Below are 107294 nucleotides of genomic sequence, written 5' to 3'. Positions count from 1 at the left end.
CTTCTGCTTAATTGCTGCTTGCTTTCACTTGACATTTCTTTGATACATAAAACGCATAATTATATGGTTGGAAAATAGATTTATCGCTCAGTGTCTCCTGCTTTGTCTGAGCACCAATGTTTTGCCCCAATCAATTTAGCAAGCATTAATATTGAAATTAAGACATGCCTTGGAATGTTAACTAACAGCCTTCAGCGTTTTCTCCAGTGAGTAGTACACTCTTAGACAAAAGGGTTTCAAAAGGGTTCTTTGGCTGTCCCCATAAGAGAACCCTTTTTCGTTCCAGGTACACTATAACAAATGTTGGGTTAAAAACAAGCAACCAACTCGTTATCAAACTTTGATTATTTGAATCAGCTGTGTAGTGCTAGGGCAAAAACCTAAATGTGAAACCAGGTGGGGCCCAAGAACCGAGTTTGGGATACCCTGATTTACTGTAGCTATGATGCACCGGGTCAGATCAGAAGACAGGAGGTGTCGCTTTGTAGGGGCTTGGCTTTCAGCCAGTTATTTTTGCTCACTCGGGAGAATAAATAGAATTCCAATGAATCTGTTCTGTTGTAAAGTCAACATGTTACGTTTAAGCACTGACACTTTTGGGGTTTTAATGAGGTTTATACAAGAGCATGAGTTCTTCAAGTCCCTCTGCATATCTGAATGTTGGGTTAGTTACTGCTTAGTTATGGTATCTAATAATAATGCAGTTTAATTTTATATTACAATGTGTAAGGTTCAAAGTAATTGGAATGTGCAGTGTACAAATTAAACATGATGAACAGGAATGCTATTTACTCTCACAGGGGGCCAAAATAATGATATGGAAAGCCATGCCCCTAAAAGGCCATGCATTATTAATTTATCCATCAGTTGTTGTTTTTTTTTCACTTTCATGCTGGGTTGACCCAACAGATGTGTATTTATATATTTTTTTATATTGCAGTCCATAGGTTATTCATTCAGGCAACAGCGTTCAATTGGTTTCATCAGACCAGAGAATCTTGTTGCTCATGGTCAGAGTCCTTTTGGTGCCTTTTGGCAAACTCCAACTGAGCTGTCATGTGCCTTTCATTGAGAAGTGGCTTCCATCTGGCCACTCTACCATAAAGGCCTGATTGGTTTCCGAATGCACTGTGTCTGTAGCGCTGAGAATTACTGCTCCTTGTTGAAGTTGCACAATTCTCTGATTGTTAAGGAGTTGGATACTCTGTGTCTTTACTAGGAAGTGGCTTTTGGTTACTATGATGAAGTAGAGTGCTAACACATTTTCTAAAACAACAATTGTTAAGAATCAGTTGGCCAGAATAAGGACATATTGTGGTTGACCCAAACTGATCTCCTGTCCCACCATGTCCAAAGCATCTGTATCCCCATTGTGCTAAAGTACACTATGTCAACCCAAGAATAGATCATCTAAATAGGAGAATCAAAAAATGACCTCTCTCGTAGAGGATACCAATATTTAAAATGTTTTTCAAGGCATTGTTCACACACATACGTTAGATGCAGTGCTGTAAAGTAGTTAAGTAAAAATACTTGAAAGTACTACTTAAGTCGTTTTTTGGGGTATCTGAACTTTACTTTGCTATTTATATTTTTGGCAACTTTTACTTTTACTTCACTACATTCCTAAAGAAAATATTGTACGTTTTACTCCACACATTTTCCCTGACAACCCAAAGTACTCGTTACATTTTGAATGCTTAGCAGGACAGGAAAATGGTCCAAATCACATACTTATCAAGAGAACATCCCTGGTCATCCATACTGCCTCTAATCTGGCGGACTCACTAAACACATGCATCTTTTGTAAAAAATGTAATAATGTCTGAGTGTTGGAGTGTGCCCCTGGCTATCCGTACATTTTTTCAACAAGAAAATGGTGCTGTCTGCTTTGCTTAATATAAGGAATTTGAAATAATTTATTATTTTACATCTACTTTTGATACTGAAGTATATCTTATCAATTACAGTTACTTTTGATACTTAAGTATATTTAAAACCAAATACTTTTAGACTTTTACTCAAGTTCTATTTTACTGTGTGACTTTCACTTTTACTTGAGTAACTTTCTATTAAGGTATCTATACTTTTACTCAAGTATGACAATCGGTACTTTTTCCACCACAAAAGTATGTGGACATCACTTTATATGAGTGGATTCGGCTATTTCAGCCACACCCTTTGCTGACAGGTTTATACAATCGAGCACACAGCCATGCAATCTCCATTGAGAAACATTGGCAATAGAATGGCCTGTAATTAAGAGCTCAGTGACATTCAACGTTTCACAGTCATAGGATGCCACCTTTCCAACAAGTCAGTTTGTACATTTTCTACCCTGCTAGAGCTGCCCCGGTCAACTATAAGTGCTGTTATTGTGAAGTGGAAACGTTTAGGAGCAACAACGGCTCACACAAGCTCACAGAATGGGAGTGCTGAAACGTGTAACGTGTAAAAATCGTCTGTCCTCGGTTGCAACACTCACTACCGAGTTCCAAACTGCCTCTGGAAGCAACATCAGCACAGTTTGTTAGGAGCTTCATGAAATGGATTTACAAGCAGCCGCACACAAGCCTAAGATCACCATGCGCAATGCCAAGCATCGGCTGGAGAGGTGGGAGCCTCACCACCATTGGACTATGGAGCAGTGGAAGCTGGCAGTCCGATGGACAAATCTTGTTTTGGCGGATGGCATGAGAATGCTACCTGCCCCATTGCCTTGTGCCAATTGTAAAGTTTGGTGGAGGAGGAAAAATGGTCTGGGGCTGTTTTTCATGGTTCGGGCTAGGCCCCTTAGTTCCAGTGAAGGGAAGTCTTAATGCTACAGCATACAATTACATTCTAGATGATTCTGTGCTTACAACTTTGGCAATAGTTTGGGGAAGGCCCTTTCCTGTTTCAGCATGACAATGCCCCCTTGCACAAAGCAAGGTCCTTAATTAAAGAAATGGTTTGTCAAGATCCGTGTGGAAGAACTTGACTGGCCTGCACAGAGCCCTGAGCTCAACCCCACCAAACACCTTTGGGATGAATTGGAACACCGACTGCGAGCCAGGCATAATCGCCCAACATCATTGCCCGACCTCAGTAATGGTCTTGTGGCTGAATGGAAGCAAGTCATCTTGGTAAGCAACTCCAGTGTAGATTTGGCCTTGTGTTTTAGGGTATTGTCTTGCTGAAAGGTGAATTTGTCTCCCAGTGTCTGTTGGAAAACAGACTGAACCAGGTTACCCTCTAGGATTTTGTCTGTGCTTTTGGCTTTATTGTGATCATTTTTTCCTTAAAATCTCCCTAGTCCTTGCCGATGACAAGCATACCCATAACATAAATACACGTAGCGTGGTACTCAGTGATGTGCTGTGTTGGACTTGCCCCAAATATAACGCTCTGTATTCAGAACATTAATTTCTTTGCCACATTTTTGGCAGTATTACTTAAGTGCCTTGTTACAAACAGGATGCATGTTTTGGAATATTTTAATTCTGTACAGACTTCTTTCTTGACACTGTCGTTTAGGTTAGTATTGTGGAGTAACTACAATGTTGTTGATCCATCCTCAGATTTCTCATATCACAACCTTTAAACTCTAACTGTTTTAAAATCACCATTGGTCTCATGGTAAAATCCCTAAACAGTTTCCTTCCTCTTTGGCAACTGCGTTAAGACACCTGTATCTTTGTAGTGACTGGGTGTATTGATACACCATCCAAAGTGCAATTAATAACTTCACCATGCTCAAAGGGATATTCAGCATCTGATTATTTGTTTAATTTTAATTCTTCATATCTACCAATCGGTGCCCTTCTTTGCAAGACATTGACAAACCTCCCTGGTCTTTGAATCTGTGCTCACTACTCGATTGAGGGACGTTACAATTATCTGTATGTGTGGGCTACAGAGATTGGGTAGTCCAATTAAATCAAATCACATTTTATTGGTCACATACACATGGTTAGCAGATGTTATTGCGAGTGTAGCGAAATCATGTTAACCACTGTTGAACATGGAATGAGTCCACGCAAATTATTATATGACTTGTTCCGCACATTTTTACTTCTGAACTTATTTAGGCTTGCCATAACAGAGGGGTTTAATACTTATTGATTGAAGATATTTCAGCATAGGATTTTTTATTAATTTCTCAAATGTTCTACAAACAAAATTCCACTTTGACATTATGAGGCATTGGGTGTAAATCACTGACACAAAATCTCAATTTAATTAATTTAAAATTCAGGCGATAACACAACAAAATATTGAAACGGTAAAGGTATGTGAATACTTTCTTAATTAAGGCACTGTCTTTTCATTTCTTACAACACTGAAATAATATAGTGGGAATGAAATAAGGTGTGTTAGCTCAAATACAAAAATACACTCAATATACTTCCTAATGGATCATCTCCTCACAGGTGTGATTACTACCTCTGAGGGTTTAGAGCTTGAGGTAGTCACCTCATTCAAGTACTTGGGAGTATGGCTAGACGGTACACTGTCCTTCTCTCAGCACATGTCAAAGCTGCAGGCTAAAGTTAAATCTAGACTGAGTTTCCTCTATCGTAATCGCTCCTCTTTCACCCCAGGTGCCAAACTAACCCTGATTCAGATGACCATCCTACCCTGCTAGATTACGGAGGCATAATTTATAGATCGTCAGGTAAGGGTGCTTTCAAGCGGCTGGATATTCTTTACCATTCGGCCATCAGATTTGCCACCAATGCTCCTTACAGGACACATCACTGCACTTTATACTCCTCTGTAAACTGGTCATCTCTGTATACCCGTCGCAAGACCCACTGGTTGATGCTTATTTATAAAACCCTCCTAGGCCTCTCTCCCCCCATCTGAGATATCTACTGCAGTCCTCATCCTCCACATACAACACCCGTTCTGCCAGTCACATTCTGTTAAATGTCCCCAAAGCACACGCATCCCTGGGTCGCTCATCTTTTCTTGTAAATAAGAATATGTTCTTAAATGATTTGCCTAGTTAAATAAAGGTTAAATAAAATTACAAATTAACATGTTCTTTTGAATAACAGACATTCCTTCTGTTTTACATGAAGAGGTAGCTGAACAGAGGTCTAGAAGACTGAATATGAGGTTAAAACAAGCACCTCAAATGAAATGAAATACATTTTTATTTGTCACATGTGCCGAATACAACAGGTGTAGACCTTACCATGAAATGCTTACTTACAAGCCCATAACCAAGAAATAGAGTTAAATGAACTAAAGTAAAAAATAAAATAAAAAAATAACACAATAAAATAACAATAATGAGGCTATATACAGGGGTTGCCGGTAACGAGTCAATGTGCGGGGGTACAGGTTAGTCGAGGTAATTTGTACATGCAGGTAGGGGTAAAGTGACTATGCATAGATAATAAACAGTGAGTAGCAGCAGTGTAAAAACAATGGGGGGGGGCCATTTGATGAATTGTTCAGCAGTCTTATGGCTTGGTGGTAGAAGCTGTTAAGGAGCCTTTTGGACCTAGAGTTGGCGCTCAAGGTACCGCTTGCCGTGACTGGAGCCTTTGACAATTTTTTGGGCCTTCCTCTGACACCACCGAATATATAGGTCCTGGATGGCAGGAAGCTTGGCCCCAGTGATGTACTGGGCCGTATGCACTACCCTCTGTAGCGCCTTACGGTCGGACAGTGCTGCCAATTGAGAATGAAACAAAGCAGATCTGCCCAGTGGTCTGTCAGTCTTAGTGAGAGCAAGAATGTTTCACATTAAATTACTAACAGAAGGAAGGCTGAGAAGGAAGGCTGTAATTATATGTTCTGGCTGAATACAGGATCAAGGAATACTCTGAGCTAAATGTAGTAACGTATAAGTAGAAACATTACTAGACCAATGTTACTGTAGCATTTTGGTTTTATTTGTATGGGGACAAACACCTTGGCCAGGAAGAGCATGAGGAGGAGCAGATGGGTTGGTGCACCCACAGTGCTGGTGTCTCCGTTCTTACCAGGACCCTGGCAAAGACAAGGAGAAAACGTCTGTCAGGTTTGGCCAAGGTACTTTATGCAGATGACTTGATATGTGTCCTACTAATCTCAAGGATGACTTCAAATTAGTAATGTATGTTTTTTTTGGAGGGGGGAGTGCATTTGATTTAGGGAATTGCCTGTATATGCTATTTAAATAAGTTCACTTATCTCAGTGCTCATACCTGAATAAAATATCAAGTAAACCAGTTTCCTAGAATATATGTTTCCTTGCGCCTTTCACATAAAAAGGTCTAGCTCAGAATCAAAAGACTGACAACAAAGTGCACCCAATTACTTTAGCATGTCTTATCTTTAAAAGTCATGGTAATAATCTGAAGTCAAGTGAAAAAATGTGGGTCCTCTAAGAAGATTTTGAATTGGTCTGGGCTAAGAGGCTTAATGCAATCAGTGTTAATCCTTTAATCGGAAAGAACGTTTTCTCTAACATAAAGTGGTGTTCACTTCCTCAAATGGGTGTTTCTTATGACTGTTTAATTGGTAATGTGTGTTTTAGTAGAATACTAGTAGAAATAGCTAGTGATAGGCTCGACGCGTCAGAAGTTCTTCTAGTAGGGATAGCAGCTAATAATAGCAGTACTAAAGTAAAGCAGCATGGGACATTACGTTCGGGGCTGTTCAATGTTTCCATTGATCACATTGTTAACAAAACATGTGACAGATTTACTGAGACTGGGTGTGGAGTGCAGACATATTCTCCTGCTCTTGAATAAGTTCTAATGGATGTTCTGTTGTTCCTGCATGTCCACCCACAGCCTCAGCTGCAACCTTCCTATGTCCTCTCTGCAGCTGCAGCTGCTGCCAGTAAACAGGTAGGATGGACCCCCTGTGAATGACTCAGACTCCTCTTCTCCCAGCCAGCGGATCAGCTTGCATTTGTCAGTACAACCCTGATAAGAGGTGAAATCAAATATTTCAGATTTGTCAATTGGCTCTACAGTACATTGCACCCATCTCCTCAGAGCAATGTTGTTTTCCTATGACACTTTTCTATCCCAGACCTGGTCTGTTTCTTCTTAGAGTGGATGGATTTGCATGTGTGGTGGTGGTATAGGCAGGCCTGTTTCACTCTGTAGTGCAGATGGAAAGTGGAAGTGGAAGTAAACAGCAGTGTGGTTGGTTGGATTGGTTGGATTCCCTATAAAATGCATCCAGACATCCTGCTCTGTCTCTCTGGCCTGGTCAGAGAGTGTGACGAGCTCTTTGGTGGCCAGAGTGGAATAGCAAAGCCTTTACACAGCTGTGGAGGCAGATACGGCCCACGTAGTTTAACCACATTTCTCAGTGCAGAGTAAATCCCCTTGCTTTGCCTAACAAGGAGTAGACTGCTTTATTATGACAACAGGAGCCAGATGTCCTATTTTGGCAATTGTTCCAACGAAGAGCAGGGTGACGACTGGACATTGTATTCAGCAGCACATCTTTAACACACCCACTTGGAGATTTTGTTGAATAATGAACAAAGGCCTAGTGATCTTTTACTTATACCAAGCTTAAAACATGTATTACTCGCAACACTGTCTGCACTGAGAGACTGAGCAGAGACTAGGGTTGCAAAGGTAGGGTATATTACTGGAAACTATCTAAGTTTACCGGTAAACTACCAGAATTTTGTTAGATTACATAAAATCCTTGAAAGTTATTACAAGACATCTAGTGGCTCCTTTGGGTACTTTAGGTTATCACAGTTGTCTGTAATAGTTTCGGGACCTCTGTGACGCCCTATAAGACTTTTTAAAAAGAAAAGAATGACAAAGCTGTAAACTAAATATAAACCATCAACTTAGTGAATACCATTGGTGTTTAAACCACCTAAGGTCGATGTCCGCGCCCCAGTGGGAATCTAATTAGCATAATAAAAAACTCCCCATAAAAATCTGTCAGTTAAAGCTAGAGATATGTTATTTTTTTATATTGGATGCCGCATCCGCCTATGTCGCACTTACGAATCTGCTGTGAAAGGTGACAGAGCTAAAGCGGTGTTTGTCAGACAATGAGACAAACCCTGAAAATTGGACTTCTCACAAAATCGTCTGTAGCGTTCAGAACGGCTTACAGACTATTATGTTCCATGTAGTGAATCTGTTATTCTATGCGTTTGTATGGGCTAATAGCAGTAAGATCACTTTTTTTTACATCAAATCATTTTTTAGGATTTTTTGGGGGATACTTCAATGGGTCTTAAAATTAAAAATCAAATAACTAAATGATCCTTGGTATGACCTTCTTAAAACAATTCCAAATAGCTCAGCAGAACACTCACTTCCCCAGCTTAGACAGGGCTTAGACTGTTCAGTGCCAAAAATAAGTGGATAAATACATGTAAAAGAAAAAATAAAATGTTTCCTAATCTTTCTTATATTGCTCAGATATATGAGAGATACTTCAGAACAAACTTACTTTTGATATTTTTTTGGGGACTATATGTTGTTCCATGTAGGGAATATGGTATTCAATGCATTCGTAAGGGCTAATAGCAGTAAGATCAAAAACATTTTTTTGATCAAATAATTGTTGTATATACAGTACCAGTCAAAAGTTTGGATACACCTACTCATTCCAGGGTTTTTCTTTATTTTTACTATTTTCGACATTGTAGAATAATAGTTAAGACATCAAAACTATGAAATAACACATATGGAATCATGTAGTAACCAGAAAAGTGCTGTAACCAACTGTCTTCAGAAATGGACCAAGGCGCAGCGGGAATGTGGATACTCATAGTTTTTTAATAAACACAAGTAAAGCATCCACAGGGAAAAACAATAAACTCTACTCACGATGACAGGAACAGTTTTGCAGGCACACAACACGCAGTGCAAAAACAACTACCCACAACCCCAAAGAAAAACACACATTCCTATATAGGACTCCCAATCAAAGGCAACTCAACACACCTGCCTTCAATTGGGAGTCCAATCACCAACACAACACTTAACACACAAAACCCCTGCCACATCCTGACCAAAACTAACACGATTACGCCCTCTGCTGGTCAGGACGTGACAAGTGCTAACCAAATCAAAATAGATTTTATTTTGGCAATTCTTCAAAGTAGCCATCCTTTGCCTTGATGACAGCTTTGCACTCTCTTGGCATTCTCTCAACCAGCTTCGTGAGGTAGTCACCTGGAATGCATTTCAATTAACAGGCGTGCCTTGTTCAAAGTTAATATTTGGAATTTATTTTCTTCTTTATGCATTTGTGCCAATCAGTTGTGTTTGGACAAGGTAGGGGTGGTATACAGAAGATATCCATATTTGGTAAAAGACCAAGTCCATATTATGGCAAGAACAGCTCAAATAAGCAAACAAAAAGACAGTCCATTATTACTTTTAAGACTTGAAATTCAGTCAATCCGGAAAATGTCAAGAACTTTTAAAGTTTCTTCAAATGCAGTCGCAGAAACCATCAAGCGCTATGATGAAACTGTCTCTCATGAGGACTGCCACAGGAAAGGAAGACCCAGAGTTACCTCTGCTGCAGAGGATACGTTCATTAGAGCTACCAGCCTCAGAATTTGCAGCACAAATAAATGCTTCACAGAGTTCAAGTAACAGACACTTCTCAACATCAATTGTTCAGAGGAGACTGCATGAATCAAGCCATCATGGTCGAATTGCTGCAAAGAAGCCAATACTAAAGCCAATACTTGTTGTCAATGTTTTGGTGTCAGACTGGTGGCAGTTGTGGAAAAAAAGTCAATAGTTGGAATATTTGCAGCGTTAATTGAAAATAATGTTTAATAATGAAAATAGATGCTTTTTCATTAATTAGGCTATTTTCTCTTGAACCATATGGTTTAACTACTAGAAAGTCAATGACATTATGGACACAGATATAATAAATTAATCCTATATATTAATATAACGTGTACATTTTTACAGTAATTTTACGGTATAAATTACCAAAGTTACAATAGATTGCCATATATTTGCTGTTAATTACCAAAATTACTGGTAGCTTTGGTAAATTATACATACCTTTGCAATCCTACAGTAGCTGAGACACACGCTGTAAATAACCAAAACCTACAAAAATGAAGATACACAACCATTTATGGATATTCAGCAAATAACATAGGTATTGCAACCATGGTGAAGATAGAATAATGTTCTAATTTAGAAAAAGTTGAAATACAGAAAATATTCCTAAATTTCCCTATTGTAATAACGAATTCAAAAGATATGCAATCCAGGAAAACACGATCATCGAGAACAGGACATTTTGTTTGGTCATGGTTCCCTCTTGTGGCTGTTCAATGAAATGATTTGAATCTAGGTCACAATAACATCAACAAACACTGTATTTTAATTTACAACATCTGTGTGCTCAAATATTTAGCATAATCTCACAAAAATCTTACTCCACCCTTAAGCAAACAGAGTTAAGTGGCGAAAGGACCATATAGTGGCGAAAGGACCATATAGGACTGGGCATGATAACTCACCCCACCCATAAAAAGATAAGCCAGTAATCAGGAAGCGAGTTTGCCTGTGTTCCAGTCTGGGGAGAGGAGAGGTGAACTCCCTATGGTTATGTCTGGGACCCTCTGGTCCACTTCCTGGTTGGTGAGAGGGGTCTCTCAGAGACCAGACAGCTCCGGCACTTCATTACAGTGTTGAAATGTGCCAGAAATAAATCTTTATGGAGTCTGCGGAGAAGCTGCAAAAAGAGACACCTTCCGCTCCAGTTCATTAGAATGTGAACCACTCACATTGTTCCTGACTTCCCTTCACACAGAATGGGCACATAAGAAGTAAGAGCGAGAATAAATCATTGTAGTAGTTGTAGTAGTTGGAGCATACTGACAGAACTCTATGAAGTAGAAATTAAAAGGCATTTTAAAGACAGTAAGAGGTTATTGCCACATAACCTTCTGCGTCATTTTTAGTTTCTATGTATAGTTTTACAGAGGATGATGACAAGATGATAAAATTACTAATATCACATCATGGAAGACATAGGAAAATGCACATACAGTAAAACAATCAGGCTGAAGAAGGGTTCGAGTTGACAATAATACAGTTTTAAAGCAGCTTGATTAGATTAAAAACATGTCAATACTGATGTTGCACAAGGTACAAAAGCATGACTATTAGCATTAGCAACGTAATGTTAAGTCAAGGTGAACATGAACAAGTCTTACTAGCATGGCTAGCCATCTCAGAGACAATACTGTAGTTGTTACTAAGGCATAATGTTTGGTCAGGACAAACAAACAATATTTCCCAGAAAATATTCAAACAACAATGAAAAAAACTCAGTGAAAGTCATGACCATATTTATATCTTAGTACCTTAATTTCCCCTCAAAAGCTATAAAACATTTATAGGGGAGAAGAATAAAACAAACTAACCTGGTACATTTCATGACAGTGGCATTCAAGCACAAACTGAGTGATGCTTTTACCTTTTTCTGTACTCCGTATTGTGGAATTACATTCATAATGTTCTATATCTTCCAGTTTCGTTTTTCCTTCAAATAATCTAAACAGGTAGATGACAGTTACTGTTTTATTTGGACGCGTGAACGAATCAATTAATGAATGACTATTACAATCAGTTGCAGAAGGCCACAAACATTAAAATGAGTTATAAAAAGCAAGTGACCAAAACAGTTAAGTTCAAAATCACTATCAAAAAACACAAAAAATAAATTTTCATTTGTTTGGCAATAGCTCCACCAAGATACAAATAACACAAAGACACTTGCAGCATCAAACATAATTTGATGTCATGTTCCATTAAGAAAGTTGTATTTGATTTTGGTTATAACATATCTGCATTATATCTCACAGGGTGATTTCATAATATAAAAATAAACATTACATGTAGGCTATTAGTACCAATACGTTTAGGATACATTCAGATTAATTCTCACACCATTGTTCTGAGTTGAAATAAAAAAAACGTAAAGGAAAGAAAATTAAGTATTTGGTTACTATGGGTAAACAATATTCAGATAGGCACATGTCAGTGATGCTAATTTGTGTCTCTGTTGAGGTACTGTATGTCTTAGCGGCAAAACGTTGGAGTCAGACTTCTGAAATATGAAAACTGTAAGACACACATCAAGAGTGAAATAACAACATTTACTCACAGACAATTGGCACATCTCAGTAAGTTTAACCTACAATTTAGAGAAGGATGAAGTAGTTAGAGCGAGTGCGTATAAACATCACACCAGTGTCTCTGGTAGAGTGTATTGTCTGCTGATAGGAGCTGCCCTATCTGCCACCTCTCCTTCTGCAACTCTGGGCTGCCTGACACCTTCCCTTCCAGAGGACCAGAGGAGGGGGTCGTAGGGGCCACAGTCTGGGACCCAGGGCTGCTGCTGCCCTGGGGGGCAGTTGTAGATTCTGGGTGGGTCACACACCCAGGCTGGTGCGTGGAAAGGCAGAGAGAAGGTGTGGAGAAGTTCCTCTGAGCGGTCCAGAGTAGGAAGGGGGAGGCCTTCCATCCACCCTACCGTCAGGCCTGCCTCTGAGGGAGGGACTGGCAGGCTGTCCCATTCCGCCCCTTAGCGTAACGGCCTCTGGGCTGCAGCCCCCTGGTTGGCCCAGTGGTCAGTGAAGTAATAACATGTTTGTACCCTCCAATCTCTGCCCTCTCTTCGTCAGAGGGCTACTGCTGCAGCAAGTCCCTGGGGAGTGTGGCCTGCACTCAGGCATACCAATTGAGGTGTAAGTTCATCTGACATGCTGTTTGCTGTTGTTACCTTGGTGACTGTCGAGTCCCTCCAATGAGCCACAAGAGCTGCATTCTGAAACGTCGCCATGGGAAACTGGGAGAAACCATGTACACATAATCAAAGTCTTATCTCCACCTAGTGTACATGTAATTTATTCTAGGTTGCAGGGTTTCAAAGAACAAAGAACGAGACATGCTATTCAAAGACAATGAACGTACCAGTGATATGATGATCCATAAACCCTTTCCTTAGAGAGGAATGCCAGGCACCCCAGAAATGTTAATCAGGTGAGTCTAATGGAAAAATCAGAAATATTCTTCATATTAAGCAGCAATATACAATACAGTGTATTAGTGCTATTTTCAGAGATGAAATGGCCAACAACTTGATCATTGGGCAGCTCTGCACCGCTCTGATTCAGAGGGGTTGGGTTAAATGTCGGAAGATACATTTCAGCTGAATGCATTCAGTTGTACAACTGACTAGGTATATCCCCCTTTCCCTTCCCTTTTCCCCTTTGCCTGTGGATGGTGAGTGGTACTGTGGCTGTCGCTGGTACAACCTTTGACGTGGCCCACCAGTGTGTACTGCTCGGGGACCTTGAAGAGCCTGTCAGAGAGGGGGCTGCTGTCCCCCTGGTCCTGGGAGAGCAGGCACTCCGACAGCACTGGAGAGTTGATTTCATAGGGAGACACATCCGCACTGGAGGCCTTGTTGGAGTCACTGGAGCAGCGCCTCTCAGTCAGAGAGAAGGGATCCTCAATCATCAGCATGCCTGGACCACTATTGGGAAGAGGAGAGAGACATTATGAAGAAGAACCTGCGCCCTAGTTACAAAGTATGCCATAATGTACAGATAAGGGGGGGAAATGTGTAGTACCACATAATAAAGGAATTAGAATTGATTAGTAAATAATGTATTCATAATGTATTAATCATTACTCACACATTTGTACATGTCATTAACCTACTTAGTCAGACATTTATAAACAACTTTCAAAGTATGTAATAATGATTTAGACGATCATTCATACGATGTTTAATATAGGCCTTTATAAACCAAATATTTTTGCACAGTCTCATCTAAAGTGTGGGCTATTTATACTTTAAAAATACTTTATAAATGTTTGGAGTGACCAGTGTAATTTCTCACAAAAAGAAGCACATGCCATTGGTAGACATTCCAGCAGTACCTGATGCTCCTTAAGGTCTCTCAAAATGGCACCTAGAACGTGTGTTTATCAATGGTTAAACAATAAGCACACAATACAGAGGATGTTTAAGAACATTTTATTCCAAAACAGTTACACTGTTGTAATAGTTTGATGTATAACTTCAGACACACTCTATGCAGAAAAAAAAACTTTTTTTGTCTGAAATGCTAATATAAGCTTTCTCGGCAGTGGCTTTTCTACCAAAATCAAAGTGTGGATTCCATTCACTCCTTAGAGCAGTGTAATCTCAGTTAACCCAAAACTGAAATCTTAATTTGGCATCATTTGGTCAGCTGCATGATTAGGTTCTGGGTCCATACATGTTAGAAATTGGGAGTTCCAAATTGCAAAGTATCCAGCCTTGCAAATCCCAAAAATAAAAATTAAGAAATTAAGAAATATCAGAACAAGCAATGTCAGAATCTGGAATATAAATATACACTACCGTTCAAAAGTTTGGGGTCACTTAGAAATGTCCTTGTTTTTGAAAGAAAAACAAAAAAAATTGTACTTTAAAATAACATCAAATTGATCAGAAATACAGTGTAGACATTGTTAATGTTGTAAATGACTATTGTAGCTGGAAACGGCAGATTTTTAAAAAGGAATATCTACATAGGCGTACAGAGGCCCATTATCAGCAACCATCACTCATGTGTTCCAATGGCACATTGTGTTAGCTAATCCAAGTTTAGCATTTTGAAAGGCTAAGCACCAGCAAGATTTATATCTACAGTTGAAGTCGGACGTTTACATACACCTTAGCTAAATACATTTAAGCTCAGTTTTTCACAATTCCTGACATTTAATCCTAGTAAAAATTCCCTATCTTAGGTCAGTTAGGATCACCACTTTATTTTCAGAATGTAAAATGTCAGAATAATAGTAGAAAGAATTATTTATTTCAGCTTAAATTTTTTTCATTACATTCCCAGTGGGTCAGAAGTTTACATACACTCAATTAGTATTTGGTAGCATTGCCTTTAAAATTGTTTAACTTGGGTCAAACGTTTTCCCACAATAAGTTGGGTGAATTTTGGCCCATTCCTCCTGACAGAGCTGGTGTAACTGAGTCAGGTTTGTAGGCCTCCTTGTTCGCACACGTTTTTTCAGTTCTGCCCACAAATTTTCTATAGGATTAAGGTCAAGGCTTTGTGATGGCCACTCCAATACCTTGACTTTGTTGTCCTTAAACCATTTTGCCACAACTTTGGAAGTGTGCTTGGGGTCATCAGACCAGAGGACATTTATCCAAAAAGTACGATCTTTGTCACCATGTGCAGTTGCAAACCATAGTCTGGCTTTTTTATGGCGGTTTTGGAGCAGTGGCTTCTTCCTTGCTGAGCGGCCTTTCAGGTTATGTCAATATAGAACTCATTTTACTGTGGATATAGATACTTTTGTACCCGTTTCCTCCAGGATCTTCACAAGGTCCTTTGCTGTTGTTCTGGGATTGATTTGCACTTTTCACACCAAAGTACGTTCATCTCTAGGAGACAGAACGCGTCTCCTTCCTGAGCGGTATGACGGTTGTGTGGTCCCATGGTGTTTATATTTGCGTACTATTGTTTGTACAGATGAACGTGGTACCTTCGGGCATTTGGAAATTGCTCCCAAGGATGAACCAGACTTTTGAAGGTCTACAATTTTTTTCTGAGGTCTTGGCTGATTTCTTTGGATTTTCCCATGATGTCAAACAAAGAGGCACTGAGATTGAAGGTAGGCCTTGAAACACATACACAGACTCAAATGATGTCAATTAGCCTATCAGAAGCTTCTAAAGCCATGACATCATTTTTGTGAATTTTCCAAGCTGTTTAAAGGAACAGTCAACTTAGTGAATGTAAACTTCTGACCCAATGGAATTGTGATACAGTGAATTATAAGTTAAATAATCTGTCTGTAAACAATTGTTGGAAAAATTACTTGTGTCATGCACAAAGTAGATGTCCTAACCGTCTTGCCAAAACTATAGTTTGTTAACAAAAAATTTGTGGAGTGGTGGAGTTTTAATGACTCCAACCTAAGTGTATGTAAACTTCCGACTTAAACTTTATGTCCGCATTCAATCACGACTGAGAAACAATTAATGTTTTTTAGGAACCGTTAATTCTTCTTTCGCGTCCAGGGGATTAGGGCCTGGTCCGGAGTAAGCAGAATGTCCGGAGCTGCCAACTTGTTAAAGTAGACATTTTCATCCAAATCAAGGTTAGTGATCGCAGTTCTGATGTCCTGAAGATGTTTTCGGTCATAGGAAATTATGGCACTACGTACAATCATTAAAAGTTACCAGCTAGACCAAGATGAATACCAGTCATAGATATTAGCTAACTAGCATCATAAGGGTTAGGCTTCAGGCTTAGGTTACATTCATTCTTGCTTACTATTTTTAGGAATCATATCACATATAAACAGACACCTAATGAGATATCTAGCTGTGTAGCCAGTTATCTAGATAGCTAGCTAATAATTATGTGGGTATCATACATTTTACTAGTAAAATAACAATCCTGCAGCAGCCCTCTCTTAGTTGTGGTAGACACAAATTGATTCAGACACTAGCCAGTTCATTTGAGCTCTTAGCTAATACCAATGACAAATGCTCTTTAAGCATTTTATTTTGTACAGTTACTGTATCAAAGAAAATTTTAATCAAAAAGACAAGAGATGAGCTAAATCATGTAGGCTAGCTAGCTAGCTACGTCTTCTCGTTTTGGGCTGACTGACTACTCGGCTTGTATCAGAAGATCATTTCACAGACTAATTTCATCAATCGGAAAACATACTTGAAAATTGACAGATTATAATTACCCACATAAAAACGAATTGAAAACAGTTTACCTTACTATTGTTATCCTGATCTCAATGACAAAGTTGTGAGAAACCTTTTAGGTCCAGTAGAGGCGAAGCGCCTCCCGGTGGCAGCATTCATTCACTTTCAGTCCCGCACTAAAACTCACAATTTGCTTAATCCTGCCAATGACACACTGGCATCAGTCATTAATAGGGGCAATTCAAGAGCTCTACACATACCTCTAATAAACTTTTTATATATATAAATCCCCAAAGTAGAGTTGTTTCTATGTTAAATGCACATGTTTGGTATTAGTGGATGAAATACATTTCTTTGCTTAGCTTTACTTGCTGAAGTGTTTCCATTCCCCTTTAAGGGTTGCCCTTTTGCCCAGGGCAAGTGAACTGAGCAGTCGGCCAAGTTGAGCCTGCTCTAAAGTTGTTCCAAGTGTTTTTTTTTTAACTGAAAACAACAAAGCTGTAAGGAATTCCAATAGGTGTAGCCTAAAACGGATCTTTCTGGTTCATTCCCATTGTTCAAGTGAAATACGGATAATTTATGTCAGTTATGGAGTTGGGCAAGTTGAGCATGCTCTGTGGCTGTCCCATTAGGCAGGGTATTTTTAAACTGAAAACAACCAAACTGAAAATAATTTGAGATGGGGTGTCTCAAAATAAGTTCATATTTTTTACCTGCTACACTGGAAGTGTAACTTTTGGTATGGGCGAGCTGAGCACAGGCCACTTTATCATTTTACTCCGGACTGAGATACTCTATATAGCGGTAACTTGACTGGCCACGCTAGCTTCACCCTCATGTGGGTGCTAACAAGCTAGCAGGCATGCTAGGTAGTGCTATGTATCAACAGCCATTGTAAACCAATCCAGTAGTGGTTGGATGCTACAGTATGTTGAGCTTCGATTGGTTCCTCGCACCACGATATCACAAAAGATTTGCTTAAGTTAAGCTTTGCCCAACTTTAGTGCCACCCTGTTCAGCTCCCTCGCCCATGCTCGCATCGCCCAACGGTCCCACCCACTCTGCTCTCCCCTGCTTTCCTTCCATTGAAAATGAATAGGAAGCCATTATTTCACCACGCACAGCCTTCTCTGGTGTATACGCGTGAGCTGCGTGTCGAAATCTTGAAAATAGAACCAGAGCGTAATTTCACACTCGAGCAGCAGAAGCCCAGGTTTCGTGGAAATGAATAGGAGTGTCTCACGCTTGGCAAAAGTAACGTGTCCGATGTAGCAGACCATTTATTTCTGATAAGAGAAAATGTGAAGGTGAAATTTGGTTTATATTCAAACTCCGGTTGGCTTGGCTACCGAGGCCTTTTTTTAATCCAAAATTATTGACTGGAATTATTCAAATCAGCAAATAGTGATGGCATACTGTAGGCTAGACTGTGTTAATACACCTGTAGCTTTTTAATTACAGATGTATGTGCCTGCACAGGGATGCAACATAAGGTGGGACAATAGCTGTTTACACGCAGAAGGTCGTAAATGGTCGGTCTCTTAATTAAACAACAAAAATCAGTTAGGCTATAAATACATAGTGTTACCACTTTGTTTTCACTGGCCAGATGGGACAGGGCCATAGACATTAAAATAAGTAGATAGTGATAGTGCTGACATCATTCACGTATTCCTATGGAAAACTCCCGATGGCGCATGAAGCTGGAAGAATTTGAAGCTCGCCATATTGCTGAATGGGGCTGAATGGCACCAAGAATCATGGGGAAAGTCGCCGTAGCTAGCAATAGATCATGGTCGATGTAGTCGTTTTTATGCTGCCTGAGAGAGTCAACTGGGAGCGTCCTCGCAGCCTGCTGGCCCGTGATTGGTGTGTGTCAGCACGTGGTCCTGTGTGACGACAACTGTCAGAATGGATCACTATTTCATTAAATATCTCAATTTGTATAGTGAAATTCAAAATAATTCATAGTGGGGATCGAACTTCATCATAATAAACCAATTTTAGAGCCAAAACGGCTGTCGAAATGTTTTTCTGCCGATTGCAATTTACATTGGCTTTCTAGGGCAGACCGGGGCTTTTGGCACCGCTAGGTTATTACACAATAGCTGACCAGCCGAGCTCATGACTTCGCGCGCTGGTTTCTATAGACATGTGCCGTGCCCTACCTGCGATTTCCCTGAATCTGATTGGTCAAGACACACACACACACACACACACACACACACACACACACACACACACACACACACACACACACACACACACACACACACACACACACACACACACACACACACACACACACAGTCCCCCAAAAATATTAAACCAAATCAAAAGTGGTAGGGCACTGCCTCCCCACCCCCCAAAATTGAAATGTGCAGGGGCAAATGCCTGCTCGCCACACGTTTGCCGGTGGCCCTGCAGCAGCAAGTCCATATCTAAGCACACAGAAGGCCACACACTCACGAGTACTGAGAAGCCTTCCTCCGCAGTAGGTAATCCACCACATCAGGATCCGTCTCCAGCAGACTCATTAGAACCTCATTCTGCAGGTCAGGGGGCACCTGGGAGGGCCAGAAATACAACATCTTTAACTGGACGTCTGAAATTAACTGAGTTGGTACATCTATCTCATTCTGTGTTAGCTTAAACTGGATATGTACAGTAACTCCCTCAAGAACTAATCAGCTGCTCAGATGTAGGCCAACTTTTGAGCCAGATATTGACACAATAATGTACAGTGCATTCGAAAAGTACTCAGACCCCTTGACTTTTTCCACAATTGTTACGTTACAGCCTTATTCTAAAATAGATTTTTTTTTAAATAATCCTCATCAGTCTACACACAATATCCTATAATGACAAAGTGAAAACAGGTCTGTAGAAATATTTGCAAATGTATAAAGAATAAAAAAACAGAAATACCTCATTTACATAAGTATTCAGACCCTTTGCTATGAGACTCGAAACTGAGCTCAGATGCATCATGTTTCCATTGATCATCCTTGAGATGTTTCTACAACTTGATTGTAGAAAATTTCAATTGATTGGACATGATTTGGAAAGGCACACACCTGTCTATATAAGGTCCCACAGTTGACAGTGCATGTCAGAGCAAAACCAAGTCATCACTTTGAAGGAATTGTCGATAGAGCTCAGAGACAGGATTGTGTCGAGACACAGATCTAGGGAAAGATACCAAAACATTTCTGCATCATTGAAGGTCCCCAAAAACACAGTGGCCTCCATCATTCTTAAATGGAAGAAGTTTGGAAGCACCAAGACTCTTCCTAGAGCTGGCCACCCGGCCAAACTGAGCAATCGGGGGAGAAATGCCTTGGTCATGGAGGTGACCAAGAACCCAATGGTCACTCTGACAGAGCTCTAGAGTTCCTCTGTGGAGATGGGAGAAACTTCCAGAAGGACAACCATCTCTGCAGCACTCCACCAATTAGGCCGTTATGGTAGAAGCCACTCCTCAGCAAAAGACACATGAAATCCCACTTTGAGTTTGCCAAAAGGCATCTAAAGACTCTCAGACCATGAGAAACAAGATTCTCTGGTCTGATGAAACCAAGATTGAACACTTTGGCCTGAATGCCAAGCGTCACGTCTAGAGGAAACCTGGCACCATCCCTACGGTGAAGCATGGTGGTGGCAGCATCCTTGATGAAAATCTGCTCCAGGGCACTCAGGACCTCAGATTGGGGTGAAGGTGCACCTTCCAACAGGACAACGTCTTTAAGCATACAGGCAAGACAATGCAGGAATGGCTTCGGGACAAGTCTCTGAATGTCTTTGAGTGGCCCAATCAGTGCCCGGACTTGAACCCGATCAAATATATCTGGAGAGACTTGAAAATGGCTACGCAGCGATGCTCCCCATCCAACGTGACAGACCTTGAGAGGATCTGCAGAGATGAATGGGAGAAACTCCCCAAATACAGGTGTGCCAAGCTTGTAGCATCATACCCAAGAAGACTCGAGGCTGTAATCGCTGTTCAAAGGTGCTTCAACAAAGTACTGCTTCAACAAAGTAAAGGGTCTGAATACTTAAGTAAATGTGACATTTCAGTTTTGTATTTCGTATTAATTAGCAAACATTTCTAAAAACCTGTTTTTGCTTTGTCATTATGGGGTATTGTGTGTAGATTGACGAGGGAATTTGTTTTTAAAATCCATTTTAGAATAAGGCTGTAACGTAACAAAATGTGGATAAGTCAAGGGGTCTGAAATCTTTCTGAATGCACTGTAAATATGTACTCTAAAACACTAAATTACAAGAACTGACGCAAGAATGTCTCCTACGGACGATGTGTCAAGAGATTGATAATATCGCTCAAGATTTACAGCGGTTCATGTACAGTTTAAAGCTACTGTACAATATGTTAACGCATGCTCATATTATATTATAGCTTAGATTAAACAATGGCCAAGGGAATGTTGTATAAAGGCTAACATGGTTTTGTGTTGGAAGGTCCTACAGACTAAGGTTAAGAAAAATAGAGCTAGGTTAAACAGGTCAATATAACTTATAAATGCATCACGAGCTAAATTCAACTGTTGCACCCTATCAGAAACTAAAATATAAACATATTTTACTCCAATGTTTTAAAACATTTTAAATGTAAACAAATACTATTTATTGCCTCAAAATATACAACAACTATAATTTCTATATCTTGGATGGTCAATCCTTGCTCTGTTTATGAATTTAAGAGTGTTTACATTTCTCCAGGCCCATCCCTCAGATTTTTGCGGATTGCCTCTTTAAGAAAAATAGAGCTTGGTCCGAAAAGAGACTGTAATAATATTCTTTAAGAGTCTACCTGTGCATCTATCTAAGTAACATAATAAAAAAATCCCCATCAAAATCTGTCAGTTTTAACTAGAGATATCAGTTTTTTGCATGGGCTGCGTCTCAATCCACCACATCCACCTATGTTGGCCTTCTGCATCTGCGGTGGACGCTGGCTGGGCTACAACGGTGTTTGTCAGACCATGAGACATCCCTGAAATTGGTTTTCTCACGAAAATGTCTATAGCGTCCGAACGGTTTGGCCTACAAACTAATATGACCACTCTATGGAATGATGAGACTCTCACGAACATGATGGTGATTGCTCTATGACCCCCACAAGTGTCATGGGACCCGTCTGAAGGTAACCTATACAAATGAATGGATGTATGGAGGTAGTTTTGAGAAACAAATAAAAACATTTCCTGAGCTTTCTTATATCTTCTAGATAGGACAAACACGTCAAAACTTTAAGATTTCTTTTTTGACTGTCTTTTTTTGCCATTTACGTATGTGTTATTCAATGCGTTTCTATGAGTAGGAAAGGCTAAATTCAATATTTGATCAAATAATGTTTTAATTTAAAAAATAATCCATGTTCCAAAAAGTGTTTGGTTATCCTTTTCTTAGACATTGCAAGGACACGTACAGGAGTGAAAAACAATGGCACGAGTTCATTAGCCTCTCTGTACTGGGGCTTGGTTTAACGAGGCTTAAGCCTTCTCGAAAATGTATAAATGTCATGTTTACATTTCATTAGATGGAGCCACTCTATTAAGCTTGAGAATTCCCCTAAACACAATTCTTCCTGGAATGGGGAGCAGTGACTAAGAGAGTTAAATTGTTTGTCAGCTGTGCCAATTTTTTACTCTGTCCTCTATCTACTGTGATAAAAGCTTATATATCCGTCCATTGGTGCCATGTTCTAGTGTTTTCCATAAGTGATAGCTTACCATGAAGAGGGTCTCGTATGTGTTGATCATCCTCTGTACCACGCCTATGATGGCTGTACTCTCCTCGGCACGGGCAAAACTCTGCACAGCAAACTCCTTGTCCAAGCTCTTTTGCTTGTGTAGAAGGTTCGGCCCAAAGACGGTGGCCAGGTTGAGCGATGTCATCTTGTTCCCTGTGATCTAAAGTGGACAATGCTGGATTTGAAACTAAAACACTAAAAAGATGAGCATGGACACGCACGAACGCATGCACACACACACGCACGCACGCACACGCGCACACAAACACGCACGCACACACACACACACACACACACACACACACACACACACACACACACACACACACACACACACACACACACACACACACACACACACACACACACACACACACACACACACACACACACACACACACACACACCTTTCTGGAAAGCTCTCCTAACTGTGCTGGCAAACCTGAGCTCCTTCTGCTCGGCAGGATTAAAGCTGTTATGCATCGTCACGAAATACCCAGTGATAACAGGATGAAGAAGTATGAATTTATTTCATTTTGGCGGTCTGACCAGCAGCCCCTCAGCCTCAAAACTCATAGGCCTTGGTGCGTGATTGCAAGGAATTTTCCTCTGACCTTTTGCGATTACAGGAAACATTTTAGGATTATACTGAAAGTTACATTGATGGACGTAAATTTGAAAGATTATTCAAGGTGACGATGAATAAAAACCTCATGACTTTTAAGTCTTTCTTTAAGTTGAATGAAGAATAACCACAGTCTTATAAGTGATGATGGTAGCAAAGGAACACAATTCATGCACATGGCTGACATGAAGGCTTCTCCTGTCTCACCCAAATGTGTAGACATATTCACAAACCGAGAGGAGTGTGGGAATGAATTTGCACTTAACCTGCCCTGTCAAGATGAATAAGGTCATGTCTGTCAATCAGAATCAGAATGTCAATGGATCCTCAACATGTACTCCACTCTGCTCTAGTTTCGGATGGCAGAAGTACTACTTCTGCATGTTACTTACCATGTATTCCGTGCTGTAATGTAAAATGCCGCCAGTATTTCAAAAGATGACTAGGACCTTGTCATGGATATCAAATACCCAACATTGGATGTACTACTACAACATTCATCCATGAAAGTTGATTCCAGACGAAGGGAGAAAAGGACAGTAAACTTGAGCCATTTTATTAGACTACTGATATCCCATCCAGCGTTCCTGTCCTGTCCTGCCCTGTCTTGCCCTGTTCTGTCCTCCTGTCCTGCCCTGTCTTGCCCTGTCCTGCCCTCCTGTCCTGCCCTGTCTTGCCCTGTTTTGTCCTGTTTTGTCTTGTTTTGTCTGCCCTGTCTTGCCCTGTTTTGTCCCTCCTGTCCTGTCCTGCTCTGTCATATCCTGCTCGTACCTGCCCTTACCTCCAGTCCGTCTCTGTCCTGGCTGTCCTCGGCATGGGCGGCCACCGTGGCCAGGAACTCCAGGAGGCGTTGCAGGGTGTCACTGTTGCAGGGTGGGAGCAGGTACATCAGCAGCTGCATGGTGATCTCCTGGTCTGAATGGTCCAGTACTGCAGAGGAGGACACGATAAACCTCATCACAACTCACTCTCATTCTTACAGCTACAGAACAATTTGAACTCGCTTAACGATGGAGATTGTGTAGGAATTAGCTGTATGAATTATGAGCGAATTGTGAGCTTTCTTATTAACAGACTTAAGTAGTGTAGGAGTTACTCAACATCCTTTACACATGGAGTTGATGAATGCTATGTGAAGTGTTGTGCTGAGAGTGTGGCAAAGCATTTGAGTTATACACTGTAGCGGATGTAGTGTACATGAATGTGGGATATGGGGCCAGCGTGGGCTGTTCAAGTTTTAACCTATTTAATCCCATCAGTCACAATAGTGACCGTAAAAAACGTTTTCAGTTATAAGGCTCTAAAAATGTTACTGAATGATGTATCAATGCATTTCTAGCAAATATTGACATGATAAAGGGTCTCAATGAAATATGTGCAGTGTCACATGTTTAGTGTAAATCGTCACATGACCAGAGCTGTTTACTTCCTGGTTGCACCATGAGAAGAGGATGGCTGCATCAAAGCTCCCAAACAAAAGGTTAGTAAAGTATGTTAACATAAAGATAGGACAAAGATTTTTGGTACACATCATCTTTAAGATGTCTAGTATTGATATATGCATTTACAATTACTCAACTTGGATCAGTGTGGTCATAGAATGAGTAAACATGTTGACAGCAACAATAGTGACCGGCGGGATAACACATCTAGGTATACACATACTGATACACATACATAGTTCTTGTTCTACCTAACTTTCTACTCTGTTCTTTCTTTTAGTTTCACTTTGAGTCAAGTTCTGGATATGTTGGATCTAGGTGACCGCCCAGACAAGGCATGCAACATTGCAGTTATCCCTCAAAATGAGAAAGCTGAGAGATGCTGACCTCAGTGATTGTGATTTGTCAGATATGAGGGGGAGACAGGCCATTTACCAGCCAGGCTGTTGAATGCATATGCTTAACCTATCACAAACATATCATGACAGGAACAACGTTATCAGTGATGATGACCAGTTCATGTGGTTGACAACACAAAGATCACTGACGACACATTTTTTAAGGTTAGGCCCATCTTCTCTGAGCTCAATCAGTCATACAAAGTCATGCCATTTCAGGAATGGCTGTCAGTGGATGAGAGCATGATCCGATACTACGGCTGGCATGGATGTAAGCAATTCATAAGTGGGCTGGGATATATAAGAATGTTGATGACTGCATAGGAGAAATATGTTAATTCAGTATACATCACATTATCTCACCTACTTATATATATATATATATATATATATATATATATATATATATATATATATATATATATATATATATATATGGGTAAGGTGATTAGGCATCAGGATATGATAAACAGAGTAGCAGCAGTGTAAATTATGATTGTATGTGATTGTGTGTGCGTGCGTGTAGAGTCAGTATAAATGTGTGTGCATGTTATGTGTGTGTTAGAGTGTCAGTGTGCTTGACTGTGTAGGTTCCTGTGAGTGTGCATAGAGACAGTGCAAAAATAGAAATAAAATACAAGGTTCACACATGGTGTTGATGAAGGCTATGTGAAGTGTGGCGGTGAGATTGTGTGTTATTGCGGTATGAGGTTTGTAGTGTGGGTTTAGCAACATGTGAGTATGTGATGTGTAGCCAGGCAAGGGTGTGTGTGTGTGTTCCTCACACATGGTGTTGATGAAGGCGGTGTAGAGCTCCCTGGTCAGTAGGGGATCAGACATGTCCCTCAGGAACTCCTTGAGCAGCGCGGCCACCTCATGGACACTGTGCTCCTCATCCAGTTGCATCTCCACACCCTGGTCACATTCCTCTCTCAGCTGAAGACAACAACACGACACAACATCCACCACAGTTTAACACTAGAAACATACTACGAATATCATAGTGTGTTTAATGCGCACTCATCTACTTGTCAATCAGCATTTTCCAGTGAAACCTTACCTGCCGTACCCTCTTCTTTGAGCTCCCTACACGGAAAATGCCAACAGTCTGTAGACCTAAATTAAATGGCGAAATAGAGGACAAATTTGCTGTAACAACAGGGAAAGGCTGTAGATAAATCCAGTCACGATTAAATCCTCTACAAATCATATCGTCTTCAGTGAATGATTTACATGAAAGTCTGAGTTGCCTGACTTATCTCAACTCTGAATTGGGGCACAATATGCGTGAGAACGACTGCAGTATATGTACCATGTTTCTCCAGGTGCAGGCAGCAGCTCTCCACTACCCTGGGCACCTGTCGAAAGATGTGGTTAAGGCTGAGATTCTTGTCCCTCTGCTTCTTCTTGTTGCTGGGTGTCTCGGCTGGCAGGGACAGCTGCAGGGTCTCCAGCAGACGAGACTGGTTGTCATCCAGGTCAGTGATGCAATCCACAGACACTCCTCCCTTGCCAGATACACACAGACAAAGGGTTGAGTCAGGGGTTGGAACCGGTTCAGCGAACAGAGATTTTCGAGATTTTCGAGGAGCAGAACCAGAACAGAGAACGAAAGGGATCTATACTGTTCCGGAACTGAACCATTATTTTGAAAGCATAGGAACCGGTTAATAACGTTCTTTAACGTTCTAGGCATTGTTTTCCAGTCCCACAAAAAACGCTACAAAGTGCCTATGTAAAGCCCTCACTGTCACTCAGAAACTTATTCTAGTGTCTGCCTGCCTGCCAGCTGAAAATCTTTTCCACTTGCCAGCATCTGTCATTTTGTCTTTGATTGACATGTTTCAGCTATATTTCAGGATGACATTTTAAATGCTTCAGCTATATTTCAGGATGACATTTAGAACTTTTAAAATTTCATCCTAAAAATATAACTGAAGCATGTCAATCAAAGACAAAATGACAGATGCTGGGTGTAGGCTACCTGCCCCACCCCTCCCTCTGAAGCATACATAGTCTTCTGAAGTTACATGCCTGATTCAGAAATTAGGGAGAGAGATTTTTATTAGAGAACAATTATGAACTTTTTCAAAGCTAGTTAACTATAGTATCCTTATCACGTTTCACATTGGATTTATTAACTACCAAAAGGTAAGATGTGATTTTATTTTAATTTTGGTGCTGCTCTGCACACACAAGCTTGTTAGTTAGCTAGCTTGTCAGCTAGCTTTGGTCTAGCTCTCGAAAACTCTAGGCGGCATTATTTGTAATGTAATGGAACTGAGAGTCATGATCAAGGACTAGCTCTGGTCCAACGTTAGTTAAGCCATCTCTCTGAAGTTCAACAACATTCAAAGTTCTTTCAGAAAAGCTGCTCCTTTGTAGGTATAATTCTGTGGGCCTAAAAGATTTTAACCGGTTCAGAACTTTATTTTGCTGGTCGGAACAGTGGAATGGAACAAAACATTTTTGGGGGTTCTGTTTAGAACAAAACGATTGGAAAATAATTTTGGTTACAACCCTTGGAGTGAGAACAGTACCAACATATGGAGAGATGATGGATAGCATACTGCGGCAAGCATAGCATCAAGTGCATGACATAGAATGATGGATTATATACAGTGGAAAGCATAGTGAAGTGAAGTGGGAGGATGGCCAATAGTATTTCTACCTTTGCCCCTCAAGTTGTAAGCCTCATAAATTCCAATTAAATTCTTGAATTTGAATTGAAGTAGTAAACTGGATACAGAATTGCTTTTCAAATTGTATTAAAGTAAATAGAATTGAATTCAAATGCCTTTTCTATTCTGTATTAGGTGTATTATATACAAATATACACTCAGTGTACAAAATTTTAGGACTACCTGCTCTGTCCATGACATAGACTAACCAGGTGAATCCAGGTTAAAGCGATGAAACCTTATTGATGTCACCTGTTAAATCCACTTCAGTCTGTGTAGATGAAGGGGAGGAGACAGGATAAAGAAGGATTTTTAAGCCTTGAGACAATTGAGACATGGATTGTGTATGTGTGCCATTCAGAGGGTGAATGCAAGACAAAATATTTATGTTCCTTTGAACGGGGTATGGTAGTAGGTGCCAGGCGCACAGGTTTGAGTGTGCCAAGAACTATAACGCTGCTGGGTTTTTCACTCTCAACAATTTCCCTTGTGTATAAAGAATGGTCCACCACCCAAATACATCCAGCCAACTTGACACAACTGTGGAAAGCATTGGAGTCAACATGGGCCAGCATCCCTGTGGAACGCAATTAATTGAGGTTGTTCTGAGGGCAAAAGGGGGTTCAACTCAATATTAGGAAGGTGTTCCTAATGTTTTGTAAATAAAACATCAAACATTTTGTTAAATACGTGCATATCAAATATTGTTGCATTTTTTTTTTACATGAAATAAAAAGTTATTATTTTATAAGTTGTGGTTATTATATTTCATTAATCACATACATTTTGTTCAATATGGGGAAAACACCACATTTCCCAGAACGTATTAGTTTAAACCTGAAATTGACCGTGAGGCCTTCAAAAAGAAGCCAAACAAATTAAATGGTTGGTGGAAATATAATAGGCTATTCTAAGCACTAAGATTAAAAGAGTATATGAACATTGTTTTCAGAGAAAAGTGATATATTCTTTGGTATCTGGAAGAGTTCAAGGAAACTCCCATGTTCTATGACTGAGTGGAATTTCTTTGAATTGCACTGCATTAAATTGTACTTCCTGTCAATCAAACAAAAATTCTGATTCTACATCGGGTGTGGCCAAATCAATTCGGATTGCCACTCATGGGTTGAATGAGACTGAATTCCAAAATTCTGAATTGAGCCCAACCCTGCTAGCCAGCTATCTTAATTTGTACTAATCCTGGCCGAATTACTAACCAGGGACGCAGGGACCCTGACCTCCAGGGGGCTTACATAAATGTTGTTTGTCACTCTCATAGTATATCTTATTATGGCATAAGTCATGGAAAATGTGTAGAATTTCAGGAAATTGGCTGTAAAACTGCACATTTTATTCTCCGCTCTATGGCAAAATGAGTAGAATTGCAGAAAACGTGCTTTAAAACAGCAACATTGTCTCTATGCCCCATGGCAAAATGTGTAGAATTGCTGAAAATGTACTTTAAAAACATACACATTTTTCTGTCTGCCATCAACAGTGTAGCCTTGTGGTTAGAGCGTTGGACTAGTAACCGAAAGGTTGCAAGATCAAATCCCCGAGCTGACAAGGTAAAAATCTGTTGTTCTGCCCCTGAACAAGGCAGTTAACCCACTGTTCCTAGGCCGTCATTGTAAATAAGGATTTGTTCTTAACTGACTTGCCTAGTTAAATAAAGGTAAAATAAAAACAGTGGGCCACTAAAATGTTTTGCCAGCAAGGTCGGTGGGCCCCTAAACCAAATCTTACTTAGGGCCCCCAAAGGGCTAGGGCAGAACCTGCATATCTGGGTGTGTAACAGAATACATTCAGGCTCCTGATGTGGGTTTGTGAGAACAGCCCACACATGTAAAACCTACCCTCCTGCGTGTGCGTGGTGGGGCCTCGGGCATGTTGGGCAAAGGGGACTCATTGGGAGTTTCGGAGTTGGAGCTCAGGGAGGAGTTGCTGCTGGACAGCTCCTTGTCCTTAGTGCTTCTCCGGGAGGTGAGGTGCAAGAGGGAGGACACCAGGTCACTGGCGTCACGGTGCTCCTCTCGCTGGGTTTGGAGCTCCTGACGCTGCTTCTGGGCACGGTCGTTAGAGATCACCTGCGATAGCGTTATACCAAATGCCTGGGGCATAGACTCTGTGGTGTGGGGGAGGGACAGAAAAAGGAAAGTTAATCTTCATCATTAGCTTCAATTCAATCATAAATCCATACACTTGCTTCAAAGTATTTTATTTTATTTAACCCTTACTTTACCAGGTAAGTTGACTGAGAACACATTGTCATTTACAGCAACGACCTGGGGAATAGTTACAGGGGAGAAGAGGGGGGATGAATGAGCCATTTGGAAGGGGAAAACTAAGCAACATCTACCTTCTGGGGAGTATGAAGTAACATCTACTGTAACTGTACTTGCCAAAAAGCCTGCATGGCTATAAACCATGCCTCCTTTTTTGCGTTCTTTAAATTTCCCATAGGAACTCTAATTGAAAAAAATAACAACACTATAGGTTCTTGGGGAAATGTAGTGTTTAACCTAAACAATATCCCCACTATGTATTCACTATCCTGTCAGGGGACGCACAGTTAGGGATTTTTCTCTTTAAACACAGGGAGAGAAAAGGAAAAGAGAGTGAGAGTGGGATAGGGTTGGCCATGCCCGAGGATAGGCTGTGATGACTGAGCCACCTCTCAAGATTGTTTTTGTTATTTCCTTGACCGCCCAGCCGACAGAGAGAACTCACATTCCTGTGAATGAACATTGTTGCGGGGCAGGGCAGCAGTCGGCAGTGGAATTATTGAAGCGGCCCCTTCTACTGTATATTTTCCCTGAGAGCTCGGCAGGTAGAAACAGCTGAGAATGCCTGCTCCAGTGAACTCCAGTGAAATGGATCAAAGAGTCAGTTTTCCACTGTCAACGGCTGGCCAGGCCAGTGTGTGAGAAAACAGAGCCCAGCTGGACAACAACAACCCACTGGGAACAGAAGTCAGTTGAATGTCTAGTTTTGATTTACATTTGTGAATTCACATAATGTGAACATGACATTTACATAATGTGAAATCAAAAAAAAATGTCACTCTGTCATTGGGTTTAGGTTAAGAGTTGGGTGAAAAAGAGATACAATTCCTTTACGTCGATGACTCCAATCAGTTTTCCATATTGAAATTTACGTGGAAACAACATTGATTGAACCAGTTTTTTTTTCCAGTGGGAAAGGCATACAGGACTCAGTGACTATCCCACAGCCTTGAACTGAAAGGAGCCATGTTAATCTTCACTGGGTTGGAAAGTACCTTTTTCTTTACTCTTCTCTTTGGCCAATGAATCCAACTTCCTCCTGAGCGAATTCTTATGCTTTTGACCATCTAAGAAAAGAAAGAACACAGATGTTACGCAAGACTTCCTAACATTCTACCAGATATTACCATACTTGTAACATGTCACTTCATGACTCAATATTACATTTCCATATACCAATGTTCTCGTCACAATTTGAAAGAGGCTTCAAAATCTCCTTAAACAGACAAGCCAAGCATAAATCATGTCATATTTAAAATGTGGTATGTGAATCCTAATTAATAGTCTTCTTTCAATAGCACTATGGAGGTCATACGTGACTTTCCACACAAAAACATGCCTGTCTTTACTGTCCCGTCTTACCTAACTCAATCCATATGTAGACAGGGTGATTTTAAAGTCTGCTACTTTTCAAATGACATTTAATGTGTTTTTACAACAGTTTATTTTTCTTGCTAGGGTTGCAAAGCTACTGGTCATTTGCCAAAGTTACCAGAATCTTCAGTAATTCTGGTAATTAACAGAAAATCTATCGTAACTTTGGTAATTTATACTTCAATAACTGTAAAAATGTAAAAATATAGTGTTCATTTATTATATCTGTGTTCATATTGTCCATGTGTTTCTAGTAGATAGATCACAGGTTCAAGAGAAAATAGCCAAATGAATGAGAAAAAAAATCTTAGCAACTATGGTATTGTTTTCAATTAACTCTTCCAACTATTGTGTTTTTTCACAACCGCCATCAGTTTGTCACCAAAACATTGACAACAAATACAAATACAGATTTAAGCTTGTAAAAACAAAGAAGGAAAAAAAGTTTATTTCATGCTGAAACTTTTATTAAACACATGGTTTACATTTTTCATTCCATTTTTTTATTTCATAATCATGTGATAAGACCACATGTGATAAGGCCACACAGAGGACTATTACAGACCCCTGGGATCCTCTCAAGTACTCATATGAGCCACTAGATTGTATTGTGATATATTACATACGGTGTTAGGATCTTCATTTGAGCCAGTTTGCTACAGAAGGAAAATAATCCTGCAGCAACACCTCACGGCACAACGCCGCTCCCCCATGTGACCTACTTGTTGTGTGTATGTACTGACATGTATATGTAACTGATAGATGCACACACACACACTACATATTAATATTTAAAAATCTATGTAAATTGTAAGTTATTTTGTCTGTTATGTCTTTTACGTTATGTGTCAGACCCCAGTAAGACTAGCCGTCACCATTGGCGTCAGCTAATTGGGAGCCTAATAAATCAAATCAAATTATAAGTAATGGACATTTTTTGTAGGGTTGATATATTTTTCTTTAGGGCAAATCAAGTCTGGCATTTTATAGTGGAAATGACAAACTTTAGAAGCCTTTTTAACCCTTGGCCTACAATTTCCGTGCCCCCGTGGAAATCTAATTAACATAATACAAAAATCCCCATCAAAATCTGTCTGTTTAAACTAGAGATATCTGGTTCTTTGCATGGGCTGCGTCTCAATCCCCCACATCCGCTGACATCGCCGTGCCGCCTCTGCGGTGAAAGGTGGCAGAGCTAGAGCGGTGTTTGTCAGACCATGAGACATCCTGAAAATCGGTCTTCTCACGAAAACATCTGTAGCGTCCGAACGGTTTGGCCTACACACTAATATGACCCCTCTGTGGAAAGCTGAGACTCTCACGAACACCAGTTTAAATGTTGAATACACTACAGGTTTGCATTTCCTGCTCAGCAACAAAAGAGTGATCAAATTGAGATCATATATCTGTAAAATCCCTGAAAGATATCAAAATTGTGGTAGATTACTGGTAAACTTTGAAAGTTTCCAGTAATCTACCCTCCCTTTGCAACCCTATCTATGAGAGGGCCCGGCTGACAAGAAACAGACCAGAAGTTGAACACAGACAACCTCACACCACGGCAAGACTGTTGAAAAATATATACTTCTAGCTACATACAGTACTTTCAAATTACTTTCTTCTATACAAAAAGTAATTGAATACACAGAATAAATGGGTAAAAAATGGTTTTACAAATTGCTGTCTTATACCAACACTAAACACACAGGATTAACTAGAAATGATACATTACATTCTGTTTTGGTGTTAGTGTCTGTTGAGTAATATTTAGACATGTTGTAACAAGAACTTCTCGCCAAGGGCCTGGGAACAAATAGCTTTGCACACTGTATGGGAGTCTGAAGGGAGGAATCAGGAGATAGTGGCTGACTGTTAGATGGCTTCCAGGCCTGAGTAGTAGACTACCTTTGGGGATGGTGATCTGGCAACCCAGGTCGTAGTCCTGGAGCAGCCTGCTGAAGGCCACTTCCTGCAGGCGGACTCTCTCCAACTCTGAGAGGCTCTGGAGGGGCACTGGCTTCAGGCGCACGCTCAGCCCTGACATGCTGTTCCACGTGAAGTCATCCTGTTGTGAGGAGACAAGACACATGTCAGAGAGGGAAAGAGACACACGCGCACACGCACACCCCAGAGATATCTGTCACACTGGAGGTTATTTTCTGTTCATGCTCTTTGAAAAAAGTAAAGCACTTGTACACCACCAGACACTTCTGCCTCACCTGACAGCTGAATGCCTAAAGCACAACAATCATCTGACACTTCCCATTACTAAAGATGAGATCCTCCAAAGTGTCAACAAGACAGTTGGATTTAGGCTAGTATATGTCAAGTGAATGGAAGGGGGAGGTGGATGGAGGAGTGTCCAGCTCTAGCTCTGTTTCTGTTGTACTACATTCTGTATACGTAACATACAAACTCTTCTTTCATTCTACTCTGCAAGCGTAAGTATAAACCAGAGCTTGTGTTCATATGAATGATCTACTCTCCCGGACAACCGATGGCTCTTCTTTCCCCAAAAGTAGATTTTTTGGAAGAGAATGTAAAAACAGAATCTTGCTAACCACTCTAAAAGCAGAAGGGTTAGATCATGATTTGGTGTTCCTAATCTATCAAAACAGAGTCTTGTCATTTCCACAAACAGAACAAGCCATCACAAGTGAGACACAAGAACAAAAATAGAATTTAAAACATTATCTACAATAGTGTTGTCACGCTACCAGAATTTTGGCTTCGATACCGGTATCAGGTTTAGTAACACGATACTCGATACCATGGCAAAAAATTGCATATTAGCCAAAGTCCCAGAATGGCATTGTACAGCTATTTTATTGTACTGATTAGCAACATTTGCATAGAAGTAGCAATATCTTATTTTAGAAAAGTGTGCTCTGTCTCTTTAAACCCAGTAATGACGGCATTCATGACGAGGCACACGCCCACACCAAAGGCAGTACGAAGAAAGGCAGAAACTGCTTCTCCAATAAAAATTGTGAATCATACTTGCAGGTGATGTCAAGGCAACGTTGGCTAGATAAGCCACTGACCTATAATTAAGCAATAAGGCCCAAGGAGGTGTGGTATATGGCTAATATACTACGGCTAAAGGCTGTTCTTAAGCGCAACGCAGAGTGCCTGGACACAGCCCTTAGCCGTGGGAAAATTGGCCATATATCACAAAACCCTGAGGTGCCTTATTGCTATTATAAACTAGTTACCAACGTAATTAGAGCAGTACAAATAAATGTTTTGTCATACCCATGGTATACAGTCTGATACCATGGCTGTCAGCAAATCAGCATTCAGGGCTCGAACCACCCAGTTCATAATAAAGATAAGCCTCGTGTAGAAACACGTCATCGGGTCTAATGGTTGTCTCGCGCCAACTGCGCATGTGCAGGCTGTCAAATCAAAAGCCCTCCTTTGATATAAAGTTGTTGATGACAAAAATGAAAACGTGTCAGTTTATCACCTTCACGAGGTTGGAGTAATAACATGTTCAACTATACTGAACAAAAATATAATCGCAACATGCAAACTGTTGGTCCCATGTTTCATGTCCCAGAAATGTTCCATATGCACAAAAAGCTTATTTCTCTCTAATGTTACGCACAAATTAGTTTACATCACTGTTAGTGAGCATTTCTCCTTTGCCATGTTAATCCTTCCACATGACAGGTGTGGCATATCAAGAAGCTGATTAAACAGCATGATCATTACACAGGTGCACCTTGTGCTGGGGACAATAAAAGGCCACTTTAAAATGTGCAGTTTTGTCACACAACACAATGCCACAGATGTAAAAGGTTTTGAGGGAGCGTGCAATAGGCATGCTGACTGCAGGAATGTCCACCAGAGCTGTTTCCAGAGATTTTAATGTTAATTTCTCTACCATAAGCCACTTCCAACTTTGTTTTAGAGAATTTGGCAGTACATCCAACTGGCCTCACAACCGCAGACCACGTGTAACCAAGCCAGCCCAGGACCTCCACATCCGACTTCTTCACCTGGTCTGAGACCAGCCACCCGGACAGCTGAAGAAGCTGTGGGTTTGCACAACCAAAGAATTTCTGCACAAACTGTCAGAAACCGTCTCAGGGAAGCTCATCTGCGTGCACATCGTCCTCACCAGGGTCTTGATCTGACTGCAGTTTGGCATCGTAGCCGACTTCAGTGGGCAAATGCTCACCTTCGATGGCCACTGGCAAGCTGGAGAAGTGTTCTCTTCACAGAGTAAACGCAGTTTCAACTCTACCGGGCAGATGGTAGACAGCGTGTATGGCGTTGTGTGGGTGAGCGGTTTGCTGGTGTTAATGTTCTGCTCCACATGGTGGCGGTGAACAAAATTGCATTTTATCGATGGCAATTTGAATGCACAGTGATACTGTAACGACATACTAAGGTCCATTGTCGTGCCATTCATCCACTGCCATCACCTCATGTTACAGCATGATAATGCAAGGCCCCATGTCGCAAGGATCTGTACGCAATTCCTGGAATCTGAAAATGTCCCAGTTCTTCCATGGCCTGCATACTCACCAGACATGTCACCCATTGAGCATGTTTGGGATGCTCTTGGTCCACATGTATGACAGCCTGTTCCAGTTCCCGCCAATATCCAGCAACTTAGCACAGCCATTTAAGAGAAGTGGGACAACATTCCACAGGCCACAATCAACAGCCTGATAAACTCAGTAAAATCGTAGAAATAGTTTCATGTTTCGTTTCTATTTTTGTTCAGTGTACTTAAGACATTGGCTCAAATCTATGTTGTGCTTTCAGATTTCGATGAAATTAACAACTAAGGAAGAATTTGTCACTTATCTCATTGACTTCTCAAACCCCAAACCCTGCCTATGTAACCGATGTGAAATGGCTAGTTAGTTAGCGGTGGTGCGCGCTAATAGCATTTCAATTAGTGACGTCACTCGCTCTGAGACTTGAAGTAGGGTTTCCCCTTGCGTTGCAAGGGCCGCGGCTTTTGTGGCGTGATGGGTAACGATGCTTCGTGGGGTGTCAGTTGTTGATGTGTGCAAGGGTCCCTGGTTCGAGCCCGGGTCGGGGCGAAGAGAGGGACGGAACCTACACTGTTACACCTAGTCCGTTTTGTCTGTTTCGCAAGTGTTCCCGGAAGTCTTGCGATGTTGCTCCTCTGGGTTTAGAAACTCTGTGCCCACACAGTCAGTTGAGTTCGGTGAGGAAGAGATGTGACAGATGAAGGGGGAAAACATCTTTGGATGTGATGTAGAGAGAATTATGTGATGGAGAGAAATGTCTTTACAAAGCTATAAAATCGAAATCAAATCATATTTTATTTGTCACATGCGCCAAATACAACTGGTGTATACTTTACCATGAAATGCTTGCTTAGGAACTCTTCCCAACGATGCAGAGTTTTAAAATAATAATAAAATACAATAGTAACACAAGATAAATTAAATTAAATACACAAGAATGGAGCGACAGTATACTGTATACAAGGAGTACTAGAACCTAACGCTCACATGTGGAATTGCATTTTCAGATGTGAAAAACATTCACATGTGAAAATCAAATTTGCAGTTTTACATATGAAAAACCTTGTTACATGTAGTTTCATGGTATCACAAGTTGGAATTTTGCATCGCCATGTTAAAAAAAAAATGTATGTGCTCAAATGTTTTCATGTGTAGTTTCATGTTCTCACATGTTGCTTTTACATGTTGAAACGTTATCACATTAACTCCACATGTGAAATTCATGTGGTTTATCCATAAGGGCTACCTCAGCGAGCTCATTGCGAAGGTTCCTCCCTTTGTAAGGTGTTGGATCATTGAGTAATTTTCCACAGTCCTAACCTATAACAGTCATACAGGGGACTGATACTGTGTACTTCCTTCCCTCATCAACAAACAAAAGACTGGCTCTGTTGCGACTCTCTCCATGTTCTGTCCACTGGAGCCAAGATCTATTCTGTAGCCAGAGAATGTGTTTAATCTCCCTGCCCTGCATGCCAACCAATAAAGGCCAAACACACACACACACACACACACACACACACACACACACACACACACACACACACACACACACACACACACACACACACACACACACACACACAGCTCATGCCCTCCACAGCTGGGAGGCATTAACACCCAGTAATACATCACAGCACTTTATCACACACTTGCACAATGTGGATTGATCACAGTGTAAATGGGACGGTAAATCTGACCAAACAATCCGCTTAACCAACATTACAGTTTCCTGTGCGGATAGACATGAAAAATACTGTGCAGATTGTCAACAGTTTTGCTGCAACTGGACGAGAGGTAGGAAAAGAAAGGCACATGTTTAACTATTCTATTATTTGTCCAAATCAAAGTCAAAAAATGGGGAATAGGTCAAAGTCTACAAAGCTACCTAATACTGCTTATAAGTTCCTACTAATTGATGTCCCTATTGAATTGATTGTGATAATGGTTGAGGTATGAGCAGGTGTCATTCCAGGGTGGGATACAGTGAGATTCTAAAGTAGAGCAGTCTGTAACCCTTTCCAATATATATTTTTAAATGGCTGGGTGGTAACTTGGCAACCACATTATTTGCTTTCACCCCTGCAGTTTTATGTATCTTTACAGTACTTGTTAAACTCATTCCACTGATGGCCGAGTATATGCAGGTTTTCGTTCCCCCTTGTACTTGGTTGATTAATTAAGATCACTAATTAGGAAGGAACTCCCCTCACCTGTTTGTATTGATCTTCGTTGAAAGGAAAAAACTAAAAACTAAAGACACTCCGCCCTCCGTGGAATGAGTTTGACAGGCAACAGCGTCTGTCCACAAAATAACATTACAGGGTATTTGTTTACAACCGACTCTAATTAAGATGAAAAGGTAAGTGGACTAGGTTTTAATGAGAAGCTATCACCATTACCTGATACTGTACAATATGTTTAAAAAAGTTACATATACTGAGAAACCACACACCAAATTCTCCAGTGTTAAATCAACACTGACAGTTTTAAATTAACTATGAAAGTGTGGACCTGTATAGACACTGGAACAGTGTTAAACTAACACACTGCTTGGTGCAAAGACTTATTTCCCAGAGTGCCTTGCCTTTCGAATGAATTGTAGAGTTAACACCCATGACTGTATTTGTTAGTGACATAGATATGTTTATTTTGATTGATTATTTTCTTATTTTTTCTTATTGAATATTTAAAACATACAATCTACTTGCAGTGAAGCCACTCAACATCTACATCACATTAGTAATCTAACAGACTCCCGTCCAGAACGACCCACAGAAGCAACCAGGGTCAATGCCCTGCTCAAGGGCACGTCGACAGATCTCCCACAAGGTCAAAAACGGGGACCCGAACCGGTGACCCATCAGCCACCAGCCCAAGCTCCCAACCGCCAGGCTACTAGCCCTCTAAGATCCCCCTCCACAGTTCCCCAAGAGCTGCGCCGAGACCCCCCCACACAATCCCCCCCCCCCCCCCCCCCCCCCCCCACACAATTCCATTTCCCAACCCCAAGACCCCTGTCCTCCCCAATGGACCAACAACCATCAAAATGAACAACAATGCAAAAAAGAGAAAGAGAAAAGAACAATGCAAAAAACAAGACATGAAGGACAACAGAAATCATAACAACAAGGCCAACTGAATATGTTTGAGTGCATGTATGGCACTATTTACATGTGTGTATCCGTGTATGTGCACGTGTGTATTTGAATGAGAGTGTGTGTATATGCATGTGTACAAAACCTGCGCGGCATCAGCTTCAGGTAAACAAGAATTAGCTGTAACAACACTGGTGTCATTCAAATGTACTTTTTGTTATGTTTTATTTTGACTTTAGTTTTTATCTTTGACCATCATTCTATCCTCCGCCCAGCAACTCCACTCCCACTTGTCTCCAATTCCACATCCCAACCCTCTGCCCATCCCACCTATCTCTGCTGGCCACCCTCTTCGGGTTTTCTACGCACCATATATCTTTCAACTATGCTGTGATGTTTAACATACAATTTGAATCTATCTAATCAAATAGAATCCACAGATTGCGAGTTGAAGATAAATACTTTTACTAAGAACATTAGTATATTAGTAATTGACTGACCCGGTCTCTCCAGATCTCCCAACAATACTATTTCTAGGGTAAATTTCAGATCAATGTTATGCATTTTTAGCCATTCCTGAACCTGAGAACAGAAACAGGCTACCTGAGGGCAATAGCAAAAAAAAATTGTCTATTGATTCTGTATCCTCACAACAAAATCTGCAGAGCTGCGATGATTGTATGCTCCAAATATTCAACATTTTGTTGGTGGCAAGAATAACTTTAGCTGAAAAGCACGAAGTCTTGAATCTTGCATCATTTTATATATCAACTCATACACCCTGTGCCATGGAATCGGAACATCAAAACTCTCTTCCCAACTATTTTGCAATCTGTATGGCACAGCTGTCAACATCCTGGTCCTCAAATGAAATTGGTATACTTTCCTATTTATGCTATTTTTATTCCTCCGACAGTTTTTATCCTAAATATTGGGCAGACAGACCAGTTTCCTACCTCCTCCTGCTGCCACCTGCCTCCTCCATTTTTGGGGTAATGCTGTAATCAATTGGTTGTAGTCTTGGATTGAGCAGACCTTCCCATACAATTCTGATAACTCCATGAAAGACATACGTCTACCATTTCAATTTACAATATCATTTAAAAACAAAATACCCTTTTAAAACATATTTTTCATAAATACAGGTCTTATCAACCAGCACATTTGAGGTCAGCCATACTATTTGTTGCAATATTTGTTCTATCTTTTCAGGGGATGAAATTGAAATTGTAGCCAGCTCTGCAATGTTTGTTTGAAAAAGAGAGATACTTTGAAAAAAGTTTCATTTTCAATTAATTGAAAATGAGACATGGTAATCTGCACAAAGGCAAAAAGGCAATTTTTAAACAATCGATGAGCTTTTTATAGTAATCTACTTGAGAACCATTTAGGGTTCAAGTAAACCTTTTGGATAAATGAAGCTTTTAGAGAGAGGTTTAGTGCTTTTATATTTAATCATCTCAACCCACCCATTATATAGATAGGCACGCTTTATCTTGTCTGGTTTAGCATCCCAGATAAAGCAAAATAAGTAAGTGTGTAAACTGAGATATGCCTAAGGAGTTAATCAGGGCAATTTGTCCATAAATAGACAGGTATTTACCTCTCCATGGTTGCAGGATCTTGTCTATTTTCTATTGAAATTCATTGTGGAGAGCTCATTGATATCTTTTGTGATATGAATACCAAGTATGTCTACTTTACAGTCAGCCCATTTTATAGGTAAACTGCAGGGTAATGTAAAAGTTTTATTTTTTAAAGATCCAATACGTAATGTTGTACACTTATCATAATTCACTTTTCTGGACTCTGGACTGAAACCTATCTAGATCTTCAGTGAGACATTGCAAGGATCTAGCTTGCGGACTTAATATAAAACTTGAGTCATCGGCATACATGGACACAAAAAAATGCAGAAGGTTGGATATCCCCTCTCTGCTGGATTTCAATAGAAATTACACATCACTTTGCAAACCAGTATATTTTGACAGGTTCAGTGAATAACCCAGCATGTTGGGTTGTTCAGGTTACCCAAGCGTGTGTTAATTTAACCATCAGTTGTGTTTTCATTCACTTTCATGATGGGTTGAGCAAGCAGCTGTAATGTAATCCATAGGTTATTTTCAGGAGGCACGGCTCATTATCATGTTAAGTATGTACACTGCAATATTACATTTTGCTTGAATATTACACACAACATACAAAAATATTAACATTATTATTTACATAATGCATTAAGGGTTACTATCCCACTGGGGATGTCACACTGGGATTTGCATAGGCGTTTGCATAGAACTCACACACTTCTGTAAGCATAATTAAAGCTACAAAAGTGTCATTTGTCAAGCTTAATATGTGACAACAATTCAACAGAACAGTTGAACTGGAATTACATTTACTCTCATGGGTGACCAAAAATGACTTCCTGAAAGCCACGCCCCTACCAAGCCAAGCCTCCAGTCCGATGATCTGACCCGCTGGGTCATATCTCAATGACTGTATTTACACAGGCAGCCAATTCTGATCTTTTTTTCCAGTAACTGGTCTTTTGACCATTCACCTCAGATCTTTCCATCAAATCTTCTTCTTCTTCTTCATGTGGTTTTCCAGCAGACTAGACGCTTTGTTGTGCATTGCTACCTTTCACAGTTTGGAAAGTGCATTGCACATTTGTTCACAAAAAAAAAGGAAATTGCTCCGCCATCTAGCCCTATATCCCCAGCACTCCCCACCACCCTTTCCCACTACTTTGGCCCCAACAGGTTCTACGCCAGGCCGTCGGCCTGGGAGGCTGGAACCCCTTCTCTCAAAACCCCCTGTAGTTTTTCTGCACTAAAATCTCTGATACCCAAAAACATATCTGCTGCTACTACCAATTCAATCTTCTGGGATTTCCTTTCCATCTGTGCGGTACAATGAATGATCATAGTAATAAACGCCAAGAAGCCAACCTTACTAAAGCACAAACCATTTGGGTCACTCTGCACTGGCCTACTACTCACAGGGATCCTCTCAGGCTCCTTCATCCTTTGCCCACCATCCTCTACTTTCTTCACTGCCTCAGCATATGACACTTTCTGCACTTCCCCCACCCTAGACACTTCAATCTGTCTCACTTGGATAGGACATTTCTGATCCCCAGCAACATGGCTACTCCCACAATTGAAACACAACACTTTTCCCCCTCGAAACTACACACCCTTTTGTCCCATGCCCTCTGGCACACCTCATAATCTCCCTCCTACATACTGCTGCAACTTGACCATAAACTTGGCACTTAGTGGGGTTGGAAAACCAACGCTCTCACGGTAGGATTGAGACTGGATGAATGCAACAAGCATGTCTTTGTCACTAACAAATTCAGTCTTTGGTGATAACTCCACAATTCACTTGAAAGGCAAGGCACTCTGGGAAATATGAAAATAAACCTTTACACTAAGCAGTGTTAATTCAACGCTGTTCAGTGTCTATACGGGTCCACACTTTGTGTTCATTTAAAACTGGGGAATTTGCTGTGTATAAAACTGAGGGAACATGCAGACATGTGTACACATTTATCATACACTGTAATTGTGTATAATACAAAGACGTCAGTCTTGTCTTAGGGGAGTAAGCTGGTGGTCTGTTGATATCCCTCTAGTGGTGTGGGGGCTGTGCTTGGCAAAGTGGGTGGGGTTATATCCTGCCTGGTTGGCCCTGTCCGGGGGTATCGTCGGATGGGGCCACAGTGTCCCCTGGCCCACGGTTGTCTCAGCCTCCAGTATCTATGCTGCAATAGTCTATGTGCCGGGGGGCTAGGGTCAGTCTGTTATATCTGGTGTAATTCTCCTGTCTTATCTGGTGTCCTGTGTGAATTTAAGTATGCTCCCTCTAATTGTCTCTCCCCCTCTCTCTCTCTCCCTTCCCGGAGGACCTGAGCCCTAGGATCATGCCTCAGGACTACTTGGTCTGATGACTCCTGGCTATCCCCAGTCCACCTGGTCGTTTCAACTGTTTTGCCTGCGGCTAGGGAATCCTGATGTGTTCACCAGACGTGCTACCTTGTCCAGGACCTGCTGTTTCCGACTCTCTCTACTGCACCTGCTGTCTCAACCAAGCCAACTGACCTGTTACACCCTCTACAACCACTGTGATTATTATTATTATTTGACTCTGCTGGTTATCTATGAACACTTGAACATCTTGGCCATGTACTGTTATCATCTCTACCCGGCACAGCCAGAAGAGGACTGACCACCCCACAGAGTCTGGTTCCTCTCTAGGTTTCTTTCTAGGTTCCTACCTTTCTAGGGAGTTTGTGACATCTGCTGATGTAAAAATGGCTTTATAAATACATTTGATTAAATTAATTGATGCAGAATGATGATCAGTATATATCCTCTCTAGGGCAGGTGGCACCAAATCGTCCCACCTACGTAACAGCCAGTTGAATCCTGTGGCGCGATTTTCAAATACCTTAGAAATGCTATTACTTCAATTTCTCAAACATATGACTATTTTATAGCTATTTAAAGACAAGACACTCGTTAATCTAACCACACTGTCCGATTTCAAAAAGGCTTTACAACGAAAGCAAAACATTAGATTATGTCAGCAGAGTACCCAGCCAGAAATAATCAGACACCCATTTTTCAAGCTAGCATATAATGTCACAAAAACCCAGAAGACAGCTAAATGCAGCACTAACCTTTGATGATCTTCATCAGATGACACACCTAGGACATTATGTTATACAATACATGCATGTTTTGTTTAATCAAGTTCATATTTATATCAAAAACTAGCTTTTTACATTAGCATGTGACGTTCAGAACTAGCATACCCCCCGCAAACTTCCGATTAATTTACTAACAATTTACTAAATTACTCACGATAAACGTTCACAAAAAGCATAACAATTATTTTAAGAATTATAGATACAGAACTCCTCTATGCACTCGATATGTCCGATTTTAAAATAGCTTTTCGGTGAAAGCACATTTTGCAATATTCTAAGTAGATAGCCCGGCATCACAGGGCTAGCTATTTAGACACCCACCAAGTTTAGCCTTCACCAAAGTCAGATTTACTATTAGAAAAGTTTGATTACCTTTCCTGTTCTTCGTCAGAATGCACTCCCAGGACTTCTACTTCAATAACAAATGTAGGTTTGGTCCAAAATAATCCATAGTTATGTTCCATCAGCGGCGTTTTGTTCGTGCGTTCAAGAAACTATCCCAATGGTAAATAACGGTCACGCGCACGGCACATTTCGTGACAAAAGATTTCTAAATATTTCATTACCGTACTTCGAAGCATGTCAACCGCTGTTTAAAATCAATTTTTATGCAATTTTTCTCGTAAAAAAGCGATAATATTCCGACCGGGAATCTGCAATTAGGTAAACAGCCGAAAGAAAATACAGCACGGGGTCGAATCGGGCATGCGCCTAATTCCTTTGTCCTCTTATCCGCCACTTGGCAAACGCCTTAATGTGTTTCAGCCTGGGGCTGCCTCGTCATCGTTCAACTTTTTCCCGGGCTCTGAGAGCCTATGGAAGCCGTAGGAAGTGTCACGTTACAGCTAAGATCCCCACTCTTCAATAAACAGAGACAAGAAGAACGACTCCTTGTCAGACAGGCCACTTCCTGCATGAAACCTTCTCAGGTTTTGGCCTGCCATATGAGTTCTGTTATACTCACAGACACCATTCAAACAGTTTTAGAAACTTTAGGGTGTTTTCTATACAAAGCCAATAATTATATGCATATTCTAGTTACTAGGCAGGAGTAGTAACCAGATTAAATCGGGTACGTTTTTTATCCGGCCGTGTAAATACTGCCCCCTAGCCCTAACAGGATATTCAGTAAACATGTATTATAAAAGTTACATGTCTAATATAATTTCAAGCATTATGATGTTAGGAAAACACACCACAGTGGAAAAAAAGAGCATTCTATGAAATGGATCATCCTGAAAAGTTTGGCTTGAATAATATGAAAATGTCACTCTTAGTGTGCATTCATTCTTGCACACTAAAGGGAGCACCTGGTCTTTGAAAATATTGAATTTGTCATTAAATGTGGATGTTGCTGTCACACTAACCCAAGGTCAAAATCTCATCTTAAACATGGTATGTGAAAATATTAGGCAACTCTCTGTGGTGTTTTAAAAAAAATCAAATTACAGGTGAGAGGTGCTACCCTGCTGCCAAAGCACTTATCAGAGGATGGCAGAACATTACCCAAGGTGACACATAGACATATGAGACACATAGCCATACACCACATGTGGGAGCAGGGAAACTTAGTCTTGTTACTAACCGCTTTGATAGTTAATCATTTCAATTCAATTAGAGGAAATAGTACTTTATTGTAAACTGTAATACTGTAGCCTATATGAAAGAGTTCACACAAGGCGCATGTCTTTCAGTGGTTACCTCCCAATGCAATTAAAAAAATTGTTATAACAAGAGATGCTTACTCTTCTCACTTACAGTTTTGATAGTTAAACTCTAAGTCTAAAAGATCCTAGAAATGTTCCATATGCACAAAAAACGTATTTCTCCCAAATATTGTCCACAATTTTGTTTATACCCCTGTTAGTGAGCATTTCTCTTTTGCCAAGATAATTCATCCACTTGACAGGTGTGGCATATCAAGAAACTGATTAAACATCATGATCATTACACAGGTGCACCTTTTGCTGGGGACAATAAAAGGCCACTCTAAAATGTGCAGATTTGTCACACAACACAATGCCACAGATATCTCAAGTTTTGTCGCAAGTATCTGTACACAATTCCTGGAAGCTGAAAATGTCCCAGTTCTTCCATGGCCTGTATAGTCACCAGATATTTCACCCATTTAGCATGTTTGGGATGCTCTGGATCGACCTGTACGATAGCATGTTTCAGTTCCCGCCAATATCCAGCAACTTCGCACAGCCATTGAAGAGTAGTGGGACAACATTCCACAGGCTACAATCAACAGCCTGATGAACTCTATGCGAAGGAGATGTGTCGCGCTGCATGAGGCAAACGGTGGTCACACCAGATACTGACAGTTTTTTTGATCTAGGCCCCTACTTTTTTTTTAAGGTATCTGTGACCAACAGATGCATATCTGTATTCCCAGTCATGTGAAATCCATAGATTAGGGCCTCATTTATTTATTTAAATTGACTGATTATCTTATATGAACTGTAACTCAGTAAAGTCTTTGAAATTGTTACATGTTGTATTTATATTTTTTTTAGAGTATAGATCGGGGCACATGTGCGTCAATAGACTTTATAACCTAAAATAGTATGAATTTGCATTCAGTTAGATAAAATATAACTTTATTGTATACTGTAATACTGTAGCCTAAATGAAAGCGTTTACACAAGGTGCATGACATTCAGTGGTTCCTTACCAATGTGATGAATTTTTTTTTAAGAGAAAACATAAGATATCATTCAGTGGAATACAATGAGCAAGGTAAACACAAAATAGTGAGATTGAGCACCCAGAATACATCCATCAACCACATTTGAACTAGATCTGATAGGTGATGAATATTCCTCTCTGTTCAGGAAGCCTTCAATGGAACATTTTACGAGTTGTGTTCTCCACAAAAACTTCAAACTGGGACTAGGCTAATTTTAGGAACAAATACCTAAAACAAACGCTGGTGCACATTTTCCAAAACCTCTACAAGCACAGCATTACCAAAAAATGTGGAAGAGAGCCAGTCATCTCTCCGATCTGAACCATTCAGGATTCTGCATGCTGATCAATATTCATGACTGCATGCCGAGGTGAGTTTGGGGTTGTTGATTATTCATTGACTTTCTGATGTCTGGGAAGTTCACAACCTGCACACACAGCAACCATTTATTGTATCTAGAATGAGGGGAAAGGCACCCATAATTGGTTATTCCTAGTTTGGAAATAGATTACAAATGACCAATAGTAATGGCAGTTTCAGTTGCACCTATTGTAACTACATTGACATTTATTTGGGGAAAATTTAAAAACCAATACCTTAGAACGTTCTATAGACATTGTCAACAAAAACAAAATAGCCTTCAATTACTACTATTATTGCACTTCACAACAAATGTTTTTTGAATAATGATGTGAAACACAAGGTGGCGTATATGTCTTGTTTTCAGACGTTGATTGTAGGACATTTTATCATACTTCATACGGTACTTCCTGGTTTTAAGTACAATATCATATATTATATACAGTACATATTACCTCAACTCACCTGTACCCCTGCACATTGACTCAGTACCGGTACCTCCTGTAGCCTCATTATTGTTATTTTATTACTCCTTTTTGTCTGTAATTTATTTTTTTAGTTTATTTAGTAAATTATTTCTCAACTCTTATTTTTCTTAAAACTGCATTGTTGGTCAAGGGCTTGTAAGTAAGCATTTCAAAGTTGTATTTGGCTCATGTGACAAATACAATTTGATTTGATTTAAATTGTACAGTATTATACTGTGTCATACACAGTACTTGCTTTGAAATCGTATTTATATTGCAGTAAGTGTACTGTAATATGAAATACATTTTACTTATCACTGAGCTGCCTGTAAGCTACTGTCAAATTCATACTAACCCCTTCACAGTGTGGCTATTGCCTACCTGTTCAATCCTGAGCAGTAATGGATTTTATGAGACTTCACTTTAAAGCTACACTGTAAACCGGGCATGTAGCCTACCAGGGTGGACCCCCAATAAAACAAACAATGGATCGATGGGATCCCATGCCATTTTATTTGTGATGATTTCAAGGACATAACACTGAACTAATGACATTCCATGAGAGCAACTTTACTTTTTAACATGATTTGCAGGCACCTACCATTGCAGTTAATTATTCCAAAATTCACTTATTCTCAACAACTTATTAAACCACCATTTTCTACACAAAATCAGAAAGTTATCAATGTCTTGGCTGAACATAGCCAACACAAAGTGTGGTGAATTCAACAAATAGGCTACTACAACGCTGATGCTGCTTAGAAGATAAGGACCGCACAATACTCACAAGGTAGGAGATGTGCCTGTCGAACGGTAGGAGGTCCCCCATGATCAGAATACGTAGAGCAGCCCGCAACACAGAGCAAAGTTTGTGGAGTTAAATTTCAGAAGAGTTTGCTTCGTTTTACTTTTAGATAGATTTTTGTTTAACTCTCAATTGCGTGTCTCCTGTGGTGAAGCTGAGGTCCTTGAATAATGAATCATAAGGAAGCCTGATGATGATTATGGGGGCAGCTAGAGGTGCTCTGTCTCTCTCTCTTTATCTCGCTCTCTCTCTCTCGCTCTGAAAGTTGAACAACTCCGCGGTTAATGAGGCAGTAATAAACACTGTCAAAATTCACAGAAGAGAGTCATACATTTATGTTTAAATGCATCTGAAGCATGCCATTCTTCACCATACATATTTTCTAATCAAAATGGATCAACTTGTCCCACTGTGATAAAAAAATATTTACTAGAGACCATACCTCAACATCATTCAATCATTTATTTAAATTCCACTATCAATGTGTTGCCAGTGAAATCTATTCGCGTAAATAATTGTCAATGCAGATATTTGGTAAGAGGAAGTTTTGATGGGAGGAATGCGACTGTCCTGCAATAAAACATGTTGTTGCAGTATGAGCACAACTGTGTCCCAGACCAGATGTGAGACATCAGGACACATGCAGATAAATGTATACACCAGATGTGATGTAGTATCCTACAGTAGCCTAATCAAATGATGTGCTATGCAAAAGAAACCGCTACGACCCTGCTAAACATGTATTACACTTTGCAATATGCTGTAGTTGTATTAACCTGGTTCTCATGCTTGAAAATGTATTCAATCTAAATGAGATCCAGTCAACATCTTACAAAATTGTTCCATTAGCCTATGAGGCATACTCACAAAGGGTAAACGAAGGTCTCTATTGCCTGAGAATGTGGAGTGACTATTCCTTATGGAGAAGATGAATGGACATGATTGTTATTACTTTGACATGCTGACATCTTCAGCAGCTTTTACTAAAGCAAATATGGCTATGGCCAAAATATATCATCACTGTATTTTTCACATTTTTGACGGTATGACGGTATTTGACGGTGTTTATGTTTTTTAATAATAAAGGTTCAAGATTTGCTTTATGAGTAGTGTGTGACCCTTGGGTGGCAACACATACACGCTAAGTGATATCAATGGGTCTCTCTCTATTCTGATTGTTTTATACTGTTCAATTAAACTTCAACCAAAAATAATTTTCGGCATTTTCACTACTTTATGCACTTCCTGCAGTCATTTGAGATCATTTCCACACTGCCACGTAGAGCTGCATGATATGGGCAACAAAATCTAGGCCTTATTTTTAACCAAATATTTGCTTTTGCGATTTGACTTGCGATTTAGATCAAAACACTTGTGTGAACTGTTGGAATCATGGAAAAATAATGATTATTCTAATTCTATAGTTAGAAGATAATAGTGGGCACTTTGAATAAAGTGTTCTTTGACATGACAACAAATGAAAATGCCAGGGAGGAGTTATTGTGACGGGTTGGAAACAAAGTGTTGATCAGTGTTTCCTAGGGGACCCTATAATCTTTGGCTACATTAAATGATCTCTTAGCTACTTCATGTAGCTAACATATTCATATTCACCTATTCCTCTTTGATTTAGAAGATACTGTTGCACAAACAACATAGTGATTTAGGCCTAGACCATCACTGCTATCAGGCTGTATAGCTAGCAAAATTTGCTCTGACTCAGTACATTTATTAGATAGCTAGTTAACCAGCTAACTAGCGATTAACATTAGCGGCTAACACAACTTAGCCAGAACCTGCTAAGAAAATGCAAAATAGCTGTTTGCAGATGTAAGAAACACAAACTGATGGAAGCAGCATTGTAGTCATCAACATTGTTGCATGTGCTGCATTGACCATGCAGACTAAATGCGAGTGTCTCGTGGTCGAGCTAGAACAAATGGGCTCCTTGAGTTACAGGAGGTGGGGCTAGGTCTGTGTGAAAAGTATCATGGCGAGAGAGAGAGCGAGAGAGAGAGAGAGAGAGAGAGAGAGAGAGAGAGAGAGAGCGGAAAGTGACGATCCTTGAATATACAAGGTCTGAGGTCATCTGCCTTTGGCCAAAAGAGCAGGAACCTGGACTTCATCAAAGAAATTAGAAATACAGAAATCCTACAAGAAACATGGTATAAAGGAGAGAGACCCACTGGTTACCCTCTAGGTTACAGAGAGCTGGTAGTCCCATCCACCAAACTACCAGGTGTGAAACAGGGAAGAGACTCAGGGGGTATGCTAATTTAATATAGAGCAGACCTAACCCACTATTAAATTAGTCAAAACAGGAACATTTTACATCTTGCTAGAAATGAATAAGGAAATTATCTCAAAAGAGAAAAATGTCCTTATGTGTGCTACCGATAAGCCTCCAATAGAATCCCCATATTTTAACGATGACAGCTTCTTCATCCTAGAGGGAGAGATCAATAATTTCCAGGCTCAGGACATGTACTGGTCTGTGGCAACCTAAATGCCAGAACTGGAAAAGAACCGACACCCTCAGCAAACAGGGGGACAAACACCTACCTGGAGGTGACAGCATTCCCTCCCCCATATGGCCCCCTAGACACAACTACGAAAACATAACCAACAAAAAGGGGTCACAACTCCTGCAGCTCTGTCAGATGCTGGGTATGTACATAGTCAATGATAGGCTTTGAGGGGACTCCTATGGTAGGTACACCTATAGCTCATCTCTTGGCAGTAGTATTGTAGACTACTTTATCACTGACCTCAACCCAGAGTCTCTTAGCACGTTCACAGTCAGTCAAATGACAACGCTATCAGATCAATCAAAGGAAATGAATAATATTAATATATGCTATAAATGGAAGGAAAATAGTGTGGAAATCTACCAAAAGGCAACAACAAATTCATTCCCTTTAGACAATTTCCATGGCAAAATGTTTCACTGTAATTGTGAAGGTGTAAACTTGGCAGTAGAAAACCTAAACACTATATTCGACCTCTCAGCTTCCCTTTCAAATCTAAAAATGTCAAGCAGACAACCTTTGAAAATGAACAACAAAGACAACTAGTTTGATGAAGAATGCAAAAACCTAAGAAAGAAATTGAGAAACCTATCCAACCAAAAACATAGACACCCAGAAAACCTGAGCCTATGCCTTCACTATGGTGAATCACTCAAACAATACAGAAATACACTACGGGAAAAAAAGGAACAGCACATCAGAAATCAGCTCAATGTAATTGAAGAATCCATAGAATCTAACCACTTCTGGGAAAATTGGAAAACTCTAAACAAACAACCACACGAAGAGTTATCTATCCAAAAAGGAGATGTATGGATAAATCACTTCTCCAATCTTTTTGGCTCTATAACAAAGAACAAACAGCAAAAACATATACATGATCAAATACAAATCTTAGAATCAACTATTAAAGCCTACCAGAACCCACTGGATTCTCCAATCACATTGAATGAACTACAGGACAAAATACAAACCCTTCAACACGAAAAGGCCTGTGGGTTTGATGGTATCCTAAATGAAATATACAGACCACCAATTTCAATTGGCTATACTTAAACTCTTAAACATAATCCTCAGCACTGACATCTTCACCAATATTTGGAACAAAGGACTGATCACCCCAATCCGCAAAAGTGGAGACAAATTTGACCCCAATAACTACCGGGGGATATGCGTCAACAGCAACCTTGGGAAAATCCTCTGCATTATCATTAACAGCAGACTCGTACATTTCCTCAGCGAAAACAATGTACTGAGCAAATGTCAAATTGGCTTTTTACCAAATGACCGTACAACAGATCACGTATTCACCCTGCACACCCTAATTGACAAAGAAACAAACCAAAACAAAGGCAAAGTCTTCTCATGCTTTGTTGATTTCAAAAAAGCTTTTGAATCAATTTGGCATGAGGGTCTGCTATACAAATTGACGGAAAGTGGTTTTGGGGGAAAAACATACAACATTATAAAATCCATGTACACAAACAACAAGTGTGCAGTTAAAATTGGCAAAAAACACACACATTTCTTTCCAAAGGGCCAGGAGGTGGGACAGGGATGCACCTTAAGCCCCCTCTTCAACATATATATCAATGAATTGGCGAGGGGTGTACCTGTAACAGTGTATACAAGAACCGGAGCACATGACTTGACAAGTTGTTTACCGTTTTTGACAAATCGCAAAGCAAGACAAGTGTTACCACCTCACAGATCATCACCCCAAATACAAGCCCACTGCCTAGCCTAACCATAGCGCAAAACCTAAACAGGTATGAAACGAGGGGGTTTAGGGGGGTTTGTGCGGGGGTTCATTTAATTTGTGTTGGGTTTTTAAGTCCATGGGGGGTAGAAATGGGGGAAGGTATCATGGGGGGATATGATGCAGGAATTATTACTATGATGGGGGATTTATCAATAAATGGGGGGCAAACACAGGAGAAGTTTATAAGCTAAATAAAAATAAACCACCTGGAAAGAGTCTGAGCTGGCAACCCTGAGGTACCATAGTTACAATCTGATGCCACGTTCAAAACAACTGGGAACTCTCCGACTTCAGTGCGTTCAAGACAACTGGGAGCTCAGTAAAAAATGAGCTCCAACTGGGAATTCGGAATTCCAACTCGAGACAAGTTTGTCCGAACGTGTTAGAAAATCATTTGAAATTGACAAGTTGAAACATAGCCTATAGATAATTATCAGACAGCGTGCCTTGGTTTGAGGGCGTAACAATCACATTATGGAACAGTGATGCATTCTGACATCACGCGCATAAAAAAAACTCACGCTTAGGTGACCGTTAGAGATATTTGGAACTCAAGTGTAAAAAGGTTAAGATCACTAATATCCCGGCCTAATGGAATGGCAGCACGAGGTGATTTCATTTATTTTGGAATAGTTCCTGATAATGTTAAATAAAAAATGTGGGTTATTGAGCCAACGATGATGGGTGCTGCACACTTAAGCAGAACAGTATCCAATTGGTCGGCCCCTGTGGATTTCTTGTTGTCTATTGCTAGCAAAGCATCCAGGACTTCTTTTTCTGTAAATAGTCTAAAAGAAAAAATGTGACTATAATTTCTCTGATCATTCAGCAAGTTTCCCCAATCAGCATCTAGACCAATATCATTGTGAAGTTCTTTCAAAGAGATACCCCCGCTGGGAAAAAAAATGGTGAATTAATGCATCAATGATGGCATTTTTTTCCATAATGAGGCCAGTGTCTGAATTAATTTGTTGTGTCAGAGGAGGAAGTAGAACCCTTCGGGGATTTGACAGTTTCCATAATTTAGCCCGGGTTCCCATTACAATCCGAAAGAGTGGTTACATAATAATCAGATGTAACTTTTCTGATTTGTCTTACACAATGATTCCTCAGTTGCTTAAAAGCTTGCCAGTCTGAGCCTAAGCCTGTGTTCCTGCCCTTGACCCATCTCATCTCTTTTATGAATGACTTCTGATAATTCCAGAGTGTACCAGGCATTCAATCTACATTTAATCCCTCATTTTTTGAAGGGAGCATGATTATCCACAATAGTATTGAAGACAACTACAAAAAGGCTCAAAGCTAAATCTGTCACGCCTGCTCCCGCTCTCCCTCTCTGGCGCTCAAGTGGGCAAGGCTTCTCTTCATTACGCACACCTTTCACCATCATTATGCGCAGCTGCGCAATATTGGACTCACCTGGACTCCATTACCTTGTTGATTACCCCCTCTATAACTGTCTGCTCCCCTGTTTGTTCCCTGTGTCAGCATTAATGTCGTTATGTGTTCATGGCCAGACGCTGTCCTGTTCCATGTCAGTTGCTATTAAATGTTCACTCCCTGTACCTGCTTCTCGTCTCTACCAGCGTCAATCCTTACAAAATCAGGTTCAGAAATAGCTAAAATACAATCAAGGTCACTAAAACAAAGCATGTAAAAAAGCCAGTTCACTGAAGTTTTTAAAGTTCCTCTTAGTGATGACACAAGGTTTAGATTTTTGTATTCTCACATCTCTAACACAGACAACTGGGAAAGGGTCACTAATGTCTTGGGCGAAAACACCAGTAGAAATATACTGTTGTGGTGTATTCGTTAAAATAAGATCAATTAGAGCTGACTTTGAAAGACTTTTAGGGTTGAGCTGTGTAGTCTTAGTCACCAGCTGGGTTAGGTTTAGATCATTAGATGTCTTTTAGATTGTCTGAAGCCTGTATTTCCAAATCATAATTTAGGTCACCCAGGATAATAACTTCTGATTAAGAAAAAAGAAGACAACAAACTAGTTAACCCCTCAAGTGCACAAAGGTTAGCTGAGGGAGGATGGTAGACCCCTGTAACAGGTATGGGATGCATGTTTCCCCAGACAAAGGCTTAAATATAGTAGCTTATAGAAATTGTCAGGGGAAATTCATTTCAGTAAAGAGAAAGAAAAAAACTTTTTTTTAAATAAAAATGGCCGCTCTAAATTATGACAAGCAATATTCATTGGAAAACTCTTGTCCCCATGACACGTCATTTAATTGAAGATGTCATTAATTCTTTATGAGATGAGACAAATGCTCTACTAATGAAAACACAAAATGTTTAGATTTTGTTTGGCAGATTATCGTCTGTGTTACTGTAATGTGTGGTCAATGTCTCCCTCTTGTGGACTCTCTCATTCTGACTCAGCAGATGGAAATACAGAGAAATTCTTCTACGCAATGAATATAAATGTCTTCTAAGCATTTAATTAAAGAAATGAAATACAACTTTCAGACGTGTTTTGATGTGACTAATTAATTAAATACAAAGGCTAGATTAATATATTTCTTTATAAGAGATGAAAATAACTCATATAACTTATTTCAGAATTTTGTATTGCAAAGGGTCAGGTTAGTTCAGGACATGAGATGGCGAAAGAAAGAAACAGGAATTCTCGAAACTGTAACTCATTTAAGGTTCTGATGCCCAAAGCCATCAAATCAAATAATATTTGTAAACAGAACTAAATCAACTCTAGTTTAGAAAGGGTAGTCCCTCAGAAGCAACAACGAGTCACAACTTCCTCTCTATATCTTATTATGTATGTTCATTTGAGCTTCGCTGCCTCATGTGTCTCTAATCTAATCTCCTTCTCTATTGAGAGATCATCTTGTTTATCTTAAGACAGGGGTGAATAAGAGTGAGGTGATTATTAGGTTTAATGAGACCTCAGACCAGACACAGCCAGCCCAAGCTAATACATTGTGATGAGCTACTGAGCGCAACACACTCATCTGAAGCAACAACAGCAGGATCCCCATTGAGGATTCACTCCCTGATCGTGACTGATGAGTGTTCCTTCTCCTCCGTCACGTTTGCATTTCCTCAAGAAGCAGCCGCCGTGCCGTCTATATTTAGAAAAGGTTTTCTCGCCAAATAACAACATCAATGTTCTGTGGCGAGCTGTCTCACTCAGCCCATTTACACTGAACTGTAGGATCTTCATTTGATCACCTTGTTGCAGGGGAACTGCAGGACATTTAAAACATGTAGTGTATTTGAGGTTTAAAAAGGCTTCTGAAGTTTGTAATTTCCACTTACAAATGTAAGATTTGATTTTCCCTTACGAAAAATGTATCAACCACAACAACAAAAAATTCAATTCATTTTAATACACATAATACTTCACATTTCCTGTTGCTGCAGGATTATTTTCCTGCTGTAGCAACCTGGCTCAAATTAAGGTCCTACATCTGCTGGTATAGATCCTTTCCATACTGTTTTCTCTCTCTAAGAAAGGCAGTTATGAGGCCAGTAATAATGTGAGGAGAAGTGAGAATGTTTTGTTGAGTAAGTTAGCATCCAAATAATGAAATAGTAATCATGTGTCAAATCACTGTGCTAGGTTGGTATTGGCAATTCTGTGCTTTTTGAAGAGATTGTAATGCCATAGCAACCTCGTCCACACGGTAATTCCTACCACATAGAGCTAACTGGAGGATGAGACTATTGCAATAGTGATCCTAAAATGAATACATTTGTGGATAGTATAATGATCATAGGCTTAATCATCTAAACACGTGAGATTTTTTGTAGTGTATTGGGACATTAAATGCATTTTAATTCAATTGTTACTTAATTTCAGTGTACCACCATGCAAAATTACATAGGTATCTCCCCCTTTGGATTCCATGGGGTTCATCAATGATTGAACCAGCTTGTTGATTATTTGCGTTCTACACTCTGGGCTCTATTTTCAGGTTGCGTTAAGCAAGAGCAATTGTCAAACGCATTCTCGTTTGCAATTTTGACCTGTTAAAGCCAGAGCTCTTCTATTTTCAAACCCTAATGCCAGGATTGGTAATTTGTCTGTACTAGAACAGTCTGCAGCACTCTGCCTCACCCTACTAGAATCTGAAGTCAAATGTCTACTGTTTGCTGATGATCTGGTACTTCTGTCCCTAACCAAGAATGGCCTATAGCAGCACCGATATCTTCTGTACAGATTCTGTCAATCCTGTGCCCTGACAGTAAATTTCAGTAAGACAAAAATAATGGTGTTCCAAAAAAGGTCCAGTTGCCAGGACCACAAATACAAATTCCATCTAGACACCATTGCCCTAGAGCACAGAAAAACTATACATACTTCGGCATAAACATCAGCACAACAGGTAACTTCCACAAAGCTGTGAATGATCTTAGAGACAAGGCAAGAAGGGCCTTCTCTGCAATCAAAAGGAACATATCAATTAGGATCTGGCAAAAAAATACTTGAATCAGTTATAGAACCCATTGCCTTTTATGGTTGTGAGGTCTGGGGTCCACTCACCAATGAAGAATTCACAAAATGGGACAAACACCAAATTGAGACTGCATGCAGAATTCTGCAAAACTATCCTCAGTGTACAACATAAAACACCAAATAATGCATGCAGAGCAGAATTAGGTGGATACCCGCTAATTATCAAAATCCAGAAAACAGCCATTGAATTCTACAACCACCTTAGAGGAAGCGATTCCCAAACCTTCCATAACAAAGCCATCACCTACAGAGAATTGAACCTGGAGAAGAGATCCCTATGCAAGCTGGTCCTGGGACTCTGTTCAAAAACACAAACACACCCCACAGAGCCCCAGGACAGCAACACAATTAGACCCAACCAAATCCCGAGAAAACAAAAATATAATTACTTGACACATTGGAAAGAGTTTACAAAAAACCTGAGCAAACTAGAATGCTATTTGGCCCTAAACAGAAAGTACACAGTGGTAGAATACCTGACCACTGTGACTGACCCAAAATTTAGGAAATCTTTGACTACGTACAGACTCATTGAGCATAGCCTTGCTATTGAGAAAGGCCGCCCAGCCCTAAAAACAACAAACTGCAGTATGATATAAGGTAGAGGCTAAACCTTGACCCACACTGTTTTTTCACAACAAATCTAAACTATAACCCTCAACTTTCGACCACATTTTTGGGATTAAGCTCTAGTTTTAAGTCATGAGGACACAATACTTCTCCAAGGTAGATAAAACATTTGTGTTTTCCGTTGAATATTAGCTTGTTTTACTCTGTTGTATTTGACATTGTTTTTCTATAACATTATTAGAATTTCATCAAATTAATTTTTTATTATACACTGTCTTATGTCATTAGAATTAACCCATTATCAAGCCCAAATAACATTTGGCTCAGGAGTTCAAAATTACTTTTTTATCTATTATCTGACTAGGAAGAGAGTTGTTTAAATCATACAAATTTAGGGCCTCCCGAGTGGCGCAGCGGTCTAAGGCACTACACCACTGTGCTCGAGGCATCACTACAGACCCGGGTTCGATCCCAGGCTGTATCACAACCGGCCGTGACTGGGAGACCCATGAGGCGGCGCACAATAGGCCCAGCATCATACGGGTTAGGGGAGGGTTTGGCTGGCTGGGATTTCCTTGTCCCATTGTGCTCTAGCAACTCCTTGTGGTTGGCAGGGCATCTGCCAGCTGACTTCGGTTGCCAGCTGGACAGTGTTTCCTCCGACACATTGGTGCAGCTAGCTTCTGGGTTACGCGAGCAGTGTGTCAAATAGCAGTGCGGCTTGTCAGGGTCGTGTTTCGGAGGATGCATGGCTCTCGAACTTCACCTCTCTTGAGTCCATAGGAGAGTTGCAGCAATGGGATAAGACTGTAACTACCATTTGGATATCATGAAAAACAGGGGGTAAAAGTACAACAAAAACACGTACACATTTGGAAAGCTATCTAACACAGGAGAAGTTTATAAGCTAAGTAAAAATAAACCACCTGGAAAGAGTCTGAGCTGGTACCATAGTTACAATCTGATGCCGCGTTCAAAACAACTGGGAACTCTCCGACGTCAGTGCGTTCAAGACAACTGGGAGCTCAGAAAAAAATGAGCTCCAACTGGGAATTCGGAATTCCAACTCGAGAACTCGGGCCACCTTCTAGAGCTCTGACTTTCCGACCTGAAGACCACTGACGTCATGATTTTATCTCATATTTTCAAAGTTCCCAGTTGTCTTGAGAGCTTGAACTATCCCTTTTTATAACATCTTTGGTCTGACAAAGATGGGGTCTGACAAACGCTTACGTGACAACCAGAATGCATTGTATGATGTCAACAAACATGGCGCCACACTTAGCTGGCAAATAGCTGAACATTAGTTAATCATAATCAGTACAACCTCCAAAACAAGTATTTTACACACATCATATGTGTCCATTACAATCTATGCAAGAATCGGAATGCATACTTGAAAATGTGAATAAAACAGTAAATACATTATTCTCCATACATACATACATACATACATACATACATACATACATACATACATACATACATACATACATACATACATACATACATACATACATACAGTATGCTACAGTAGAAACGACAACAGGATATACAGAAAATAAGGCACTTACTTTGAAGGGAACGCACACATGTCCAAAGTTATTATTTGTAAGGAAAACAACAATGTAGGCAATGTGAGCCAAGCCAGAAAATGTGCTAGGGGGGAAAGTTTGTGCAAGGCCTGTTTTGACTTGAGATGCACAATGTCATCATACCTGATCTGGCGAAACACTGGGGAAGTGCTTGGGCTCTCCTTGAATAGACAAGTTTGTCCGACTCAGTAAAGCCTCAAAGATAAACGTCCGCAACAGTGAAATGGGCTACTTCTTATGTGAATTAATGAGGAGGCGGAACACACCTCAATTCAAACTGTTAGAAAATAAAACGTGTAAGAAAATCATTTGAAATTGACAAGTTGAAACATAGCCTATAGATAATTATCAGACAGCGTGCCTTGGTTTGAGGGCAGCACAGGTTAACTGTCCTGTTGCGTAACAATCACATTTTAGAACAGTGAGTGCATTCTGACATCACACGCATAAAAAAAACTCACGCTTGGGCGACCGTTAGAGATATTTGGAACTCAAGTGTGAAAAGGTTAAGATCACTAATATCCCGGCCTAATGGAATGGCAGCACAAGAAGTGATTTCAATTATTTTGGAATATTTCCTGATAATGTTAAATAAAAAATGTGGGTTATTGAGCCAACGATGATGGGTGTTGCACACTTAAGCAGAACAGTATCCAATTGGTCGGCCCCTGTGGATTTCTTGTTGTCTATTGCTAGCAAAGCATCCAGGACTTCTTTTTCTGTAAATAGTCTAAAAGAAAACATTTGACTCTAATTTCTCTGATCATTCAGCAAGTTTCCCCTATCAGCATCTAGACCAATATCATTGTGAAGTTCTTTCAAAGAGATACCCCGCTGAAATAAAATGGTGATTAAATGCATCAATGATGGCATTTTTTCCCATAATGAGGCCAGTGTCTGAATTAATTTGTTGTGTCAGAGGAGGAAGTAGAACCCTTCGGGGATTTGACAGTTTTCATAATTTAGCCCGGGTTCCCATTACAATCCAAAAGAGTGGTTACATAATAATCAGATGTAACTTTTCTGATTTGTCTTACACAATGATTCCTCAGTTGCTTAAAAGCTTGCCAGTCTGAGCCTAAGCCTGTGTTCCTGCCCTTGACCCATCTCATCTCTTTTATGAATGACTTCTGATAATTCCAGAGTGTACCAGGCATTCAATCTACATTTAATCCCTCATTTTTTGAAGGGAGCACGATTATCCACAATAGTATTGAAGACATCTACAAAAAGGCTCAAAGCTAAGTCTGTCATGTAAAAAAGCCTGTTCACTGGAGTTTTTAAAGTTCCTCTTAGTGATGACACAAGGTTTAGATTTTTGTATTCTCACATCTCTAACACAGACAACTGGGAAAGGGTCACTAATGTCTTGGGCGAAAACACCAGTAGAAATATACTGTTGTGGTGTATTCGTTAAAATAAGATCAATTAGAGCTGACTTTGAAAGACTTTTAGGGTTGAGCTGTGTAGTCTTAGTCACCAGCTGGGTTAGGTTTAGATCATTAGATGTCTTTTAGATTGTCTGAAGCCTGTATTTCCAAATCATAATTTAGGTCACCCAGGATAATAACTTCTGATTAAGAAAAAAGTAGACAACAAACTAGTTAACCCCTCAAGTGCACAAAGGTTAGCTGAGGGAGGATGGTAGACCCCTGTAACAGTTATGGATACATTTTTCCCCAGACAAAGGCTTAAATGTAGTAGCTTATAAAAATTGGCAGGGGAAATTCATTTCAGTAAAGAGAAAGAGAAAACATTTATTTTAAAATAAAAATGGCCGCTCTATATTATGACCAGCAATATTCATTGGAAAACTCTTCTCCCCATGACACGTAATTTAATTGAAGATGTCATTAATTCTTTATGAGATGAGACAAATGCTCTACTAATGAAAACACAAACTGTATAGATTTTGTTTGGCAGATTATCGTCTGTGTTACTGTAATGTGTGGTCAATGTCTCCCTCTTGTGGATTCTCTAATTCTGACTCAGCAGATGGAAATACAGAGGAATTCATCTATGCAATGAATATAAATGTCTTCTAAGCATTTGATTAAAGAAATGAAATACAACTTTCAGACATGTTTTGATGTGACTAATTAATTAAATACAAAGGCTAGATTAATATATTTCTTTATAAGAGATGAAAGCAACTCACATAACTTATTTCAGAATTTTGTATTGCAAAGGGTCAGGTTAGTTCAGGACATGAGATGGCGAAAGAAAGTTAGTGACCACTAGATATCAGCATTGAGCTACACCTTGATATTCAACTGCGCTTTGTCATCATTGATGGAGGAAGAGAGCATCATCTGAAGTAATCCATAACAGCCATCTTCACAGAAAACAGCAATATACACGGACGGAGACACACGGTCTGATGTACAGTCATTCATGTGGGGTCCACAATAATCTGGGTTTAAAAAAATGGCATTGATTACATCTACATACAATCTTTTCACAGTTTCTCATAGGGTGCTACAAGTTTCATACTGTACCTGCCTGGGGCATTTCAATTACAAAGCAACATCATATCCTAAAATCAACCTAAATTAACCCAAACGCATCCATAACGAATGCTGGGGATGTGGGTAAACAGAGAATGTCCACAGCCACATGAAACAGTAACTCATTTAAGGTTCTGATGCCCAAAGCCATCAAATCAAATAATATTTGTAAACAGAACTAAATCAACTCTAGTTTAGAAAGGGTAGTCCCTCAGAAGCAACAAAGGGTCACAACTTCCTCTCTATATCTTATTATCTATGTTCATTTGAGCTTCGCTGCCTCATGTGTCTCTAATCTAATCTCCTTCTCTATTGAGAGATCATCTTGTTTATCTTAAGACAGGGGTGAATAAGAGTGAGGTGATTATTACATTTAATGAGACCTCAGACCAGACACAGCCAGCCCAAGCTAATACATTGTGATGAGCTACTGAGCGCAACACACTCATCTGAAGCAACAACAGCAGGATCCCCATTGAGGATTCACTCCCTGATCGTGACTGATGAGTGTTCCTTCTCCTCCGTCACGTTTGCATTTCCTCAAGAAGCAGCCGCCGTGCCGTCTATATTTAGAAAAGGTTTTCTCGCCAAATAACAACATCAATGTTCTGTGGCGAGCTGTCTCACTCAGCCCATTTACACTGAACTGTAGGATCTTAATTTGATCACCTTGTTGCAGGGGAACTGCAGGACATTTAAAACATGTAGTGTATTTGAGGTTTAAAAAGGCTTCTGAAGTTTGTAATTTCCACTTACAAATATAAGATTTGATTTTCCCTTACGAAAAATGTGTCAACCCCAACAAAAAAATGTCAATTCATTTTAATACTTCACATTTCCTGTTGCTGCAGGATTATTTTCCTGCTGTAGCAACCTGGCTCAAATTAAGGTCCTACATCTGCTGGTATAGATCCTTTCCATACTGTTTTCTCTCTCTAAGAAAGGCAGTTATGAGGCCAGTAATAATGTGAGGAGAAGTGAGAATGTTTTGTTGAGTAAGTTAGCATCCAAATAATGAAATAGTAATCATGTGTCAAATCACTGTGCTAGGTTGGTATTGGCAATTCTGTGCTTTTTGAAGAGATTGTAATGCCATAGCAACCTCGTCCACACGGTAATTGCTACCACATAGAGCTAACTGGGGGACGAGACTATTGCAATAGTGATCCTAAAATGTATACATTTGTGGATAGTATAATGATTAATCATCTCAGCACGTGAGATTTTTTTGTAGTGTATTGGGACATTAAATGCATTTTAATTCAATTGTTACTTAATTTGAGTGTACCACCATGCAAAATTACATAGGTATCTCCCTCTTTGGATTCCATGGGGTTCATCAATGATTGAACCAGCTTGTTGATTATTTGCGTTCTACACTCTGGGCTCTATTTTCGGGTTGCGTTTAAGCAAGAGCAATTGTCAAACGCATTCTCGTCTGCAATTTTGTCCTGTTAAAGCCAGAGCTCTTCTATTTTCAAACCCTAACGCCAGGATTGGTCATTTACCTGCCTTACATAAGCTTGCTTGCGCTGAGGTGGGAGGGGTGGCAATATCTGAGGTGTGTCCTTAAAAACACGAGCCGAAGTGCCAATTTCAGTCAGCGCTGGAGGGGATATTTAAGACCAGAAAAAAGCTGGTCTTAGTGTTACAGTTTTTTTTTTATCGCTTTGGTACTATTTTCACAAGTATGTGGTGAATTTTCAAAACTCCAAACTGGTAACACAGCCAGTCTTACATTTCAATCCTTTCATTGTGCATTCATTTTGTTTGTAGACATCTTTTTTCAAAAGGTTTTTCCCTAAGTGCATGAACAATGATATTTACTGCGATTTTGATGAGAACCTATGGCCAAATACTCAAGACAGGCATGATGCAAGTGCCTGTAAGTGCCTGCTAAACATTGTTTCTTTCAAACCCTGATTTGTCCATCGGACTGCCAGATGGTGAAGCATGATTCATCATTCCAGATGACGTGTTTCCACTGCTCCAGAGTCCAACTGCGGCGAGCTTTATACCACTCCAGCTGGCACTTGGCATTGCGCATGGTGATATTAGGCTTGTGTGCAGTTGCTCGGCCATGTAAACCGATTTCATGAAACTCCTGACAAACAGTTATTGTGCAGGTTGGAACTCGGTAGTGAGTGTTAAAACCGAGGACAAACAATTTTTACGCGCAACACGCTTCAGCACTCTATGAGGGCAGAAATTTGACAAACAGACTTGTTGGAAAGGTGGGATCCTATGGCGGTGCCACGTTAAAAGTCACTGAGCTCTTCAGTAAGGCCATTCTACTGCCAATGTTTGTCTATGGAGATTGCATGGCTGTGTGCTTTGGCTCAAATAGCCAAATCCACTCATTTGAAGGGGTGTCCACATTCTTTTGTATATACAGTGCCTTGGGAAAGTATTCAGACCCTTTGACTTTTTCCACAGTTTGTTACGGTACAGCCTCATTCTAAAATGGATTAAATAAATATACATACGCAGCAATCTACACACAATACCACAAAATGACGAAGCAAAAAAAGGTTTTTAGAAATGTTTGCAAATTTATAAACATAAAAAACAGAAATACCTTAAATACCCTTTGCTATGAGACTAGGAATCAAGCTCAAGTGCATCCTGTTTCCATTGATCATCCTTGAAGGCACTGAAGGTCCCCAAGAACACAGTGGCCTCCATCATTGTTAAATGGAAGAAGTTTGGAACCACCAAGACTCTTCCTAGAGTCTGAGCAATCGGCGGAGAGAGTTCCTCTGTGGAGATGGTAGAACATTCCAAAAGGACAACCATCTCTGCAGCACTCCATCAATCAGGCCTTTATGGTAGAGTGGCCAGACATAAGTCACTCCTCAGTAAAAGGCACATGACATCCTGCTTAGAGTTTGCCAAAAGGCACCTAAAGACTCTCGGACCATGAGAAACAAGATTCTCTGGTCTGGCTTCACCTTAAAATCAAATGAATAGGTTGTCATTGTATGGATAATCGGATCGCTTCCTAATGTTTCAGTAAACCATTAGCCAACCCTTCAAAGATTAAAGTGTCATAATGAAAGCTTACTATCTCTTCACTTTTTCAGTGGTTACATCTATTTTTTCCTGTTATTGTGAACTGTAGGCTATAACAAGTTACAGTTTTCAATGGAAGGCCTATCACAAACCTCTTTTTGTAGTTGATTCTGGTAGGCTAATAAAAGGATGTTGTTCGCAGCATTAACCAGCCTATTATCTCTGAAGTTCATTCATTTATCGTGATGGATACTTAAACTGTACGTCAAGGCTACTGTTAAAGCACTCACATAGTCTACTTATCTGCCAGAGTGTGTGAGATAACTCGTCCTACCGGTAAGTGCGGTCCAAGCAATTCCCATATGATATCATGTTACCTCCCTACATTGATTCTATTAATGGAAAACCGTTGTTTACCTCTTGTGTGGAACACATTTAAATTAACGTTTAATTCTAGCTCTCAATCAAGGAGGGCTGTGTGTTCTCTCCAGCAGTAGTGTAGGCCTATTACTATGTAGCCTTGTGACACTGGCCTACTGGACTCTGTGCCGGTCCCTACTTCAATGTAATACATTTTTGAGAAATAGCATCCACACAGGGGTAGCTTCATCTCAATGTATTTGTAGATTTTAGGCATTTCAAATATATTCCATTGTCCTTTCTCTTGTTTATAGTATGGGTATATTCACACTAATATTCCCTTATGTAGTTAAGCTTTTACATGTTTTTTTCTGTCTTTATAATAATGATAATATTTCATTTGTAGAGCGCATTTCCCACACTGTCACGTGTGCTCCCTCTCCGCACACCTGTCACCATCGTTACACGCACCTGCGCGTCATCAGACTCACCTGGACTCCATCACCTCTGATTACCTTCCCTATATATGTCACTCCCTTTGATTCCTTCCCCAGGCGTCATTGTTTCTGTTCCAGTGTTAAGTCTGTGTGTTGTTCGTGTTTCTTGTTTTGTATTATGTTGTGTTTACTTATTAAAACACTCACTCCCTGAACTTGCTTCCCGACTCTCAGCGCACATCGTTACACACACTCAATGCACATGTGAAACTTGTTGGTGCTTACTTCTGTGTGCAAATCACTTGCAGTTTGAGATTATTTATTCCCTTTAATTTATGAAAAAAAGCTCATACTGGCCTTTATTATTTACAATTTATTCATTATATTTTATCTTAATTAAATGGATTTATATTAAGAAAGGCTACTGTCAAATGTATTTTAGTTTATGTATTGTCTACCTAAAAGAACCGTTAATACATTTGAAGTCCTTCAAAATACCACATATAATGTTAGAAAGTAGAATATAAACTCGATATAGGCTACTGTGGGTGGGGTAGGCTAAACAATAACAACTGAATAGGCCTAATTAAAAGAATGGTGATAAAGGAAATGAAAAACGCTAGGCAGAGCATGCCCAGAGCTTGTGGTTAAGCAGTACCAGAGTGAAATTTGAGCGGGAAAGAAAGCCGACACCAATTCTTTTATCTGCTCGATTAACGCTCTGCTCCTCGCTCCCTTGCCTACTTACATGCTCTGGCATTCAAAGCAGCCCTACTTTAAGCTATCAAAAAACTGTCAATGAATATTCATATGAATGGATGGATTAGTGAATTAATGGCTGCAGCAACCATTACATGGTCTGACAAGCTGCATAACGAATTAGGCTTAATTAGACAAAATACCAATTAAGTCATTCAAACGAATACCAAATAAGTCATTCAAACAACGTAGTATCTTGCTTGAACTACAAGGACAAGGTCATTGAATTTTGCCAGCTGGTGATTGTCAAGCAAATAACTGCCAGTCTCACGGTAATTGACCGTAATTAACATAAACACATTAAGCATCTCCTGTCTTCCAAGCATAACCTACAAGCCACTGATGCAAACCTTTGGAACATCTACACTACCGTTCAAACGTTTGGGGTAACTTAGAAATGTCCTTGTTTTTTAAAGAAAAGCACATATTTTGTACTTTAAAATAACATCAAATTGATCAGAAATACAGTGTAGACATTGTTAATGTTGTAAATGACTATTGTATCTGGAAACGGCTGATTTTTAATGGAATATCTACATAGGCTTACAGAGGCACATTATCAGCAACCATCACTCCTGTGTTCCAATGGCACGTTGTGTAAGCTAATCCAAGTTTATAATTTTAAAAGGTTAATTGATCATTAGAAAACCATTTTGCAAGTATGTTAGCACAACTGAAAACTTTTGTTCTGATTAAAGAAGCAATACAACTGTCCTTCTTTAGACTAGTTGAGTATCTGGAGCATCAGCATTTGTGGGTTCAATTACAGGTTCAAAATGGCCATAAACAAAGACTTTCTTCTGAAACTCATCAGTTTATTCTTGTTCTGATAAATGAAGGCTATTCCATGCAAGAAATTGCAAAGAAACTGAAGATCTCGTACAACGCTGTGTACTACTTTCTTCACAGAACAGCGCAAACTGGCTCTAACCAGAATAGAAAGAGGAGTGGGAGGCCCCGGTGCACAGTTTGAGAAACAGATGCTTCACAAGTCCTCAACTGGCAGCTTCATTAAATAGTACCTGCAAAACACCAGTCTCAACGTCAACAGTGAAGAGGCGACTCCGGGATGCTGGCCTTCTAGGCAGAGTTGCAAAGAAAAAGCCATATCTCAGACTGGCCAATAAAAATAAAAGATTAAGATGGGCAAAATAACACTGGACAGAGGAAGATTGGAAAAAAATGTAATGGATAGACAAATCTAAGTTTGAGGTGTTTGGATTACAAATAAGAACATTCGTGAGACGCAGAAAAAAATAAAAGATGCTGGAGGAGTGCTTGACGCCATCTGTCAAGCATGGTGGAGGCAATGTGATGGTCTGGGGGTGCTGTGGTGGTAAAGTGGGAGATTTGTACAGGGTAAAATAAATCTTGAAGAAGGAAAGCTATCATTCCATTTTGCAATGCCATGCCATACCCTGTGGACGGCGCTTAATTGGAGACAATATCCTCCTACAACAGGACAATGACCCAAAGCACAGCTCCAAACTATGCAATAACTATTTAGGGAAGAAGCAGTCAGCTGGTATTCTGTCTGTAATGGAGTGGCCAGCACAGCCACTGGTTCTCAACCCTATTGAGCTGTTGTGGGAGCAGCTTGACTGTATTGTACGTAAGAAGTGCTCATCAAGCCAATCCCAACTTGTGGGGGGTGCTTCAGGAAGCATGGGGTGAATCAAATCAAATCAAATGTATTTATATAGCCCTTCTTACATCAGCTGATATCTCAAAGTGCTGTACAGAAACCCAGCCTAAAACCCCAAACAGCAAGCAATGCAGGTGAAGAAATCTCTTCAGATTACCTCCATAAATTGACAACTAGAATACCAAAGGTCTGCAAGGCTGTAATTGCAGTAAATGGAGGATTCTTTGATGAAAACAAAGTTTGAAGGATACAATTATTATTTCAATTAAAAAACATCATTTATAACCTTGTCAACGTCTTGACTATATTTTCTATTCATTTTGTAAATTATTTCATGTATGTTTTCATGGAAAACAAGGACATTTCTAAGTGACCCCAAACTTTTGAATGGCAATGTACATTTTTAAAAGTCTAATAAGTCCATGTCTAAAGAAACATGATATGGTCTAAAGAAACATGATATGAAGAAAATCTAGTCTATTTCAGAAGAACAGATTAGCATACTCTGAGTTGTCCTTATGTTAGGCCCTGATCTGGCTATGCCATATGGCTGTGGGCTACACTAGTTAATTTAGCGGACAAGATTTGCTTAGAATTCCGTGGCATTATTTTATAGTTTGAAGAATACAACTGAACATAGCTGAATAAAATAAATAATATATTCTCCAAACGATTTGAGGGAGTGCGCACATGCAGCTATTCTGTGTTGAGTGGTTAACAAAGAAACAGGTACTCCTATTTGCCTAATAGGATGTTTCAATATTTTATATATTCTAAGGCTGCATGATGCGATTCTAATAATGATTTGAAAAAAACTCTCATGAAAGGCATGAGCTCTGCTTTGTTTTTTTGCGCAGGCTGTATACACTTCATCAGTCTCTCATTCACAATTTTACAAGCATTTGATAATGCCTCAAATTTCCCAGCTGCATCCCCTTTGTGTGGCCATAATGCCCCCTATAAAAATCCATGCATTTTTCAGCCAATTGCTGCCAATAATTATAATTCCCTTCTACCGGCTGCGAGCCGAAGCACCTCTCACTCACATGGCTCGCTGTCACCTGATCGAGTCTTTCTCACAGGCTACAAATAAAGACAGACACATCAGGGATGCAAACTGCGTGCGTCCTTATCCAACACCGAGGCGCATATTGAAGATATTGGAAGAACACTTTCCGTAAGCCAATGAGATGAGTAAGCCTAACGAACAGCAATCTACTATCCCCCCTAGTACAAAAGGTGACTTATTCTATTCTGTGCGAGAAACAAATATTACAAACAAAGTCTGGGACAGTTGTGGGATGCGATAGATCCCAAATTAATACAACCACTTGCATCAAAAAAACTGTTTTAAGCAATGAGCCTGACAACAGAAGATGACGTTTAGCTTAAAATGTTGATAAACTATTAGGCTATTTCTTCCCATTATAAGCGCAACAATGCGCACACGGCAGAAGGCTATGAGCGTGAATGTTCCATTAGCAGGAAAACACCATTCTCACAAGTGGCCACAAATGCAATTATGCATTTAATGCTTTTATTATAAAGGTGCATTTTTATGGTGAGAATTATCTTCCCCAAACTTGAAACTCAAACGCTGCGTATGTATGCCAGTTAGGCTCTACACCTATTGTAAAGCTGATTAATGAGCTTAATTTTAAGAAGTTATTTGGCCACTTTAGTTGTGATACAAACCGTATCAAAACATATAGGCCTATGGGCTAAGCTACATGACAGGTGCGACTATGATTTTAAAAAAGGTCACCAAAAAAAGCATGTGCTGTTTCATGCCTTAAGCTGGGCATCATTCACAAGTGATAATATATCATTCACAAGTGACAGGCTAATATTGTCACCCATCAGACTATTCTTGATTTAATCTTGTCTTTACATATACTAAATAATATATGCGTAAAATTTTATTTGATTTAGAATGGACCATTTTCATGCACCCATCTCGAAACAGGGGCAGCGGGAAAAAAAACGTAATCTATGCACTTAAATAGCGAATGGAGAACACCTTTCCCATGGTTCATTTTCATGCCAGCCAGGTAGGAAATACTCCTGTTGTAAAGAAAAGCAATGTGCTTAATATTAGGAAAGTTGAGAAATAAATATAGTATGCCTAGCCTATAGAAAGCTGAGTAGAGGCCATCACTCTGTTTCTCAGGCAACTGCATAGCCCATAGAAATGTTTCTGCAACATGAGCTCATGGGCTCTCATTAAGTGTTTGATTAGCTTTTCGATCACATTTGCATTGGTGTCAGGGTGATTAGAGTGACAATAGAGTCCTGAGTACAAGGCAGTTAGCAACTTTGGTAGGCTACTGTCAGGTTCTAAATGAACCTATTAAAACTCACGGACGATCGGTAAAGCTTAAACCAAGTTTATTCACACATTGGGTCAATATAGCTGCAACAGACAAAAGACATATTCACAAAAGTGGTAATATAATACCCCAATTTGGGTGGAGTCTCCTTCTCTCTAAACATTACATCTTTATTACTAGGCAACAAACTGTTCCTTCTCCCTTAATGTGACCTGACCTCGACCGCGCTCCTTACTAATCCACAGCTCTCCACCCTTATCAGTGCCTGCCAACATATGATCGTCTTCCCTGCACTTAGTACATTCCAAGCTTAATTGCCTCCACCATATACATTCCTCCTACAGATAACCATTAACTTCTGGTGTAAACCCTTGAGACCATGGCACTCAACATTTCAATAGGATACCTGATAATTAACACTGTTCCAAGTTCAGGAGTCAGAACCCAGAATCCATCAGTACTGATGACCATCAGCAGCATCAGAGCTCGGAGAAGCCTAATTACCATGACTAAACGGTCACGTGGAATTTGACTGCCGTCATGACTCGTGATCGCCAGTGTGGCGGTAATAGGGTCACCGCAATTAACTCTTTAGTGTCTAGACTTAGTAAAAATGCATTAGTTGAAACGAGATACTAAGTCATTCAAGCGAGATAATTCCAAGAGTCTATGTTGTTGTTTTATTTGCCTTGGGCTTCAGGGCCTCCTTATGTAAAATCTATTGGTTTACCAAATGGTTAAGTGATCATGAATTAAGAGCAGTCGGATTAAGTAATAGTCAAATGTATTTTAACAAAAGAGAAGATAATCATATCAAAAGTAATGTGATGATTGCATTGTGAATGGACATTATATAAACATGTATTGCAATGAAACACTGATTAAGTTTGGTGTAAAAGTGACTGTAGGATTTTGTGTGTTGTATTTAGTATTCAATTGTAAATGTGCTTAGAGTTTTGAAATAACTGCCTTTTAGAAGATCTGTTTTGAGTTTTGTACTAAGAGTTGTGAAAATGTACCACATACTTGTGAAAATTGCACCAAAGCGATAAATACAACAGAGACGTTTCTCCCCAATTTTGTTTAATGTGATTAAAAACCAAGCATTCTCTCCTCTCCATTAACGCATTTTATTTTGTCCTGCCGAATGCATTCGCTGCGTAGTCAACACAATTAAGGGTTAGGCTCGTGAGATCACTTTGAAATAAATCTTAATCCCCGAAGCTTTATTAAAGTATCAAGTTTGGGAGCAGCAAAACAGTGAGCGGACATCCCCTTTTTATCTCTGTAGGCTATTGTACATTATTTTAGCCAGCCCCTGTTATTATTTTGGATTTGGATGTGCGTAAAAGCCTACATGGATGGGTTATATACCCATCATGGAACGGGAGATGAGAGGATCCAGTGACACTCATATTTAGAAACATTTAAGTATTAAGCCATCCCCGGACCTATAGCGGTATCGCCAGCGCTAAGGTTTACCATTGCATTAGGTTTGTTAAAATAGAGCTCTCTATACGGAAACTATACAATGATGCGTAGGACATTGAACATCCACTTAAGAGACCACATTTAGTGTGCATGCATGGTACATCTAGGTGAAGTGGACATTACGTAAGCCAAATAATGTACCTTACAGAAACAGAATATCTGTGGACATTGTAACGGCTCTTAGATCTTGGTCTGAACCTTTAACAACCCAATGGAAAGCTTCACATACTGCAGTTACTTTGTCCTAAACAAAGACCAGAGGTTACAGGACATACTGTACATCTCATAAATGGAGGGAAAGAGGGAACTGCAGGCTTTTAGTAGGGGGCTGCGGTGCAGGGTTTCATACAACGGGGAAAACAATATCAAACTAACTTCACTGTTGTTATTGGGTCAGTCCAAAGTCTCTTAGATACAGCAGGAACAAACGACCACAGTCGCATATTATGACACCTTGGACCTAACACGTGACTGTGGTTATTGACCTGAAATGACATGTACAGTCGGAAGTTTACATACACTTAGGTTGGAGTCATTAAAACTCGTTTTTCAACCACTCCACAAATTTTTTGTTAACAAACTATAGTTTTGGCAAGATGGCTAGGACATCTACTTTGTGCATGACACAAGTCATTTTTCCAACAATTAATACAGAGAGATTATTTCACTTATAATTCACTGTATCACAATTCCATTGGGTCAGAAGATTACACTAAGTTGACTGTGCCTTTAAACAGCTTGGAAAATGCACAAAAATGATGTCATGGCTTTAGAAGCTTCTGATAGGCTAATTGACATCATTTGAGTCTGTGTATGTGTTTCAAGGCCTACCTTCAATCTCAGTGCCTCTTTGATTGACATCATGGGAAAATCAAAAGAAATCAGCCAAGACCTCAGAAAAAAAATTGTAGACCTCCACAAGTCTGGTTCATCCTTAGGAGCAATTTCCAAATGCCTGAAGGTACCACGTTCATCTGTACAAACAATAGTACGCAAGTATAAACACCATGGGACCACGCAGCCGTCATACCGATCAGGAAGGAGACGCGTTCTGTAAAGTGAGAAGCGTTCTGAAAAGTGCAACTCAATCCCAGAACAACAGCAAAGGACCTTGTGAAGATGCTGGAGGAAGCAGGTACAAAAGTATCTATATCCACAGTAAAACAAGTCCTATATTGACATAACCTGAAAGGCCGCTCAGCAAGGATGAAGCCACTGCTCCAAAACCACCATAAAACAGCCAGACTATAGTTTGCAACTGCACATTGGGACAAAGATCATCTTTTTGGAGAAATGTCCTCTGGTCTGATGAAACAAAATAGAACTGTGGCCATAATGACCATTGTTATGTTTGTTGAAAAAGGGGGAGGCTTGCAAGCCGAAGAACACCATCCCAACCGTAAAGCACGGGGGTGGCAGCATCATGTTGTGGGGGTGCTTTGCTGTAGGAGGGACTGGTGCACTTCACAAAATAGATGGCATCATAAGGCAGGAAAGTTATGTGGACATATTGAAGCAACATCTCAAGACATCAGTCAGGAAGTTAAAGCTTGGTCGCAAATGGGTCTTCCAAATGGACAATGACCCCAAGCATACTTCCAAAGTTGTGGCAAAATGGCTTAAGGACAACAAAGTCAATGTATTGGAGTGGCCATCACAAAGCCCTAACCTCAATCCCATAGAAAATTGGTGGGCAGAAATGAAACAGCATGTGTGAGCAAGGAGGCCTACAAACCTGACTCAGTTACACCATCTCTGTCAGGAGGAATGGGCCAAAATTCACCCAACTTATTGTGGGAAGCTTGTGGAAGGCTACCCAAAATTTTGGACCTAAGTTAAACAATTTAAAGGCAATGCTACCAAATACTAATTGAGTGTATATAAACTTCTGACCCACTGGGAATGTGATGAAAGAAATAAAAGCTGAAATAAATCCTTCTCTCTACTATTATTCTGACATTTCACAATCTTAAAATTAAGTGGTGATCCTAACTGACCTAAGACAGGGAATTTTTACTAAGATTAAATGTCAGGAATTGTGAAAAACTGAGTTTAAATGTGCTAAGATGTATGTAAACTTCCGACTTCAACTGTACCTAAAGTTTGTTAGTCTTGTCAGTTTACGGACTTCACACTGACCATGGTCATGTGAATCTGCAGAATCTCACACCAAGGTTCCCTCATCTTAACCGAATTGGCTAAACTGTAGTCTGGATTGACCTCTGCTGTTCTACCACATTCTTGGGCAATGAAGCAAATGGTAGCACTGGCACTTGACTCACACTCCCAAGAGCTTTCAACTATTATTAAATAGCATTGAAGAAGGGAGAAAATAAATCTGATTAAACATTGGTAATGAACATCTGTGCTTCATAACACTATAATGCAAACTACATAGCTACAATAAGTCACTAATATAATATTCAATCATTACCATTGATGAGTCAGAATTCAACAAATTTTAATCCAGAAGACAAACTTAATTGATTAATCATGTAGATTCCATTTTGAATCAGTGTTTTAAGGTAACACAACATTTACTTAATGTTACCTAGATATAACACAATTGAATATACATAATGCCCACTAATCAACTTCAATGTGGTGTTGTAAACACTGGCTGCTGATTATCAGAGCATGAGCACCATGTAAGATATACAGTCCCAATGGCACAATAAATCCTATTAAGTATTCCACTGTCATAGACCTACTCCCCCTGCTATTAATCAGCCTCAATCGGATTTACAGTGATTACATTTCTGAGGGATCTGGCTTTGGGTTTGGAGCCCTTGCTGATGACTGTGGTATGAAGAAACCAGAAGCCTGGTCTTCATTAAAACCTATCATAATGTCACCCTTTCAATACATCTTGGTAATGCTAAATAAACAGTACACCCGTGGATACCTTCTTAGGGTCGTGCTGCTACTGGGACTTGATGTGCACAGAAATCCCTCCATTTATCATTCACCTTTAAGGATTGCCACTGAATTAGTGAGCTGTTCTGGCTTCTCATGTCTGTTGGACACTCTAAATAATACTGTAAAAGGCATCTTCGGCATTAAACAACCTACAAGAACTGAAAAGCCTTCTGCTTTTGTTAAGTCTGAACTACCCTTAGTGAGGGTTTGTGTTTGACAAGAGCTCCAGAGGAGTATGACATTATGACATCAGGGGTGAAAATCTGATATCAACTTTGGAGGGGACAATTACATGAAATTTTCTCAAGAGCAATTCCTGAGGGGGACACCAAAAGTAGTGCTGTAACACATAGCCTACATTGTAATATGGTAAATGTATATTGAGGAACCAAAGAAATAAGGTGTTTGCCGTACTCCTAACTACCGGTACCCAAAACTACACAACTAATCACAACAGCAATACCATTGCCTTTAACAAATCTTAGTTCAGTCACCAGTTTAAGTTGAGAGTGGGGGTATCCATGGCATTTTCCAATTATGTTCCTATTTTACAAGTTAAAAAAAATTGAGAACCTTTCATAATGTTGCCAAACAAAGACTCAACAAACTTACCTGAGACTCCCTGTCTCTGCCAGTCTGTCCCTGCATATCTGTCCCCAACTCTACTGTCTGTGTGCCATCTGTTGCCTGCTCTGCCTAATGACATCATTGTGAAACATTTCCATTAGAATTTCATTTCTTTCTTATGAACATTTTATCAATTAGTCTTTGAGATATTAGGCTACTAGGGTTCTTACTATGCGTTTTGGTGTATTAAAAAATACTCTGATGTCCGTCTTTTATTTTTCTGCCATTTTTCTACCTGGCTGGCTGGCTGGCTACACACACAGTGTGTAGGTTATTTACAGTGGGAGATGGGCTTCTATCATCTTCAATCATTCTATTTGGGCTTCGATCTAAAAGGTAGCTAGCAAATGTGAAACGGATTAAAATGACAAGAGTTGACAGCTGTATGAGTTCACCATTTACACAACATATGCTGCAACCTTTTGTAATTTTAATAGTTTGTTTCATATTGGCTGGCTTCCAACAATAGCTGAATTTGCAAAGCTAGCGAGCACCAATTCCGTTTCAGTGGTGTTACCCGGGTTAAATAAAGGTGAAATAAAATAAATAAATAAAAGTTCCCTTGCGACAATTTAGCTTTTGCAACGAGACCATTAAATATATTTAAGACAATGGTAGAAGAGAGTGTAGTTCTGTTCAGTTTGGACTTCAGTTTATCGCTAACCTTATCACAGGGACTTTGAAGCACTAACTTGCATCATCTGCATGCTGATCTTGGAATAAATTGACGATAGCAAAGATTCCATCTTTGACGAGGCCACATAAATGGAATAGGTACTAGCTAGCTTAATAGTTAATATTTGCGCGCTAGCTCTGCATATTCAGCTAATGTGTGTGCGCGATTGACTGGATTAACCTCACGTCAGTTACGTTCATTGAGTGCCTTTCAGACAGTGGATACGACCCCTCTGTTACCTTGCCAACTAAGGAACTGGCAGTGGATCAAACCATTGTGAAGCAAAGGGTGGGGGGGTCGCAATCTTTTGAAACTTAAAAACGCGCTATTAAGTGTCTAGAATAAGCACAATTGCTTTCATTGCATATTATTCATATTATTTAAATTACATAGTTATGTTTCAGTGATATATTGGGGGGGACAAATCATATTTTTCCCAGAATGGGGGGGTTGTGTCCCCCCCGTCCCCCCCGGGATTTCCGCCCCTGTATGACATGACACCAGTAAAGCCTCTATCCTTGGCTATGACCATCATTAAATTAGCAATATTTACTCCAGTCCCATGTCACACATGGCAGAGCAATTCACCTGCTAAATGTAGCTGAGCTGCAGCAGCAACAACAACAACTGTATTGTCAGACACTTTCATGATCCTAAAGCACTGATGTGTCTTGGGAACAGGTGAGTAGAAGCTACACTCATTACCAGTACAGATCTGTACTGCACATTCTGCACATTCTTACAACAAAGAATATTTAAATCCAGGGTCAAAAGGTGACCAACTCAGAGCAGGACATGCCACTACACTCTTTGAGAAAAGGGTTCCAAAAGGGTCCTTAGGCTGTCCCCATAGGAGAACCCTTTTAGGTTCCAGGTAGAATCCTCTTTAGTTCCACTCTTATGGAAAAAACACATGATTTCACGTGATATTTCCACGTCTTGCACACGTTTCGGACAACTTGTTATGATGTGGATTTTCACATGTGAAATCATGCGAAACCATGTGTCTTTGGAATGCTTCAAATGTGATATTTCACATGTGGATTAAAATGTTCACATCAGATTTCACAGGTGATGCCCTGCAAACAAAAGTGAGTCACGGCATTCTTCTCTTCCTGCTATGCCACCCAGTCCGTGTCCATAACGAATTTCTACACTTTGGACTTCAAAGTAAATCTCAGCTTTGTTAAAAATACACTCAAGGAAAACTATTATATTTATCATAGTGATTTAGGAGTAACATTAAAACAAAATAATATACTCCACCAACATTAGACAACCTTACAGAAAACCCTAAAATTGCTGAAATACCCAAATAAATAAATGATGAAAGAATAGTCAGAATAACTGATAACTAAAATAGCAGTGCAGATGACACTCTTTTGTTAAGTAGTGCAGAGATGTATAATAGGTTATTAATGTTTAGGACAATGCTACAGACTTTGTGGCACAACAGAAAGATCAGTGTAGAGTGCACTTTTTCCACATACTCAAAATTGAGCTCAGGTGCATCGTGTTTCCATTGATCATCCTTGAGATGTTTCTACAACTTGATTGGAGTCCACCTGTGGTAAATTCAATTGATTGGACATGATTTGAAAATGCACACACCTGTCTATATAAAGGTGCCACAGTTGACAATGCATGTCAGAGCAAAAGTCAAGCTATGAGGTTGAAGGAATTGTCTGTAGAGCTTTGAGACAGGATTGGGTCAAAGCACAGATCCAGGGAAGGGTACCAAAAATTGTCTGCAGCATTGAAGGTCCCCAAGAACACAGTGGCTCCCATCATTGTTAAATGGAAGAAGTTTGGAACCACCAAGACTCTTCCTGGAGCTGTCCTCCCGGCCAAACTGAGCAATCGGGGGAGAGAGTTCCTCTGTGGAGATGGTAGAACGTTCCAGAAGGACAACCATCTCTGCAGAACTCCAAAAATCAGGCCTTTATGGTAGAGTGGCCAGACGGAAGCCACTCCTCAGTAAAAGGCACATGACAGTCCGCTTGGAGTTTGCCAAAAGGCACCTAAAGGACTCAGACCATGAAAAACAAGATTTTCTGGTCTGATGAAACCAAGATTAAACTATTTGGCCTGAAGGCCAAGCGTCATGTCTGGAGGAAACCTGGCACCATCCCAACGGTGAAGCATGGTGGTGGCAGCATCATGCTGTGGGAATGTTTTTCAGTGGCAGGGACTGGGAGACTAGTCAGGATTGAGGGAAAGATTAATGGAGCAAAGTACAGAGAGATCCTTGATGAAAACCTGCTCCAGTGCGCCCAGGACCTCAGACTTGGGCGGAGGTTCACCTTCCAACGGGACAACAACCCTAAGCACACAGCCAAGAGAATGCAGGAGTGGCTTCGGGACAAGTCTCTGAATGTCCTTGAGTGGCCCAGCCAGAGGCCGGACATTTCTGGAGAGACCTGAATATAGCTGTGCAACGTCTCTCCCTATCCAACCAGACAGAGCTTGAGAGGATCTGCAGAGAAGAATGGGAGAAACTCCCCAAATACAGGTGTGCCAAGCTTCTAGCGTCATACCCAAGAAGACTCGAGGCTGTAATCCCTGCCAAAGGTGCTTCAACAAAGTACTGAGTGAAGGGTCTGAATACTTATGTAAAATTGATATTTCAGTTTTACATTTTTAATAAATTCGCAAAAATGTCTAAAAACCTGTTTTTGCTTTGTAATTATGGGGTACTGTGTTTAGATTGATGAGGGTAAAAACGATTTAATCCATTTTAAAATAAGGCTGTAACAAAACAAAATGTTAGTTGAACATAATTTAGCTGAACAGCAATAACACATTGAATTGCACATTTGAAAACATGATCATGTGAAGTGTTCCAAAAACACATTTTCACATGAAACACATGATAACATGTAACTATACTTATCCATTGCTGTTAATTTTGTGGTAAATTTTACAGTCATTATACAGTAAATTTCTATAGTAATAGGATACTGTATTAGTGTATTGCTATATATTTACTGTCAATCGCAATACACTTGGGCCCTTCCTGCAAATTAACTTGGCATGCCTCCAATGCAATTGCATTTAAACTTATAGCATACTTCAGATGTGCTTCAGATGTGCTTATGCAACAAACTGTTAAAAAAATCCACCCCAAATCACTAATTCATATAATTTACAGTGTTAAATAACACTAATATGTGAGAACAATGTTTTTTTGTTAACAAATGTTTAATTTTGTCATTATAATAAAGTTGGTAGCAACGTGAAAATCCTTTTTGAAATCTATTGCAGCGCACGTCAACTGCAAAACCCACAATGCAATGCTGTCTCTATGGCCTGGTGGACTAGCTAGCTAGCAAAGGTAACTACACACAATAATAGCAAAGTTAATATCAGCATGTGAAGGAGCAAGTTAGTTGTAAAATAACCTAAACAAACTGCACTATCAATTTAGGTATCAACAATCTCATCATGTTCAACCTGAAGATCGTGGTGCCTCGCAGAGAAGAGTCTGACTTTCGCAAGGGCAATACAACCTGGACTGAAGAGGCAGACAAATGGGAGAAATGTGGTGGACCCTCTATTACATTTCTCGAGGTAGGTATAGGAACATAGCAAAAATATGAATAGTGGCTTATTTGAGAGAAGGCAACCTCCCGTGTTATGACATCAGCCAGTATTGAAATCTGACATGCATGATCGATGTTTTCAAAAATTTAAAAATCGTATTCCTATTAAATTCCAGTGTAGTGAGAGCAGCTTTTTTTCAACGCTAAATCATACCAGACAAATTTCTGTCTGCTTGAATGCCAATAGCTCAGATATACATGAAAACATGAAATTACTTGGAAATCGATAGAACATACAGTACCAGTCAAAAGTTTGGAAACACCAACTTATTCAAGGGTTTTTCTTTATTTTTACTATAATAACAGCGAAGACATCAAAACTATGAAATAACACATATGGAATCATGTAGTAACCAAAATAATTGTTTAACAAATCAAAATATATTTTAGATTTGAGATTCTTCAAAGTAGCCACCCTTGGCCTTGATGATAGCTTTGTGCACTCTTGGCATTCTCTCAACCAGCTTCATGAGGAAAGCTTTTCCAACAGTCTTGAAGGAGTTCCCACATATGCTGAGCACTTGTTGGCTGCTTTTCCTTCACTCCAAATCCCAATTGGGTTGAGGTCAGGTGATTGTGGAGGCCAGGTCATCTGATGCAGCACTCCATCACTCTCCTTGGTCAAATAGCCCTTACACAGCCTGAAGGTGTATTTTGGGTCATTGTCCTGTTGAAAAACAAATGATAGTCCCACTAAGCGCAAACCAGGTGGGATGGTGTATCGCTGCAGAATGCTGTGGTAGCTATGCTGGTTAAGTGTGACTGAATTCTAAATAGATCACTAATAGTGTCACCAGCAAAGCACCCCACACCATCACACTGTCAGGGGTTTCGTCGTCGTCAGACGATATAGCGAAATCATCGTCGGAAAAGGAGGACCAAAATGCAGCAGGACTGTGTTTGTTCATTTTGAACATTTATTAACTCAAAATGAATACCAAAAACAACAAAACAAACTCACGATATACTGACAGTCTTCTCAGGCTCATACATGCTAGACAAAGAACAATCTCCCACAAATGACAAACACACCCTAATATATGGGACTCTCAATCAAAGGCAAATAGACAACACCAGCCTTCAATTGAGAGTCCCAACCCCAATTAACCAAACATAGAAACAGACTCACTAGACTAAACATAGAATACATGAATATCAGACAGTGCCCAACAAACCCCGTAATACTTAAATCAACTGCCCTTCTAGAAAAACACCACCCTGAACCACATAAAACAAATACCCTCTGCCACGTCCTGACCAAACTACAATAACAATTAACCCTTATACTGGCCAGGACGTGACACACACCTCCTCCTCCATACTTCACGGTGGAAATCACACATGCAGAGATCCGTTCACCTACTCTGCGTCTCACAAAGACATGGCGGTTGGAACCAAAAATCTCAAATTTGGACTCATCAGACCGATGGACAGATTTACACCGGTCTAATGTCCATTGCTTGTGTTTCTTGGCCCAAGCAAGTCTCTTCTTCTTACTGGTGTCTTTTAGTAATGGTTTATTTGCAGCAATTCAGCCATGAAGGCCTGATTCATGCAGTCTCCTCTGAACAGTTGATGTTGAGATGTGTCTGTTACTTCACTCTGTGAAGCATTTATTTGGGTTACAATCTGAGGTGCAGTTAACTAATAAACTTATCCTCTGCAGCAGATGTAACTCCGGGTCTTCTTTTCCTGTGGCGGTCCTCGTGAGAGCCAGTTTCATCATAGAGCTTGATGGTTTTTGCGACTACACTTGAAGAAACTTTCAAAGTTCTTCACATTTTCCGGATTGACAGACCTTCATGTCTTAAAGTAATGATGGATTGTCGTTTTTCTTTGCTTATTTGAGCTGTTCTTGCCATAATATGGACTTGGTCTTTTACCAAATAGGGCTATATTCTGTATACCACCCCTACCTTTTCACAATACAACTGATTGGTTCAAAAGCATTAAGAAGGAAAGAAATTCCACAAATTAACTTTTAACAGGGCACACCTGTTCATTGAAATGCATTCCAGGTGACTACCTCATGAAGCTGGTTGACAGAATGGCAAGAGTGTGCAAAGCTCTCATCAAGGCAAAGGGTGGCTACTTTGAAGAATTTCAAATATAAAATATATTTTGATTTGTTTAACATGTTTCTGGTTACTATATGATTCCATATGTGTTATTTAATAGTTTTGATGTCTTCACTATTATTCTACAATGTAAAAAAATTGTAAAAATAAAGAAAAACCCTGGAATGAGTAGGTGTGTCCAGACTTTTGACTGGTACTGTAGCTCAGAGATAAACAAAAACAATATAACATTAAAAATGTTCATTGACCTCAACATTGCTTAGCACACTTGGGACTCAACCAAACCTAGGATTTGAACTCACAACCTCTTAGCTTGTAGAGTCACAAGCTTGACATAAGCATTGAGTGCTAGGAATATGGGACCAAATACTAAACATTTTTAACTACTTTAATACACATAAGTGAATTTGTCCCAATACTTTTGGTCCCCTAATATGGGGGGACTATGTACAAAAAGTGGTGTAATTTCTAAACATTTCATCCTGATACGGATGAAAATAACCTCAAATAAAGGCTGACAATCTGTACTTTATCCTCATAGTCATTGTATCATTTCAAATCTAAAATGCTGGAGTACAGAGCCTAAACAACTAAAAATGTGTCATTGTCCCAATAATTATGGAGGGCACGTAATAGGGTTAGATGACGGTGCAATTTCCCTTTTTCCCCTTTTCCCATTTCCCCTTTTTTGTGAACAAATGTGCTATACACTTTCCAAAGAGTAGCCATGTTTCCATCCAACCATTTCATACAGATTAATTACCTGATGCATGAAAAAAGTCACGACCGGGCTGATGGAAACATCATATGCCAGTACAATTTTATAAATGTCGAAAGACAATTTGTTCGTTCGACATGGTGGGATCTTTTTGTGATGTCATATGTTGTGTGGTCCTCCCACTCCGGCTCAGGAAAGCATGCAGTTTATTTGGCTACAGATTAAAGAAATGATGATGAATTTCACACGGTGGTGAAAAAAAGTCAGTTGGATGGAAACCCATCTCCGGTGGGAAAATGTGCAAATTGTTTTATGCAGACTTTAAAATATTCAAATTGAAAATTTGCCACAAATTGGATGGAAACCTAGCTTGTGAAAGGCAGCAATACGCAACATACCGTCTAGTCTGCCGGAAAGCCACATGAAGAAGAATAATAAAAAGAAGAAGAAGATGAAGGTTGAGCACTTCTTTTGACATTGTCAGTTGTGCAATCTTTTTTAAGAACTTAACAATTAAAGGTTGTAACGCCCTGGCCATAGAGAGGGGTTTTTGTTGTTTATTTTGGTTAGGCCAGGGTGTTACATTGGGTGGGCGTTCTATGTTCATTTTTCTATGTTTTTGTATTTCTTTGTTTTTCACACTGTGAACCGCATGACAAGTGACATGCCAAACGGGAGATGTATAAAAAATAGATATATACTATATATATATATTTATATATATATACAGTTGATGGAAATTCAATGTTGGTTGAGTTGCTTTGTGTATCACCAAATTAGCTTGAGATTATTTTTACGCCAATCTGCTCACTGCATCCACATGCTTGACATAGGCATTTCAAAGAGCTGTCAGTCAAGTCGAGCTCATTAATATATTTCCCCACCCACTGGGAGACTAGTCAGGATCGAGGGGAAGATGAACGGAGCAAAATACAAAAAGATCCTTGATGAAAACCTGCTCCAAAGCACACAGGACCTCAGACTGGGGCGAAGGTTCACCCTCCAACAGGACAACAACCCAGCCAAGACAACACCGGAGTGGCTTCGAGACAAGTCTCTGAATGTCCTTGAGTGGCCCAGGCAAAGCCTGGACTTGAACCTGATCAAACATCTCTGGAGGGAAAGGGGAATACCTAGTCAGGTGTACAACTAAAATGTGTCATCCGCATTTAACGCAACCCCTCTAGTGCGGTGGACATCCACATCATCAGCACCCAGGGAACAGTGGGTTAACTACCTTGCTCAGGGGCAGAACAACAGATGTTTTACCTTGTCAGCTCGGAGATTCGATCCAGCAACCTTTCGGTTCATGGCCCAACACTCCTACCCGCCAGGCTACCTGCCATCCAGAAAATAGCTGTGCAGCGACTCTCCCCATCCAACCTGACAGAGCTTGAGAGGATCTGCAGAGATGAATGGGAGAAACTCCCCAAATACAGGTGTGCCAAGCTTGTAGCATCATACCCAAGAAGACTCGAGACTGTAATCACTGCCAAAGGTGCTTCAACAAAGCACCGAGTAAAGGGTCTGAATACTTAAGTAAATGTGATATTTCAGTGTTTTATTTGTTATAAATTTGCAAAAATGTCTAAAAACCAGTTTTTGCTTTGTCATTATGGGAGTTGTGTGTAAATTGGTGAGGGAAAAAGCAATTTAATACATTTTAGAATAAGCCTGTAATGTAACAACATTTGGTAAATGTTAAGGGACTATAGGCTATAACTACAGTTTCTATAGGCTACAGGTTTTTGATGTGGCACATCCACCTTTGTCAGACAGCAGTTTTGTGGTGACATCATACTGTCTAATTGACATCCTATTGCTCAATTGTGAGTGTTTCTGACATGTCACTAACAGATATACAATTGAAAGTTAGAATGGAAATTTCCCAGGAAAACAGATGTAAATATTACTGATGACTCTATACATGTTTTTGAACCTTGTAATTGACTGTTACACTGTAAAACTAGGTGGTCATGCCACCATACCACTACAAATGCTACTACTTCCACCTCGACCTTCAATCATAATCAACATCATCATCACCACCACCATCAGCTCTACTAAATAACTATATTAAGCTTCATTCGTGTGCTTATCGCTGTGTAATACAACCTGTTGTCTACATCATGGACAGTTTGATCAACAACAACAACATCAATAAAACTGTAATTTTAAGACTTGCTTACTTCAGATTTCCATGCAGCATTTGAATGAGGGATGGATGGTGGAGATGGCTTCTTTTGAAGCCACTTTCTAGGTGAAAATAAAGTGCTTGAGCTTCCGGTTGGAGTATAGGGGCTTCTTTTGGTGGCTTTTGAATCATTGTCGAAATGGCCAGAAGTATCCAAATATATTGACAGGCTTGAGGATGCAGAATGACAGTGTTTAACAACGGCTGTAAGGCGCGCATCTAGTTTGGAGAGGCTTTCGTTTGAGGCTCGGAGCGACTTTTGATCATCTGCTTGACCAGATGTCCCATCTGGTTCAGTCCCATAGCGTTTTATCAAAGCTGGGTCCAAACTTATAGTCTTTCTCAGTCTCCGTTTGGACCTTGTTTTGGATGTTGGCGAGGAGCATAAGAAAACGCTGCTCAGCAACCCTTGCGCGGACATATCAGTATTCTTAACGTTTCACAAAGTAACCTAGGCTACTATATCGAGTTCATTAAAGCGATCAGAGATTATATGGTTACCTTGAATAAACATAATCACATGCCTTCCGTTCTCAGTGGTAAGGCTGGCTACCTGTTGCGCCCCATACGACCCTGATATTCAACCAAGAAAACCCACAAACAAAAGTAATTCGCTCAGCTATAGTTCTTCTTTGTTAGTTCTTCCTTTTCATAATTTACATGAACAGGGATGGTAGTACAGTTTCACAACCGTGGACTCTTGCGCGTCACCAAGCTTCGCCCTTCTGAGTAATAAGAAATAGATGCATGCATCTGACTCATCGCATGAGAACCGCTCTACTCCCATTCCCGCCACCGTGATTTCACATCCATAAAATATATTCGAAAATAATAGAATAAGATGTGGTTTTGTGGGTTACACTGAAGAAAAAAATGTAGGTTATTCCTCAGTTCTTAAGGTTTCGTGGATAACTATTTAATAGCATACAGCAAATTGACCAGTGTTAATTAAAGGCCCAGTGCAGTCAACGTGATTTTTGTTGAATATATATTGTTTTATATACACACTGTTGGAATAATACTGTGGAATTGTAAAAATGATGATAATGCCCTTTAAGTGTAACAGCTGTTTGAAAAGACCGCCTGAAATTTCAGCCTATTTTAGTGGGATTGAGTTTTGGCCTGCCTGGTGACATCACCAGTAAATTAGTTGAATGACAAATAATATAGTTCCAAACCTCTGCCAATAACAGCTAGTTTTCAGTTTTCCCCTCCCCACTCAGACTACTCCCAAACAGTCCTAGTAAAATTATTGCTTGAGAAATTGCTCTTCGCTAAGAAGCAACACTACATGGCCAAAAGTATGCGGACACCTGCTCGTCGAACATATCATTCCAAAATCATGGGCATTAATATGGAGTTGGTCCCCCTTTGCTGCTATAACAGCCTCCAATCTTCTGGAAGGCTTTCCACAAGATGTTGGAACATTGCTGAGGGGACTTGCTTCCATTCAGCCACAAGAGCATTAGTAAGGTCGGACACTGATGTTGGGTGATTAGGCCTGGCTCGCAGTCGGCGTTCCAATTCATCCCAAAGGTGTTCAATGGGGTTAAGGTCAGGGCTCTGTGCAGGCCAGTCAAGTACTTCCACATCGATCTTGACAAACCATTTCTGTAAGGAAAGGGCCTTCCCCAAACTGTTGCAACAAAGTTGGAAGCACAGAATTGTCTAGAATGTATGCTGTAGCGTTAAGATTTCCCTTCACTGGAGCGAAGGGGCCTAGCTCAAACAATGAAAAACAGCCCCAGACCATTATTCCTCTGGCACCAAACTTTACAGTTAGAACTATGCATTCGGGCAGGTAGCGTTTTCCTGGCATCCGCCAAACCCAGATTCGTCCGTCGGACTGCCAGATGGTGAACACGTTTCCACTGCTCCAGAATCCAATGGCTGCGAGCTTTACACCACTCCAGCCGATACTTGGCATTGCGCATGGTGATCTTAGGCTTGTGTGCGACTCCTGACAAACAGTTATTTTGCTGATGTTGCTTCCAGAGGCAGGTTGGAACTTGGTAGTGAGTGTTGCAACCGAGGAAAGACGCACTTCAGCACTCGGCAGTCCCGTTCTGTGAGCTTGTGTGGCCTACCACTTCACAGCTGAGCTGTTGTTGCTCTTAGATATTTCACAATAACAGCACTTACTGGGGAAAATTTAGCAAGGCAGAAATTTGACAAACTGACTTGCTGGAAAGGTGGCATCCTATGACGGTGCCACGTTGAAAGTCACTGAGCTATTCAGTATAGGCCATTCTACTGCCAATGTTTATCCATGATAATTGCATGGCTGTGTGCTCGATTTCATACAGCTGTCAGCAACAGGTGAATTTGAAGGGGCATCCATATACTTGCATTTTTATAGTGTATTTTTGTTTCTTTTTAACAATTTTTTATGTAAATGGTCACAGTAAGGTACTTAATATTGTTACCCAGAAATTATTTGCAATTGAGATTGGTCTGCACTGGGCCTTTAAAGATACACTATGCAGAAATCTCTCCACCATTTCATGGTGGCTAAAATTCAAATAATTCACCTAGTTTTAGTTTAAACAAGGAAGCTGTGAAAGATATTTTCCATAACCAAAACTATTGCATTTTCAGCTGTTTGATGCTGGTGTACAAAACCATAAGTAAAAGACACAAAATTGTAACTTAACAACAGGAAGCATAGAAATAGCACACATAGAATAGATATACTGCTTCTTAGACTTGCTTTCAATGAGAATGACAGATCTATAACTCACCTTTCTATGTGAATTTGTTCAGTCACACAAAAAGTTACATATACCAGCTTTAACTAGTTTAGATTTTTCAGTGTAACATTTCCAGTGTTGATTCAAGAGTAAAGATCTAAATGTATTTGGTTTTAAATATACTTAAGTATCAAAAGACCAGCACACAGCTCGGACACCCATGCATACCCCACAAGACATGCCACCAGAGGTCTCTTCACAGTCCCCAAGTCCAAAGCAGACTATGGGAGGCGCACAGTGCTACATAGAGCCATGACTACATGGAACACTACTCCACATCAGGTAACTGATGGAAGCAGTATAATCAGATTTTTTTTTAAAACAGATCAAAATACACCTTATGGAACAACAGGGACTGTGAAGCAACACAAATATAGGCACAGACACATGCATACACACACATAACATATGCACCATACACACACAGATTTTGTGCTGTAGATATGTGGTAGCGGAGTAAGGGCCTGAGGGCACACACTTAGTGTGATGTGAAATCGGTTATTAATGTATTGTAATGCTTTTAAAATTGTATACCTGCCTTAATTTTGCTGGACCCCAGGAAGAGTAGCTGCTGCCTTGGGGGGGATCCATAATACATACAAATGTAAATGTACAAATGAAGATATACTTAACTATCAAAAGTAAAAGTACAAGTATGAATCCGTTCAAATTCCTTATATTAAGCAAAGCAGATGGCCACATATTCTAGTTATTTTTATTTACAGGGGCACACTCCAACACTCAGACATCATTTACAAATGAAGCATGTGTTTAGTGAGTCCGCCATATCAGATGCAGTAGGGATGACCAGGGATGTTCTCTTGATAAGTGTGTGAATTACACCATTTTACTGTCCTGCTAAGCATTCAAAATGTAACGAGTACTTTTGAGTGTAAGGGAAAATGTATGGAGTACAAAGTACATACTTTTCTTTAGGAATGTAGTGAAGTAAAAGTAAAAGTTGTCAAAAATATAAATAGTAAAGTAAATTACAGATAACCCCAAAAAACGACTTAAGTAATACTTGAAAGTTTTTTTACTTAAGTACTTTACACCACTGGTGCTAATAACCAGTTGAACCAAAACCATGCCCGTCATTATCATATTTCCCAGAATGATCTATTGCAGGTCGATTGATTAATTGATCTTATGCTACTAAAATATAAATAACATACATTTTTCTAAACTATTCCAATCTTTTAATTGGACTTATTGCACCTGTTACTGAAATAGTTGTTCCAGTTTAGATGTTAAAGGTAATCTCATATCTTGGTCTTCCCAACCCTGACAGTCATTCTGAATGCAGGAAGCGAAAAAAAAAAAAGTGAATATCCCTACTCTGGTACTCCAATAGGAATTACACATCACTTTGCAAGCCAGCATAATGGGACTTGCAGGCCTGATGTAGCCTGTAAACTATGAGTTTCTGGTCACTGTATTATGGTAAAACAAGGCCCTCAAAATAAGGCCTTATGAAATATATCTTTAAAAAATGTAAATGAATGAATGCAACAACCATCTCTCTGTCACTAGCAAACACAGTCATGGGTGGAACTGGTAAAAATTCGCTCGGAAGGCACCCTGGTAAAAATGCAAATAAGGCTTAAAACCCAACACAAGGGCTATTCAATTCCGGTCCTGGAGGGCCAAAACATTTCTGGTTTTGTATGTCTTGTATGTTTCTTCAAAGAACCATCCCATTAATAGTTCTTCAGAGAGCCTAAAATGGTTCCCCTATGGCATTGCGCTCAAGAACGTTATTTGGTTCCAACTTGCACCTTTATTTTTAAGATTGTAAGTGTACTTCACAATTTCAGTCATCTTAATATTTCCCTTCAATAATCAAAAAAATAATACTGTACAAGGTTCCTTAAAGTTAAGACTGTTGATATAGCCATTTCCAAAGGAAGCACAATAATTCCTTTAATATGTTATCACTTGGCTCTGTCTGGATTCAAACTCTGTGTACTCTATGGCACCATGCACTTCCCTGTACAAGTTTTAAATGTAAAATGTACATATATTTGCTGTACATCTGAAGCTGTTTAGGATCCACAAGTTAAACATAAACATCCAACAATAACAGTCCATTATGAATGGGAAAACTACGGGAAATACGGACATAAAGTACACAATATATACAAAAGTATGTGGACACCCCATCAAATTAGTGGATTTGGCTACTTCAGCCATATCCGTTGCTGGCAGATGTATAAAATCGAGCACACAGCCATGCAATCTCCACAGACAAACATTGGCAGTAGAATGGTCTTACTGAAGAGCTCAGTGACTTTCAACATGGCACCGTCATAGGATGCCACCTTTCCAACAAGTCAGTTCGTGAAATTTCTGCCTTGCTAGAGCTGCCCCGGTCAACTGTAAGAGCTGTTATTGTGAAGTAGAAATGTCTAGGAGCAACAACAGCTCAGCCGCAAAGTGGTAGGTCACACAAGCTCACAGAATGGGACCGCCGAGTGCTAAAATGGGACCGTAGCGAGTAAAAATTGCCTGTCCTCGGTTGCAACACTCACTACCGAGTTCCAAACTGCCTCTGGAAGCAACATCAGGACAAATACGGTTCGTTCGGGAGCTTCATGAAATGGGTTTCCATGGCCAAGCAGAGCACACAAGCCTAAGATCATCATGTGCAATGCAAAGCATCAGCTAGAGTGGTGTAAAGCTCGCCGCCATTGAACTCTGGAGCAATGGAAACGCATTCTCTGGAGTGATGAATCACACTTCACCATCTAGCATCCGACAGACAAATCTGGGTTTGGCGGATGCCAAGGGTAACGCTACCTGCCCCAATGCATAGTGCCAACTGTAAAGTTTGGTGGAGGAGGAATAATGGTCTGGGGCTGTTTTTCATGGTTCCCTTTACTGGCCCCTTAGTTCCAATAAAGGGAAATCTTAACGCTACAGCATACAATGACATTCTAGACGATTCTGTGCTTCCTAGTTTGTTGCAACAATTTGGGGAAGGCCCTTTCCTGTTTCAGCATGACAATGCCCCTGTGCACAAAGTCCATACAGGCATGGTTTGTTGAAATCGGTGTGGACGAACTTGACTGGCCTGCAGAGCCCTGACCTCAACCCCATCGAACACCTTTGGGAGGAATTGGAACTCCGACTGCGAGCCAGGCCTCATCGCCCAACATAGACCTCACTAATGCTCTTGTGGCTGAATGGAAGCACGTCCCCGTAGCAATGTTCCAAAATGTAGTGAAAAGCCTTCCACGAATATTGGAGGCTGTTATAGCAGCAAAGAAGGGGACCATCTCCATATTAATGCCCATCATTTTGAAATGAGATGTTCCATGGGCAGGTGTCCACATACTTTTGGTCCTGTAGTGTTTCTATCCCTATCTCTTTTACACAAGCAAAACCTTGTTTCCCCAATTTTTTGCTTCAGGGTTGGGACACTGTGTTTATTTAGTCTTAATGTTGGGGTGATTTGACATTACACTCATCTTGTTGGAATTTTGGAACTGGTTATTCAATCCCTGGTTATTCAATCCCTTTGGTATGACGTTAGTGTTCATTAATGTCATTCATTCTCTACAGAACAGAGCCACCTTGTGGCTTTACACTAGCTAGGTTTCCATTAAAGGAAAGGTTCACCCATTTCAATGTTATATTGTTTTTGTGCATCTCTGAGTGATGTCGATTCTCTGGGTCATTTCATGTTTTCACATGTATCTGAGTTAGCGTTCAAGCAGACAGAAATCCAACCAGTATGACGTAGCACTCTGATAAAGTGGCTCTCGCTAAACTAGAAGTTCATAGGAATACGACTTTTAGATTGCGGGAAAAAAAATCCTGCAGTAAATAACGACAAACCTCAAATAAGTCCTTCTGGAAGTTCACTGAATATGTCGTTTTCGAATGCCGAGGTTGCATAATCCTCACTGGTGGGGTTATCTCCAAGTTATTTAGAGAATACAACCATATCCCGGATTCGAAAGGTGATGAATGGCCTGAAGGGGAGAAGCATGAAGACCCAGGAAGAAACCGACCAAGCTGTGGACCGTGGTACACATTGTTTGCATGCATGTATTTGGGGAGAAATTCCCTCTCTGAAGAACATGAAGAAGTTGGTGAGGAGGCGCGGACAGAAGAACAACACGGCACCCCCTGTACCTACATCCCTCTCTGAACTCGTCATTCCTGAGAGCTATAAGGCCTACAACGGAGAGCTGTTCCTCTAGCATGATAGTAGACCCAGGCCAGAAAGAATTCTGATCTTCACAACCACAAGCAACTTGGAATACCTGTGTGACTTAAAGGACTGGTTTGCAGATGGACCATTCAAGACAAACCCGTGTCTATTCAGCCAGGTGTACACCATTCATGGGTTGTAGAGGGGGAACATAGCTCCAACAGTGTTCATGTTGCTGCCCAATAAGATAGGCATGTATCAACAATTACTATTAACGTTGCTTTATTGAAGTGTTCACAACAACAACAAAGAACGACAAAATGTAGGCCTAAACATGCAGTTTAACATTATATATTACATTTTTTTAGGGAACATACGCTCTTGCCAGACCTGAAAAACTAGACTGACTTTGAGCCGGCGTGTTTGGCCTGCGGATCCCTCTTTCACAGGGAACAGGCCTGTGTCGCATGTCACTACTTCACAGGAGAGGCATTTCAACATTAAAAAAAAAACATATTTTCATCAAAATGTTTTTTTGTTGCAGAAATGCCTTCTTGAATATGTGAACTTTCATGTGCCTTAATAACAAACTCATGTAATCTGTAAATATAAATATAATGTGAAATCACGAAGCTGTTAAACCATGATTGGTTGAGATAATGAGGGAGCTGGGACATTCTGCCACTTAAGCCTGCTCGGTCAAATGGCACATACTGTTCTCTGCTACCGCGAATATTTGAAAGATCCATTGGATTAACTCATATTTTCATCGTGGACTACATGTAAAGTGTAGCTACTGCTTTCAATACCAGTGTTGTCCTGGATACAGCTGCTAGTATCGACACAGGTCTCTGCCTTCTGTGCCTAAAGCAGTCTGGACTGGTTGAAGCCGAGTTGGACGGATTAGTTTGAAAGCGTTTCAGAAAAGTCTGCTGTGAATCATCATAATCCATATAATATACCGGTAAGAGTCTACAGTTAAAATGACTGAATCTTAACTGAATCAACAAGTTATTGTTAGCTGTTGTTAGCTAGGTAGGTAGGTAGCTAGACAGTTGCGTACAGGTACCGTTACCGCTTGCTTTGTCCCGCAACGAGCCGTTGTTTACAGATGACTCGTTGCGAGACAAAGTAATGTTAAGACAGCTAGCAGAGCTGTCCATTTGCATTCTGCTGTTAATGTGATAGCTGATGTGCTAAGGCATGCATGACATGATGATCATCTTTTTCATGCTTGCCAGTTTGTCATATTTAACTAGCTAGCTGTCGAAGATAGTCGCTAGGGTGCGAATGCTAATCGATTAGCAAGCTAATCAAACCCCATGTTATGTTACAGTGACACATGCTAAATTGGCTAGCTAGCCACAATGAAAATAAAGCTAAGTACTAGCTAGCTATTGGATTATAGATTTCGAGGTCGGTTTTGTTGCTTGTTCAACTAGCTGGCTAGCTAGATAAATACTATTTACATTTAGCCAGCTGGTAACCATGAAGCTAAATGTTTGCTAAATTTTGCTTTTTATATTGTGTCTGCATTGCCATTGTTGGTCTGGAAGCAGGTTAAGTGTGTATAGGTCATTTCAGTACAGCTGTAGCAGTCAACAGGCAAAAAATAAGCAGTAGGACATTAATTCATTCATGTTTTAATTTCTTTTTCTGGAATTTGTCTTTCAGCATAAACCTGCTCTCCGCCACCAGTACAAGGAGATGATCGAAGGTGAACAGGCAACACTTGAGGTATTTTGTCTTTGTACTTTGAGCTTATTGCTTGGACTTGGGTGTCAGTTAATATATGGCTGGTATGCAAGGTTTTAATGTCTTGTCTATTTCTGCTTTTTGTCTGCTTTCCTCCTTTACAGCCTGGGTGTTGTTGTAGCCAAGGAGCTTTCACTCAGATGGAACCAGATATCAGCTGCTGTACAATGTTGAAGTCCTTCCTCCCAGAGATGTAAAAGCATCCCCCGGGCGAGACACAACCCGGCAAACATAGATTTTTGAGAAGATCAGAACATTTGCAATGAAAAGGCCATGGACATTACATGTCCTGCTCAAAGGCTATATTCCTTCCGTCATATCATAACATGACCTGAACCACAGTTACTCAAAAGATCTTATGATATAGGCCTAGGAGATTAAATGTTTAGAGAATCCATTTAGGCAATTTGGTGAAAGTATTCCTTTTCTAAATATACTGTATGTTCTCCAAGGATTAATGTAGATCAGGTGTGAAAATTACAGCAAAATGTTTGAATGCCTTTTTCTCCTAAATTGGGTATTAGATTTATCAACTTTTAAAGCAGCATTACTTCCACATGTTTCCTCCAACTACAGTGTATGATATGCCTTTTTGAAGCTCTAGAAAACATAATTTGAAATGTTCTAACATTTTAGTAATGGGGTAAAAATAACAAAAAAAGACAACAACAAAAGAAATAGAAAGCTACATGACAATGCAGTGCCATAAAAACAAATTCACAAACTTTCCACCGTGTTGAGGCGGATCCGCACCTGTGTTGAGACTGCTGGGGAGATGCGTCACCCAGAGCGAGGGAAAGTGCTCACTGCTCCACAAGCAGTAGGAAGCGAGCCAAGGAAAATACAGGGCGAGACCATAGCATCCCTGTCTGTTGACGTATGCCACCTTATGGGATATAACTTGACCCATGGGGGTCCCCAGTGACAACAGCCGCAAGTCCTTCCACAGTGCTAGAGCACGTAGACAGGATGGGGACACCCGTAGTGACCGGTTTAGGTGGCGCGATGTGTCCAAGCGAATGTCTATTCCCCACTTCTTTAAAAGGTTGCATCAGCAACAGCCCGAAAGGCGCCATGGCTATCATAGAAGACATCATAGACGCAGGTGTGCTTGTTTAGGACACACAGGTTTAAAAAGGGATGCAAAGTCCAAACCAGGAAATACCGGCTATACCAGCCGTCCTGGGCCTCTGACATAGGAACCATTCGGTTTGCCTGCTTCTGGAGAAGGGAAGAAATCTCCTCCCTCAAAATGGGCACTGAGGCCTCAGGAACAGTTGACATAATGATGCCTTTAAATCCTTGGGGATGCACAATGATTTGTAGCCTGTACCCCAATGTCACTGTTTGCATAATCCAGGGCAACACTGCGCATGCAAGCCATTGGTCTACACAGACAGCGAGTCTCCCATAAAGTGCCATCTAAACGGTTTCAACGACACCTTGTGGACTCTGAGAATTTGGTTATTCATGCCTTTTTTAATTTCCACAACAGGTTTATCACCTGTGGAAGGTGGGGCTTGCAATGAGGCACGGTGTTCATTGGCCTTATCAGACGTGATTCAAATGTTCTTCAGTAGAGGGCGCTGGTGCGCGAACTCTCCCAAGCTGAGTTGACCGGCTGAAAGTTGAACTATCGTTGAGGACTATGACCCTCCGATGAGCTCCACAACTAGTCATTCATATACCTTGGTTGCTTGTTGTTTGATTTGAAATCCCCACAGCTGTTAAGGCTTTTCCTCCAGAGAAAAAAAAAAAGATTTACCAGAGGCTCCCATAGTGCCAGGGAGCTGGGACTGGAGCACACCGTGTAGTCTGTGGCTGGCAGAGGGTTCATAATGCAGCCTGAGTTGTTGTTGTCTCACCGGAACTCGCTGCTTCGCGCCTGCAAGGCTTCTGGGGCTGCTGAATGTGGGAGTTATTTCCTTCAATGATTTATTAGGTTATCTCTACACCATTGCCCTGGGACTTCAAGTGGGCTGCAGAGTGAAGAAATGAGAAGAGGCCTAAGCTTTATCATCCCAACACTCCTGTTCTGACTCGCTCACTTTGCAAAAATGCATATTCACATCACTAGCCTAAAACACACATCAAAGCATTACATTCTTTTTTGAGGTGTAGGTTATTCATTTAACGAATGATTGCCTTTTTGTATTTCCATAACGCTGTTAGACTGTAGCAAACAAATTACACATTCCGACGGTGTTACTTGGTCGGTTTCAAAGTGCAATTCCCTCATTGGTCACATGTCTGTGCTGTTGTTTGGGCTAGACGGGCAGTGGATGCCATCAGAACATTTACAATGTCTGAGAGTCAACTTTTCTGTTGATTTGTGAGAGGTTTTATTGTCAGATTTTATTGAAAATGTTTTGCTCATGGGTCAAAGTCTTTAATATTTTGCATGATAGTAACATTACTCCCTGTATTCTGTAAGGATACCTTTTTATAGTCGCCCTATGTTTTTCAATGGACAATAAACAACGTAGCCTACCTTGACAGACAAAAAGAGCATTTCAGATGCTTCCCCTATTTAGCCTTAATCCATGTGTAAGATAGTAGGGCCATTTTCCACATGAGTTCAGTTTATGCCTACCCATTTAGCTGATCAGTGAATTGGATTCCTCGGAACATATGCTTTTTGGTTTACTTTAATTTATTGAAGAGCTCTGTTATTACTCCATTTTCTATGTAGCCTATTGCTTCTGAACATCTTATATCCGTACACAGTCATCTGTGTCCTGGCATAGGCTCCAAATGTAGTCATGGGAGACTATTTTACCACAATGATAAAGTGCTTTGGAATTTGATTGCGTCATTGTGTCTCTTGATAACATTTATGCCTGTCTCCTCATGAATGATTTCATTGCCTGGGTGTGGGCCATTGTTTTATTTACAGATGCCAAAATGCAAAACTTGTCACTGCTTGACACCACAGGAAGTGATGGATTTTTCATGCAACTTCACCCATGTACTTAAACTGAGTCATCAGCCAATTATATGGTAGTACTGAATCATCTCTCTAAGTAGAGCACTTTGAAACACTGACCTGCAATTACTTTAATAGGTTAATATTTACTTTTGACCTGCAATTAATTTAATAGTTTAATATAATTCTCATGAAATATAGTATATTTTTACGGTCATTCAGATGGTTTCAGCCATATTGTGTATGGGAAATCAATACCCACAGTATCATTGGATAAGATAATAAGAACGTCCAAAGTACATCAATAGGCTGCACACTATTTTGGATTACTCTGGAGCTTTTTGAGTGCACAGTGTCCAGGTGCCTGACTCACTGCTGAAAAATATGTTACTATTGAAATACAACTGCTATCAACATTATCACCTTTATTGTAATTATAATTATATAGTAGCCAAAAGGCTTAGTATCTGTTACATGTTTTTCAAGTATGAGATCTTTGCTAAACCTATGAGAGACATTTGAATGTCTTTACAGGGCTGTGAATGTGAGGAAGCTATCAGGTCTGAGTGCTCTGACTATCAGTCCTCACACTTGATAGCCCATCTACTCTACAATGAAAGGGGAAATGGCAGTAATGATGAGAGAAAAATGCAATTTAGATGTGAGACAAGCTCTTGATAAACCACTTACAAAAGCCATGCAGTTTCACATTTCCACTTAGACTGAACATTGAAACATAACTGGCCCCCATCTATTGATTTCCTCGTTCTTCTCAATATCATCCGGCTGTTGATAGGATTTACACCAGAAGACAGTCAAGGAAGACAGTCAGAGAAGGCTGGAAGAGAAGCCCTCCTCTCCAGGATAGAGGGGGCATATGGTAGATTGCAGGTTTTCTTTCTAGTTGTCCCATTAGTTAGAGGCTACCTTGGAGGGAGAACATGGAGATAGAACACAGTGGTGTACCTGCAGTAGAGCAAGTCTGTGATGCCAGTTTTGCCATGGACGAGCACCAATTAGATCAACAGAAGTGAGTTTTTTTATTTATTTGATATTAATCTACTCCAGCGTGCTGATCCGACTGAAGATACTGTAGAGTACAATGATTTGAATACTGCAATACTTTGTATGTAGTGCTACACATGAAATATGCATGTGTTATTACTGTGTTATTGCTCTGTGTCTGCAGGTAATGTTTGAAGCACATTTCTAGTGTTAGTATTTTCACAATCTTTGTAATGTGCTAAGTTATCACAGTTAACAGATGGATGTATTTTAGTTGTGTCTTCACAGCTGTAACGATAGTCAAGTAGGATAATGCAAAACATTTCTGTGTAAGCCAAGAGCACATGACTGTTTAGGTCTGCCTTAGAATATATTTGTCAGGTAGACAAAACAAGGACATTTGAAAAAAGAAAAGGAGAGCCGCGCACTCGGAGCTCAGATGCAATCATTTTAGAACCAACGTTTCGACAGCCAAGCTGTCTTCATCAGAGTATAACGACAAACTGCGGGTCACTAGTTTATATAGTTTGAAAGGAGACACACAGGTGTCTGTAATCATGGCCGGCTGCGGCTTGATTTCATTGGTCGATTTACAGATATAAATAGAACATATAAAAAAGAGGAATGGAGGCCTACAAAGGTTATTTACAATGGATAGCAAAAACTCAATAATCACAAAAACCATATGATTTCTAGCTTTGACAATTGAGCCAGTCGTGCTTTAAAAAGGTTCCAACAGCCAGTCCGTGCTAATTTCTAAGTGACACCCTGGGCTTTGTGACCTTACTGGCTTTCCATGGCCACATTGATTTTCCTCCCACATTACAGATAATTGCTGGGTGCTGTGAATCCTATCCTCCCAGAGCTGTAACAGGGAGGTGCTGTAGTGTGTAGAGAGCTGCTATCTGATATTGGGAAGATGAAAGACCTTAATCTCATTGATTGATGGGTTTCACTGGAAAAACTCCATTCTCTGCTAGGAGTAGAGAAACAGTTATACACACTATAGAGTGGAGTTGATGTAGTCATTATAGAGTTTGTTATGAAGTTAAATTGTATTTAATTATGAACCTTGTTTTGAAAGAGATTACTGTATCATGAAAATGAGATACCAAAAAATGGGCTACATAAAATGTTTACGTTTAGATTCAGAACCGAAAGGGAGTATTTTACACACTCATAACGATGTATCCTTTCTCTGACTTCCATGCAATATAGTATTTCCGTATAGCTAATATCATTCATGAGGATAATGTCCAATTTATAACGATTTCATTTTAATTGGTCAACATATAATCATTCACTTTTCAAATTGTGAAACAAATCACTATATTGGTCCAATAAATTGAGTCCATAGGTTTTGTGAATACATTAGTCACCTTTAGTACAGTGTTTGGTGTCTCCCGGAGCTGCAGTTATTATATGAATAATTCTGCTGTTTTGCATGGTGTTACTGTCATCGTTTTATGCAAATCACTGCATCCACTGGTTGTTCTGCTCCATAAACTCGGACAAAGACACTTCCCCTCTTAATATGTCACACAACTATTTTGATAAACTCACTGCGAGTGAATCACTTATTTGATGGTTTGTAAACATTTTCAAGTCCGTCATGTACAGAGTAGTCATTTAAGTGTAGTTGGTGACTATTGTATGGTTATTTTGTGGCTATTAGTGTACCATCCTTGTTATTTGTTTTCTTATGTTATATATGCCTAAGAGTGTGGTTGATACATCTGAATTTTAGAACCTAGTGTGACAACCATGCCGGTTGGTATAGTATTTTGTAAGGAGGAAGGCAGCTCACATCTAGAATTAGATGATTTAGGCTACTTTCCACACACACTGGCATTTCATCAAACCTAAAACATGCATCATCATTACTGTGGTGATGACCGTTGTGCATATTTACCTGAATCTTAACATTTAGGCGAGTGATGAATTAGATCAACAACAAAAAAAGATCAGCAGCGTTGCCTCACTTGGAGTGGCCCCCATCCTTGCGCTAAATGGTGCGGTCTGGTCTGGAAAAACAGGCCACTGATGCATTGCACTGTGGCCCAGGGGCCAGTGGCAGTCCACATGACTGGATTGGTTCATGTCAAGTATTTATGTCACGGGGGAAATACTTTTTCGACCTCGGCCTAGCCCATATGGTTATCCTCAACTTTATGGTAATGAGAAAAGCGGAGAGGGTGTGTGTAGAAGTGCTATACAAGGTGTATCTGACGTGTATTGGGGATTACTAGCCTGTACTTAATCATTCATACAGTAACAGTTCAGCTCTCATGGACCACTGTCCAAAACCTACAAGACAGCATATCTGTTATGTAATTGAATTTAATTCAGTTGCAGCAAGGCAACACACATGTGCTTCACTTCATAACTAATGGAAGACTGCGTATGCCATTCACGCATGAGAGAATCTGCTCAGGGTAATCCAGCATGAACTATCATAATGCTGTAATGCTGCAGCTTTAAGGGAGAATTCTGCCCTAACAATCCCTTAATCAGAACACGAGATAATACAACAGAAATTACTCAGTAATTGAATAGCCTGGGGCTAGAATTTACTCTTAGCTACAGTACATGATTAATGCATATTATTGGCAAAGCCTTGTTTTGGACAGGTGCTTGAGTGATGGCTAGTAGGCCATTTGATTTCATAGTGTGACGTTCAAAGTTGGTGCTAGTATTTATAGGCCTGAAAATGTATTTTTGACTCATCTGCTGCTCAAATGGTTGGGGAAAGTTACATGTGTTGTTCAGTAGTGTTCCACAAACAGCTCATTGCTTTTATGTCCTGCATCATCGTTGTTACCATTGTGCAGCTAGGTGAAGGGGAAGGAGCAGGGGAAATGCTGACTTCCAATAGGTTTTCCATTTTTTTGTGCCCATTTTCTTAACGAAGCATCAGTAGTGCACCAGCACAGCCACTTATCGGTTCCTAGCTGTTCACGATTGATCCCTCTTTGCTTTCTGATGCAGTGGCCCGGAATGTGATGTTATTTCATTACTGAGGCAGAAGAGACGAGCTGGGTCCCAGCCCTGGGGTTATCTCTCTCTCCCTGACTTGGACAGAACCACAGAACGTGATTACAGCTGAATGGTTCAGGCAGGCTAGCTCAGTCAGTTGCCTATGGTAACTCCTGCTGGAGCGTGGAACAGACAGAGACTCTGGACTCTGGAGTGAAGGAGTGAAGGGGTGAAGGGGTGAACATCCAGTAGAGCTGGTGAAAGGGTCGGTTCGGAGAGAGAGGAGGAGAGGAGAGAAAAACGAGGGCTGTCTCAAGGCCTGTCATTAGCTATGGACCCAAATATGGACCCAGATGACAATGAACTTGGAGTGTTCACCGTCATTCAGTGAGTAGATAATTCACGTCCTAGTACGCAGTGCTATATTGTAATTTTGTAATCAACTAGCTGAATATTGGTTTGATTACATAACATTTTTATAATTTGGAATTTTAAAACATCAGTGTTAGTAATCAATGAATGCTGTATAGGATTCATTTCAGGATTGTGGATTTAGGATTGGGGATTGTGGATTTAGGATTGTGGATTAAACATAAATCCACTCCTGGTTGAAGTTATTTGCATAACACATGTCACATCAAAGTTGTAAGTCTTTTTAGTCTACAAATGCCAACGTTTAACATAACAACTGAGGATAAGATGTATATTGTATACATGTGACTGGATTGGACTATGTGTGGATGTGGATGCTGGGTATTGGTTGGCGATGACACAGTAATTGGCCATGTGATGATTGTACTTTCCACTGATGTTATGTAAATAGCTTGTATTGACAGATGTAACCTCCAAAACCCAAACACGCTTTACCCAGCATAGGATGGAATAATATTGGTCGGTGCCTCAAAGTGTTTTGGGAATTTAGATTTATCCCTCTTTGAATAATTCCACTGTACTGTACATAATGTTATTGCCATGCGTACTGTACTATGTGACCTTATCTTGGATTAGCAGGGTGTTAACCTCTTTAATGTGAGCTTTGAACTTCTTAAGGAGTTTTACTAAAACTGATCAACTGAATCAAAATCAATTTTGACTTATTCTGTGATCTCAGCCAGGTTTCACTCCACTTCTAATTCCAATTAGTCACACTGGTGAATATTCATGGAACATGCCATAAAAATGTTGAGCTTCCTGTTTACACTGTTTAATTCAGTGAATAAATCACCAGTGGCATGGGGATAATGAGGATGGCACAACTAGATCACAGACACACAAACAGATTGGCTAGGTTAAAGCACTGATGTGGTACACATATATGCATGCAGACAGACAGACAGACAGACAGGCAGCCAGCCAGGAAGGCAGACGAAAGCGCGCACACACACACACACACACACACACACACACACACACACACACACACACACACACACACACACACACACACACACACACACACACACACACACACACACACACACACACACACGCATACGCAGAATGAGATGGAAGATGGACTGGGGGGCAGTGTGGTGTTGGTGGTCCATGTCAGAGTGCAGCTTGCTGTGACGGTTGCTGACACATACATCTGGTTGAGGGCCAGGGGCCACCTGACCCAGGTGAGGGCGAGAGGGCAGTCTACCACCACTGACAGATTAACCTTGTACTGTATCTCTGCTGTGGGCTCCAACAAACTAACATACTCAACAGCACTGAGAAAATGCACCATGTACAAACAACCTATACTGTATATTTTCCTTCACAGTCTGATGCATGTGTCGGTCTGACATGTATATTTTGATATCTTGAATGGGAGGGTATAAGTCTGAGTATGTGCTGCTGTCCTTAAATCATCACTCCGTACACTAAACTCCCGAAAGTGATTACTCCATAGCCTTCTGCTTATAGGTCTTTTAGCTTTCTTTGCGAGCAACTTGAGTTAAAGGTACAATACAGCCGTTTTTACCTCAATATCAAGTCATTTCTGGGTAACAATTAAGTATCTTTTATTGTGATTGTTTTCAATTAAAATGTTACAAAATAAACAACAATAGCTTCTTAGCAGAGAGCAATTCCTCCCTATCTGGGAGTGGTTTGAGTTGGGAGGGGAAAACTGAAAGTTAGCTGTTATTGGCAGAGAGGTTTGGAACTCTCTTTCTTATTGGTCTATTAACTAATTTACCGCATGAATGCCAAACCTTCCTCCCACCAAAACAGGCTGAAATTTCAGGCAGTCTTTTCAAACAGCTCTTACACTACAAGGGCATTAAAATAAATTTCACAGTATTATTTCAACCTCTTAGTGTGGAGATACATATAAAACACAGGGAAATCACGTTTTAGACTGCACTGGGCCTTTAAACTCTGGACTTGCAGAATTTAGCTAACCATGGGTGAAATCAGCTCTTTTTCAAACGAGCTCGGGGATAGAGGCAGCTATGTTAGGAATCAGAGGGTGAGCTTTGATTGGTTCAAGGCCCGGGCCACCGTCTCCTTAGATGTCCCTCCTGTCTGACCTTAATATCCTCTGCCACTCCCGCTGGCCTCTAGGCAAGGCAGCGGCCCAAATGGACAAACAGCCCAGAATACGCTGAGTCTCTCTTTCTCCACCACAGCCATGGGACAAGCAGACTGTCAGATATTTTCCACTCACTGATCTGATCTGGGTGTACTAGATGCCTTGGCTGTTTGGCAGTTAGGAGCATTGGGCCAATAACTGAATGGTTGCTGGATCGAAATCCCTAGCCGACAAGGTAAAATCTGTCGTTCTGCCCTTGAGCAAGGCAATTAACCCTAATTGCTTCATGGTCACCGTCAATAATGGCTAATCCCCTGGCTGTGACCCCATTCTCGACGATGTCTCAGGGGGAATGAAATACAGGTTACCCACTAGTACAGGTTACCCACTTGTACATACAGTGAAGCAGGACTATATAAGCACACCCTAATTAAATAATAATACAATTATTACTATACATGATCTGCACCATATTTGTCCATATTTTGTAAGATGGTTATACTGTACCTCTATATTTCAGGCTGTTGTGCCTGTGAGCCTCTTATGTGTGTGATGCTGAACTTTACAGGTTGTTAAATTCTATTGACCAACCGTATGCAGAAGGAGACAATATTTCCCCATTTCCTTATTGGTTACTGATGAAGTTACAAAGTTGTAGAGCCTCAGCATTCCTGAGGCTCAAGGTCTCTACATGGTCAGTGGGGCATCAGGGATGTCTGAGTCTGACTGATCAACCATGCTTCTGCCTCACTGCCTTAAAGAGAGCAGCCAAATCATGAATCTGAATAGAGTGGGAATGACAAGTTGCTTTATTGCACGGCTCACCAACAAAGGCACTCGAAGTCACTCTCTAGACGCTAACAAGCTGTGGCATTTTAATATAGAATGGTTGCTGTGTGTCTGCAGGGAAATGGCTACAAATTATTGTTTTAATGCTTTAGCCTGAGTATCCCAATATTATACTAAGAAATGTAAAACGCATTGTGTGTGTGATGATCACAGGAGAGAGAGAGTGTCTGAATAGATAGCCTGTATTACCAAGGAGAGAAGACCATTTTATCAGGATGTCGGAGACAAGATGAGGCAGTATCAAACCGCATATATCACAGACGCCTTAGTGATCTAAATTGCCTCTTGGTGCTTTTTGACAGAGGGACCTGGTCTGTAGACTCTGATTAATGATGGGCGATTCTTCCTCAATTGGATAATAGACATTTTCTAATCTATCATTTGCATGTGAGACTGTAGAGTGGGCTGGCACTGTGGTAATTTGAGTGTGTTTGCAGGTGGCATTAGTTATGAAATAGGCTACATTCCTTTATATGTTTCCTTTGCTAATATCCTCACATCCATCAACATGATTCCACAGACCATATTGAAAATGGCTTTGAAAAGCAATGCCTTTACGCGATGTAAAATATGTCTTTCGGTTTAGCAACATGAAACATAGGAAACATTCAAACTCAAAATGTGAAATAACAGCTTCCTTGCTTGAAGAATGCAGTTGACATGCTTCTGAATAATTCAATGGCTATGAATCATAGGAGCGCCTCAGCCCTCCTCCCATCCCCGATCTTATCTGATCTTAAAAAAAAACAAACAATTGTACATAGTGTTTCTTATTACTTAAAAGAGCTTCTGGACATCAGAACAGCAATCACTAACCTGAATTTAGATGAAGACTTCTACTTTAATGAGTCTTCGACGCAGGACATATTGCTCACTCCGGACCAGGCTCTATTCCTTCACACTCGGAAGAGGAAAAAGCCGTAATATACTATGCTTCTTGGAGTCATGGCTGAACAAGGACATGGATAATATACAGTTAGCTGTATACAGAGCCACAGGTGACACAATCTCTATTGCACTGCACACTGCCCTTTCCCACCTGGACAAAAGGAACACCTAAATGTGAATGCTGTTCATTGACAACAGCTCATCGTTCAACTCCAAAGTGCCCTCTAAGCTCATCACCAAGCTAAGGACCCTGGGATTGAACACCTCCCTCTGTAACTGGATCCTGGACTTCCTGACGGGCCGCCTCCAGGTGGTGAGGGAAGGCAACAACACATCTGACAGCACTGGGTACCCCTCAGGGGTGTGTTCTTAGTCACCTCCAGTACTCCCTGTTCACCCACAACTGCGTGGCAGCACACGGCTCCAACACCATCATTAAATTTGCCGACGACACAACGGTGGGACAGCTTGTAGGGAGAAGGTCAAAGATTTGGCACTGTGGTGCCAGGACAACAACCTCTCCCTCAATGTGGGCAATACAAAGGTTCTTATCATGGACTACAGGAAATGGAGGACCGAACACGCCCCCATTCACATCAGCGGGGCTGTAGTGGAGTGGGTCAAGAGCTTCAAGTTCCTCAGTGTTCACATCATTAAGAACCCACAGTGGCTTGCAAAAGTATTCACCCCCCTTGGCATTTTTCCTATTTTGTTGCCTGGAATTACAACCTGGAATTAAAATTGTTTTTTGGGGGGGGTTGTATCACTTGTTTCACAACATGCCTACCACTTTGAAGATGCTAAATATTTTTTATTGTGAAACAAACAAGAAATAACAAAAGAATTGAGAACATGAGCGTGCATAAATAGTCAGCTAACTATTTAGCTCCTTCAAGTTGGATGGGTTCCGCTGGTGTACAGCAATCTTTAAGTCATACTACAGATTCTCAATTGGATTGAGGTCTGGGATTTAACTAGGCCATTACAAGACATTTAAATGTTTCCCCTTAAACCACTTGAGTGTTGTTTTATCAGTATGCTTAGGGTCATTGTCCTGCTGGAAGGTGAACCTCCATCCCAGTCTCAAATCTCTGGAAGACAAACAGATTTCCCTCAAGACTTTCCCTGTATTTAGCGCCATTCACCATTCCTTCAATTCTGACCAGTTTCCCAGTCCCTGCCAATGAAAAACATCCCCACAGCATGATACTGCCACCACCATGCTTCACTGTGAGGATGGTGTTCTCAGGGTGTTGAGAGGTATTGGGTTTGCTCCAGACATGGTGTTTTCCTTGATGGCCAAAAAGCTCAATTTAGTCTCATCTGAGCAGAGTACATTCGATGTTTGGGGAGTCTCCCACATGCCTTTTAGCGAACACTAAACATTTTTGCCTATTTTTGGTCTCTTTGTTGCCTCTCTGATTAATGCCCTCCTTGCCTGGTCCGTGAGTTTTGGTGGGCGGCCCTCTCTTGGCAGGTTTGTTGTGGTGCCATATTCTTTCAATTTTTTAATAATGGATTTAATGGTGCTCTGTGGGATGTTCAAAGTTTTGGATATTTTTTTATAGCCCAACCCTGATCTGTACTTCTCCACAACTTTGTCCCTGACCTGTTTGGGGAGCTCCTTAGTCTTCATGTTGCATCTTGCTTGGTGGTGCCCCTTGTTAAATGGTGTTGCAGATGCTGGGGCCTTTCAGAACAGGTGTATATATTGAGATCATGTGACACTCAGATTGCACACAGGTGGACTTTATTTAACTAATTATGTGACTTCTGAAGGTAATTGGTTGCACCAGGTCTTATTTAGGGGCTTCATAGCAAAGGGGGTGAATACACATGCACGCACCACTTTTCCGTTTGTATTAAAAAAAAAAATGTAACAAGTAATTTTTTTATTTCACTTCATCAATTTTGACTATTTTGTGTATGTCCATTACATGAAATCCAAATAAAAATCAATTTAAATTACAGGTTTTAATGCAACAAAATAGGAAAAACGCCAAGGGGAATGAATACTTTTGCAAGGCACTGTATCATGGTCCGAACACCAATACAGTAAAGAAGAGGGCATGACAATGCCTCTTCCCCCTCAGAAGGCTCAAAATATTCAGCATGGGCCCTCAGATCCTCAAAAAGTTATACAACTGCACCATTGAGAGCATCTTGATTGACTGCATCACCACTTGGTATGGCAACTGCTCGGCATCAGACCACAAAGCACTACAGAGGGTAGTGCGTACGGCCCAGTACATTAATGGGTCCGAACTCCGTGCCATCCAGGACCTCTATAACAGGTGGTGTCAGAGGAAGGCCCTAAAACTTGTCAAAGACTCCAGCCACCAAAGTCATAGACTGTTCTCTCTGCTACCGCAATGCAAGTGGTACCAGATCGCCAAGTCTGGGACCAAAAGGTTACTGAACAGCTTCTACCCCAAGCCATAAGACTGGCCACCCTGACTGTTTACAATGACCCCCTTAATTATAATTATTTGTATTATTTTTCTTGCACTGGCTCTGTTTACACTCACACATACTACATTGGCACACACACACTATAATAACGCTCACACACACAAAACACACACACATACACTCTCATACAGACAAACTTTAACACTCTTTCACACTCTTCACACACACTGCTGTTATTCTGTTTATTATCTATCCTGATTGCATAGCCAATCCTGATTACCTCAACTACCTCGTACCCCTCGGAACTGACATTCATTGTATATAGCCTCGTTATTGTTATTTTATTGATACTATTTCAAGGTTATTTTTTAATATATATTGTTATATTTAAGCGTTTCACAGTTAAGTCTACACCTTTTGTATTTGGCGCATGTGATGAATAAAGATTTGATTTGATTTGAATAGGTTAGCTGCCCTGCATACCGCCATTTAACATAGCATTACAGCTCTGCGGTCTGTCAAAAAAAATAATACGATTTCAGTGGGAATTACAATAAAGGAATAATGTCCTAGGTGTTTTGACTGAAATAATGAAATCAATGTGTGTCCTCTCAAATGGCCATGTGAAGTTGTTTGGAGATGTGGTTATGTGAGCTGGTGTTGAGGGTGGATGGTGGAGACCTTAGCAATACAACCACTGAAGTGAATGACAGGGTCCTTTTCCCTTCTCTGCCTGCAGCTAGTCCTTCTGCTCCTCTATGGCCTTGGTGTTCATGTATTGTACAGATCATCCCCCTCTCTCGCTCTCTTTCTCTCTCTCTCTTTCTCTCT

At 40.3% G+C, this 107294-nt stretch overlaps 1 protein-coding gene across 5 annotated transcripts; it reads right to left on the bottom strand.

Annotated features, from left to right (window-relative positions):
* Positions 1-10306: 10306 nt before the first annotated feature.
* On the bottom strand, positions 10307-85177 carry LOC115155962 (rho GTPase-activating protein 6). 5 transcript variants are annotated; one of them, XM_029703097.1, is made up of 13 exons: positions 84221-85177; positions 33182-33341; positions 30898-30969; positions 29474-29742; positions 26249-26444; positions 25997-26052; positions 25722-25872; positions 23878-24026; positions 22452-22631; positions 19168-19265; positions 13274-13494; positions 12930-13004; positions 10307-12804 (listed from the first exon to the last, which is right to left on the bottom strand). In XM_029703097.1, the coding sequence occupies exons 1-12, from the start codon at positions 84644-84646 to the stop codon at positions 12991-12993; spliced, it is 1992 nt and encodes a 663-aa protein (XP_029558957.1). In that variant the 5' UTR covers positions 84647-85177; the 3' UTR covers positions 10307-12804; positions 12930-12990. The 5 variants fall into 5 exon arrangements, with proteins under 5 accessions (XP_029558957.1, XP_029558956.1, XP_029558955.1 ...); XM_029703096.1 differs by having other exon boundaries at positions 13290-13494; XM_029703095.1 differs by having other exon boundaries at positions 12930-13494.
* Positions 85178-107294: the final 22117 nt, after the last annotated feature.

This window comes from Salmo trutta, chromosome 20 (genome assembly GCF_901001165.1).
Source record: "Salmo trutta chromosome 20, fSalTru1.1, whole genome shotgun sequence".
Classification (NCBI taxonomy): domain Eukaryota; kingdom Metazoa; phylum Chordata; class Actinopteri; order Salmoniformes; family Salmonidae; genus Salmo; species Salmo trutta.
This window is presented reverse-complemented; position numbering and strand designations above follow the sequence as displayed.

Coding starts and splice junctions, on each gene's coding strand:
- LOC115155962 (XM_029703095.1), bottom strand. CDS start 84,646: ATGTCCGCGCAAGGGTTGCTGAGCAGCGTTTTCTTATGCTCCTCGCCA. Junction 33,342..84,220: donor ATGCTGCATGGAAATCTGAA/GTAAGCAAGTCT, acceptor TCCTCACAACAG/GATGACTTCACGTGGAACAG. Junction 19,266..22,451: donor CATACGAGACCCTCTTCATG/GTAAGCTATCAC, acceptor TGGCCCTCCCAG/GTGCCCCCTGACCTGCAGAA.